Source organism: Lepidochelys olivacea (genome assembly GCF_965140295.1).
Source record: "Lepidochelys olivacea isolate rLepOli2 genome assembly, chromosome: 23".
Taxonomy (NCBI): Eukaryota; Metazoa; Chordata; order Testudines; family Cheloniidae; genus Lepidochelys; species Lepidochelys olivacea.
The window spans coordinates 1,829,073-1,961,767 of record NC_140433.1 but is presented as its reverse complement, the minus strand read 5'-3'; the positions used below and the strand labels follow the sequence as shown (position 1 = coordinate 1,961,767).

Here is a 132,695-nt window from a genome sequence, read left to right as displayed (position 1 = left end):
GCTTAAGAGGCTTTCATCCCAGTGAAACTGCCTCCACACGAGGGGTCGGACTGGTACAACTATATCGGTCAAATAGCGCCCCCGGCAGACTCGGTTGTACCGGAGCGTGCGCCCTGCCTTTGGCGTTGGGTTAAATAAACCGGTTTAGGCTCGGTTGGTTTCGCTTTCCCATGTAGACAGAGCCTAGCTGCCTGGAGCTCAGAGCCGGCTCAACAGCTGCCCAGCACGTCCTACCACATCGCCAACCCTGAGTGTTAACAAATCCCGAGAGTTGGCTTAGAAATCATGCCATTTTTAAAAGTTAGAAATCAGTAAAATTTGGACTCTTTTTAAATTTGCCATGCGAGATCTCCCGATAATTGGCCGCCCTCCTTCTGCGTCCTGCAGGAAACGGTCCGGGTTTCTCGGGAGATGTTCATGGGGCAAGTTCACCCCCCGAACTTGACAGCGAAGGGCTAAGAACAGGAGAGAGACATCACCAGGTTGGGGGGAGGACAAATTCGAGGCTGGGTGTAAGGCAGTGAGCTGTGCGCTCACACAGTGGGTGTGTGTGTGTCTCTTTTGGATGAGGAGCAGCTGAGTTCTACCCTGCTCCTGCCAGGAAATCCCCCGTGCTCGACACTCTGAGGTCCCGATATTATGGGATTATTCTAGAGGCTCCCCCTGCAGCCTCAGGTTCCCTATCTGCTCTGGGGATAATACTAACAACAGCTGGCTCTGTTCTGCCCTAGTTCTGGGGCTTTGAGATCCTCCGAGAGAAGGGGCAGGATAATCCCCCCCCCCCGAGTACAGTCATCTGGGGGGCTCAATGGCTAGAGACCAGCCCTAGGAGGGGAGGGCGAGACGGGCGCTTTGCGACCCCCCCAATCCAGTGGGAGGGGGCGGAGATGGACGCCAGCGGCTGTTGCAGCCGGGCCACGGCCAGGGGAAACGGACCCCCCTGGGCGCTGTGGCTCACCCCCGCCCCCCCCCTCCCGGCAGGTTTGGTTCAAGAACCGACGGGCCAAATGCCGCCAGCAACAGCAGCAGAGCAGTGGCCAGGCCAAGGCGCGCCCGGCCAAGAAGAAGAGCTCGCCGGCCCGGGAGACCAGCTCGGAAACCAGCACCAACGGCCAGTACAGCCCCCCACCCGCCGGCGCTTCGGGCACCCCCAGTTCCACGGCCAGCGCCACCGTCTCCATCTGGAGCCCGGCCTCCATCTCCCCCATCCCCGACCCCCTGGCCTCCTCGGCCACCCCATGCATGCAGCGCTCCGCTGCCTACCCCATGACCTACACCCAGGCCACCGGCTACCCCCAGAGCTACGCCGGCTCCTCCGCCTACTTCCCCGGCCTGGACTGCGGCTCCTACCTCTCGCCCATGCACCCGCAGCTCTCCGCCCCCGGCGCTGCCCTGAGCCCCATCGCCGCCCCGGCCATGGGCAGCCACCTCAGCCAGTCTCCGGCCTCCCTGTCCAGCCAGGGCTACGGCACGGCCGGGCTCAGCTTTGGCTCGGTGGATTGCTTAGACTACAAGGATCAGACGGCCTCTTGGAAACTCAATTTCAACGCCGCGGACTGCTTGGATTACAAAGATCAGAGCTCCTGGAAGTTCCAGGTCTTGTGAAGTGGCAGGAGGCAGCCAGGGAGACACCCCCTGTCCATGCTTCCCCCCCCACCCCGAAGGCCCATCTCTCCCCTCCCCGCTGCCACCTTCTCGAGCCGCCTGGCCTCCGACCCACGTCCGTCGCCAGACTGAGATTGCAACCAGCATCGGGGATCTGACTGAGGGGGGACTCCCCCTTGCCCGGCATCACGGGGGGTTTGCCCTTCCTTGGAAACTTGCCCTGCTTGGTTGTTCGGGGGCTGAGGACCCCACCCGGCGTGGCCACATGGGCCCCTCGCGCCGGGCGGTGCCTCGGGTTTTTTTTCCGCCTGAGCCCCGGACACGAAATCTGTCGAGGAATCTCAGCCGGGATCCCGCCCTGCTGATTTCCTCGGGGCGGGGGCTGGCTGGCGTGGCAGCCCCCACAGTCTGTGCCACCCCCACCACGTGGCACCCGGATCTGTAGGGGTGGAGCTGGGAAGTGGCACGGCTGGTTCTGGGTGGGAAGTAGCCCCCCGCCCCTGGCAGGTTTCTCCCTAGCCCTGGCCTGATCCTTCAAAGGGGGCGGGTGGGGGGGTCTGAGCAAAGGAAGTGAAGGGTGGAAAGAAATAGGGTGTGAGGTGGAGGAGTTAGGTCCAGGCATGTGCTGCCAGGACTCCTGGGTTCTTTTTCCGGTGTTGGGAGGGGAGCGAGGTTTAGAGAAGTGGGGACCGGGAGTCAGTTCTCCTCAGCTTTATTTCCAGCTCAGCCAATGATTAGGTGTCAGATGTTCCACCCCGTGCCTCGGTTTCCCCTTCTGTCGTGCCCTCCATTTGCATGGGGCCATGGGATCTGTGGATGGACAGCTCTGTGCTTGGCAAAGCTGAGGGCCAGGGCGAAGGGCGTGTGCCGAGGTCACGGCCCAGCGAGGACGGCTTAGGGAGCGTCGGGATTGAACCGGCTCCAGGTTCAGCTGCCCACAGTCCAGTCGTCCGGAACTGAGGTCCCGTTTCCTCTGGGTGGAGACCTCGCCGGCCACATCCTGCCAGAGAGAGGGTCTGCCCAGCTGGGGTGCCCGCAGCTGAGCTCTGGCCCAGAGGTGGCTGCGTTTCAGCAGCGGGTTCGGGATGGGAGCCTTTAACGCTGGAAGCTGAGACGTTGCTGGGTCAAAGGAACAATGCAGAGCACCAGTAAAAATATATGCGGGGGGGTGGGAATTGAGCATTTAGAGAGCATTTGTCTAGACCCACTCCCCCCCATGTAAATCCTGAGTCTTCAGGCTCCCTCTGCTATGTGGAGCCAGGATCGGAGTGGCGTGGCCGTACCGGGGGCTCTCGGTAGAGGCGTCTGGACACAAACTCTCCCTGGGGTCCCCCTCCAGCACCCCAACCCGTGCCGCAGAGCTGCTGGGCTGACCCACCCCGGAATGGGTCCGTGGCCAGGCCACACCCCTGTCTCAAGCAAGCAACCCGGGTCATGAAGCGGGGCAAGGGACCCGGTCGCACTTAGCGAGTTGGAGGGGAGAGATCTATGCTGAGAGGCCAGCGGCGCGAGCCAGGGTCAAGGCCTGCCTGGCTGTTTGCAGGGTGGTGTTTTATTCTAACCTCCATTTCCCCTCCCCCCTGGATATTTTGGGTGCAAAACCCATTATTTGGGGAGGGGGTTAACTTGAAAGTGACGACAAATGCTTATGCTTTGAGGGCTCCCCTGCCTCGCGCTCTCCCAGGAGACTGACCGGTGTATGGCCTGGGCCAAACGCTCAGCAAACTGCCCTGGCTGTTCCGGGCTCCGACCCGGGGGGCATTTTTTCTGTTTATTGTTCATCTGTTCGACCCCCCAAAATCCCCCAGAACGTGCTGATTTCGAATGCTGCGGCCTCGGTGCCGCCCGTCGCAAGCGACGAGGCCTTTGGGCTCTTTGCAGGGCTGGAAAAATCGCTCTTCCATGGGAGTTAGGTGCTGAAATACCTTGGGGGGTCTGAGGCAACATCCAGGCACAAAGCACAACTTCCCACGCAATGGGGGCCCCGATCCTGAAAGCCATTCACACAGGCCCCATGGGCTTGTCGGCTTGGGGCCAGAAAGGGGTGCAGTCAAACTGGGTTCGGCTCCTGCTGCTCTCGGACCCCGGTGGCAAAACTCCCCGGGATGGGGACAGGATCGGGTCCTCTGGCTTGTGCAGGGAGGAGAGCTGAGATGGTGACTAGCCAGGAGGTGGGGAAACTCGGCGCAGATCCCAGCTGTCGAATGTTCAGCCGCTTTCCCTGAATCATCCTGGTTTCCAGCCCAGTTGTGGGGCAGGGGTCAGAGCCCGGCAGCTCAGAATGGAATTGCAGCGTGGACCACCTGAGGTCCTGATGCCGTTGCATTCACATGGAGCTTCCCCCTGCCCCCCACCTTTGGCTGTGTTTAAAAGTGTGTTGGGGGAGAAGAGAGAATTGGTGATGCTTTGAGGCCCAGTTTCCCCATTGCCTTGCACACACATTTACACTAGTGCGGAAGAGGCATGAAACCGGATCGGAAGGATTCTCGTCCACACCTGTTCCACACTAGTGGGTGCACGACTATGGAGAACCCAGCTTTTTCTTTTCTAACCAGACCCCTTTGACTGCTCCCCTTTTCCAAAGCTGGCTGCATAGAAACTCCCCCAAAGATGTAGCGGATTCGGGTTCAGCTCCATCTCTGTCTGAGGCAGCCCCACTGAGATCCAGCTGGTGTCGGCTCCTAGAGATCTGAACTGGAGTGGCCGTTTGCTCTGGGGACGGTTCTAACATCAGAAGCCACCTCGCCTTGCACGTCTGCTGCCCCAGATTGATTCTCCTTGCCAGGGGTTTGCATTGAAACCAGCCACCTTACAGCTCACTGTGGGGCCCGAACTTCTCCATGCAATCATTTTCACCCATGCAAAACGCTCCGGCTCTGGTCGCACTTTGCAGCGGGGAATCGGACTAGACAAGAGCCGGGGCGCTGTGGAACTGCACGGCTGCATTTAGAATTTTGGCATGTAAATAAACCCCGACAGGTTGTGAGTTTCGTTTTGGGCGATTCTGTAGTTCTTTGTTTTCCCGCGAGCCGCCACGACGAGCCCCGTTTCCACCTTCACAGACAAAGGCTGTTTTAATTTATTTTTTGGCTGAATACCTCATTTCTGCCGCTCTTCCCTTTGCAAAGGAGCAACGAATGGCCTAGCTGCTAACGTTGCCACATCCCTCGGCATTAGGAGGTCACGTCTCCACCGCCTACGACTAGCTGGTTTTATTTTCACGCCTCTACCTGTGGAAATGTTTTATTTTTTGCTTTTTTCTAGCCATAGGTTTGCTCCAGTCGTTTTGTTTTTAAAGAAACGGGGGCAAAAAACATTAAAAAGAAAAGCAAAGCAAAGCAAGCAGAGACCATAAATATCTGCAAAGAGTTTGATTGTTTTTTGTGTGCACTAAAGTACTGGCTTAAAAACAAAAAAGCTATTTTGTAACTTGACGTAGAGGGGGGTTTTAGACTAGTTTTGTTAGGTGTCAAACTCCAGTGTCTGTAGGAGAAACAGAATTTCAATGCGAACTATTTTTGAGGACTTGATATTTATTCTTGATTTAGCGAGAGGCTGGTTCCTGTACCAGCCCCCAGTTTTTGGTGGTTTAAAGATTTAAAAAATAAAAAAAGTGCAAAGAACCCGGAGTTCTGGGCTGGCTTTTTTGGTTCTTGCCGTTGCTAATTTTAGCCCCGAGCCTGCAAAATGCTCACGCAGCTGGGTCACTTCACTCAGGTGAGGGCTCTAATAGAGGTAAGGGGGTAGGGCAGGATTGAGAGGCACCGGCAGAGCTGCTGGGGAGCCCAGGGCCGGGCTGGCAGGGGCCTGTGGTCGGGAGCGAGGGGCACCGACAGAGCTAGGGGCGGGGGGAGCCCAGGGCTGGGCTGGCAGGGGGCTGCGGGTCGGGAGTGAGGGGCACCGGCAGAGCTGAGGGGGCCCCAGGGCTGGGCTGGCAGGGGGCTGTGGGTCGGGAGTGAGGGGCACTGGCAGGGCTGGGGGGTCCCCCAGGGCTGGGCTGGCAGGGGGCTGCGGGTTGGGAGTGAGGGGCACCGGCAGAGCTGCTGGGGAGCCCAGGGCTGGGCTGGCAGGGGGCTGCGGGTTGGGAGTGAGGGGCACCGGCAGAGCTGAGGGGGCCCCCCAGGGCTGGGCTAGCAGGGGCTGCGGGTCGGGAGTGAGGGGCACCGACAGAGCTGGGGGCGGGGGGGAGCCCAGGGCTGGGCCGGCAGGGGGCTGTGGGTCGGGAGTGAGGGGCACCGGCAGGGCTGGGAAGTGGGGAGCCTGGGCTGGGCTGACAGTGGTGGCTCCTGGTCAGGGCTGAGGGTCTTCGGTCAATTAGCTCGGGGAACATCTCCTGGTTGCTCCAGGGGCCCGTGGGGACGCCCTGAGGCAGGGGAGCAGATGGGCCGCGGTGTGAACCCGGTGAGGGGGGCTGGCGGGGACGGGGGGTACCCGCCCTTGGTGAGCGCTCTGCACCAACACCCATCTCCTCAGCTCTGCCTGGAGCCCCCCGTTCCTGCTGATTTGGGGGGCAGGCACCAGAGGTCTCTGCAACAGGCAGCCGCGTCTGCTCATGAGGTAATCCCGCCCTTAGCCACAGGAACCGCTTGGCCCGGCCCCCAGGGCCCAGCTGCGAGTGAACCTGGAGTCACTCGTGTCACGAAATCACTGGCCTTTGCTCAGGGCGCCCTGCCCCCAATCTCAATGGGGCCACAACGTCACCCTCAGCGTCGCCCTCCCCATCGCCCCTCCAGGAGCTTGACCCCCTTGCCCCTCCCCAATTGCCTTCAATGCACTGTGGAAACTGAGGCAGGCCCAGTGGCTGTGGGCGTGTGGAGGGAGGAAGTGGGAGCTGATCCTGAGCCAATGGCCAAACTCTCATGAGAGCAGGGCCGAGCCCCGAGCTCAGGCTGGGGTTTCCAGGGGACCCACTGGAATTTGGGGGGCTGAAGTTCCTCAGAAAATCCCTGGCCTCTGTTGTGGGCTTTTCCCTCCTTCCCGTTGATCTCGCGGCCTCTCCCTTGTCAGGCCATAACTCTGAGCCCCGTGTCCCAGCCACGCCCCCCCCAGTGGGGTTCTGTGTTGGGGGGTTCCCCCATTGCAGGGCAGGGCCCAGGCTGCATCCACCCCAGATGGCCCAGGGCCTCCCACAGAACCCAGGAGTCCTGGCTCCCAGCCTCCCCTCCCCACTCCCCGCGCCTCTAACCACTAGACTCCATTCCCCTCCCAGAACTGGGGAGAGAACCCAAGAATCCCGGCTCCCAATCCCCGCTAGCTGGCTGGCCAGGCCATCGGGCTGGGTTCAGGCCTGTAACGGGGCTGACTGGGGTCGGGGGGGGGGTCGCTGAGGGTCCATCCTGTCCCTCCTGCTCACTGCCCGGGCTCAGGGGTGGCAGAAGAAGCCAGGCCCAGCAGGGTGGCAGGGTGGGGGGAGCAGGGGCTAGCTGGCCTGATGGGGGGCTGCAGCGGCTCTCCAGGGCCAGGGCGTGAGGCAGGGATGGAGGGGCCGTGCCAGGCAGCGTGGCCTAGCGGCTAAGGCTCCGGGCGGGAGTCAGCTTCTCGCCAGGCCTCTGTGAAACGGGGCCAATTGTCCTTCATCCATCTGGTAGCTCAGCAGGGCCGGGAGCGTCTCCCCCCGCTGCGCCTGCCATGGCGGGGGGCCTGAGTGTGGGGAGGGCAGGAGGAGAAACTGAGGCACAGAGAGGGGGAAGTGACTTGCCTAAGTCCCCCCAGCTCTGGGTGGGAGGGGCTGGGAGCCAGGCTACCTCGGTCCTATTCCTGGCTCTGAGAAGGGGCTGGGGCTCTAGTGGTTAGAGCAGGGTGGGCTGGGTGCCAGGACTCCTGGGTTCTCTCCCAGCTGTGGGAGGACAGCAGGGTCCTGACCCCCGGTCTAACACTGTACACTTGGGGGAATCCACGCAGCACTGTCTGAGCCTCCCGATCTCACACCCACTGAGGATGGGGCCTAACTTGCTCCTGGAGACTCCGGTCGGGCTGGCCCAGCCGCTCCCCGCTGGGATCGCGTCACCTTTCCCGCCTCGGCCCCCCTCTTCCGGCTCCCCACTGCAGGGCCCTGCGCCCCGCGGGCCTGCTGCACACACACACAATTTGTTATTTTTACTGATCTCATTTAGCAAATGTCCCAATCGGCTTAGGGCCGCTGCCCCCCCCCTGGCTGGGTAACTGAATTAGAGGGGATTAGGGAGCCCGGGAGAGATGACAAATTGGTTCCACGATGTTGGCTGACAGCTGCCACCGGTGGCCGGGCGCAGGGCACCCTGGGGAACCGGCTTTAATTAAAGAGAGACCGGCCCACGGGGGCCAAGGCGGGAAAGGTGACCCGATCCCGGCAGGCAGCGGCTGGGCCAGCCCGACTGGAGTCTGCAGGGAGTCAGTGGTGGAACCAGGAACAGAACCCAGGAGTCCGGGGGCTACCAGCCCCCCTGCTCTAAGCACCAGACCCCACTCCCCTCCCAGGCCAGGGACAGAACCCAGGAGTCCGGGCTACCAGCCCCCCTGCTCTAACCACCAGACCCCCATCCCTGGGATAGAACCCAGGAGTCCTGCTCCCAGAGGATTGTGGTTACGGCTGCCCTGGGTCTCAGGAGATCTGGGTTAAATACCCAGCTCTGTAACAGGCTCCTTGGGCAAGTCATTGCCCAGCTCTGGGCCTCAGTTTCCTCATCCATAATATGGGGAGAATGATCCTCTCTTCATCTATTAGAACTGTGAGCTATTTGGAGCAGGGTCAGTCTTCTTCAGTGTCCATGCAGCGCCCGGCGCGACGGGGCCCTGATCTCGGTTGGGGTCTGGGCAGCACCTGGCAGAAGAGGGCTCTGACCTTGGTTGGGGTCTGGGCAGCGCCCGGCGCGATGGGGCCCTGATCTCGGTTGGGGTCTGGGCAGCGCCCGGTGGGACGGGGCCCTGATCTTGGTCGGGGTCTGGGCAGTGCCCGGCGGGACGGGGCCCTGACCTTGGTTGGGGTCTGGGCAGCGCCCGGTGGGACGGGGCCCTGATCTCGGTCGGGGTCTGGGCAGTGCCCGGCGGGACGGAGCCCTGATCTCGGTTGGGGTCTGGGCAGCGCCCAGCGCGACGGGGCCCTGACCTTGGTTGGGGTCTGGGCAGCGCCCGGTGGGACGGGGCCCTGATCTCGGTCGGGGTCTGGGCAGCGCCCGGTGGGACGGAGCCCTGACCTTGGTTGGGGTCTGGGCAGCGCCCAGCGCGACGGGGCCCTGATCTCTGTCGGGGTCTGGGCAGCACCTGGCAGAAGTGGGCCCTGATCTCGGTTGGGGTCTGGGCAGCGCCCGGCGCGACGGGGCCCTGATCTCAGTCTGGGCCTCCAGGCTCTGCTGGCAAAAAAATTATTCCATGTTTGGCAGCGGCTCTGTAGGTCCCAACGGCGAAAGGCGCATTGCCGGCTAACGTTACAGGAGCCTGAGCTCCTTGCCTGAGGGCGGGATGGTGGTGGAGGGATTCAGTCCTTTGGCTTCTGGGGGGGTCAACATGGACAAGACCTTACAAATCCAGCTGTCTGCACTGATGTGAATTATCCCCTCGGGAGTGGGGCAAAACACCAACTCTCCCTCTCACAAATGCTGTGGGTCCTTAATCAGCTGCGGTGCCCCACCCCAGAGATGGCTGCATCTCAGGGCTGGGCGAGGGGTCCCTGTATGTACAGCCCCCGCGCCGCACCCCAGAGGGCCCGCGTCTCATTGCTGGGCGAGGGGCCCCTGGCTCCTGTGCTCTAACCCAGGACAGGAGAACAGAAGAGCGGCCAGCCCGGGTCAGAGCAAAGGTCCGTCCGGCCCAGTGTCCTGTCTGCCCACAGCGGCCAGGGCCAGGTGCCCCAGAGGGAATGAACAGAACAGGGCAGTTATCGAGTGATCCATCCCCTGCTGGCCATTCCCAGCATTCAGGAGTCCGGACCCCCAGCCCCTGCTCTACCCACTAGACCTCACTCCCCTCCCAGAGCTGCGGAGAGAACCCAGGAGTCCTGGCTCCCAGCCCCACTTCTGTGCTGGTGTAGCAGGAGCAGAAATTGCACACGGCCTCCCCCAAGCCAGGAGCCCCGGCCCCAGTAGCTGCCAGCCCGGGGCCCTGCATTGCAGTTGTCTGGGTGTGAAGGGGGCCGGGCGAGTGGGTGGGTGGCGTCGCCCCCTCACTTCCCCCCCCCCCGTCCCGAGCTCCCTGCTCCACTCCCAGAGCATCTTTAATTCAGCCCCTGTAATGAATGTTGTGTTTTGAAAAAATCCATTTCCCTTTAACCCCTAAATCCGCCCTCAACCGACATCGCAAATCCACTCGGCTCTAAGCCGGTGATGCCAGCGCCCACGTGACCCACGCCAGGCCTGGGGGCGCTGGGGCAATGTGGGTCACACCTGGCAAATCCCCCGCGGACGTACCACAGCTGCCCTGGCCTGCCTCCTCCGGAGCCGCTCAGCCCCCCTACCCCCGAGAGCTGCACGGAGGGGTGTGAGCCCCGGGACAGCTGCACCCCCAACCTCCAGGAGACCTGCACATGGGGGGTATCCCTCGGAAACCTGCATCCGGGGCATGTCACACTAGTCCCAAGCGGGGCTTGGAGGGAATTAACGGATGATGGGCTCCAGCAGGAAGCAGATTCAGATCCATTGTGCCGGGCGCTGCCCAGACCCCAGCCCAGATTGGGGCCCCATTGCGCCGGGTGCTGCCCAGACCCCAGCCGAGATCGGGGCCTCGTTGTGCCAGGTGCTGCCCAGACCCTGACCGAGACTTCGGCCCCGTCGCACCGGGCACTGCCCAGACCCCGGCCGAGATCGGGGCTGACGGGCAGGGGGTTTCTAGACTCGCAGCGGTTTGGAGCAGGGGCAGCGCTTGGGTTATTCGTACAGCACCTCGAACAAGCTGGGCCTGATCCCGGGTCGGGGCCCTGGATACGCCCCTGCTGCCCGCGAATAACAGCCGGTGGATTTCTGGGGTCTAGGTGGGATTGTGGGGGCCAAGCCAACGCATGTCACCGGAGCTCAGAGCGGGAGCCCGCTTGGCAGCTGTTCCCATGGATGGGGCTGGGTTACGCTGGGGTAGCTGGTCCATGAATCCGTGAATTGTGAGTTGTGTGAATTGCCCCTGGGCCGTACGGACACTCCAGGGGCAGGCTGGGCCCCACGCAGCCAGGCCTGGCAGACGTCAGGCGGGCACCCCCCTGTGACTGCTATTAACTCCCGTCTTTCATTCCCCTGCGTGAAGCGAGTTTGACAGGTCTCAGCCCAGTTCCATGGCCCAGAAATGCCCAGCACCGTCGGCACCGATAGCTCCCCTCAGCGAGGCTGGGGGCTGGACAAGCTGAGCTGCGTTGAAGTGGGGGAGCGGTTGCTGGGGGTGGGGAGCGAGGGTCAGGGACCCAGGGGCGGGTGTGTGTGTGTGGGTGTGAAGTTACGTCCCTTGATGTCACAGGGTTGAACCCAGAGGGCTCACGTGCAAACCCACTAAGGCCAAACTCAGTGGCCAAGGGGGCGAGCGCGCTGTCTGCCCTGACTGGGGAAACTGAGTCAGTGCTGAGGGAGTCTGTAGCCAAAAAGTAAATCCTGCTGGGAGCAGAGATGCCTGGTGGAGCTAGGGGACACTGGGAGCCAGAACTCTGCTGGGAGCAGGGAAACCGAGGCACAGCCTGAACTGTGCTAAGAAAGGGAAACTGAGGCACAGCCAAACGGTGATGTGTGTTGGAGCTGCCTTGGAATGAGGATACACACACACACCCCGGGGATGGACAGACAGACACATACACAGCCCCCCCCCCCCGGTCCCCTCCCTGCCAGGGCCCCGCACTCCCTGCAGTGGCATGGGTTCCTTAAAGCAACAGGGACCCCAGGGTGACCCAAAAGAAGTCACGTCCCCTCCCCCACCAGGTCCCACGCAGGTTCATCCCGCGACCCCAGGCGGGCGGAGGCCGGGGGTGGGGAGGGAAGGAGCACACGGGGGGGGGGAGTTTGGTAAATTTAATCTCTGAACCTGTCAGCAGGTTTTAAAGCAGTGAACTAGACGGACAGATTGGACTCTAATCTGCCCTGATCCCCGGGCACAGATGGGAGGAGACGACACCCGAGCTGGAGACCTTGCAAAGGTGAACCAAGGAACGGCGCTTGGTTAATGGGCGGGGGGGGGGGGGGGGATGAGGGAAAGAAGGTTAAGCTTGGTTTAAAATTTCTAATGAAGGGGATAAGGCGGGTGAGTGAGCCATGGGTTGCCAGGCCTGGAAACAAAGGGGTTCCCCCCTGCCGAGCCTGCGCTATGCGGGGTAGCAGGGGGCTGCGGGTCGGGAGTGAGGGGCATTGGCAGAACTGGGGGGGCGGGGACCAGGGCTGGGCAGGCAGGTGGCTGGGGGTCACTCTCAGCTGGGACCTCGAGGCCGAGCTGGGGACCCCTGGAGCTGGCCCCACTTGGGGCAGCTCTGATCCGGGGCCGGCGTCCGAGTTTGGATGAACGGGCCCCTGGGCATTTGGCGAGTCCACCTGGGTCGTCTGTGCGCTGCCCCTTTAAATCTCTTAAAGAGACAGGCCTCCCTTGTGCGTGCGGTTCGGGCCCCGGCTCTGTTTCGGAAGAGACGGAGGGACAGACAGGCACAATCCGGGCTCTCCCTCTGGAAGCGTCGCCTTGCGGCCCTTGGCCCATCTGAGGCTGAGCTGCTTCTGAGCAGCCGCCCAGCAGCCTGCCTGAAGCGAAGAGGCGGTAAAGCAAAAATCCCGACGCACGTCCTGTTACCCAGCATGCTTTGCGCAGGAGCAGCCCTCGGATCCTTGCTGAGCAGAGGCGAAGGTGTATGTCACCCACAATGCTTTGCTGCAAAGCGAAGCCCAAAAGTGTGCAACGAGAGTGTAAATGCACCGTGTTCGCCCCCCCCGGCAAAGGGATCCCGACCGGCCGAGCTCCAGTCCCAGTCCCCATAACCCAGTGCAGGCCTGAGACCAGCCGCTAGACCAAGCCGGCGCAGGGGGTTGTATGCAGGTTTGTTATTGTAGGGTCTCCTAGGAGTACCGGTGGGGGGGAATTTGGAGACACTTAAAAATTAAATCGACCTAATCCCTGGTGTGGACACAACCAGGGCAACAGAAGAATTCTTCCCTCCTCCCTGCTCTGAGAGAGACGGCTTAAGTGCATGGACGGAGAATTGCCACTGTTGCCTGGCCGTGGCCTGAGGCCAAGCAAACTCGTTTCACAGAGAGGCCGTCGGCTCGGAGCTGGGTTTTGGGTTTTTTTTGCCGATCTGGGCGGGATCAGCCCTTTGACCCAGCGAGGAAAAGCACCAGGTCCGGTTCTGGACACACACTCACTCCCTCTCGCCCCATAGTTGGGTGGCTGTCCCGAAGAGATCTGGTGACATCTACTGGCCGGCGCTCCCAGCTCCGCTTCCCCCTGGAGTGCCTTTAAAATCAAACCCAGCGCGTGTTTAAAGGACGCCAGGAAGTTTCTCAGGTTTCAGAGTAACAGGCGTGTTAGTCTGTATTTGCAAAAAGAAAAGGAGTACTTGTGGCACTTTAGAGACTAACCAATTTATTTGAGCATAAGCTTTCGTGAGCTACAGCTCACTGCATCGGATGCATTCAGTGGAAAGTTTCTCAGCCTCCGTGGACACGTCACCCACCAACGAAATGCAGCCCCCTCTGGGCTGGAAAACAGCTGCTGTTTCAAAGGGAAACTGTCAAGGTGACATTTGACCCCAAAACGTCGGGGGAGGGGGTGTTCCTAAAAAGCCACACTTATAAGCAATTCCAAAGGAGGCAATTTTAAGCAAAGGTTGGGTTTGCAGGGGGCCCTCCCCAGTCCAGTCCCCACCATAACAATGGCTCTTGCAGTGACACTGACTAGAAACCGACGTGAAATTGACGCAACCCAGCAAACAGCTGGATAAACCTGGCACCAGGGACACCCCGGGCGGGCGTGGAGAAGGTCTCCGGGGCTGGCTGCCCGTGCTGCTTCCCGAGGCCTGGCTCTGTCAATGAGGCCTGTGGACCTAAAAGCTGCCGAACCGCTCCTGTGAAATCTGGACATTCAGGCAGGTATTTGAGGTTACAGAGACCCTGCGCCCGTCCCAGCGGCTCCGGGTCTCCCTGGGTTTGTGTAAAACTTGGTGCTAGGGTTGACTGAGCAGTGAAAATATCAAGGAGGTGCCAGCCTCCAGTTTGGTTTTTGCATTTTAATATATTTAAGGGCAGAAGGGTCCCTGAGATCCTCTTGTTTGACCTCCTATCCAGACCAGAGAATTTCACCATCACCTCTGAGCCGAGTCCCAGACCTTGTGTCGGTCAGACGAAAGCGTCTGAAGACATGGCCAGATGGAAAATGCCATGGTAAATTGTTCCGATGGTAATCACCCCGCCCTGGTGAAACCCTGAGCCTTGGTCCTAAGTGAAATATTGTCCAGCTTTAATTTCCAGCCATTGGCACTTCCAGGAGGAATTTGCCCTCTGTGGTGTGTGTGGAAAGCTCAGTGAACCCCCGCCCCACCCCCCGGCGGAGCATCCAGCAGTTCCTCTTTGGCTGCCGGCTGGATTATTTGGAGAATTCACAAAGAAATCGGGTCAGCAGTTTGCAGGTTACGACAGAGTCATTTGAAATGGGGCCCCTTACAAAATGTAGCCTCCCTGCCCGTCTTGCCTTGGGCGGAAGGATCTATGGGGCGGACTAATACGCGTTGCTCGAGCTTCCTGTGTGGGTAAAACTCATTAAAATCTCATGCACAGGCTGTGTGTGCTGATCACGAAGGGGAGCTATTAATGACTCAGAGCAAGTGACTGAGTGGTGTGAATATTTCAAGATGCTTAATGATGTATCTAATTGTGTGGCTTACTCTGAAATCCCCAGTCACTGCTCCAGGGGCTAAGGGTTGATTTCTGCCTGGAGGTTACAACTTCCATTCAGCCTCTTTGGATGAGAAACGCAGCCCATCGGCCCCAAGAGCGTGCGCTTTCTGGGAATTCGTACCCAACCCATGACTAAGTGTATGAGCCAAGCTCCGTTAGAAGCGGGTGCGTGACGCAATTTAGCCTCTGGGTGCTTTGTCCTGAATGTCCTGTACGACGGGGAAAAAGCAGATTCCACAAACTTCCCATGTCAGTAAAATCCATTGAAATCCTGGGCCTGGGCTAAATCTGAAGAAACTCCTGGCTTTTATGCCCAGCTCAGGGCAGGGAGTAGGGTCTGGTGGTTACATCGGGGCTGGGGGAACGGGAGACAGGACTCCTGGGTTCTCTGCCCTGTTTCGTGAAGGGGAGGGGTCTCATGCCTCGGGCAGGGGGCTGGATTGGGGCAGCCCCTGCCCAGAGGTTGGACGGGTATCTTGGGGCTCTCAGATACAGAAGGGCCAGCCCTTACACCAGAGGGGGGCGGGTGCTGCTTTTCGATCATCTCAGACAGCAAAGTGAAAGTTCACACCCCCTTCCCCGGCCCCACCCCCTGAATGGCTGCAGCTGCAATTGGTCCAAAGAGGGCCAGGCCGGGGGCAAGGGCAGTGGATCATGTGAGGGGCCAGGGGAAGGAGGGAGTTAAGATGCTGTCGGGCTAGTTGGGGAAGGAATTAGCAAGCCAGTCTCTAGGCCAGCTCTGTGTGCGGGCCCCCGGCCTCCTGCAGGAAGTTTTCAGGCAACCAGGAAGCCGTCTGAGAGCTGGGCCGAAGATGGGGCGGCCGGTTCCCTGGGCCCTGGGTTTGCTCCTATCACTGCTGATCCAAGCCGAGGCAGGTAAGGCGGTTAATGATCTGGATGGACGTAGCCCCCTGTGAGCTGTCAGGCACCATGGTGCTAGGTGCTGTACAGACACTGCAGGGAGAGCTGGCCCCGGCCCCCAGTGGTAGTGTTTATGGTCTGCCGGGTGGGATGGGAAAGCCGGGTCAGGGGTGCTTCGGCACGCAGTGGGGATGTCACGTCAGTGGCCTGCTTAGGGTAATGTTCTGCCTCCCTAAATTCATCCTGTGGGGTTCCTGTTTAACAGCCCCCCTGTACCCCAGCCCAGAGGTGCACCTCCGCACCAGGCAAGGGGTCCCTGTATAAACAACCCCCTCGCCCCACCCCAGAGGTGGCTGCATCCCAGCGCTGGGGGATCCCTGTCTAAGCAGCTGCTGCATCCCGGCCCCCCAGGAGCAGCTGCATGTCTGTGCCGAGTGAGGGGTCCCTGTTTAAACGGGGGGCCATGTTCCATCTCCGAGGGGGCTGATCTCCCTGCTGAGCAAGCGTGATCCCCATGTTAACAGCCGCTGGGCCTCACCCCAGAGGTGGCTGCATTTTGGTGCTGAGCTAAGTGAAGTGAGTGCATGCATGATCTGTAAAGTGCCTTGGGATCCTTCGGGGAGAAATGCGTCTCTGTGAAGGGGGAGGGGGGCACAGTTTGGGGGGACTCACAATGAGGCCAAGCAGACCCTGATGAGATCAGCTGTTTAATGGTCCCATTAGTTTGGCTCTGGCGTTCACACCCAATTGAGGTGAAGTGGTGCGGGGAGGGGCAGGTCAGATCTTGATTGTTTAGCAGCCTGGAGGCAAGATTTTGGAAACCCTGGATTCCCGTTTGGGCCTGTCCCTCCCTGCTGGGATCACAACCTGCACACGTGTTCCTGCTAGGGAGCGGGGGGGGGGGCCTTGTGTTTAGAGCCCGGAGAGGCTGGGAGCCAGGACTCCTGGGTTCTATCCCCAGCTCTGGGAGAGGCGTGGGGCCTTGTGTTTAGAGCCGGGGGAGGCTGGGAGCCAGGACTCCTGGGTTCTATCCCCGGCTCTGGGAGGGGCATGGGGCCTTGTGTTTAGAGCCGGGGGAGGCTGGGAGCCAGGACTCCTGGGTTCTATCCCCGGCTCTGGGAGGGGCGTGGGGCCTTGTGTTTAGAGCCGGGGGAGGCTGGGAGCCAGGACTCCTGGGTCCGGTTTCCAGCTCTGAAGGAGAGGGGGGTCTGTAGCCAGCGCGCTGTGGGACGCTTTCGCCTCCCACATTCTGCTGAGCCTGGCTTCTTGGAAGCAGTGGTGGGGGCAGGCTTCTCCCCGGGCTGCATGTGACCCCCAGGAAGCAGCCCCGGGCGTGACCTGCCCTCCCCCACTTCTGCTGAGCGAAATGGTTTCACTTCTTCAAATGACAGGTTTCAGAGGAGCAGCCGGGTTCGTCTGTATCCGCAAAAGGAACAGGAGGACTTATGGCACCTTATGCTCGGATACATTTGTTAGTCTCGAAGGTGCCATAAGTCCTCCTGTTCTTTTTACTTCTTCAAATGCAATTTTAGCCTGACAGACAGACGGACGGAGACCCCTGGAGACTAGATCCCTTCGCCTGTGCCCAAGGAAAGGGGCTGGGCAAAGATCCCCCCTCCCCCAAAACACACATCTGGACCCCCCCCTGCAGTGCGCCTCCCCCCTGCCCTGCATAGACCCCGTTCTAGGGGGCAGCTCAGTGCCCCGGACCCATTCAGGGCTGGTCGAGTTTGCTCCTTTGACCCCCGGGGCCTGAGGCCCAGCGAACTCGTCTCGCCCCGACTCCCTGCCAGCCGGGGAGCGGTGCTGGGTCCACTCGGGGTGCGGGGGCCGGGTCAGAACTGGCCCCCCCACCCCTGCCTCCCTTTGCCTCCCCAGGGCGCAACTTCCGGCTGCTGAGGCAGCGGGTGCTGTGGGCGCGCGAGGTGCAGGCCATGCAGGACACCTTCTCCCGGAGGCGGCTGCTGGCCCCGGCGCCCTGGCGTGCCCCCAGCGAGGGCGCCCTGCGCCAGCCCCTCGACCACTTCGATCGACAGGAGGGGCGGGTCTTTAACCAGGTGAGACAGGCCGGCCGCTGTCACCAGCCTGGCGCGGTGACCCGCACGGATCCCCCCAGCCTTGCCGGGGCGGGGCCGCCGGCCGGAGGGGCACAGGGGCACGTACGCCCACGTGAAACCCAGGCACCTGCCCTGGGCGGCTGCCGGGCCCCCTGCCCGCTGGGGCTCCCAGAGCCCCCGAGCTGCCCCGGGCCCCCGCCGCATCGCACCCACCGGCCCCTCTTCTCCCCCCACAGAGGTTCTGGATCAATGAGGAGTTCTGGCACCGCCCAGCCGGGCCCGTCTTCCTCTACATTGGGGGCGAGAGCTCCCTGTCGCAGTTCGCGGTGCTGTCGGGTAAGCGGGGCCAGGGCGGGGACTGGCTGGCTCAGGGGGGCAGGGAATGGGGCAGGGGCCTGTCCCGTCTAGGGGGCTCTGGCTCCCATCCAGCCCCAGGGCGGGGACTGGCTGGGTCGGGGAATGGGGCAGGGGCCTGTCCTGTCTAGGGGGCTCTGGCTCCCATCCGGCCCCAGGGCGGGGACTGGCTGGCTCAGGGGGCAGGGAATGGGGCAGGGGCCTGTCCCCTCTAGTGGGCTCTGGCTCCCATCCGGCCCCAGGGCGGGGACTGGCTGGCTCAGGGGGTCGGGGAATGGGGCAGGGGCCTGTCCCGTCTAGGGGGCTCTGGCTCCCATCCGGCCCCAGAGCAGGGACTGGCTGGCTCAGGGGGGCAGGGAATGGGGCAGGGGCCTGTCCCCTCTAGTGGGCTCTGGCTCCCATCCGGCCCCAAGGCAGGGACTGGCTGCCCCAGGAGGGTGGGGAACGACCTAGGAGAGGTGCCCACAATGGGGTGACCGGGGGGGGGGGCGGCGCGGTTCATCATCTGCCAGGCTCCCAACCCCTAACCCCGGTGTTGGGGCCAGGGCACCACATGGAGATGGCTCGGAAATACGGGGCGCTGGCCGTGGCCCTGGAGCACCGCTTCTACGGCGCCAGCATCAACCCCGACGGCCTGTGGGAAGCCAGCCTCCGGTTCCTGTCCAGCCAGCAGGCGTGAGTCCCCGGGCGGGGCGGGGCCAGGACACGCTGCGCTCAGTGTCGGAGGGTGCCCAAGCGTGGGGGGTGGGGGGAAGCCAGGATGCCTGGGTTCTATCCCCAGCTCTGGGAGGGGAGTGGGGCCTAGTGGGTTAGAGTGAGGGGGTCGGGGGCTGGGAGCCAGGACGCCTGGGTTCTATCCTGGCTCTGCCAATGGCTTGCTCTGTGACCTCAGGCAAGTCACGTCCCCACTCAGTGCCTCAGTTTCCCCTCTGTGAAATGGGGATGATTACACTGACTCCCTCCCTGGGGTCTGACAGCGAGTCACAGGGGGTGGGGGTACCCCGGCGTTCCAGCTCTGCGCTCAGCTCACCAGTGTGGGTTTTCTCTCGGTACCTCCCCCTTGGTCCCGTCGCAGCCTGGCTGACCTGGCCGCCTTCCACCTCTTCGTCACTCAGAAGTATAACCTGACACGGAACAACACCTGGATCTGCTTCGGAGGCTCCTACCCTGGCAACCTCGCCGCCTGGTTCAGGGTCAAGGTACCGGCCTGGGGGACGCCGGGGGGGCTGTCGGTGTGTGGGGCTCTGCTGGGAGCCCCCCACCCTCACCAGCATCGAACCCATGACCTCGCGATCTGACCGGTGCCACTTCGCGGGCGTATAGCTGGGGGCTGGCCCACGAGAGTCGACACACGATCCAGCCACTCAAGGGGGACACAGAGCCAGACGGGGCTAGCCTGCGGTCTAGCGGCCAGAGCAGGGGGCTGGGAGCCAGGACTCCTGGGTTCTATTCCCAGCTCGGGGAGGGGACGGGAGGGGATCTAGTGGGGTAGACCTGCGGGGAGGAAAAGAGGTGGGGGCTGGGAATCCGGACTCCTGGGTTCTATTCCCAGCTGTGGCAGGGATGTGGGGTCTAGTTGGTTTGAGCGGGGAGGACTCAGTGGGGGCGACTGAGCCAGTCCTGGGGTCCACCCCAGAACCCCCTCACCCCGGGGAGCCCAGCCCCCACCCATGCCCCCCTGCTCCTGTGGGGTCGTGGGAGGGGGCGGGGATGGATTTCCCGCCAGGCAGATGGTGAGATGGTGGGGCCGGTTTCTCTCTCTCTCCTCCCCTAGTTCCCCCACCTGGTCTTTGCCGCTGTTGCGTCCTCCGCCCCGGTGCGGGCCCAGCTGGACTTCACCGGCTACAACCAGGTGAGCGGCCTGCGCCCATGGGGGGGGCTCCCAGACCCCCCTTTTCACCTGGGGGAGGGGGATGTCCTCGGAGCAGCTCTCCCTTTGGCCCCTCCCGCCCCAGACAGCTGTACCCGGCTGTGGGGTCCCGACTTTGGATCTGGGCAGGGAAGGGCATGGGGGAGCAGAAGCAGGGAGCGGTGTCTCTGGGGGTCCCCAGCTTGTGCTGCCCCCTGAATCCTGCCCTGAGCTGCGCCGTCATGGAAGGGACTGGGGGCTGCAGGACTAGCCCCTGGCCGCAGGGGGCACCCCCGGGCTCCCGTCGCTCTAGGGAAGCCTCTTCCAGAGGGAGCTGGGGGGCTGCAGAAGGGCCCCGGCACGGGGGGCAAGGGGAGGGACCTGGTAACTCCTAGTTAACCCTTTCGGGGCCTTCCCAGCATGCAGCAGGCAGCTGCATTAACCCTACGCGGCGCTTCTGTCTTTCCTCCAGGTGGTGGCGGCGAGTCTGTCGGACCCGGTGGTGGGGGGCTCTGCTCAGGTGGGTGAATGGCTTGGGGTGGGTTCCGGGGTCCCGCGGGGGGCAATCCCAGAGATTTGTGTGTCCCGTCCCCTCCCCACCACGGCATTGCATGGGATACTCCGAGCCGGGCTTCAGAGAGATCTGGGCATGCGGGGGCCACCTCTGATGTCTAGGGCTCTCCGCCCCCCAGCTCTGACAGCTGGCTCCCCTTGGCCCCGTTCTGTGCCCACTCACACCAGTGTCCTTCCGTTGGCATGCGAGGAGCTGCTCCTGACTGGCACCAGTGTCAATGAGAGGAGAATTAGGCCCTGTACCCTCCCACAGCCAGGGAGAGAACCCAGGAGTCCTGACTCCCAGCCCCCCCCCCCCCACTCCCAACCCCCACTCCCCTTCCAGAGCCAGGGAGAGAACCCAGGAGTCCGGGCTCCCAGCCCCCTGCTCTAACCACTAGACCCCACTCCCCTCCCAGACCTGGGGATAGAACCCAGGCGTCCTGGCTCCCAGCCCCCACACCTAACCCACCAGGCAAAATCCCCACAGCCGAGAACGCCTGGGTCTGCGAGTGCCTCTCCTTTCCCCCTGCAGTGTCGCGAGGCCGTGGCCCAGGCCTTCTCCGCCGTGGACCAGAGGCTGCAGGCCGGGCAGCTGGCCGAGCTGGCGAAGGATTTCCGCTCCTGCGGGCCCCTGACGGAGCCTGACGACTGCGGGGAGCTCGCCAGCAACCTGGCTGACATCTTCATGGGCGCCGTGCAGTACAACAACGAGGGATTCCAGGGTGGCAGCGTGGCCAAGCTCTGCGGCATCATGAACGCCATGGGCCTGGGGTCCCCCTACCAGAGACTCATCGCTGTCAATAACGTAAGGTCGCAGCGGGGTCTGGCTCCAGCCCAGCTGAGACCCAGCGCGCTCGCTGCACACAGGAGCCAGGGAACGGGCCGTAGTTCAGGTGGCCTCCAGCTCCTGTTCTCCTCTGTGGGCTGGGCTTCCTGCTTGGACTACATCTCCCATGATGCACTGCGGCCTTGGGGCGGAGAGGTGGTGGCTGCAGTGCATCATGGGTGATGAAGTCCAGCTGGGAAGCCTCACCCATAGGGAATGAAGGATTGGAACTACATCTCCCATGATGCACCATGGTGGAGGGAATGGGACAGCCATGCCGAGGGGCTAAAGGAAGGGGGCAGCTCAGTTTCTCCCCTGTCAGCTACAAGCAGAGGGGTCCTGCCCCCTCGCCAGTGTGCTGCGGGCGCCCCTTCTGTCGATCTGTGGTAACAACAAAGGGGGGGCCCCGTCCCACGTGCCCCAGCCGCTGGAGCCGGAGCCAGACGGGCCCCTCCCGGGGCCGAGGGTGGCCCTGGCTGACCCTCCCGTGTGTCTCCTCCCGTGGCAGGGGTTCCTGGAGCGCATGGCGCTGCCCTGCGTGGACAACTCGCGCCAACGTGCCCTGGCCGAGCTGCGCAGCGCCAACCTGACGCTCAGCGGCGTGGGCGAACGGCAGTGGTATTTCCAGACCTGCACCGAGTTCGGATACTGTGAGCTGGCTGCGTGGCGGGGGGGCGAGGGAGGGGTCGGCCCCTGCCGCTGCCCCCCATGCAAACCCCCACCTCCAGACCCCTGCACTGTCCATGCATCCTCTACCCCCACCCTAGGGGGCCAGGGCAGAATATGGGGAGAACAAATGGGGCTTAAAGCCCCCCTCAGTCCCTGCCCCAAGACGGGGTGACTGGAAATGGGGGTGTCATGCTGTGGAGGTCAAGACACAGAGGTCTGGCAGAGAATCCCCTTCCCATTTACCCCATCTCCCCCCCCCCCAGCCCTGGGGCACCCTCTCCCCCTGATCGCCCCGTTTCTTCGTCCGTCTCGGTGGGGGGGCACCCCAAAGAACCGCGGTGCTGACGTCTCCCCCGTCCCGCCCTGCTCCAGACCAGACCTGCGAAGACGCCACCTGCCCCTTCTCCCGTCTCCTGACGCTGTCGGCCCAGCTCGACCTCTGCTCCCAGGTGTTCGGCATCGGGCCCGAGCGCGTGGGGGAGGCAGTGACCTTCACCAACGAGTACTACGGGGCCGACCACCCCAAGGCCAGCAGGATCCTCTTTGTGAATGGTATGGATGTGGGGCAGGCAGCTGGGGAGGGGGTGGTCGGTGAGATTGGACCTGCGGGCTGGGCCTGGCATTGCCTCCCCGTGCCACGCCGGAGCTAAGCGCTCTGTCCCCAGGCAACATCGACCCCTGGCATGCCCTGAGCGTCCTGAAGAACCAGTCGCGCTCGGAGCGGGCCATCCTCATCAATGGGACCTCCCACTGTGCCAACATGAACCCCTCCAAGCCCTCGGACCCCCTGCCCCTCGTCTTGGCCCGCGAGGTAAGAGCCCGGTGGGAAGCCTGGCCCAGTGGGAACAGAATCAGAACCGACCCAGACTCGAACCCGGGAACCTCTTGTTAAGTTCCTAGTGACTCCACCCCGGCCCCAGGGCTGCTCAAACTCACGCTCCACCCTGTGAAGGACCCGGGGGGCAGGGAATAGCCATAGCCAGTGGGCTCCGGCCATGCCCCCGATCTGCCTCCTATGGGCCCTGGAGGCAGGGAACAACCATAGCCAGTGTGCTCCGGCCATGCCCCCGATCTGTCCCCTATGCCAGGTGCTGGGAGCAGGGTGGGTACAGGGCCGTTATGCCAGCTGGGGCAGTCCTTGCGTTGGGGGTGGTGGGTTTCTCAGGGGGCTGGTCCCACACCTGAGCATGACTGAGGATCAGGCCCTTTGGGTGAAATGCCCCCCGCTGTGCAGGGCAAGGGCTTACGTGCTGGCCAGGCTTTGGGCTGAATGTCACCTGAAGCCCCTGGGCAGCATGGGGGGCCCAGTGGGGTGGGAGCTCCATATCCTGGCGGGGTCCCTCCAGCTCTCTCCCTGTGTCCCCCTCCCCACTTCTGCAGCGGATCGACTACCAGGTTGGCGACTGGTTGAGATCAGCAAGGAAGGAGCCTTCGGCCCCCTGAGTCTCCGGGCCTGAAGCCATTCGCCCGCCGACGCTGCGTGGACTTCACCCGCAGAGGGATGCGGCAAAATCTTCCTTCTGGGAGGGATTTACTTTGATTGCCAGCTCGTCAGGGCAGGAGCCAGCTTTCTGCTTGGCATTCGTACAGCTCCTAGCATAACGGCTTCATGATGGGGGCTCCCAGCTGCTGCCACGACACACAACAAATCATGATCCAGGGGATGAAGTGCGGGTGCTGAGAAATCTGCTGCACTTGGCCCAGCCAAACCCCTGGGAATTTTCTGGGGACAGCTTTGTCCCCCTGCTGCGTTGGTTTGGATCCTTTAATTGTTTTATCCAATGAAAGATGGGTTTTTTAGATGTTTCTGCGAAGCCGTCGACTCCTTTGCGCCAGAGACCAAGGCGAACGAAGCAGGATCAGCCTGTTGCTGGGTCTGATTGTGTAAATCGTGTTGTCTGACGAGGCTCCAACCACCAGGATCAGGACCAGGTTGTGCAGAGCCCTTAGGGATACCCCGCAGGGCAGGTGCTCCCAATATTCTGGACCCTGCGTCAGTTACAGCAGCCTTGGGGCTGCTCTAACTTGAACTCTGCCCCCTGTGGGCCAGAGAAGAGCTACAGCCCAGTGCGCCCCGGCCACACCGCAGGTCCACCCTCTCTGCCAGGTCTGGGAGCAGGGTGGGTTCAGGATCGTCACCCCAACTCCACCCCAGCTGGGGGAGCCCCAGGCCTGTGGGGATTCTCGGGGTGTTTCTGCCCCACTACGCTGCAAGAGGGGTGCAGAGGGGCCCAGGCGTGACCGAGAACCACACCCAGTTTCTCCTGGAGACATCCTCTCCCAGTGCCACCCCCCAACGCCCCTCTCTGCACCTACCTCTCTGTGGTGCAACGGCGGAGCTGGGGGCCGGGGGTTCTCCTTCTGAAACAGGTGGCCAGAGCTCACTCCAGAATCAGGTTTCCCCCCAGGAGGAAAGGGCTGTGTCCTCCCACGTAGGGAGAGAGCGCATGCCCCTCCCCACTAGAAAAAAATCTCTCTCTCCTCTGCCCCCTTTACACGGCAGGGCAACGCCTCGTGACCCACGCTGATTTCTCTTCGCTGCGCCTGGCTCGTGAGGAAGACGATGGCAGAAACGCCCTGCGAGTCTCTCTCGTCCTCTCAGTTGCCGTGGGGCAGAACGCGGGCGCCAAACTCTCCGAACAGATCGGCGGGGCCCAGTTCAGAGAAGCTGGGGCAAGAAGAAAAGCAGAGGACCAACTCCTTTTATTTTAACATGGCGGGGAGGGAACAAAACCCCCAGCCAGAGAACACGACAGGCTCCTTTGCCGTCTCCTCACAGCCGTCCATTTCCCCATCCAAAGTGGCCCAGATAGCTCATAACAGGCCCAGGATCTTCCACCCTACAGGTCCTCTCCATCCCGGCAATGCCCACTCCCTCGGCGGGCCCAGCCGGGATTATATAAAGGGCTTCCCTACCCAGAACCCTTTGCGGAGAAGGGAAGTCCCTCCCCTGCGTCTAGGCGATCGATGGTTCATCTAGCCAATCAGCTCTTTCACGTGCATGGTTTATAAGGCCTTCCCCTCCACCCCACCGCTCAGTGTCAAGGGGCAGAGATGTCAGTGGGAGGAGGGGGCTGGTCCCAGCAGCTCCCCTTCGGCAAAGAGCTCTTCCAGCTGCAGCTCCCGCAGGTCCTGGATCTCCTGGGCGATGGGGTCCAGTTGCCGGAGAAGCGCCAGGTCGGTCAGCTGCAGGCTGAGCTGGGACAGGGATGGGAGGAGAGGGAGTGAGTTACGACTGGTGGCTTTCAAGGGGCGGTGAGAGTTACCCATGAACCCTGGCCCAGGCCAGCCTGGAACTGACTGCTCTCCGACGGGACTCTCCGTCACTTCCTGTCCTAAACGGGCTGCTGGCGTTGAAGGGAAAGGAAGGGTCTGTAATCAGGAGAGGTTGCTCCCCTCCGCGACCAGGAATCGCAGCTGCTCCTGTCGAGCCAGTCGCTAGCAGTGAAAGGCCGTTATCTTCTCCTACTGCAGCCAGTTACCCCTGCGGAGCCCCGACACCAGGGCCCGCCCGCCAGCACCGAACCCCTTCTGAAAAACCAGGCCGAACTCACCAGCTCCTTCCGCACCCAAGAGATCCTGGCCTGGAGGCTGGAGCCCGGAGCGCTGTCCCTTTGGCTGCTTGTCCCCTGCACTCCTAGGGCCTCCTGGTGCTCCCCTGCTGCCGGAGGGCCATGCGTGGGGGGGGCGCGGAGCACTTTGGGCAGCTGGGGCAGCCCCTTGAAAAGGGACCCCTCTTCCTCCATCCAGTGGCATTCGGCCATCGGGGTGCCTGGGGCTGGCCTGGGGTGTCCGGGAACCCTCTGGTGGTGTCTCCCTGAAACAGGGTCATACGCCAAAGGGTCCTATTGCAGATGTGGATGATGGCTGGCACCCCTGACCTTTCGCGCAGAGGGTTGCTCCCCCCTCCCAGACGTTCCCCCCCCTCCGCCCCCCAGTTTTTCTCCTTTAATCCTGCCTGACCACCCCCTCCTTCTGGCCGAGGAGAATTGAGGTTGGTGGACACACGTCTTTCCTCGCAGCACGTCTCTCACATGAGCCCTGGGAATGCTGCCGGGAGCTGGAGATAAGAGAGGGAGGGAGATCCTGAGAATGCGGGGAGCGTGGCCAGGGCGAGAGGGAGAAACCAGGCGCCTGTTGCGTTTGGTAGGGGATTGCAAAGGAGAAGGCTCTTGCGACACCGATGGTGGGAAGGGCCGGAGAACTCCCCCCGGGAGAGGGAGGAGGGGACGGAAGGACAAGCCGGCGACCGAGCACCGTTCCCCAGCACCGACGGGGCAGTTGAAGGGACCCCCCCCTTACCGAGCGAGCGGGAGGGCGCTACCGAGCGGTGCTCCCGCTCCCCCGAGCCAGCCGGAAAGCTGAAGCGCCGATTCCCTTCCCCTCCTGTCCCACGGAGCTGCTGAACCCAGCCTGGGCCTGCAGTGCAGGGAGCGGCTCTGGGCGCTGACTGGCAACGGCTCATAAACGCGCCAGGCTCCCAAGCGGGCAGCGGAGCTGGGGGGCTCAAAGTTCGCAGCCGAAGCAGCCCGTCCCCACGCCCTTTGGCACGCGGCCGCCCGGCTTGCCCCTTCCAGCGACTCCCTCAATCACCCGAGCGGAAATTCCCAGGGGAAAGGCCGCACGCCCTGGGCAGGAAACCCCATTGCCCGCTCCTGGGACCCCCGGCCTGTACGAAGGGGGCACTCAACCTGCACCGTGCGCGTCTCAGAGAGCGCAGGGGGGGGCTGCTGAGCCCGGCTTTGCTGGGGTTCAGGCAGGGGACGGCTGGGCCGCCCCCCCCCGGCTCAGAGGAGCGCCACGCAGGCCCCTGCCCGCGCACGGCACCGGCTGGGGAGCTGGAGTCCGGCCGCGGGGGCCCAAACTGGGCCCCGGGGGGGAAACAGAGGCAGGGTTGCCCGGCGCGGTGCTGAGCGTCGCCCACAGCGCCCTATGCACCCTCCCCGCCCCCCTGTGAGGGGGAGGGCTCAGCTGCGGGGGGGCTCTCCCTGTTTGAGAGCAGGGCAGCGGGTCTGTTCCCCACCGGCCGGCCCGTGACTCGGCTGGGTGCCGCGGGGCAAGAGCCCGGAGCGCGTCCCCCAGGCAGGGGTGGGGGGAAACTGAGGCACGGAGTGGGGAAGCGAGGGGCTCAGGGGCGCACAAGGAGTCAGCGCTGCAAATAGCGCTCAGGATCCCCCCCTCCCCCCGGCCAGGGCTGGAACCCAGGAGTCCTGGCCCCCGGACCCCCAGGTCACTGAGGGGGCGGGGCTAAACGGGAGGGCGGGGCTGTTCCGGCGGGGCGGGGCGGGGCGGAGCGGGAAGGGTCCGGGCGCTCCGCGGGCGGGGCCGGGAGTCACGTGGCCGATCCAAGATGGCGGCGCCCAGGGCGGTAGGTCGGGCGGGGGGGGCACATGTCCGCGCGCCTCGGCCCCGCCCGCGCCAGAGCGTCCCGGGGGGGGGGCAGGTTCCCGCCCGCTCCCCTAACGCCCCCCCCCGGTCCTCTGCCCCCCGGGGCCCCTGTAACGCCCCCTCCCAGCGCCCGGGTCCCGCCCCCCCCGCCCCCATAACCCCCCCCCCGGGGTCCCTAGCGCCCTGGTCCCGGCCCCCTCCGCCCCCATAACCCCCCCCCGGGGTCCCTAGCGCCCTGGTCCCGGCCCCCACCATAACCCCCCCCCGCCGCCGGGGTCCCCAGCGCCCGGGTCCCGGCCCCCTCCGCCCCCATAACCCCCCCCCCGCTGGAGTCCCCAGCGCCCGGGTCCCGGCCCCCACCATAACCCCCCCCCGCCGCCGGGGTCCCCAGCGCCCGGGTCCCGGCCCCCACCATAACCCCCCCCCGCCGCCGGGGTCCCCAGCGCCCGGGTCCCGGCCCCCACCATAACCCCCCCCCGCCGCCGGGGTCCCCAGCGCCCGGGTCCTGGCCCCCTCCGCCCCCATAACCCCCCCCCGCTGGAGTCCCCAGCGCCCGGGTCCCGGCCCCCACCATAACCCCCCCCCGCCGCCGGGGTCCCTAGCACCCTGCTCCCGGCCTCCCCCGCCCCCATAACCCCCCCCCCCGCCGCCGGGGTCCCCAGCGCCCTGGTCCCGGCCCCCCCCCATAACCCCCCCCCCGCTCTGGGGTCCCTAGCACCCTGCTCCCGGCCCCCTCCGCCCCCATAACCCCCCCCCCGGGGTCCCTAGCACCCTGGTCCCGGCCTCCTCCGCCCCATAACCCCCCCTGGGGTCCCCAGCGCCCTGGTCCCGGTCCCCTCCGCCCCCATAACCCCCCCCCCGCCGGGGTCCCCAGCGCCTGGGTCCCGGCCCCCGCCGGGGTCCCCAGCGCCCGGGTCCCGGCCCCCCCCCATAACCCCCTGCCTCCGGGGTCCCCAGCGCCCTGGTCCCGGCCCCCCCCCCCATAACCCCCTGCCTCCGGGGTCCCTAGCGCTCTGGTCCCGGCCTCCCCCCATGGTGGGCCCCCCTGGGGTCCCCAGCCCTTGGGCCGGCTCCTCGGAGCGAACCGCTCCGTCTGAGCGGGTCCCCGGTCCGAGTGCGCTGCAAACCCTGTGCCAGCCGGGCCGGCTCGTCGTCCGGGACCCTCTGGCTCTGCTGGGCCCTGGAAACGTCCTGGGGCTGTTTCCGCGTTGCCCGGGGGCGCGTGCTGCCGGGGGCCCAACCCTGCCTCGCTCATCGGTGGGCGACTGGCTGCGGTAGGGGGCCGCTCGGGCGCGAGGCTGCTCAAAACCATCCCCAGAGCCAGAGGGTGACCCCAGCGCTGGGGTCCGGTGAGCAGCACGAGGTCGTGAAAAGGACCCATGGTAGCATAGCGTAGAGAAGGCCCCAGAAGCTGGATCTGGGACGGGCCCGTGGTCCCTGCGACCTCAAATACCAGACCCGATGTCCAGGTGGCAGCTTCCGGGTCCACAGGCCTCACTGTCGGAGCCGGGCCTTGGGAAGCAGATCCCAGCGTTGGCAGCCAGCGACCTTCTCCACGCCCGCCTGGCATCAGTGTCATGTCGGTTGCTAGTCCGTGTCCCTGCAAGAGCCATTGTTGTTGGCTGGTCATGTTGCCCTGTTGTGTGGACTGTACCTGGAGGGCCCCCGGCAAGCCCAACCTTTGTTTAAAATTGCCTCCTTTGGAATCGCTTATAAAAATGGCTTTTCAGGAGCTCTTCCCCCCGCCCCCCCCCAAATTTTTTTGGGGCCAAATATCACCATGACAGTTTCCCTTTGAAACAGCGGCTGTTTTCCAGTCCAGAGGGGGCTGCATTTTGTTGGTGAGTGACGTGCGTCCACGGAGGCTGAGAAACGTTCTGGCGTCCTTTGCTGAGAAGGGTAGGCTCAGGGAGAAGGGTTTTAACGAATTGGATTTGAAATGTGAAATCCCTCCGGGGGAAGAGGGAGCTGAGAGCGCCAGCCAGTAGATGTCACTAGATCTCTTTGGGACAAGCTCAGGAGTGTCCCGGATCGGGACCTGGTGTTTTTCATCGCTGGGTCAAAGAGTTGAATTCAGCCCTGGTCGGTAGTGACCTAAAGCACTGATTTGATGGTCTCGGTGTTAAATTAGTTGTATGTGAAGACTTAATGCATGGGTGAGCTGTGTCTCCTTGCACTGATGGTAGCAAACAAGCCTTGATTGTGCTGTGAAGGACGCGTCAGCCTTGACAAACCTCCTCATGACTTCAGGACCAAGCCCCTGTTCTTGTGACATTAACTTCCTCAGGTGAAGAAGTGGATTCTTGGCCAAAGTCTTTGCAGCCTGCTTAATTTTTGCAGTTACTTATAAAACCTTAACCCGCCAGGTGAAAAAGGCAAAGAATAAAGGAAAGGAGTTCTGTATTTGAGAACCACGTGGGATTCTCAGCAGTGCTAACCTCAAGCATTTAAAAAAAATCACAAGGCAAGCCCCCCAAAGGTTGGGAGATTGGCTTAAGAAACATGGGGTGTGGGGGTGGGTGTGCAAGGCTGGTGGCGGGGCAAAGGTGGAGCGTGTGGGGCCAGCCGCTCCCGCTTCTGGTCTGTCACCGCAGCCCCCGCTGCGTGCCGGCTCTTGGCCTGCAGGGCCCCCTGGCCCGTTTCCGGCCGGCACGCTACGCGCTATGAACTGCAGTGGCTGGTGTGTCATCTCTGCTGCCCACCCATCGACCCTCCCCCTCTTGCTGTCCTCTCCCTCCTTCGCCCCCCGCCCAGCCCCGCTGCTCGTCCATCTCACTCACCCAGCGCTGTGGGGAGAACTAGCCCCTGGTCCGAGCGCTCAGCTCACCAACAGCCTGGCTGTCAGGCTCCTTCCTTCCCCACTGCCTCTGGCTGGGCCGGTGCCCCGGGAAAGCCAAGACCCTCCGGCCTGGGGCGCTGGCCAGGAGGAGCCGAGCCCGGCATGTACCAGAGCCATGCACAGTGCTGGCACAGGGAAGCCTCCCTGCCCCTCAGCTGAGCTCTGGAGTTGGAGGGGGGAAGCAATTTCCAGCCTGTTCATGCCCCCCCATGCAGGCTCCACAGCTTCTCCCAAGGCAGGGGCTTAGCCCCTTCTTCACCCGCCCCCTCCCGCTGTGGGCCCTGTCCCAGGGAGCGCAGGGCTGCTCTGTTCCCTCGGCCCCCTCCCCTGCTGAGCCACCTCTCTGGCCCCCCTGCAGTCGGGTTCCCTGGCCCCAGGTGCACAATGCAGCCTTAGGGCTTAACCCCTTCCTGCCCACGCTGTCGCCAGGGGGCAGGAGGCGGCTGGGTTATGTCAGTGGCCGGCAGTTGTCTGGAGGTGTCAGCTGCCTTTCTGACACTGCGGGCAGGAAGGGACAAGCTGCTTCCAGTGGGGGGAGGGGGAGAAGAGATGGGTTCTGCAAAGACAGGGGCCAGGTGATGTGTGTGTGACACCCCTCCCCATGTGAACCCTAAAGCCTTAAGGTATATAAAGACTCCAGCTACGCAGTATTTCCTTTTAACAGGGGTTCAGTCAACTTGGTGGTAGTTTGAACGTTTGTCCTGCGTAGTTCTGATTGCCACTGACCTCGCTTGAATACGAGTGATTTTACCACGTGTCCCGTGTTCAGCACAGGGAAATATGGTCACCCCGCCCGTCAGACCCAATTTCCCAGCTGCCTGGGTGTATTTAAGCTCTTGGCTTTCCTTTTTTCCCCTCCTCGCTAATCACGTTGCAAAACCAACCCCATGAGACCTTCCATTTGTGGTTCCAGCACAGGAGAGTCGCTCTGCTGGAGTGTGGTTAGGTGTTTCTCGGCAAGGGCCGGAACAAAGATCTCTTCGTGGTCACTTGCTTCCTCAACTCAGGCCAGCTGCTCAGATCTGTGGCCGCCCGAAGAATCTCCAGCGGGAGAGTTTAAGGTGCTTTTGCTATAGCTAGCACTGCTGTAATTGCTTCTCTCCTGTAGACAGATGCTTCAAGCTTAAGAAAACCTGTAAATGTAGCTTCTGGTTCTGCAGCTAATGAGTGAAGCTGTGAGGTGGATACAGCTTTCTTGTAGAGACAGCCTGGGGAAGGGATTTGCTCCAGATTTGGCAGCAGTTGGCAATCCGCCTGGGGATAGGACTGAGCTTTCTTGACCCTCAGACTCTTTATACACAAGGGAAACTGAGGCACAGAGAGGGCAAAGTGGGAGAACTGGGAAAGCAACCCAGGAGTCCTCAATCCTAGTCCCCCCTGGCTCTAACCTCTAGACAAACTCCTCTCCCAGAGCAGGGGTTAGAACCCAGGAGTCCTGGCTCCCACTCCCCAGGTAAAAAGCATTGTAAATGAGAAGCAGGTATAAAGCGGCTCCCCTGGACTGGGGAATCCAGCTGCTTCTGCCGGTGTGATACTGTGAGCAGCAATCCGAGGTGTGAAATCCAGTGTCCTGCCAGTGATCATACCGGATGTAGCCAGCAGACGGAGTCTCTTGTGTGGCTAGAGCGAAATCACCCTGGGAGAGGCTCCTGTGTGGCCTCCACCTGTCAGCGCGCGTGAGGCTCTGACCCCTTGGCTCCCCTTGGGAGCAGAGAGGCTACATTTAACCTCTAACCAGCAGAGCCCTCTCGGAGGCGGGGGTTGGGGAGGAATTGGGTTGCTTCCATTAGCAGAGGGTTCTCTCCGTCTTACGGCATTTGCATTGACAGCCCCCAACCCCCGGGCCTTAGAAATCTGATGGACTCTCTGGGAGTTCACCTGGTTAACCGTGTGTCTTGCAGCTCCAGGAATGCAGGGCTTTCCCCCACCTTCTGGGTGCCCGTCGTCCGTACAGCAGTGCCACCTGCCCAGACCCTCCAAAGGGTGGCATCCTTCGGTACCTCTGTAACCGGTTCTATGACATCGAATACCTCGTCGGCTGGAGCGCGAAGCTTCGCTACAGAAACCTGCGGAGGAAGAACGTGTACGTACAGCCCGCGTCTCCGGTGTTCCCCAGCTGAGAAAGAGGGGGCGGGGGGGCTGGAGAGGGATGGCTGGAACTTGACTTCCTGGAAAAGAGAAACCTCTGAGACTTTCCCTTCTGAGCAGCTGATGACTGTAAATGTGGTGGTTATGGAACTGCCGGGTACCTGCAGGGAGACCTGCACAACCAACCGCTCATGGGAAATCTAAAGCGGAGCTAGGCGGGAATTTTTAAATTTTTTGGGGGGTGAAAAATGCTGATTTTTCAAAACCGAAGCTGTGGACGGGAAAGGATCAGTTTTGATGAATTTCCCAGCAGGACAAAAACGCTGGAAAACCCTTTTGAAATGGCAAGTTTCATTTTTTTTCTTTTGTAAGCAACGTTTTGGTCTAGAAACGTAACTTAATTGCTACTAAAAGAAAAGTTAAAAGGGTCAAAATTGAAGCAAATGTCTCCGAAGTAAGAGAACGTTTCCACCGAGTCAAAGTGCATTTTCCTGTTCAGTTTGCCTGCTCGCGAAAGTACAGGCGATTTTGCCCTTTTGTCGCGATTCTGTATGAGAAAATTTTTCCAGATCTTGAACTTCTCACCGGACCTGAAAACCGTTCCTGCCCGGCTCTACTGTAAAGAAGAGCACTTAGCCCTTCTGTGGCACCTCTCCTCAGGAGAGCTCCAACCTCAAAGGCACAGCTGTCACGACCGGGTTGTGGGCAATCAGACCTAGTAGTCGGAGCCAGCATCTGCAGTCACGAGTCAGGAACCAGGGTCAGAGGCAGGAGACAAACTGGAGGTTGGGAACTACAAGTCAGGCGCCAGGCGCTGAGCTGGGTCGGGACGCCAGGCAGGGGGAGGGTTGGAGTCTGGCTGCTTCCGTGAACCTTGTGGGCCTGGGTTCAAGACCCATGACGCAGGGGACTTGCATCGGAGCTGCAGAGCCTTTAAAATCTGGCTTCGCCTGCGCCCAAGGACTAGAAGCTGTTACCAGCTGATGGCGTGGTCAGTGGGTTTTCTGGGTCTCCGTCCGGTTCCTAGCAGCTCACAAGAGTCATTAAGTCTCAAGGTTGCTCTGGTCCTGGCATAGCGTGTGGGAGAGAAGCTGCCCTGGGTGTGGGACTTTGTTCTCCAGTGGTTTTTAATTTCAGGATGGTTATTTGAGTCCAAACCGTATTGTTTGTTGTTACGGTAACACTGGGAGCCCAGTCGCGGATCAGGGCCCCACTGTGCCAGGCGCTGCACAAAAACAGAGCAAAAAAGTGTCCATGCTCCTCTTATCCAATTTACACGCTCTAGCCCCGCACGGATGGAAACAAACAGACTCCGGGTGTATATTTCTGGGCAAAATTTCTAGTAGATCGTAACCTCTTTGGAGCAGGGTCTGTGTGTGTACAGCTCTGAGCACACCAGGGGCCTGCTCCAGGTCTGAGGTTAAATAATAATAATTAATAGTCCTTGACATGCACCGTTTTCATGTTGAAAAATGTTATGATCCTCCCCCCTCCTTTTGCCAGGTACTATGGTTACACCAAGGAGATCTACGGAGACAATGTCGCGGCAGCCTACTTTGTCCTGTCCAACAGGGGAAGAGTGAGGTATTGACGCTCTTGGCCAAGCCCTGGGGACGTGGGTCTGGCCGGGGAATCCCCTCGGCAACGTCCCAGTTCCCCGTGTGGGGTCTCCGTGGGTGACTCGCCCTGACTCACCCCGGCTCAGTTCTCCTAACGCTGGCGTTTCTCCTTCCAGGTTTCAAGGCGAGGAGACCTGGTTCTCTGTGGACTGGCGAGGGAAGTGCAGCTCCGATTTCCTACAGCTCCGAGACGTGCCTGTGGTGGCCATCGACCTCTCTGGCTCCGTGTTGAACTACAACGGGCTGGATAACCTAGGTGAGAAATGGATGGATTTCTGCGGAGGACATTTGTCTGCGGGATCTTTGGCGCAGCTGGGGGCACTATGAAGCACAGAAACATTTGGGCTAACGAGTGGCTTTTCTTATGGAGGAGGCAGTGCAGCCTAGTGGATAGAGCCCCGGACTGGGACTCAGGAGAGTTCCCAGCTCTGCTGCTGTGCAGGCCCCACCTCTGTGCCTCCATTTCCCCATCTGTAAAATGGGAATCGTGATCCCAACCTCCTCTGTAAGGAGCTTTGAGATCGAAGGATGAAGCTAGGGGTGATAAATTTTGCTGATTTCCCTCATTCCTGAGCTCTTGAACATCCCCAGGAGTCCTCCAAGGAGTGAACGCTTCTCAGGCCACATACGCTTAACCTGTGGAACTCACTGCTGCAGGATATCATTGGAAGAACTAGATTAGTACATTTGAGAAAAGATAAGACATTTACTGTAACAGCAGTGGCCATGCTTTTCTCCTACGAGAAACCCAGGGCGCTATCATTATTAATTTGACAGTAGTGCCTGGGCACCCTTGCCGTGGCCCAGGGCCCCATGGTGCTAGGCGCTGTACAAATACAAAGATGGTCTCTGCCCCATAGAGCATACGGTCTAATTTGTAGAGTGCTTCGGGAGACGTGAATTGATAGGTGGAGGCAGAGATTGTCCCTTCTTGTCTTTACGGCTGGTGCTGTAAGGGGCACACAGCGCTGCTCAGACGGCTGCCGTGTGTCAGGGAAGCGATGGTACAAATACAAAGCAAGACAGGCCCGTTTCATACTAACTAATCCCAGGGGGCTGTGCTGACGCTGGGTGATTCGGGGATGTACCAATCTACTTATCTGCTGACGTGATGCCCAGCGTGACGCCGAGGCCACAAGGGCTAACGCAATCCTGGGCTGCATAAACTGGGGAATCTCCCGTCGGAGCAGAGAGGGTATTTCCCCTCTGTGTCTGGCCCTGGCGCGACCGCGGCTGGGACCTGGCGTCCAGTTCTGGTGCCCACCAGTCAGGAAGGAGGTAGATCGATGGGAGAGGGGTCAGCGAAGAGGCCAGGGATGGATTTTTCACAGGGAGGGTAATTTAATAAAGCAGTTTCCCAAGGAGGGGAGGGTGTGGATTCTGTAGCCCTGGTCATTTTGAAATCAAGGGGGTGTGTTTGTCTAACAGCTCTGCCATTCTCTGGCTTGTGGCACACAGACAGTCAGACCAGCTGATCACGCGCTCTCGTACAATCTATTCGTCCATTTCAGCACGGCAATTTTTGAGCTGTTGAAATACACTTTGGCCTTTACCTTCCTGCTTCCTGTGCCTTTTAATATGTGATATCCTGCCCTGGCTGGGAGCCAGTCAGAGGCAGTAATGTAGCAGGCTCCTCTCCAGGCTCACAATGGAGAGATCGTGTTCTTAATGGACAAGATGAAGCCTAGGAAGGTGGAGGCCGAGGATCTGGGTAAAATCTCCTGCTGAGGGTTTATTAGGCTGAGAAATCGTCTCCCACGGGAAGTGGCTGTGACCTTCCAGCCGGAGTCGCTGGCTAAAATCCTGGAGAGCAAAGATGGGGGAGATGGGGAGAAAAACCCTTTTCTTGTCTCTAATTTATGTAAAGCCACTCCTGCGTCTGGCTTGGAAATCTCCTGCTCTTACTGTTATACCAATAAAATAAAAACCAGCAGGATCTTATTAAAGAGGGAAAGGCAAAATACCACATTTATTGTGAATACAGAAAGAATCCTAGTAAGCAGTTAGTTATAGCTATAACATTCCATTCAATCTCATATTTATTCACACATTCATTCATACAAACACACACAGAGGTTCTGCAAGGTTGTTATCATAGTTACTAGCCTTAGAGTTGCTCATGCCAAGCTGTTGGCCAGGTGGCCTGGACATGAGGAGGGAGCAGGGCCTTGTCAGATGCTCATCTGATGCTCCTGGAAGTTGGTTTGCAGAATCAGACCCCAAAGTTCTCACTTTCTAGAGTCCATTTTTATAGGAATTTCTTCCTATGCCAGTCTATGGGAATTGCTTCATCATGCTGTTGCTGAATCAATCAGCAGATGGCACATTCCTGACGGCTCCGTGCTGCCAGATGGTATCTTGTTCTTTGGTTCTTCCATTCTTGAGGCTGTTGGGTGGATTCCAGTCTGCCCTCCGGGGGTCCTCTGCTTATTTCCACTTGACGCCTTCTTCAGCCAATGGACACTGGATTCTTAGGCTGGCACCTCCCTGATCATTCAGTTATTATCCACACCAAGAATCCATCCACATACATCCTCTATCTCTATTTTAATCACAGTTGTTAATACAACAAAATGAATACAACAAAAGGGCGGGGAGTTTCTGGGTGCTGTTTCTGTTGTTACAGAGTATTGCTTTGAGAACAGACTCTGTCTTGGAATGTACTAACGCAATTAACAGCTTGCAAGTTTCACACCTAGAGGGAGAGAAACAGCACCAAAAACCAAGAGACCGCTTAATTAGTAATACCCTGGACTTTAAACTCTGGGGAATCAAACTCATTTGTGATTTTAATACAGAACTTCTTTAATATGATCCAACGTAATCCCCCTTTTGACACTAAGATTTATAATAGTCAGTGTCACTTTCTATGTAGCCTATTCAAGAGAATGTACTGTGAGGCAATTTGAGTTCATCCAATGAAGTGAGCTGTAGCTCACGAAAGCTCATGCTCAAATAAATTGGTTAGTCTCTAAGGTGCCACAAGTCCTCCTTTTCTCTTTATTTAGACAATTTGCTGACCAGGTCCTTTATCTGCAGCTCCTTTGTGCTGCTCCTTCTTTCCTTCCTTTATCATTTAGGTCATTTGCATTTTCACAGCCGCTTCCTGCTTTTGGATTTAAAGCCCTCAGCAGCTCAGAGACTGGTTTCAGAGTAACAGCCGTGTTAGTCTGTCTTTGCAAAAAAGAAAAGGAGGACTTGTGGCACCTTAGAGACTAACCAATTTATTTGAGCATGAGCTTTCGTGAGCTACAGCTCACTTCATCGGATGCATACCGTGGAAACTGCAGAAGACATTATATACACACACAGAGACCATGAAACAATACCCCCTCCCACCCCACTGTCCTGCTGGTAATAGCTTATCTAAAGTGATCATCAAGTTGGGCCATTTCCAGCACAAATCCAGGTTTTCTCACCCTCCGCCCCCCCGCCCCCACACACACAAACTCACTCTCCTGCTGGTAATAGCCCATCCAAAGTGACCAGATTTCAGAGTGATCTCAGAGACTGGATCTTAAAAGGGACACAATCAACTTTCACCAGAGTTTTGATCCCTTTTAACTTCTCCTTCCAAAACACACAGCAATCTGAAAAAGAAATCCCAACCTATGGTGGCTCCCTTTGGAGCCCTAATAGCATTTTAATTAAGTAGTGTGGTATGTTTGCATTTCTTTTGCCCCTTCTACAATATTCCCTGTGCATGTTCTGGGGCAAATGCACATTCCTTCTGTAGTTTAACTTCTAGAACATGATCCAGATCCATTTTTACATAAGGTGTCACTATTTCTTTTTCTTTTTTTTTGCTTACAGAGTTTTCATGTACCTTTATCAAAGTGAAAAGGAGTACTTGTGGCACCTTAGAGACTAACCAATTTATTAGAGCATAAGCTTTCGTGAGCTACAGCTCACTTCATCGGATGCATACCGTGGAAACTGCAGCAGGCTTTATATATACACAGAGAATATGAAACAATACCTCCTCCCACCCCACTGTCCTGCTGGTAATAGCTTATCTAAAGTGATCATCAGGTGGGCCATTTCCAGCACAAATCCAGGTTTTCTCACCCTCCACCCCCCCACACAAATTCACTCTCCTGCTGGTGATAGCCCATCCAAAGTGACAACTCTTTACACAATGTGCATGACAATCAAGTTGGGCTATTTCCTGCACAAATCCAGGTTTTCTCACATCCCCCCCACCCCCATACACACACAAACTCACTCTCCTGCTGGTAATAGCTCATCCAAACTGACCACTCTTCAAGTTAAAATCCAAGTTAAACCAGAACATCTGGGGGGGGGGGGGGGGTAGGAAAAAACAAGAGGAAACAGGCTACCTTGCATAATGACTTAGCCACTCCAAGTCTCTATTTAAGCCTAAATTAATAGTATCCAATTTGCAAATGAATTCCAATTCAGCAGTTTCTCGCTGGAGTCTGGATTTGAAGTTTTTTTGTTGTAAGATAGCGACCTTCATGTCTGTGATTGCGTGACCAGAGAGATTGAAGTGTTCTCCGACTGGTTTATGAATGTTATAATTCTTGACATCTGATTTGTGTCCATTTATTCTTTTACGTAGAGACTGTCCAGTTTGACCAATGTACATGGCAGAGGGGCATTGCTGGCACATGATGGCATAGATCACATTGGTGGATGTGCAGGTGAACGAGCCTCTGATAGTGTGGTTGATGTTATTAGGCCCTGTGATGGTGTCCCCTGAATAGATATGTGGGCACAATTGGCAACGGGCTTTGTTGCAAGGGTAAGTTCCTGGGTTAGTGGTTCTGTTGTGTGGTATGTGGTTGTTGGTGAGTATTTGCTTCAGGTTGCGGGGCTGTCTGTAGGCAAGGACTGGCCTGTCTCCCAAGATTTGTGAGAGTGTTGGGTCATCCTTTAGGATAGGTTGTAGATCCTTAATAATGCGTTGGAGGGGTTTTAGTTGGGGGCTGAAGGTGACGGCTAGTGGCATTCTGTTATTTTCTTTGTTAGGCCTGTCCTGTAGTAGGTAACTTCTGGGAACTCTTCTGGCTCTATCAATCTGTTTCTTTACTTCTGCAGGTGGGTATTGTAGTTGTAAGAAAGCTTGACAGAGATCTTGTAGGTGTTTGTCTCTGTCTGAGGGGTTGGAGCAAATGCGGTTGTATCGCAGAGCTTGGTTGTAGACGATGGATCGTGTGGTGTGGTCAGGGTGAAAGCTGGAGGCATGCAGGTAGGAATAGCGGTCAGTAGGTTTCCGGTATAGGGTGGTGTTTATGTGACCATTGTTTATTAGCACTGTAGTGTCCAGGAAGTGGATCTCTTGTGTGGACTGGACCAGGCTGAGGTTGGTGGTGGGATGGAAATTGTTGAAATCATGGTGGAATTCCTCAAGGGCTTCTTTTCCATGGGTCCAGATGATGAAGATGTCATCAATATAGCGCAAGTAGAGTAGGGGCTTTAGGGGACGAGAGCTGAGGAAGCGTTGTTCTAAATCAGCCATAAAAATAAAAATATTGGCATACTGTGGGGCCATGCGGGTACCCATAGCAGTGCCGCTGATCTGAAGGTATACATTGTCCCCAAATGTAAAATAGTTATGGGTAAGGACAAAGTCACAAAGTTCAGCCACCAGGTTAGCCGTGACATTATCGGGGATAGTGTTCTTGACGGCTTGTAGTCCATCTTTGTGTGGAATGTTGGTGTAGAGGGCTTCTACATCCATAGTGGCCAGGATGGTGTTATCAGGAAGATCACCGATGGATTGAAGTTTCCTCAGGAAGTCAGTGGTGTCTCGAAGGTAGCTGGGAGTGCTGGTAGCGTAGGGCCTGAGGAGTTTGTGTGTGTATGGGGGTGGGGGGGATGTGAGAGAACCTGGATTTGTGCAGGAAATAGCCCAACTTGATTGTCATGCACATTGTGTAAAGAGTTGTCACTTTGGATGGGCTATCGCCAGCAGGAGAGTGAATTTGTGTGGGGGGGTGGAGGGTGAGAAAACCTGGATTTGTGCTGGAAATGGCCCACCTGATGATCACTTTAGATAAGCTATTACCAGCAGGACAGTGGGGTGGGAGGAGGTATTGTTTCATATTCTCTGTGTATATATAAAGCCTGCTGCAGTTTCCACGGTATGCATCCGATGAAGTGAGCTGTAGCTCACGAAAGCTTATGCTCTAATAAATTGGTTAGTCTCTAAGGTGCCACAAGTCCTCCTTTTCTTTTTGCGAATACAGACTAACACGGCTGTTACTCTGAAACCTGACTTTATCAAAGTGACAGTCTGATTACTCCGAGCCATTTTAAGGCTCAGTGTTTCTAATATTGCTTCTTTTTGTTTTGTGCACCTTACCCCTGCTGTTGCTTCAGAGGGGCACTGTCTTTTTTTATTTCTTATTATTTATTTATTTATTTACTACAGCTCTCATCTGCTATTTTGTTACAAAACCAAATGAAAACCAACCAACCAACCAAACAAACAAAAAGAAAACAGAATTTTTTTTTTCTGATTTTGACTGCCCTGCTGCAGCCACAACTTAATAACATTTTAAATTTTGTAAAGCAGTGAGTTACCTTTTAAGGGTTAAATGCCAAATCCCAAAGCCAAACAACACTAATTACCTGTGTCTAGCAAAAAGGTCTGTCAGTTTTGCAACTTTGAATTAAAGAGTCAAATGAATTTTTAGTGGCATTATTTAAAACAAAAACAAAACCAATTGGTCCTTAGAACTTTACATATTTACACACACACAGATAGATATGTACACATTTTCTTTTCCTTAACATCCCTTCCACGCTGCTCTTTTTTTTTTTTTTTTTTACGTCTTACATTCCCTTTATACATTTGAGGCAGTTAAGTTCCAATACAACCCCCTTATGTTCTTTTAGCAAATTTGACTAAATTGTCCAGTCAAATGATTTTTAATCAGGTAGTTTATTTTTGCCTGGCTAATTTACATACATTCCTTTGGAAAAGGGCCCATTTTCCCTTCAGAATGGCTGCAAAGAAAACAAGAATGCTCTTTCTCTAACACTTTTCCTTTTTAACATTTTCACAAAGTTTAGCTGCTTAATTCCCTCCAGCCTCTGCAAAGTTAACTTTTTTACTCTCTTTTCTCTTTGTCATTATGCCTGGGGGTGCCGTACATAGGACCTTCTCCCCCTTCACCTGCCTCCCTCCAGCCTCTGCAGAGTGAACTTTTTCACTCTTTTTTTGCATTCCTGGAGTGCCTCTTTCACTATTTTCCGCTGGCTTTGAGTATTTGTAGCCAGCACCTTCCAATTGTCTGCTCCCTTTTCCGTTTGTGCCTTTTCCTCTTTACATGAGGACAAGCGGAGAGAAGAAACCTTACAGGCCTCCCACAACAGCCAAATTGCTGCTGCATCTCTGTTGGCAGCACGAGAAGGTTTGTATATGAGGATACACGGAGCCAATCTATCCTCTAGGTCCGAAATAGTGCAGACATCAGCTAGGGCTTGTTTAGTCCAAGGACTGTGCCCAAATTTTTGAAGGATTTGTTTAAAAGGTGTAATTTCTTTAACAAAAGGTGAGGTTGGAGTTCCTTCTGACTCCATTCCTCCCTCTGGTACTGGCTTACCCTGTTTTCTTTTAAACATCTTAACATGGATATTTCAATCTCTTTGTCACTGCTGGTATTACTTAGCAAGTGACACAGCCTAGATTCTGAAATCATAGTTTAATCTATGCGTTTTTCCCCGGCTACCTTCCCGGAGGCCAGCAGGTCCCCGGCTACCTTCCCGGAGGCCAGCAGGTCTGGTTAACTTAATAGACATGCCTAGCTCAATAGAGCTGGCGGTGTGCACACCAGTATTTACGATAACTGAGGTTTTTTACCAATATTCCCCCTTTCGCAATTCTCCAACAAAATGTTATACCAATAAAATAAAAACCAGCAGGATCTTATTAAAGAGGAAAAGGCAAAATACCACATTTATTGTGAATACAGAAAGAATCCTAGTAAGCAGTTAGTTATAGCTATAACATTCCATTCAATCTCATATTTATTCACACATTCATTCAGACAAACACACACACACAGGTTCTGCAAGGTTGTTATCATAGTTACCAGCCTTAGAGTTGCTCATGCCAAGCCACTGGCCAGGTGGCCTGGACATGAGGAGGGAGCAGGGCCTTGTCAGATGCTCATCTGATGCTCCTGGAAGTTGGTTTGCAGAATCAGACCCCAAAGTTCTCACTTTCTAGAGTCCATTTTTATAGGAATTTCTTCCTATGCCAGTCTATGGGAATTGCTTCATCATGCTGTTGCTGAATCAATCAGCAGATAGCACATTCCTGACGGCTCCAAGATGTTATCTTGTTCTTTGGTTCTCCCATTCTTGAGGCTGTTGGGTGGATTCCAGTCTGCCCTCCGGGGGGGGGGGTCCTCTGGTTATTTCCACTTGACGCCTTCTTCAGCCAATGGACACTGGATTCTTAGGCTGGCACCTCCCTGATCATTCAGTTATTATCCACACTAAGCATCCATCCACATACATCCTCTATCTCTATTTTAATCACAATTGTTAATACAACAAAATGAATACAACAAAAGGGCGGGGAGTTTCTGGGTGCTGTTTCTGTTGTTACAGAGTATTGCTTTGAGTCTCTCTCTCTGTGAATTGCTTTGAGAACAGACTCTGTCTTAGAATGTAATAACGCAATTAGCAGCTTGCAAGTTTCACACCTAGAGGGAGAGAAACAGCACCAAAAACCAAGAGACCGCTTAATTAGTAATACCCTGGAATTTAAACTATGGGGAATCAAACTCATTTGTGATTTTAATACAGAATTTCTTTAATATGATCCAATATTACAGCTTGTGTGCTGTTCATTGTAATAGCTCCCCAAAGACCTGTTTTGTGGGCCAGCAATCTCTGTCCTGACTCATTTGTCTTATAATCTGGGTCCCCTGGTGTTTGCCTCGTACCAGTCTTTTCCGTGAGTTGCTGGTGCCCTGAGCCCGTGGCTGGGTGCGCGTTGGTCCCGGCGTCTGCCTTGGTGGATCCAAACGCAGGGCTGGAGCCTTGGCATGCGGCTGGGTGGTCCGTTGCCCCATGCTTGGGCTAGCTTTAGTATCGATTGCAGGTGCTTTGGCCTCGCGGGCAGTTCCCGGTGGCTCTGCTGGAGGGTTGTGTACCTTGCTGTGAGATCCTTCGTAATGCCATCCTGGCTGCTTCTAATGCACGGCTGGAGGGATGGCGTGTCCATTTCCTGGCCGTCGGAAGCAGCTGCTATCTCAGGCAATGATTTGATGAACCTAATCCATATGTCTGCCTCAGTCTGAAATAATCAGATGTGTCCAAAGACCCACAGCTGCCATCTGTTGAGACCAGATCTCGGGTTACACAGAGATCTGTTGTCCAGTGTTTAGCTGTCACTTTGGGTCTAATCTTGTTGAGGACTCATTATTGCCAGCTCAGGATTTTAGTGCGAGTCTGGCCAGATTTGGTGGTGTCCTTAAAGCCCCAGCACCTGGAGTCCTGTGATTACATGAGCCCCTCAGGGTATGTCCACACTGCAAGGAGAACCCGTGGTGCTGAATCTCAGAGCCTGGGCCGACTGACTCGGGCTCTCGCTGCGGGGCTAAAAACAGCACAGCAAACCTAGAAAACATGCCGTAGATCTGGGCTCCCGGCAACATGTCGGGTATTAAGCCAGACTGCCCTCTTTTTGAGAGGTTTGCCACCTTGCCCACCCGGTATTGGGACAAAACCCAATGTGGTTTTGGCCAGCATTGGCCGGGGGACTTGGTGTTAAAAGCATCCAGAGGGCAGGGCGAGTGGCTGTTCTGGACGCAGGGCAGAATGGCTGCGGGCCATAACTAGGGCCTCTCCTGGTTGCAATGGTGCTAAGCTGCCTGGTAACCAGCAGTTTGTTGTGTAGAGTAAAGGTCAGTGGCTCTTTGTTTCCCCGTCTGGAGTTAGACGAGCTGGTTCCCCTTGTAACGGAAAGCACAGCATGCTGGGCCGAAGTCAGCCCTGCGGTGACTTGCCAAGGCTTGAACCGGGGAGCAGTGTGACCCTTTGTCTGCAGTTATTTTCCTCGTTTTCTCCACCGTTAGGCAAAGGGGAGGCAGGATGGGGAGAGTGCCCCTTCTCCTTAGGCCGACGCAGCCCCTAATTTCTGGGGGTCGGTTCCTGACCTGGCTGCGAGTCTTTGATTATCAGAGCCAGGTTTGGGTGGTCTCTGGTTGCGGGAGGTTTGGGTCTTTTCTGGGGTTGGATTTTCTCCGCCCCTTGGCTCGCTTCTCATTCTCGCACGCGGCCGCCCGGCCTGATTCCCAGTCGCCCCGCGCCATGTGTAGCCGCAGCAGAATGGCGCAGAGGGGCGGCCTGTCACCCCGCTTTGTCCTGATGGCAGGTGATGGGGAACTTAGGTACATCACTGGCACCGTCTCTGAGCGTCCCTCAGCTGAGCTCAGGAATAGGCCAGTCCTTGCAGCCGTTGGCTCGTCTCATAGTCTTTGCATCACCGTTGCTGCGCGGTTCCACGCATCTCACGTGACCAGACTCTGCGGAACTTGTGTTTTATTTTGTCATTTTGATGGAGAAGGTTGATCGTTATTTTTAAGCATTTTTAATTTTTTTAAATGGATGTAAATATTCACTGTTGTGGGAAACTCTGGGGAGGTCAGACGATGGTTACTGAATGGCAGGAGATGCTGAGATTCAAGTTAAAGCTTTATAACCATGAAGTCACAAATTGGCAGCATCACGTGTCAAAACAGACCAAGTAACTAGCCTTAAATCAAACGCTCGAGCAGCATTTTTCGTACTTAGTCTGGCTCTACATGTTGATCACCATTGCTGGAAATCAGCATTCACCGCCATGTACTAATCAAATCCGAGTTCCTCCGACACTAGATAGAACCCAGTCCCCTGGCTCACACCTCTCTGTGCCACTCCTAAAAACGAGGGTTTGGTATTTATTGCCCTGGAGCTTGTATTTCATCCGCCAGGTGAGGAGACCCTGCCTCTGACCGGAGTTGGGGGAGGAGAGAGAACGAGTCGGGGCTCTCGTCGTGGATGTTGAATCTCTGGCCGCGTTGTAGCTGGCAGAGATTATTTTTCAGGTTGCCAGTAGCAGGCAGACGGATCTTTGAGCCTGTATTGCTCGCGTGTGTCACGTCAAGTTACGATTCCCCACCTCCTCTGCCACCCTTGGCCAGCGTTTCTTCGCCTGGGTGCGTAGTAGGCGCATAGATACCAAGGCCAGAAGGGAGCATCCAGTCCAACCTTCTGCACATTGCAGGCCACAGACCTTCACCCACTCCTGCAACAGACCTGTAATCTCTGGCTGAGGAAGGGAAACCTGCCAGGGTCTCTGCCAAGCCAACCTGGTGGTGGTGGTGATTCCTTCCTGACCCCAAATCTGGTGATCAGTTAGACCTGGAGCATGTGGGTGAGACCCACCAGCCAGACACCTGGGGAAGAATTCCCTGTAGTAGCTCAGAGCCCTCCCTGTCTAGTGCCCCATCTCTGGCCGACGGAGATATTTGCAGCTAGGCACCATAGCACACGTTCAGGCGACAGATAAAAGGGCCGGGTTTCCAGAGGGGCTGAGCACCTGCCGTTGCCGGAGATGTCATGTGGGTGTGGAAACAGCCTGGCACCCTCCTGAAGATGGGTGCCGGGCAAGAGGTAGCTTGGTAAGTGCCACCTCCTATGGGAGGAGGCAAAATTCAAGTTCCAGGGGGTCACGTCGGAAGCTCTCCCTCTGGGCAGGTAACGAGATTGGGGCCAACGGAGCGGGGAGGGCTGGCTGGCTGCCACCAGGTTTGGGGCCCACAGCTCCACCCTCCTTTCCCTTTCCGCACCTGCAGTGAAGCTGACAGCACTGAGGTCCCTGGACCTGAGCCGCTGCCCCCATGTTGACGACTGGACCCTAAGCCGGCTGCATGTCTTCAAGGACAGCCTGGAGGAGCTCTCGCTGGCTGGGTGCCCCCAGGTCACGGAGCGGGGGCTGGCTTGCCTCCACCAACTCGAGTGAGTGGAAACGCTGGGAAGCGCGGCGCAGTGGTCAGAGCGCGGGGTGGGGAATCGGGACACCTGGGTTCGGAAGCTGGCTTTAGGACGGAGTGGAGGTTTAGGGTTTAGAGCAGAGGGCATTAGGAATCGGGTGGGGTCTATTTCCGTCTCCTGAAGGAGAGTGATGCCTAGTGGTTAGATTTTCTGACCTCTAGGAGGGGAGTGGGGTCTAGTGGGTAGTGCAGCAGGCTGAGACTCAGGACACCTGGGTTCTCTCCCCAGCTTTGGAAGGGAAGTGGGGCCTAGTGATTAAAGCGCGGGGAGGGAGGGTAGGGTGGCTGGGAGTCAGGACTCCTGGGTTCTCTCCCCAACTCTGGAAAGGGAGTGGAGGCTACTGGTTAGAGCGGGGGGGAGGGGCTTGGTCTCCCTCAGCTCTAGGAAGGGAGTAGGATCTAGTGGTTAGAGGAGCCAGGACTCCTGGGTTCTGTTCTGGGCTCCAGGTCTAATGGTTAGAGCAGGGGAGAGTCAGAACTCCTGGGCGCTATCGCTCTGTGCCTCAGTTTCTCCCTCTGTGAGTGAGGGCATGTTAACATCTGCCTCCGGGGGCAGCTGTGTGGCCTAGCTAATCAGCCATACAGGGCTTTGAGCTGCTCGGGTGAGCGTGCTCGGGAAGAGCCCAGGAGCGTGAGGGTTCGTCCTGCTCCACCCCTCAGGCAGCGCTGCTGCGCCAGCCAGGGGATCCGCCCTGAGACGCACTCCCGGAAAAGCCCCCGGCGGCTCTCGGCCACGAGCATCACCAGGAACGCTGCCACGCAGGCCCATGCGGGAGAGACGCGGCCTCCGCTGGGGCGGATGAGTCACCGCAGGGCGTGGTGCGGGCAGATCCTTTCCTTCCTCCTTGGCAGGGCGGCAGGGGCCTCCTCTCGGGCGGGTGCTGCGAAGGTGGGTGGCTGCTCCCCGGGTGCCCCTGGCTGGGGAGAACGGTGTGTTCTGCCCACGTGGGCGCTAACGCGAGGTGCTGTTCCAGCGAGGGCCAGGCCGCGTTAATGGGGCTCGGGGAAACCTGCTCGGTCTTCACCAATGGGTGTGAAAACACCGCGTGCCCCGGCTCCCCGCGGATTGTACCCAAGACACCCTGTGCACGGGGTTCGCTTCCACAGCACCTCTCCTGCTGGGAGCGGTGCTTGTGCGGACACCGACCTTCGCCCCAAGAGATCAAAGCACTTTCCAAACCCCCGTCGGTCTCCCCGTCCCCCCAGCGGAGAAATTGAGGCACGGGCAGGGAGTAGCAAGTTGCTTGAGTCTGTGCTACCTGGGAGTAGAACCCAAGTGTCTGGGCCACATTTCTCCCTGCTCTAACCACTAGACCCAGCTCCTTTCCCTGCGGCCAAAGGACCAGGGCCAGGCTTTTAAAGGTGCACTGGTGCCTGTCTCCCAGGGGAGCAGATTCCTGTTGCATTTCCAGTGGGAGTGAGGAGCCGAAAGACTTTAAAAATCCAGCCCTGGACTCTCTCTCTTCTATTGTGCTGAGCGTCCTTTGAGGGGAGGCCGTGGGTTTATGGGCCGGTTGGAAGAGGGCCAGCGGGGCTTGCTGAAGGGATAGGGGGCGTCAGGGGCTGGGTGGGGGAAGGATCTGCCTCTGGTCCCAGCTCCGGGGGGGGAACCTTTCTATATGAGTCACTTTCCAGTGGTCTGGGGGCCGTCGGTCCGTGGCAGCGTTACCCTAGCCACAAGGCAGCTAATTGCTCTGTGTTTTGTTATCCCTTTTCCCCATCACCTCCCCAGGCACCTGCGACGCCTCGACCTCTCGCACCTGCCCTCGGTGCCCACCCCGGGGCTGATCCGGATCTTGGTGGAGGAGATGCTGCCGCAGTGCGAGGTGGTGGGGCTTGCCCCGTATTCTGGCGCCCAGACGAGCAGGGACGGAAGGGAGGAGCCCGGTGTCCCCAGCGGAGCCAGGAAAGCTGGTGAAATCCCTGCCTGACACCTGGCTGCTCTGCCCCCAGCTTTTCCTGACACTGATGGAAGAGGGCGGGAAGCCGCGCTCCCTTCAGCACCCTCCGATCATGGACAGCGAAGGACCCCAGCGTCGCGGTACCTTTGCGGGTGTGCCTGGGCCATCCTGGGCTATCCATGCCCCCCAGCTTTGGTCTCACGGAGGACAGGGCTCGCAACCGGCTGAACCGTGCTGTGAGCATTAAAGGCCTCTCCCTGAGCCACTCTCGCATCCTTGTTTGCGGGAGAGGCCCGAGCGAAGGGAGAACTTGGGGATTCCCAAGAGACGGAGATGCAAGCGGCCGGGAGGCAAGGGGCCTTTCCAGCGCAGCAGGCTGGTTTGGTTTGGGTGGTGCCGGGCCCGACCGGGAGCCTGGAACGGCTCAAAGGGACCTGGGAGAAGGGAAGATTTTTTTGCTTTGGGCCGAGAAAGTTCTCGGAGCACAACTGTGCGGCATGTTCCCAACGCCGCACTAGGCGGGAAACGGCAGGAAAGAAAGGGTCCCTGTCTCCAACCCCGCCCTTTTCAGGCCATCTTCATCCTGGGAAGAAGCGACAGCCGCCACAACCCCCTTTTCCCCCTCCCGTTTCAGGTCGGTTTGCGGGCTTGCGGGCAAGGTGGGAGGGCGGAGAGCTGGACGTGCCTCAGTATTTCTAGTCGGAGCCGGTCACGCCTGCGTCGTCTCCTCTCCCACCCACAGGCCTGGCTCAACGCTCCCTCCCGGCCTGCCTCCCGTTCCTCCTCCAGCCGCTCTGCCGCCAGCGGGACTTGCGGTGGCCGGGGGGGTCCCAGGATGTGGGACAAGTCAGAGCTTTTATCGGACCCACTTCCGCCGGGGGGAGAGACGCGCTTCGGAGCCTCCTGGCGCCCTGGAAGGGACCCAAAGAAGAGCTCCGTGTTTGCTCCAAAGCATGTCCAACCCAGGATCTCCCCTCCCCTCCATGTCCCTCCAGCTCAGATCCCCGGTGCCCGTCGCACGGGCGTTTCATGCCGCCGGCAGGACGGCACCTGGGTAGAAGCCATCCTGCCTGCCCCTGCCAGGTGGCCGGGCTGCATGCCCGCTGCAGCGGGTGACGAATGATCTGGCCACGTGACTCTGCCTCTCAGGGAGGCCATTAGCCGCGGGGAAGCTTCCCTTCCCTGCTAGCCTTTGTCTCGGGCGTCAGCTGCCCAGCGGAGCCGCTGCCCGAGAAGTCTGCTGTGCGTGGGGTTATGTCAGGGGCCTGGCGCCCGCGGGCTGAGCCTGGCACAGGAGCCGAGCCCGTTGCAGGCTGGGTTTGTGTGTTGAAAGCCCTTGGGCGTTTGTGCATCTGGTGGTTTGGGGTCTGAGTGGAGGAGCCTGGCCAGCAGCTCGCCCCCGGGAGAAAGGGGCTGGCATGTCCTGCCTCTCGCGTGAGGCCATGAGACCGTGCGTCTCGTTGTGTGGTGGTGCCTGGGGGCGCCCGAAACCAGTGCTTCTGAGCCTCACCACTCCAACTGACCCACAACCCCCTCGTGAGCCCGGCGAGGGGCAGCCCTGGGCCCAGCAAGGAGTGATTTGTTCAGAGTAGAGTTCAGAACCCAGGAGTCCTGGCTCCCAGCCCCCCCTGCTCTAACCACTAACCCCACTCCCCTCCCAGAGCTGGGGATGGAACCCAGGAGTCCTAGCCCCTCGCCCCTTCCCCCCTGCTCTAACCACTAGACCCCATTTCCCCCTCCCCCAAGCCAGGAATAGAACCCAGGAGTTCTGCTACCCCAGCCCCCCTGCCCTAACCAGCAAAGCCAGAAATGGACCTCGCTGGCTCCGGCAGAGTGGAAATGCTGACGGGCTGTTTATTTTTAGCAGCAGGTTCATGGTTCAAACCCCGTTATCAGCTCCGCGTGCCTGCCTGGCCGTGACCCAGGCCGGGAGCGAACGCTGCCCCCCAGGTGCCCCAGCCAGAGGCCTCATAGCTCCCTGCCGGCTCCCGATTCCCAGGGCATTGGGGGATTTTGGTTGCTCCATTTCGGGTGTCGGTGGAGGAGGTGAAAGCCCAGCCTGCCCCCGGCCAGCGAGCTCTCGTTTTCTTGGCAGGAGGTCGGGGCGAGGCAGGTGATTTTGGGACTGATCCTGCCTCAGTTTGGCTGCTGGGGGCAGGACGGGGAAGCTTGGGCTTCTCTGCATTAGCAAGAAGGGGCGTTTTTCCTGCGGGGTGTCGGCTGTGTCGCAGTGACCAGGCCGGGAGGCCCCGGGGTAGCCGGTCTCGCCTCACTGCCACGGGGGGAAATGGGCCGCCAGGTTGTCCCCCCCCGGACCGTAGAACCAGTTGGACCCGCTGTGTCATGCGGGTCGCTGCATTCCCCCAGGGGCCCCTCCAGCAGGACGTGTGTGTGGCTGAGGCGTGTCTCTCTTCTCCGCCGTGTTGGTCCCAAGGCTCTGGATTTGAAGCCCTCAAGGGATGGAGAAAGGCTGGCTCAGACCCATGGTCCTGCTGGCTCGGGGTCCTGTCTCTGACCGTGGCCGGCGCTGGCTGCTTCAGAGGGAATGAACAGAACAGGACAATTATTGCGTGAGCCATCCCCTGCCGTCCAGTCCCAGCTTGGGGCAGTCAGAGGTTTAGGGACACCCAGAGCATGGGGTTGCGTCCCTGACCATCTTGGCTAATAGCCATTCATGGACCTGTCCTCCAGGGGCTGAACTCATTCCGTTTTGAACCCAGTTCTCCTTCACAACATCCCCTGGCAAGGAGTTCCGCAGGTTGTCTGTGCGTCGGGTGAAGTCCTTCCGTTTGCTTTCATCCTGCCACCTGTTCGTTTCCCCGGGTGACCCCTGGTGGGGGTGTTAGGCGAAGGGGTAAGTAACATGTCCCTACTCGCTTTCTCTGCGCCCTCTGTGATTTCTCAGCCCTTTCCCCCACCCCTCCTCAAGGCTACTTAACACACTTCGGTGGCACGGCTGCCGTGTCGCCGCTCGCTGCGGCAGGAGCCGGGCTCTCCCAGCCCTGGCGTTAAGCCGTCTGCCTGGCTGCACAAGGTCTCTCGGGGTGCGAGCGACGGGCCTGGCTCGGCTGGGCTGCTGTTTGCCCGTCCCCATGATTCTCCCCGCGGTGGGAACCTCGCGCCGGCTGACACGGGGGGGGAATTGAGACACCAGCTTTTGCACCCCAAGCTGCGCAAGCCGGAAACCGTCTTGAGTGTTGTAAACGCCTGGATCCCCCCGGTGGCTGGGGGGTCCCTGTGGGCAGCTGGGCCGGCTCGAGAAGTCCCTGTACGTGACGTAACCGTCCCCCTCTTCCCCTTTCTCACAGCTGCTGCGTCTGCCTGTTTCCCTCCACCGCCGCCCCGTGAGAAACGAAGGTCGCTATGCGGCTGTCGCCAGGCCTCCGCCACGATCTGGCTTCCCAGGATCCCCCGGACCTGCTCCTTGGGGGTGGGTCGGTCCCACCGGCTGCCTTGGGGGGTGCCGCTTGCACGTGGCCGTGGGGTGCTGGGCAGCGCTGGCGGGGGGCAGGAGCCGCTTTGTAGCGTGGGCCGCGGCTGCCCAGACAGCGAATGTGACAAATCAGGACGGGGGTGGGGGGTAATAGGAGCCTATATAAGAAAAAGACCCAAAAACTGTCCCTATAAAATCAGGGCAGCTGGTCACCCTACGGGGAGGGCTCAGCGGCATCCGACTGGATCAACTCCGCTGTTGCTCCGAGCCCCGGATGTGCACAGCCCGGGGGCTGGTTTCCCCCATTCTGCGCCCCCCCCCCAGCCTTTCATCCCAGCAAGGACGTGCCCAGGCTCTGTCATCCTCTGCTCGAGTCCTGGGCAAGTCCTCCCCTCGCTCCCTGCCTCAGTTTCCCCACAGGGCAATGATCCTCCTCCTGTGCTAGAAGCTCCCAGCTGGGCCAAACGCCAGGGCCGGCTCTGTCCTGCTGCTCCCCTTTGGTAGGACGGGCGGCAGGGCCCCAGCCTGGGTTTTGACCCCGAGAAGGGAGCGGGGCTGGAGGCAGGAAACCATCAGGAACTTGGCCGTTGCTTCGACACGGGAGGGCCCTGCCACCAGGCGGATGGAGGCTGGGGAAGAACCCGCAGGCGCCAGGGGAAGGATCCGGGAGCTGCCCCGCCCCGTCCTGGGGGAGAGTCTCCCAGCTCCCTGGGTGGCCAAACCTGAATCTCTCCCCACCCCCACGCGGTGCGAACGCTGGGGAAACATGTCCAGACAAAGGGGTGGCAGGTGATGGCCACGGACCTGCCCGGGCGGGGCGGGCTGAGAGCCGTAGAACCAAACGGCAAACCCTGGATGTGATGGAAACCAGGCCGGGGGGTGGGAGTCAGCCCCCCGTACTCCCAGCTAGGGTGACCAGACAGCAAGTGTGAAAAATCAGGACGGGGGTGGAGGGTAATAGGAGTCTATATAAGACAAAGCCCCAAAGATCGGGCCTGTCCCTATAAAATCGGGACATCTGGTCACCAGAGTCCCAGCCCCCCCTGGGCTGGGTTTTCGGACGCTCTGCGGAGCCGGCTGGGGACGGGGCGTTTCCTGCAGAGCCCGGAGCCGATTCAGCTTTATGAATATTTGATGGCAGATGAAAGCGTGCCAGGAGCTTGGCTGAAAGGCCCCACCCTTCCCACTGCCTTGTGCGTGGGCAGGGCCGCCCGGGTATTTCAGGACTGGTGCTTTGCTTTGCCTTTTCCTTCCCACCGGCGGAGGGGGGCCAGGGGGTGGTTTGTACGCTCCGGGTTTAGGACGTGACTCAGAGGCGGGTGAGCGTCGCGCAGAACCAGCAAGAGGAGCCGAATCGCCTGGAGGTGAGAGCGGGGTGGGGAGCGGGGGTGAAGCAATCTGCCAAGGGGCGGGGGGTGGCCCAGGATGCTGGCTTGGAGCTCCTCGGGGCGGAGCCCCCCGGCCCCAGTGGGCGATTGCAGGGTGGGACGAGGTCAGACCGGCCGGGAGTTCAGACACATCTTCCTGGGAAGCCAGGATGGATTTTTCGGGCCGGATCCTGGGCCGGGGCTGCCTGGCTGGGAAGGAGAGAGACGCCATCAATAAATCCAGAGGGAAACTGAGGCCAGGCCTTGGCCCCTGTCCCTGGGCTCCCGGCGGCCTTTGGGGTGGCAGAAATAAACCCCTCCCCCCCCCCCCAGGTCTGGCACTGGCATGGTGCCGGGGATCTGTCCTGTCCTGTCCTGGGCTCGGGAGAGTGGGCTGGTGGCTGGTTGTGCTTTGAGAGACGGGGGGGGAGCTACCCCCCCCCACCGGCTGCACCCCAAAGCTTTCCTTTGAATTCCCCCCACCCCGGAGCTGAGCAGGCCGGCTTGGGTTAGCCCTGCTCCCGGGGGGTGCTGAGACCTGGACCCCTGACACCCCCAGGGCTGCTCTCCCAGTGCCCCTCACTCCGGCCCCGCAGCCCAGGGGTGCTATTTGGGGGGGCGGGCGGGTTCCTCCCCCCAGTTTCAGACAGCAGCTCAGCTGCTGCATGTCCTAGCCCCAGCCCCCCCGCAGAGCTCTCACCTGCCCTGGGTGTGGCCTGGGGCTTCCCAGGGGAGAGGGGCTGGTCCCAGGCCTGCCCCGGGGCAGGGAGCCAGGAGCTTGTTTCCGGAGCCAGGAGGATTGAGAGAAGGAAGGCTGGGGACTAAATTCAGGTTCTGGAAGCCTGTAAAACAGGAGTCCCTGGCGGCGGGGGTCGTGGACGGGAGAGGAGAAGTCCAGCCAAGTCCCCGGAGCCAAGGTTACGTTTGGAAAAGGGGGGATTGGGGGGCGCCGGTGAAAAGAAGGGGCCGAACCCCAGGGCAGGGCGAGCCGGGTGTCGGGCGGTTCCCACCCTACCTGTGGTCCTGACGTGGCCTGAGCTCCTCACAAGGGCTGACCCGTTTCCCCGCCCGGCCCCTCGGGAGGTCGGACGGGCCGTCGGGCCCATGGTACAGATGGGGCACTGGGGTGCACACAGCACAGGTCAGATTTTTCTAAGGTGAGAGTTTCAAAAGCTCCAGGGTTAGCTGCTTCGTAACCCCCGCGAGCCGGCCAGCTCCTCTTTGGGCGCTTGCAAACCTTGCAGCCTCTGTCCCTGTCGGCGGGCCGGAGGTCAGAGGGGAAGGCCAGGGCGGGGGGAGAACCCGGCTCCCTCTGGGCCAGCGGGCCAGCTGTGCGCTCTGCCGCAGGCTGCAAAAACCAGAGGCCTCTGACGGGAGCAGCAAACCCCGGGCGGCCAGTTCTCGGAGCCTCCAGCGAACAGTCCCAGGCCCGTGCAGAGGAGGGTTGGTCAACGGCCTGAAAAGCAGCCCGGAGGTTAGGGAGGCGGGAGACTCGGCGGAGAGGAGACCACTTAACCCCCCTGCAGGGTGGCAGGGTCTGCCCCGGGCTGGGCTGCTGCACAAGTTCAGATTTTACCGGAAACCCGTTTGGTTTGGTCCTTTTCTGCTCCGAGTGTGAGACAAAGGAGGAGGGAGAAAGTGGCGTGTTGAGCATCCGAGGGGTTGGTGGGTTCTTAGGGGGTCAGCTGTAACCAGGCCAACTCCGGGACAAAGCCCAGAACCTGCCTCCGCAGCGCCCGCGACCCTGTGGGGTTGTGTCCTCTGTCTGCCAGGCGCTGGGAGTGGGTGAGCGGGGATGGGTCACTTGGTGATTCCCTGTCCTGTTCGTCCCCTCGGGGGCACCTGGCCCTGCCCGCTGTCAGCAGACAGGACGCTGGGCGGGACGCACTGTTGCTCTGACCCAGGCTGGGTCTCTCATTCCCTGGCACCATCTGTGTGCTCAGCACCAGTCAGCATATGCCAGAAAAGAGAGCCCAGAGCCAATGCCTATAAAACGTGTAGCCCCCTGCACTCCCGACCCGATTCTCTCTGCCCTGGCAGGTCCCACCAGCTTGGCTTGACCGTGCTCCGCCGGGGAACAAGCTGATCCCAAAGCCACCCGGATTTGTGACGTGGGCAATGATGTGGCCCTGGCTCGCTGGGGATGAGGCCAAGGGACCCCTAGCCCCCCAGGGGCTGTGACGCTGACCGGGAGCTCCCAGACAGGCCGCTGCGGCCGGCTGCCGATCTCGGATCGTCTCTTCGCAGAGACCAGACTCGGGCCGTCGCTAGCCCAGCGAGGGGAATGGCTGCTCCAGGCGTGGGGGAAACCCTGTGTTGAGTCGTGCAAGGTACCGTGGAGCCAACGAATTGTCCCGGTTCAGGGCCATTGCACCTGCATCTCCTCTCCGCGATGGCTCCCACCCGCAGGCTGCCGGTCCTGGCTGGGATGGAGACCCGTCTCTGTCCCGGGCTGCCCGGCCCCTTCCCGTGCCATTATTCCCGGCTCCCCCAGAGCCACTGGTGACCACCCGGTTCCTCCTAAGCAAGCGTATTTTATCCGTAAGGTAAAAACACAAGAGAGAAAACCAGAGACCCCCCGCCCCCACCTCCACAAAGGCTCTGGTCAGTGTCCTTCCCTAAGGTCTGCCCCCGTCCAGTCGTTTGCTGGATCAGAACAAAGCCCAGAGCCTGGTTCACACCCACGCATCCCCGGTCCCTGGAGACTCCAGTGGGAATCAGAGCTGCCAGTCGCTCCGGGGGGGGGGGTCCGTAGGGCTGATAGCAGGAGGAATCCCTCTGCCCTCCCCCCCATCTCAGCCTAGCCCAGCCACCGTCACATTGCAATGCGCCAGCCCTCCAGGGGTTACGCATCATCCAGGAAGCTCTGGGGTGGTTCTGTCGGTCCCAGGAGTAGCCGGAAGAAACGCTTGCACGAGGCAAATCGCTCACCAGAGCCGGGGAAACGAGCCAGGGTAGAGGGCGCAGGAGGAGAGGGGCCGGGGCTGCCTTGACGAAGCTGCTAATTGCCCCGAGGTGCCCGCCGTGGGGAAAGCAAAGGGGTGGCCAATGTGGCGCAAACCTTCCCTCCCGACAGAGACGCAGGTGCTGGGCCAGGGGCCTGCAGGCTGGCAGCCGGCCGGCGCTCTGGTCACACAGGGACGGCACGGCCGGGGAGCTGACTCAGGGGCTCGCCAGGGCCGTGCAGCTGGAGTCCAGGCTCTGGGACCCGCCCCCAGCCGGAGTCAGTGGCACCGGTTGTGTAGACAGACCCCCCCGCAGGCCCGCACGCGCTCCCCCCGAGAAGCCCTGCTGTCGGCTCCCAGGCAGGCTGGGGGCTGGCTGCCCGGCCCGCTGAGAAGGCAGGAAAAGCCCAGGGAGGAGAAGGTGAGCAGGGCTCCGGCCGGGGAAGCTCGTGGCTCCATGGGAAGGGTGGGGGGCTGATGGCCACTCACTCGAACTGCTGCCCGGGGACTTGCTCCTGTCCTCTAAGCAGGATCTGGAGGATGCTGGAAGCCGCCCGTGGGCGCTGCCCGTGGGTTGCTGAGTGCGCCGGGTGTGGCCAGGTGGCAGCATCTGCCCGTGGGGCCAGCACATTAGGTCTGTGGTAATAACAACCTGTGGCTAACTAATCACTGGTAACGAGTTTGCTGATAACCAATTAATCTGAAGTCAATGGGTGACAATGTTCCCGGTGATGCTCTGGCACTAAACCGTGGTCGAGTCAGCGGCAAGTGGCCCGGCTCAGCCCCGGGTGCCACCAGGTGCCCGTCCCCACAGGGCTGGGCCACCCTGCAGCTGCTCTGACCTTCCCGGGGGTCTGGGCCGGTTACACTCTTAGGCCCCTGATCGTGTGTCATTCGGGCCTGGGGCTTGTTCCTCTGTGGTGCCCACGTCGGCTATTCCTGGGGTCCCGCTTCCCCGGCAGCTTTGCATGGGCTCAGCCCCGGGTTCGTCAGTTCGCTCTCGGCCTGGGTGTATTTGTCATTCTTGCGGGTCTCTGTGGCTAAGAGCGCTTGGCCTCTCCGCCACCAGCCGTGCAGGTGAGCTGGGGTGACGCTCGGTGAAAGCCCCCCTCAGGAACCTTAGTGGGGTGGGAGTCTTGCCCTCAGCCCAGCCTGGAACCCTTCCCTGGGCTCTCGCCGGGGTGAGCAATCCCGGCTCGTCTCCAGCACTGCTCAGCAGCATTGGTCCCATTGTACAGATGGGAAAACTGAGGCCCTTAATATACCATAAGAACTTAAGACTGGCCCTGCTGGATCAGACCAAAGGTCCGTCTAGCCCAGTGTCCTGTCCTCCGACAGTGGCCAGGGCCAGGTGCCCCAGAGGGAATGAACAGAACAGGGAATCATCCAGTCATCCATCCCGTGTTGTCCATTCCCAGCTTCTGGCAAACAGAGGCTACGGACACCATCCCTGCCCATAGTCTTGGCCTTCACAACTTTCTCTGGCAAGGAGTTCCACAGGTCGACTGTGCATTGTGTGAAGAAATACTTCCTTTGGTTTGTTTTAAACCTGCTGCCTATTAATTTCACTGAGTGTCCCCTAGTTCTTGTGTTATGAGGATGAGTAAACAAAACATCCTTATCTACTTTCTCCCCACCCATCATGATTTTATAGACCTTGAGCATATCCCCCCCCGGAGTCGTCTCTTTTCCAGGCTGACAAGTCCCCGTCTTCTTAATTGCTCCTTAGTCTGCAGCTGTTCCAGACCCCCAGTCATTCTTGTTGCCCTTTTCTGAACCTTTTCCAATTCCAATTGATCTTTTTTGAGATGGGGTGACCACATCCGCACGCAGGATTCAAGCTGTGGGTGTCCCATGGATGGATACAGAGGCAATGTGATATTTTCTGTCCCATTATCTGTCCCTTTCTTCGACTATTCCCAGCATCCTGTTGGCTTTTTTGGCTGCCGCTGCCTGTTGAGTGGATGTTTTCAGAGAACTCTCCGCAGTGACTCCAAGATCTCTCTGGAGTGGTAACAGCTAATTCAGACCCCATCCTTGTATATGTACAGTTGGGATTATGCTTTCCAATGTGCATTACTTTGCACTTATCAACGCTGAATTTCATCTGCCATGTTGTTGCCCAGTCCCCCAGTTTTGAGAGCTCCTTTTGGAGCTCTTCACAGCCTGCCTGGGACTTAACTAGCTTAAGTAATTTAGTATCGTCTGCAAATTTTGCCACCTCACTGTTACCCCTTTTTCGTTTATGAATAAATTGCGTAGGGCTGGTCCCAGTATGGACCCCTGGGGGACACCGCTATTTACCTCTCTCCGTTCTGAAAACTGACCCTTTCTTTCTTTTAACCAGTTACCGATCCATGAGAGCACCTTCCCTCTTATCCCATGGCAGCTCACTTTGCCTAAGAGCCTTTGGTGAGGGACCTTGTCAAAGGCTTTCTGGAAATCTAAGTACATTATCTCCACTGGATCCCCTTGGTCCACATGCTTGTTGATCCCCCAAAGAATTCTAGTAGATGGGTGAGGCATGATTTCCCGTTACTAAAACCATGTTGACTCTTCCTCAACCAATTATGTTCACCTCTGTGTCTGACAATATGGTCCGTTATTATAAAGAACAATCCATTAACCACCCCCCTCTGTGTCGCAGGCTCCGTGATGGCAGAGGACCATGAAGGGGACCAAGCTGCTGACGGTGACCTTGGCCCTGCTGACGCTGCTGGCCCTCAAGGCCTATATGGACTGGAGCTTGGAGCAGCCCGAGCACCTGCCCGCCCCTGAGCCCGCCTGGCACCCCAGCCCCCTCCCGCTCACCCAGCCGCTGGGGGACGACCCGGCGGGGCTGCTGCTCCGTCTCAACGCCTCTCTCCAGCGGCTCCGCCGCAGCGTCCCCGAGGCGGACGCCTACTGGAACCGCCAGCTGCGCGGGCTCTTCCGGGCGCTGGAGGGGGGGCCGGCCAACGGCACGTGGGGCTGCGGGGACGGGCCGGCCGCGGCGGCCGCCATCAGGGACTTCGCCTCGTACCCGGACCAGCACCGGCGTTTCGTGCTGCATGCCGGGTGCCGCAGCTTCCCGCTGCTGGTGAACCAGCCCCACAAGTGCGCCGGCAACGGGACCTTCCTGCTGCTGGCCATCAAGTCGGTGCCGGGCAACTTCGCCGCCCGCCAGGCCGTGCGGGAGACCTGGGGCCGGGAGGGGGCGCACGGGGGGCAGCCGGTGCGCACCATCTTCCTGATGGGCGCGGCCCACGGCCCGCACCAGCCCGACCTGCGGCGCCTCATCGCCGCCGAGAGCCAGGCCTACGGCGACGTCCTGGTGTGGGACTTCGAGGACACGTTCTTCAACCTGACCCTCAAGGACTTCCTCTTCCTGGGCTGGGCGTTGGCGCACTGCCCCGACGCCCGCTTCGTGCTCAAGGGCGACGACGATGTTTTCATCAACACGCCGCGGGTGCTGGCCTACCTGGGGGCGCTGGACACACACCGGGCCCGGACGCTGTACACCGGGCAGGTCATGGCCAACGCCTCCCCCTTCCGCCAGGCCTCCAGCAAGTACTTCATCCCCGAGTCCTTTTACGCGGGGCCGTACCCGGCCTACGCCGGCGGGGGCGGCTACATCTTCTCGGGCCGCCTGGCCCCGGCCCTCTTCCTGCTGGCTCAGCACGTGGCCTTCTACCCCATCGACGACGTCTACACCGGGCTCTGCTTCCAGGCGCTGGGGGTGCGGGCCGAGGCCCACCCCGAATTCCAGACCTTCGACATCGCCGAGAAAGACCGGGCCGACCCCTGCGCGCACCGGCAGCTGCTCCTGGTGCATCGGCGCAGCCCGCCACAGACCATGCAGCTGTGGCTGCAGCTTCGCGACCCCCAGCTCAAATGCTGATGGGGGGCTGAGCGCTGGCTGCAGGGGCCCCAGCCTCAGGCGGAGCGGGCCCTGGGGCGGCAGGGGCTCCGGCAGGGCTGGAGGGGGGCTGCCCGTGCTGGGGGCCAGGACAAGAGAACGGGCCAAGCGGAAACGTGGTCCCGGCTCTCTGCCGCCAGACCGGCAAATTCCCTCCCGCTGCCTTTAACTGGCCCCCCAGCTGCGAGCTGGGCCATGGACCTGGGCGCGCCTGGGGGCAGGGGGCACTGCTCTGGGCAGCTGGCTGTCGTTCCCGGATGGGCCATTAAACAGTGTCTGGCAGGACCGTGGCTCGGCATGGGTGCGAATCGAGTGGCGCTTCCCCGACCCAGCCCCGCTCTGTGCAATTCCGTCTTCTGAGTGCAGCGGACCTGGGTGTGGAGGGAACCCAGGGCTGCGGGTCGGGAGCGGGGGGCACCGGCAGAGCCGGGGGTGGGGCAGGGCTGGGCTGGCGGGGGCTGCAGGTCGGGAGCGGGGGGCACCGGCAGAGCCGGGGGGGGGCAGGGCTGGGCTGGCGGGGGCTGCAGGTCGGGAGCGGGGGGCACCGGCAGAGCCGGGGGGGGGGGCAGGGCTGGGCTGGCGGGGGCTGCGGGTCGGGAGCAGGGGGCATCGGCAGAGCCGGGGGGGGCCCAGAGCTGGGCTGGCGGGGGCTGCGGGTCCGGAGGAGGCGGGGAGGGTGGAACCTGTGGCTGCAGGGGCAGGTCTGGCTGCTGGCCCCTGGTGTGAACTAGTCTCACGGGGCCCCAGCCCGGCGCTTGGGCACAGGGCAAACCTTCCCCTCGCGCCCTGGCTGCGTCAGCCTCACCCCAATGCTAGCGCCCCCTGGAGGCTGCCACTGGTGGTTACACTCTGTCCCCTGCAAGGTGAGAGCTGAAGGGTTGGAGAACAAAGGAATCCGGTGACCTCCTGGCCCGGGGAAGGAACAAAGCCCAGAGGAGGAGGGGCTGGAGAGACTTTCAGTTTGGGGCTGGCTGGGGACATGGAATGAAGGGCAGATGAGGTTGTCTGGCTCCCTGCCCCCCAAAATGGACCAGGCTGAGGGGTCCTGTTCTCTGCACCTGCAAGTTCTGCGTTAGACCATGTTCCTGTCGTCTAACAGAAGTTTATTAGATGACAGGGAAGGCGGGAGGGGCGGATGGACGGAGGGGTCTGGGGGGGGAAGGGGGGGACAGATGGACGGAGGTGGGGGGGGAAGGCGGGTGATGCTCTGGAACAGCTCCCTATGAAGCCCCAAACTGACTCTCTCCAGTCCCACCTCCTCTGGGCTTTGTCCCTGTCCCGGGCCAGGAGGTCACCGGATTCCTTCGTTCTCCAACCCTTTAGCTCTCACCTTGCAGGGGGGAAGGGCCCAGGCCATCAGTGGCCAGGAAACAGGGTGTCGGCCATTGTCTGTGTCCAGACCCCTGCACACACCTGCCCTCTAGGGCTCTGCAATGATCATATACCCTTACCCCACCCCCTAGATACTTAAGAACTGCCTAGGGGAAACTGAGGCACCCCCATGCTATTCAGAGGAAACATTAAGAACAGTCCCGCTTCGTCACAGCAGTGCAGCCTCTATCCAGCCGGCAGGGGGGGCCCTGTGCTGGCCCTTTAACCCCTGCTGCTGCCCGGGGGGCTGGTACCCTCAGCCTGGGGCACCCCTGTGGGCAGGCAGCCGGGCTCAGATACGCTCCCTCCTCCCTGGTGCCGGCAGCAGAGACTCCCCCTCTGGGAGGCACAGCCCCGGGCTCCTGCTACCTGTAACCCCAGCCACCTGCCCCCACGTGTCCCACCACAAACCGCCTGCTAACCCCAGCCAGGAGACTCGACTTCCCTGGGCCGGCTGGTGGGTCGGGAACTCCCCCCACACCAGCCCAGAGGCTGAGGCCAGCGAGGGACCCGGTTGCCCAGGTACGAGGGGACGCGGAGATGTTAGTGCACGGAGAGTTTATTGACCCCCCCCACCGGTACAGCCAGGCCCCAGGGGCCTGTGGCTCCACGGCAGAGCCAGATTTCCCGGCCCGCCAGTGTAACAGCAACTGCCTAGCCTACATTTAACAGAGCCAGGCACCTGGGCGCTGACCGGAGAGGGACCGGCTCCGCCTGGCTGACTCCCGGGGAACCATGGTTCAACCCCGCACCGTTCTCCCAAGCCTAGAAAGCAGAGCCAGAGGCTGATTTATGAGATTGCACTAAAATACCCTGCCCCCCCACCCCACAGCAAAGCCCCCCGGAGCCCAGGGACCCCAGGGGGGGCACAGTGAGTCCCTGCGGCTGGCGGGCAGGCAGACGCTGGCCCCTGGGGCGGGGTAGATGGTGCCGCTCTCCTGGCATCAGCCGGCCGCAGCCGAGATCCGTGCCCACCCCCTGCAGCGAAGCGGCTCCCTGCCCCAGCCTGATGCTAGGGGCCCGGGGGCAGCTGCCCGCTGGCCCCAGGGACAAGCTCTCCCTAAGCAGCCAGGGCGAGGCCAGGCGCTAATCTAAGCCGGGGGGCGGCGCTGTCTGAGCTAGGACTTCCCCTGGCGCCAGGCCCGCTGCCCCAGTGGCCGTGCGCCCGCCCCTGGCACAGCGCAGCCAGGGGAAACCGAGGCAGGAGGGGCGGGGTCAGCGACGGCCTCACTTCTCGAAGTGCTCCAGGGGGTAGTGGTCGCCATACAGCTGGAGGTGCCGCACCAGCGCCTCCTGCTGCTTCTGCAGGTGCGGGGGCATCTCGTGGTACACGTCCGAGAAGAGGTGCTGGGGGCCGGGCTTCAGCTTCCGCTCTGCCTGCTCAAAGGCCTCCATGACCTGGCCGGGGGGCGGGGCAGTGTTAGCTCCGCCCACTGGGCCCCGCCCCTCCCCAAGCCGGGCAGGACCCGGTGTCCTGGCTCCCAGCCCTCTGCTCCGCCCACTGGGCCCCGCCCCCTCCCCGAGCCGGGCAGGACCCGGTGTCCTGGCTCCCAGCCCCCTGCTCCGCCCACTGGGCCCCGCCCCCTCCCCAAGCCAGGCAGGACCCGGTGTCCTGGCTCCCAGCCCCCTGCTCCGCCCACTAGGCCCTGCCCCCTCCCCGAGCCGGGCAGGACCCGGTCTCCTGGCTCCCAGCCCCCTGCTCCGCCCACTGGGCCCCGCCCCCTCCCCGAGCCGGGCAGGACCCGGTGTCCTGGCTCCCAGCCCACTGGGCTCCACCCCCTCCCCAAGCCGGGCAGGACCCGGTGTCCTGGCTCCCAGCCCTCTGCTCCGCCCACTGGGCCCCGCCCCCTCCCCAAGCCGGGCAGGACCCAGTGTCCTGGCTCCCAGCCCTCTGCTCCGCCCACTAGGCCCCGCCCCCTCCCCGAGCCGGGCAGGACCCGGTGTCCTGGCTCCCAGCCCCCTGCTCTGCTCACTAGGCCCCTCCTGCTCCCTCCCCGAGCAGGGCAGGACCCGGTGTCCTGGCTCCCAGCCCCCTGCTCCACCCACTAGGCCCCTCCTGCTCCCTCCCCGAGCCGGGCAGGACCTGGTGTCCTGGCTCCCAGCCCTCTGCTCCGCCCACTAGGCCCCACCCCCTCCCCAAGCCAGGCAGGACCCGGTGTCCTGGCTCCCAGCCCCCTGCTCCGCCCACTGGGCCCCACCCCCTCCCCGAGCCAGGCAGGACCCAGTGTCCTGGCTCCCAGCCCCAGCTCCGCCCACTGGGCCCCGCCCCCTCCCCGAGCCGGGCAGGACCCAGGTGTCCTGGCTCCCAGCCCCCTGCTCCGCCCACTGGGCCCCTCCTGCTCCCTCCCCGAGCCAGGCAGGACCCAGGAGTCCCGCCTCCTCCCCCCCCACTCTACTCACTAGACCCCACTCCCCTCCCAGAGCCAGGGAGAGAACCCAGGAGTCCTGGCTCCCAACCTACCCCTCCTTCCCCTGCCCTTAACCTCCAGGGTGCTGGCTCGGGCCCAGCAAGGAGTGGAGTCGCTCTCCCCTGCCATCTCTTCCCAGCCCTGGTGGGGCAGTCCCCCCACATCGGGTGCTGGCCAAGCCCCATGGGCAGCCGGGGCTAAGGGGTCCTGGGCGGGGGGGGGGACGACCCCTCACTCACCCTCTTGCGGGATTTCTTCCTCCAGCTCTTCTCCTGCTCCTCGTCCCACCAGCCCCGGCCCCGCAGGTAGTGATGCAGGCGGGAGATGGGGTGGTCCTGCTTGTCCCAGTAGTTCACCTCGTCCACCGAGCGATAGGCCGAGCTGTCGTCACTCGTGCTGTGGTGCCCAATCCTGGGGGAGGAGGAGGATCAAGGCGTGAGCCCTGCCGCCCCGCCCCCCCGCCCCCCGCACTCTGCCCCCTGCCCCACCTGTAGGTCATGGCCTCGATGAGGAAGGGCTGGTTCTCGGCGATGGCCCGGCGCCGGGCCTCCCGTGTGGCGTTGTACACGGCGAAGACGTCGTTCCCGTCCACGCGGATGGACATGATCCCGTAGCCGGGGCCACGGGCCGCTGGGGGCGGAGAGACGCCGCCGGTCACGCTCTGAGCCCCGGGGCCAGCCCCCTGCCCGATCTCACGCCCTGCCCCTAACAGCCCCCTGCCCATCATCAACCCCCAGCCCCTCCCTCGGATTCTCCACCCGTCCGCCCCCAGTGCTCCCTCCAGCCAACCCCGAGCCCCACGCCCTGCCACCAAACCCCCCCTGCCCATCATCAACCCCCAGCCCCTCCCTCGGATTCCCCACCCGTCCGCTCCCAGTGCTCCCTCCTGCCAACCCCGAGCCCCACGCCCTGCCACCAAACCCCCCCTGCCCATTATCAACCCCCAGCCCCTCCCTCGGATTCCCCACCCGTCCGCTCCCAGTGCTCCCTCCAGCCAACCCCGAGCCCCACGCCCTGCCACCAAACCCCCCCTGCCCATCATCAACCCCCAGCCCCTCCCTCGGATTCCCCACCCGTCCGCCCCCAGTGCTCCCTCCTGCCAACCCCGAGCCCCGCGGCAGCCATGCGGAACGGGGGGGCTCTGCGCACTGCAGGGGGAGATCCCGGGCCCTCTGGCTGCAAACCCCACCCAGGAGCCGGGCCGACAGGCTGGCGGCAAAGCAATCGCCCAGGCGGGTCGCTGACTCAAAGTGCCCAGCTGTTCCCATAGCATCGCCTGACACACGGGGCCGCCCTCCCCCGCAGGAGAACGGAGCGCGGGGGTCGCCCTGGTAAGGAGCTGAGCCATCTGGCGCAGGAGACCAGGAAGTCAGAAGGGGGGTGCTGCCGCTGGGGAGGCCAGGACCCCCCCGAAGGGTGAGTGAGCGAGGGGCATCGCAGGGGCGTGTTACAGGGCAACAGGTGCCCCAACGGCCACGTGTCTCCGGAGGGGGGCAGCCAGAGGAGTCGGAAGGGGTCGCGCCCCGGGGCTGGGCAGCTGGACAGCGGGTTCCGGCTCTCACGGGAGGGTGGGCGACTGGTCTGCTCCCCAAGTGTGTGCCTGGGGACCCCCGGAGACTGGGCTGAGACTGAGCAATCTGGCGGGTGGTTGGATCTCTGACCCCCCTCTTGCCCCAGTGCCGCCCCCCAGCCAGCTCCCCCCAGGCCTGGGCCCGCACCGATGCCGTCGCCGCGGTACTGCTCCGAGGTGGGCGTGGAGATGGCGTAGCCGTTGTTGCGGCAGAAGAAGAGGATGGGGCACTCCAGGGTGGCGGCGAAGTTGAAGCCGGCATGGGCGTCGCCCTCGCTGGCCGCGCCCTCCCCGAAGTAGCAGATCACGGCCCGGCTGGCATTGTCCCGCTTGAAGGTGTAGGCGACCCCCACGGCTGTGGGCACAGAGCGCGGGGGAGGGGTTAGGGCAGGGTCCCCAGCAGGGCGCCGGGGAGACGAGTTGGCAGCCTTGGCCCAGAGCCTCCCTCGCCCCCGGCCAGCCAGCAGGGCAGGGCTCTGCCCCCGGGCCCTGTCGAGGCTCAGGCCTCGAGTAGGAGGGGCTGTGGATTGGGATCAACAGGCACCAAGGAGGTGGGGGCCGGGGGGGGAGCCCGGGGAGTGGGCTGCGGGGTCAGGCTGAGGAGTGTCCGTCATGCAGAACTGGTTGGCAGACAGCTGGCTCTGTGTCTGCCAGGGCTGGGCTAGCAGGGCTGCGGGTCGGGAGTGAGGGGCACCGGCAAAGCGGGGGCGGGAGCCCAGGACTGGGGTAGCAGGGGGCTGCGGGTTGGGAGTGAGGGGCACCGGCAGAGCTGGGGGGGGGGCAGGGAGCTGCGGGTTGGGAGTGAGGGGCACCGGCAGAGCTGGGGGGGCACAGGGGGCCGCGGGTTGGGAGTGAGGAGCACCGGCAGAGCTGGGGGGGGGGCAGGGGGCTGCAGGTTGGGAGTGAGGGGCACCGGCAGAGCTGGGGGGGGTAGGGGGCTGCGGGTTGGGAGTCAGGGGCACCGGCAGAGCTGGGGGGGAGTCCAGGGCTGGGCTGGCAGGGGGCTGTGGGTCAGGATTTTCCCACAGCCCTTTGGGAGGTGGCTGCTGTCCCACAGCCTCTGGGGCACCCGAGGGTTTCAAGGCCCCAGCACCCCGAGGGCCTCACCTTGGGGGATCTGCGTGGCCAGCGGGGACGAGATGGTGACGAAGTGCCGGTCTCTGCAGCCGTAGTGCACCGGCATCTGGCGCCCTTTGCCGGGGTCGCTGGCGTTGCCGTAGCACTGGGCCATGAACAGGTCCAGGGGGTAACCCCGGTACATCAGCACACCTGGGGCCGACAGAACCGCCGCCGGGTTACAGCAGGGAGGCGGGGTCGGGGGCAGCCCCGGTCCCCCACCCCAGCACTGCCCTGCCCTGGATCTCCACCCACAGCACCGCTGCCCCTGGGATCAGGCCCACTGCACAACATGGGAGGGGCTGGAAATCAGCCACAGACCTGCCCTGCTGGGCTTTAGCCTGGCGTCCCCGGGAGCCCAGGTGGGACATGTCCGGGTGCTCCCCTGCGGGCAGGTTGCCTGTCCCAGCATGGCCGTGAGGCTGCTTTACGCTGCCCCCTAGTGACCACTCCATGGAACAGCCCCGCCCCGCAGGCCGGGCGCAGGGGCAGGGAGGAGTGACGGGGCGGAGGGGGGCGCATTAAACCCAGACTGATTCGCCCTCACCTGCTTCCCGGTACTGCCCGAACACCACGTCTGTGTCATCCAGTGCCGCGGCGCTGCCCACGTGCGTCCCCTCCTCCCCGTAGTTGGTCATGTAGAAGGAGATCCTGCCCTGGAAAAGGAACATGGCATTAGTAACCGTGGGGATGCAGTGTGAGGGGTGTGCACAGGCCACTGTCCTCATCATTGTGGAGAAACAGAGGCACGGAGCAGGGAACTGCCTTGAGGGGGGACACATCAGCAGAGACAGGAATAGAACCCAGGAGTCCTGGCTCCCAGCCCCCCTTCTCTAACCACTAGACCCTGCTCCCCTCCCGGAGCTGAGGATAGAACCCAGGAGTCCTGGCTCCCAGCTCTGTGCTGTGGTAAATTAAAGTTGCCGCGAGCTAATCACCCTAAAAGACATTAAAAATCCTACGACGGACGGAGAACCTCGATGAAGACAAGTGCAGAGTACCTCAGGTCAGAAGGCGAAATCAAAGGCAAAACTCCAGACTGGGGCCTGGCTGGGTGGGGCCTGCCGACAAGGAGTGGGGGCCTACAGGGGTCACACCCTGGAGGAGTCGGCAACGTGACGCAGCTGTGAGCAAGGTGACTCTGGGGTGTGTTACCAGGAGCGTCGGACGGGAGACTGGGTCAGAGCTGCCGGGGTCCTCCCCCCCGCCATCCCAGCGCCCCCCGGCACGCGCCGCGCAGCCCCCGGCCAACACACCTGCCTCTGTGACTCATACAGGATCCGGTCCATCGTGTTGAGCAGCGTCATGGTCTTGTAGAACTTCAGCACCTGCTCCTGCGAGAGCTGCGGCGGAAGAGGGCGAGGAGCCGGGTCAGCGCGGGGGCTGCCGCACCGGGCAAGGGGGACGGCTCGGGGCTGCGGCTCCCAGCGCTGGGATCGTTACTGGCGATCCCGACTCAGCGATGGAGCCGGAGGGCTAGGCAAGCCCATGCCTGGGAGAAGCTGCAATGGTTCGGGCCTGTGCGTCAGGTGCTCGGTTACTGTGGCCGCACCAGCCAGGTCGATTGGGGGTGGGATGGGGTGTTCGCCCCAGGCTGGCAGGGAAGGGGTTAAAACAGCCTAGGGAGGCCACGTAGGGCGCAGCCAATCAGAGACAGGCTTCACGGAGCAGCCAGTCAGGGCCCAGCGGGCTGACATAAAAGGAAGGGGCGGGGCAGCAGGGGCAGTCGCTGCTGAAAGCCGGCGGCTGCAGGGAGGTAGCTCCTTGGACAGAGCAGCTGCTGGCAGGGACCAGGGGAACGAGAGGGAGCTCCTGGCTGCTGGGACGTGGGGGCTGGAGGCCCGGGGAGGAGGGCGAGGAAGGTGCTGGGGCCGCGGAGAACTGAAACAGCTCTGGTGGAGAAGTTAAGGAGAGGCAGCAGGAGGCTGCTAGCTACAGGATCCCTGGGCCAGGATCCCTGGGCCAGGACCCGGAGTAGTGGGTGGAGCCTGGTGGCACGGCTAGAGGATGAGAGAGAGCTAATCCCTGAAATGGCCAGCAGGAGGCGCTGCTCTGGTGCGTGGATCCGTCACACGACAACAGCCAGCAGACTTTCCAGGGTCCAGCCCCACATAGGGAGGTAGCGAGGGGTGGGAAGCAACGGGGTGAAATGCAGGGGAACAGGGACAGGAGAGCAGTGTTTTGACACGACACCGGGCAGAGCCCCGGGGGACAGACTAGGTGCATCCTGCCCCTGCCATGTGTCCAGCTGTGGGGGACAGCCCAGAGGACGATCCTGCACGGGCGGGTGGAGGAGATGGGACCTGGGCTCCACCCCCCGCAGATCCTGCCAGCGTCTCGCGCTCACATGAGGATCTTCGTCCGGGTTAATGATCTGTCCCTGCCGGTCCATGACCCGGTAGATGGGGATCCCGGAGATCGCGTTGGGCTGGATAAAATCCAGCTTGTCCACAAAGTCGGCCGAGGCTCCGGGAAACTGCGGCTTCTCCTCCAGGGAGGTGAACTCCTGCTGCTGCCGGAGTACATGCTGGGGGGAGGACAGGGTGCAGGTGAGGCGGGAGAGCAGCACTCTGACATGTCTCCCCCACGTGTCCATGGAGCACCATGGGAGTGACACGTAGCCAGCGGGGCCCCGCGCTTGTAGGGACGTGTTGCCGGGTTGGGTGCGCTCAGGGCTTTGCCAGCGAAGTTGATTAAATGATTATGATTTATTCTTTGCATTGCAGCAGCACCGGGTAGCCCCAGCCGTGGGCCAGCCCCACAGGCGCCAGGCGCTGCACAAACGCAGAACAAAGAGACAGTCCCTGCCCCTGGGTTTATAAGCTTAGCAAATCTTGAACTGCTGCATACACAGCTGGGTGGACTCACAGCAGGGGTGTAATCAAGCAGATATTAACGACATGGATGCCCCTTTCCCAGCTAGCTACAGCCGAAGGAAGCCAAGCAGAGGCTGGCGGCTGGCCCATCTACGAATCCTGCAGCTTTTTAAAGTTTCCTCCATGAATCAATTTGGGGGGCCCTTCACTTTGGCCACACACGACTCTCCAAGGCAGGTGCGTGGCGGGTGGGGAGCCCGGCAAGGTTATTTTAGGAGGCCTGGGGATTCTCGTTCTCTTCGCCAGGCCCCCTGAGCCCTGTTTTAACAGCTGATTAAATTTGTTTGCGCTTCGATCCAGGGCTGGGGGCAGGTTAGACTGAACAAACACCATGCCCTTGTTTATGTTAGTTCAAGGCCACGGGAAGCAGGGACTGACAGTGAAAGCCGGCCCACTCGGGCCAGCTGTCAACACCCGTCTATGCGAGAGCATGACCAGAGCGCGCCCGGTGAGAAAACCGGCCCAAAGGAAAGAGCGGTTATCGGACCAGCTGCGGGGGATGAGAGCGCCCAGTGGGGAGCCACACTGAGCCCCTCTGCAGGGCTGGGCCCCGGGGAGCCCGGAAAACGCCCCTCTCAGCACCAGACGCTGGGCCCGTAAGAGGTATCACCGCACCCCCCTTGTCTCCCTGATCTCAACATGCCCTTGCCAACGTAAAGATGGCGTTTGACACGGGCTCCGGGCCCACTTCCCTTACACCCCCCAGAATGGACCATTCACGGCCGAGCGAACCGTCAGGAAACTATAACCTGGCCCGTCAACATCCCCACCCCGGGCCCAGCCGCGAAGACCCCCCCAGACCCAGCCGCGAGTCTCTTCCAGGGATTACAACGGGGGGTGAACTCCCCATGTCCCCCTCCCCGTATGAGCTGCCCCACGGATTGGGGGGGGCACCCGGTGCTTTAATAGATTAACCCTAATGGGCTCGTCCTGCCCCTCCAGGCCAGCATGAGCCTCCCTGTTTGAAATGGGGAAACTGAGGCACTGGGCACGGTGGCACGTGGGGAACAAGGGACGGGGCTGGGAGCGGGCCCCGGGAACCCAGTTTAGACCCCTCTGCTCCAGGCACCGGCCCAGGCGCCCCGGCCAGGCCAGCCCAGGGAAACCAGGCGTCCTGAGCCCCCCCCCCCGCCGCCAGGGACTCCACGGACACTAACCCCCCGGCCCAGGGGTAGGGGCCGATCCCGCCCTCGGAGCTGTGTGCAGGGCCCGGGGTCCCCCCTCCCCCAAGGGCAGGATCAGGGCCCAGCCCCCCCGCTCCCCACCTCTGCCCCCCAATTCCCTCCGCTCCCCACCTCTGCCCCCCCGCTCCCTTCTGCCCCCCAATTCCCTCTGCCCCCCAATTCCCACCTCTGCCTCCCCGCTCCCTTCTGCCCCCCGTGTCCCTCTGCCCCCCGCTCCCCACCTCTGTCCCCCTGCTCCCTTCTGCCCCCTCCGCTCCCCACCTCTGCCCCCGCTCCCCACCTCTGCCCCCCCAATTCCCTCTGCCCCCCACCTCTGCCCCCCAATTCCCACCTCTCCCTCCCCGCTCCCTTCTGCCCCCCGTGTCCCTCTGCCCCCCGCTCCCCACCTCTGCCCCCGCTCCCCACCTCTGCCCCCCCAATTCCCTCTGCCCCCCACCTCTGCCCCCCCGCACTCACGGCGGTGCCGAGGCCCCGGGCCCCCTGCGGGCCCCGCAGCAGCACCAGCCCCAGGCCCCGCCGCAGCCCCCAGCCCGCCGCCATCTTGCTGCGGGAGGCGGGGCCGCCCCGGAGCCCGGCCCCCTTGCCCCGAGGTGCCCGCCCCCTCCCGGTCCCCATGGCAACAGCGACCCCGCCCCCTCCCGGTCCCCATGGCAACAGCGACCGCTCTCCATCACCATGGTAACGGGGTGACCCCTCCCCCGCACGTGGCCCGAGGCGGCGCTGATGGGCGGGGCTCCGGCCGGTTCCCCGCGCCCCGGAAGCGGAAGTGGGGTCGCGCCGCGGGGTCAGGGGGCGGGGCCGGTCTCCGCGCGGGGTCCCGGGGCGCGATGGGCTCCGAGCCGGGGGGCTGCGGCCTGCGCCGCTTCTCCTGCGAGCTGGGCCCGCTCGGCCGCCCCGACGGCTCCGCCGCCCTCCTGCAGGGTGAGCCCGGGGCCCCCCCGGTCACCCCGGGACCCCTAGACCCCCCCGGGGCCCCCCGTCACCCCTAGACCCCCCCGGGGCCCCCCGTCACCCCTAGACCCCCCCGGGGCCCCCCGGCACCCCTAGACCCCCCCGGGGCCCCCCGTCACCCCTGGGCCCCCCCGGGACTCCCCGTCACCCCTAGACCCCCCGGGAACCCCCCGGGACCCCTAGACCCCCCGGGACCCCTAGACCCCCCCGTCACCCCTAGACCCCCCGGGACCCCTAGACCCCCCCGGGGCCCCCCGTCACCCCTAGACCCCCCGGGAACCCCCCGGGACCCCTAGACCCCCCGGGACCCCTAGACCCCCCCGGGGCCCCCCGTCACCCCTAGACCCCCCCGGGGCCCCCTAGACCCCCCGGGACCCCTAGACCCCCCCGGGGCCCCCCGTCACCCCTAGACCCCCCCCGGGACACCCTCGGGACCCCCCCGGGACCCCTAGACCCCCCCGGGGCCCCCGTCACCCCTGGGCCCCCCCGGGACACTCTCGGGACCCCCCCGTCACCCCTGGGCCCCCCCCGGGGCCCCCCGTCACCCCTGGGCCCCCCCCGGGGCCCCCCGTTACCCCTAGACCCCCCCGGGGCCCCCCGTCACCCCTGGGCCCCCCCCGGGACTCCCCGTCACCCCTGGGCCCTCCCCGGGACCCCTGGGCCCTCCCCGGGAACCCTCGGGACCCCCCCGGGGCCCCCTCGGTACCCCCCGGGACCCCTAGACCCCCCGGGGCCCCCTCGGTACCCCCCCGGGACCCCTAGACCCCCCCGGGGCCCCCTCGGTACCCCCCCGTCACCCCTGGGCCCCCCCCGGGGCCCCCCGTCACCCCTGGGCCCCCCCCGGGGCCCCCCGTCACCCCTGGGCCCCCCCCGGGGCCCCCCGTCACCCCTGGGCCCCCCCGGGGCCCCCCGTCACCCCTGGGCCCCCCCCGGGACTCCCCATCACCCCTAGATCCTCTCGGGACCCCCCCGGCACCCCTAGACCCCCCAGGACTCCCCGGGACCCCTAGACCCCCCCGGGGCCCCCCGTCACCCCTGGGCCCCCCCGGGACCCCTCCCCGGGACTCCCCGTCACCCCTAGACCCTCCCGCGACACCCCCGGGACCCCCCCGGCACCCCTAGACCCCCCCGGGACCCCCCGGCACCCCTAGACCCCCCCGGGGCCCCCCCGGGAACCCCCCGGCACCCCTAGACCCCCCCGGGACCCCCCCGGCACCCCTAGACCCCCCGGGACCCCCCCGTCACCCCTAGACCCCCCCGGGACACCCTCGGGACCCCCCCGGGAACCCCCTAGACCCTCCTGTCACCCCTAGACCCTCCCGGGACCCCCCGGTCACCCCGGGACCCCTAGACCCCCCCGGGGCACCCTCGGGACCCCCCCGGCACCCCTGGACCCCCCCCGGGACCCCTCCCGGGACCCCCCGGCACCCCTAGACCCTCCCGGGGCCCCCTCGGGACCCCCCTGTCACCCCTAGACCCCCCCGGGACCCCCTCGGGACCCCCCCGGGACCCCTAGACCCCCCCGGGGCCCCCCGTCACCCCTGGGCCCTCCCCGGGACCCCTCCCCGGGACTCCCCGTCACCCCTAGACCCCCCAGGACCCCCGGGACCCCTAGACCCCCCGGGACCCCCCCGTCACCCCTAGACCCCCCGGGACACCCTCGGGACCCCCCCGGGAACCCCTAGACCCTCCCGTCACCCCTAGACCCTCCCGGGACCCCCCGGTCACCCCGGGACCCCTAGACCCCCCCGGGGCACCCTCGGGACCCCCCCGGCACCCCTGGGCCCCTCCCGGGACCTCCCGGGACCCCCCGTCACCCCTAGACCCCCCGGGACACCCTCGGGACCCCCCCGTCACCCCTAGACCCCCCGGGAACCCCCGGGACCCCCCGTCACCCCTAGACCCCCCCGGGGCCCCCCGGGACCCCTAGACCCCCCGGGACACCCTCGGGACCCCCCCGTCACCCCTAGACCCTCCCGGGACCCCCCCGTCACCCCTAGACCCTCCCGGGACCCCCCCGTCACCCCTAGACCCCCCGGGACCCCCCCGTCACCCCTAGACCCCCCCAGGGCCCCCCGTCACCCCTGGGCCCCCCCCGGGACCCCTCCCCGGGACCCCCCGGCACCCCTAGACCCCCCCGGGACCCCCCGGCACCCCTAGACCCCCCCGGGACCCCCCGGCACCCCTAGACCCCCCCGGGACACCCTCGGGACCCCTAGACCCCCCCGGGACCCCCTCGGGACCCCCCCCGGGACCCCCCCGTCACCCCTAGACCCCCCGGGACACCCTCGGGACCCCCCCGTCACCCCTAGACCCTCCCGGGACCCCCCCGTCACCCCTAGACCCCCCCAGGGCCCCCCGTCACCCCTGGGCCCCCCCTGGGACCCCTCCCCGGGACCCCCCGGCACCCCTAGACCCCCCCGGGACACCCTCGGGACCCCCCCGGCACCCCTAGACCCCCCCGGGACCCCCTCGGGACCCCCCCGTCACCCCTAGACCCCCCCGTCACCCCTAGACCCTCCCGGGACCCCCCCATCACCCCTAGACCCCCCGGGACACCCTCGGGACCCCCCTGTCACCCCTAGACCCCCCGGGACACCCTCGGGACCCCCCTGTCACCCCTAGACCCCCCGGGACACCCCCGGGACCCCTAGACCCCCGGGACACCCCCGGGACCCCTAGACCCCCCGGTCACCCCGGGACCCCTAGACCCCCCCGGGGCCCCCCGTCACCCCTGGGCCCCCCCCGGGACCCCTCCCCGGGACTCCCCGTCACCCCTAGACCCTCCTGGGACCCCCCGTCACCCCTAGACCCCCCCGTCACCCCTAGACCCCCCCGTCACCCCCAGGACCCCCCGGGACCCCCCCGGGACCCCCCCATCACCCCTAGAACCCCCGGGAACCCCCGGGACCCCCCCGTCACCCCTAGACCCCCCCGGGACACCCTCGGGACCCCCCCGTCACCCCTAGACCCCCCCGTCACCCCTAGACCCCCTCGGGACCCCCCATCACCCTCCCGGGACCCCCCGTCACCCCTAGACCCTCCCGGGACCCCCCGTCACCCCTAGACCCCCCGGGACCCCCCCGTCACCCCTAGACCCCCCGGGCCCCCCCTGGACCCCCCCGTCACCCCTGGCCCCCCCCGGGACCCCCCGTCACCCCTAGGGCCCTCCCGGGACCACTAGACCCTCCCGGGAGCCCCCTGGGACCCCTGGGCCCCCCCGTCACCCCTGGGCCCCCCCGTCACCCCTGGGCCCCCCCGGGACCCCCCGTCACCCCTAGAGCCCCCTCGGGACCCCCCCCGGGACCCCCCGTCACCCCTAGAGCCCCCTCGGGACCCCCCATCACCCCTAGACCCCCTCGGGACCCCTGTCACACCTAGAGACCCCCCGGGACCCCCTCGGGACCCCCTGTCACCCCTGGGCCCCCCCCGGCACCGCCCCGGGACACCCCATCACCCCTAGACCCCCCCCCGGGACCCCTAGACCTCCCATGGGACCCCCCCGGCCCGGAACCCAACCCTCCCCAGACTCCCGGGACCAGACCCCCCCGGGACCCCCTCGGCACCCCTAGACCCCCCCGGGACCCCCTCGGCACCCCTAGACCCCCTCGGCACCCCTAGACCCCCCCGGGACCCCCCGGCACCCCTAGACCCCCCGGGACCTCTAGACCTCCCATGGGACCCCCCCCGGCCCGGGGCCCCCCACGTCACCCCTAGAACCCCCCCCGGGACCCCTAGACCCCCCAGGACCACCCCCGGGACCTCCCCATCAACCCAGACCCTCCAAGGACCCCCCTTGGCCCGGGACCCCCCCGTTCATCCCTATTCCCCCCCGAGACTCCCCCGTCAACCCTAGACCCCCCCCGGGACCTTCATCACCCCTATTCCCCCCTGGAACCCCCCCAGCACCCCCGGGACCCGAACCCCCCGTTCACCCCATTCCCCCCTCCCGGGATCCCCCCTCACCCCTGGACCTCCCCCGGGACCCCCCTCACCTCTATTCCCCCCCGCGGGATCCTCCCCTCCCCCGAAACTTCCTCCTGGGCCCCCCCATGACCCCTATTCTCCCATGTCACCCCTACACCCCTGGCCCCCTACACGGGCTGCCCCTTATTCCCGTCTCTCTCCCCCCACACCCCACTGGTCCTCTCATCCGACCATTCCCTGGGGCTCCCCAGGGACCCCAACCTCCCTGCCCTCCTCCACCCCAAGGGCTCTTTCTCCACCCACTTGTTCTCACCTCGGCCCAGGGACCCGCTTATCCCCCTGCCCTGTGGGTAGTGGGTTTGTCTCCCCCAAAGGGAGCGGCTAGTCTCCCCTTCCCACCCTGTCTGCAGGTAGAGGGAGGGCTCCCCAATTCCCCCGTCTGGGGGGTGTCTCCTCTGGAAGTCCCTCCGTGGTCCCAATTTGGCCCTCTCTCATTGCCTGGCCAGCAGGGGCTGTTGGAGACACCTCCCCCATCCCAGACAGAGCTCAGGGGGGCGTTTGCCATCAGCTGAGTTTGGGGACCCTCTTCTTGGGAGCCTGGGGCAGGCGCTCTGGGGCCTGCCCCCTGCCGTGGGCTTGCGATTCCTGTCCTGGCTCCGCTCCCGGGGCAGAAGCTGGGGGAAGCCCAGGGGCCGTGTCTGACCTGGCTCTCGCCTCTCCTCTCAGGGGACACCTCGGTCCTCGCTGGCTTGTACGGCCCGGCGGAGGTGAAAGTCAGCAAGGAGCTGTACGACAAGGCCACAGTGGAAGTGCTGCTCAAACCCAAAGTGGGGCTCCCGGGTAAGTGACGGCGGGACAGGGAGCGCCCCCCGTGGGCCTTGTCAGCGGTAAAGGGGGGCATTGGCTGGGGTTGGGGGGCCTCACAGGCGGTGGCCGGGATTACGCCTCGAACCAAAGCTTGGAGGCTATTTAAAATCCAAACAAATCGCTATATCCTTCAAACCCCCCGCTGTTTACGCAATGTTTAAAATGAACCCTACGATAACAAGAGAATTTTATTAGCGTACTGAGTAGGGGGCTCGCCAGCAGCCCCACCATAACAATCTGTGCCCCCCTGCCATCACAAAGCAGCGTGCAGCTCTTAGGTCTCGTGGAGCAATTCTGCCACGATCCGATACCCCCCCCCCGCACGTCCAGCTCCAGCTTCCGTGAGCTCCGATGATACGGGGCGTCTGAGCGGCCCCGAGCGGTCCCCGTTGAGACCCCGTGAGGGGAAGTGGCTGCGCGTGGCCTCATCCCTGAGCCCAGCGGGGATTTACGAGGTGGGGGTGGGGTTGTGCCGTCTTTTTGGAGCCCGTCGCCCTCTAGCGAAATGGGACGCGTGTCCCGTTGGGATACAGATCACGGTGCTGCATCTTGGGTCGCGCCGTCTCCCCGGCGGGCGGAGGGTTGGACGGACCTTGGGTCGAGTCTCTGCTCTGCCACGGGTTTGGTCAAGTCACTGCAGGTCGGTGCCTCGTGTGTGCAATGGGGTAACAGCATTGCCCTGCCAGGGATATGTGTGTGTGTAAATCCACTGAGGATTGTGAGGTGCTGACCTGCTACGGGAATGGTGGCCAGATAAGACCCATGGGTGGATGGGGGAGCCCTGTGCAGTGGGGGGAGTGAACGGAGGGATCCGTGCAGGGGGTTGTGGCGGGACAGACGAAGAGGGGGTGTGGAGGGACAGACAGACAATAGCTTGACATAAGGCCATGTAGCCTCCTAAACGCTCCCCTCTGTCTGGATTGTGCCACAATGGCGGTGTTAACCCCCGGTGGGCTCTCCCCTGCTCCTGGGGCTCATCGGGTCGGTTCCCTGCAGCTGGGCCCCCTGGAGCCCTGCCCCACAAACTGTTAGCATCTCTCCCACTTTCTGGATCTCGGCAGGCTGCTTTTTTTAAACTGTCAGATTCCCAGGGGCGCTTCCGCAGCAAATAATTAAATTAAGAAACAACGGGAGGATTTTCCTCTGCAGAACTGTTGACATTTCTCAGCTTTGTCGCACTGACTCTTGCTGGAGAAACAGCCTTGTGTAGCCAGAGCCGCCCGGCAAGCGTGGGGTCGGGCGTAACGTCGCCGGGGCAGGACTCTCTCTCCGTAGACGAGATAAAGGGGGGAGAATTCTCCCCCACTTTTCAGATGGGGAAACTGAAGCAAGCTGTTTGCATGCGTGGAAGGGACTGGCCTTGTGGGTAAGGCTCTAGACTGGAAGTCAGGACCCTGCCCTGCTCCAGGGTCCCTGTCTGACTCATCCAAGTCCCTTCTCCTTCCATTTGTCCTGTGTATTTAGGGCTTAAGCTGTCTGCAGCACCCGGAAGGACGGGGGCCTCCCCAATCTTGGGCGGGGGATGGGGCAGTTGTGGGGCAGCACCCGGCATGGTGAGGGACCCAGATCTCAGCTGGGGGGCTTTGGGGCACTGCCTGGCACGTCGGGGGTGCAGTCTGCGTTGGGACGTCTGTGCGCTGGCGTCATACAGGCTAATCAGGCAGATGGCTCATGGGGGAGAGCACGGAGCTGGCGGGGGGAGAGCACGGAGCTGAAGAGGAGCTGGTTTTGTAGGGACGGAGGGTTGCTGGGGGGTTTTGTCCAGCTCCCGGTGTGCCCTCCCCTGGCTCAGCCTGGCCCCCCTCTCTCCTTCCCCCAGGTGTCTTTGAGAAGAACCGGGAGCAGCTGATCAGGAAGACATGTGAGGCGGCTCTCCTGGGCGCCCTGCACCCCCGGACCTCCATCACCATTGTGCTGCAGGTGATCAGCGACGCGGGCTCCGTATCCTTCACAGGCAGCCCAGCCAGGGGCGCTCTCCAGCGGGTGCCCTCCTGCTCTTCCTGCCCGAGCCCTACGGGAACTACTGGCTGTCGCCCCTAGGTGGCAGCAGCGCTGTGGCAGTGGCCATCCTGGGGGTATGCCCCAGTGCGCCAGGGAAGGTTGGTCTCCCATCGGGCCCGGGGCTGCAGCCTTCCCGTTACACTGAAACCAGCCTGGAGATTCGAAGGGGGAATGGCAGCCTGGGGTCCCCACACACGGCTCTGCTGGTGCCCCTCAGTCCCGACCCGCAGCCCCCTGCTCGCCCAACCCTGGGCTCACCCCAACTCTGCCGGTGCCCCTCACTCCCGATCGACAGCCCCTGCTCGCCCAGTCCTCTGTCAGTGAGAGCAGAGGAACCAGGTGTCAACCTGGGCTCCTGGGACAGGCTTGGCTGCAGAGCGGGCGGGGCAGCAGAGCTTTCCCAGGGCGCTGGAGGAATTTAATTATGGCGTGAGATGCAGGTGGGAAGTGACAAGGTCTCCGGCTCTGGGGTGTGAGCCAGGCGTGGGGATTAGCGGCAGCCAGGGGTGTCGGATTCCATCTGAACAGAGGCAGGAGTGATGACTTAATTCGGCCTTGCCGGGAAGGACTCTCGCTTTTCACTGAGCCAAATCCCCGGGGGAGGATTAGTGCTGGCAGGAAGGGCGTGGGACCCAGCCGGAGCCTTTCCACCTGCAGCAACCGCCCGGCGGGGTCCTGCTCCGGGCGGGGGGCCCCTACGTGCTACCCCAAGACCCCTAGTACACATACAGCCCCTGGGGGGTTCTGGTCCATTCAGGACTGCTAGGCACAGCCGTAATGCACCTAAGACGTGAGGACCAGTGCCCAGCACAAAGGAGTTATGGGCCGGGCCTGCCAGTTATGGAGCAGGACTCTATTGTGCTAGGTGCTGTGTTGTGTTAGGTGTATTATGGTAAGACCTAGGCACCCCAGTTATGAACCATAGCTAGGCACTGTACATTTCTTCGGTGTGGTAACGTGGTAGGAGCCCGAAATGGACCAGTCCAGAACTCCATTGTTTTGGGTGCTGTACATCTATTAGGTGTATTATGGTAGTACCTTAGGGTCCTGGCCCTACTGTAATGCACCTAATAAATGTGCAGACCTTTGCACAGTGGGGGGCTGGTCCATAACTGGAGTTCCAGCTGGGTACTGCTCTCTTATTAGGTGTATTATGGTAGTGCCTAGCAAAGTCAGGTCTGGGTCAGGACCCCAGGATACTACCGTAATACACCTAGTAAGTGAACAGTAGCTAGCGCCATGGGGGGCTGGCCCATGGCGCGCCCCCAGATGCTCCTGCAGCTGCCACACAGGCTGGGCCCCTGGAGGGGGAGCCAGACCCCAGGGAGGCTGGGGGTGGGTTACTTATGGGCAGGAGCTGGTTGGTTACGGGCTTGGTGGGCTCCACATGTCCAGTGAAATGTTAGAGCCCTCAGGCCCCATTCAGAGAGTCAGGACTACTGGGTTCTCTTCCCAGCTCCGGCGAGGGGTGGGGTCTTGAGGTTGGGGCAGGCAGAGACTGGGGGGCAGGACTCCTGGGTTCTGTTGTGCTCCGGGAGGGAGGCCGATTGTGGAGTGTTTGAAGCCGTGCGGTGCCCCAGGGAAGCCAAGCGTTACTAGGCTGCCCTCTTTAAAGGGGAATTGAATTGCTGTTGAAAACGCCTGCAGCATGCCCGGTTCAGCTGGAGGCGGTGCTTAGCTCTGGTGACAGGCGCTAGCCTGACGGCCCTGGAGCCGGGCTCCTCCAAGTGACCACCCGCCATAGGCAGCACCCCCTGCACAGCCACTCAGGTGTGGAAACTGAGGCACAGAGAGAGCAAGTAGCTTGCTCAGGGTCACACAAATCTGTGGCAGAGCCAGGGATAGAACCCAGGAGTCCAGACTCCCAGCCCCCACTGCTCTAACCACTAGACTCCCCTCCCCGAGCCGGGGATAGAACCCAAGAGTCCTGGCCCCCAGCCCCCTGCGGCCCCCACATCCTCCAGACCCTGCAGATCCAGGTGCACTTTCCAGCTGAGGCGACCTCTGCGTGTGCTGAAATAGGGACTTATGGCCCCTCTGAAGAAACAAGTGGTGGTTTCCCTCCGTGTAGCACGCAGCGGCCAAGAGCTGGGGTCAGCGCTGCTGGGGCTGTTAGCGAGGACGGCCTGCGGCACCCCTCCCTGTTAATTAGCTGCCAGCTTTTCCTTGACCCGGTACCCAGCTGCTGGCCTGCTGCCTGAACGCGGCCTGCATGGGGCTGATGGACGCTGGCCTGCCCATGAAGTCTCTCTTCTGTGGGGTGACGTGCACCCTGGACGCCACTGGGGCCATCGGCCTCGACCCCACGGCCAAGCAGGAGAAGGTGGGTGTGGGACCGCCCAGGGCCAGGCGGCTGTGCCCCAGGGGTGTCTGGGTTTAGCGCCATGGTGTCCCCACAGGACTAGAAGCAGCACCCAGCACAAGGGGGGCCCCTGATTGGGGGGGGGCAGGGTCTGTGCCGTGCCTTGCACAATCTGGGGCGGGGGGTGTTCCTTCCTGACCCTGTGCTGACGGGTGCCCTGGAGCATGGAGCTGAGCTACCTCCGCTCCTCCGAGCCTGAATGCTCTTAATGGTTCATAAACGTTGCCAGCCCCTGACCCTCCTGCCTGGCGGCGGGAATCAGTGCTCCCCCACTCTCCCCACAGGCCTCATCTGCTCCGTGTGTACTGAGAGCGGGGTCTAGCAGTGAGAATGGGAGCCAGGATTCTTCTCTGGCTTTGGGAGTGGAGAGGGGGTCTAGTGGTTAGAGCAGCCAGGCGACTGGGAGTCAGAAATAGGTGAAACTGAGGCAAAATGCGAGGTGGTGACCTCTGGGAGAAGAAATAGTGAAGTCGAAATAATCCCACTTCATGGGGGCAGTCGGCGTGACCTGTGGAATTCTCTGCCACTGGATGCTGGCACGAGCAGGCTGCCTGGCTAACGGGTCTGATGCGAGGGGAGTTGTGTGTTCTGCATCGGGCTGGGGTCCGTTAGCGAAGGGACCACAGAGGCGGGAGCCTGGCCTGCGAGGGTCCTAGGATGAACGGGGAAGGCTCCGACGTGGGCGGGCAGCTCACGCTCTCCCCCTTCCCTTGCAGGAGGCTCGGGCTGTGGTGACCTTCGCCATCAGCAGCGTGGAGCGGCAGGTGCTCATGTCCACCACCAAGGGGACCTGCTCGGTGGAGGAGGTGAGCAGGGCGTGGCCGGGCGGCTGGGCCGCCAGGCGCGGGGGCAAACCCGGCTTTAAGACCCACGGGAGCAGGGGGCGGAGGGGTTGGATCAGGCTCGGAGATCTCATGTGGGGGGTGCCGGGAGCTGTGTGTGACCCCTGCCGGGTGGAGATGGATCTGCTGGCAGCAGGGCTGGGTTTGGGGTGCGGTGCCGTGGCCGGGAACTGGGGCTCCGGGGTGTCGCTGAACTCAGCAGGGTGCGGAGCAGCTGGGATTATGGGGGGGCCAAGCCCCGTACAGGCCCGGCGTGAGACAAGAAAGGGGGGGTGCCGCTGAGGCAGGGGAGGGGAATCCCCGGGGGGTGGGAGGAAGGACCCCGGTCCGCCAGGGCAGGCTGTTAGTATTCCCGACCCGGCGCCTCGCTGGGGAGCGGGCGGGACCATGGATGTGTTCTTGGCTGTCCCAGACAAACGGCTCTGCCAGGCCGAGCAGCCGGCCTGGGCTGAATCCCAGTTAGGTTTGGCTGCTTGAAAACCCTTTTCCTCCTCCTGGGTCTATTGAATGGGGCAGGGCACGGATCCCCCCTCGGGGCGAGGGGCCGCCGAGCAGTCCTGCTGGTTTGGTCGGGGTGGGGGTCCCGAGCGCCTCAGCTCCCCTCTGTGCCCGCGAGGGGTCTTCAGCACCCCGGCACGTCTGACCGCAGCAGCTGCTCAGTGTCAGCTGGTGGGTCTCCGGCGGGGCCCTGCCTTGGCCCCACGGCGCAGCAGCATGCAGGATCTGAGGGGGGGGGAAGCCCCCCCCCTGGAGAATCCCCCGTGCATGGAGCCTGTGCTGGCATAGGGGGTGTGGCCAGAGCGCACTGCTGGGGCTGGTCTCTGCCCCCCGGGGGGGGGGTGCTCCAGTGCGTGCATGGGGGGGGTGCACATCGCTTTCCAGTGCGCGGCCGTGTCTGTGTGCGTCGCTCTGGGGGTGGGGGGGTGGGTGTGCGTCGCTCTGGGGGGGGTGGGGGGGTGGCGGGTGTGCGTCGCTCGGGGGGCGTGTGTGCGTTGCTCTGGTGGTGGGGGGGGCGGGTGTGCGTTGCTCGGCGGGGTGGGGGGGGCGCGCACATTGCTTTCCGGTGTGTGGTTGTGATTCTCTGCGCTCGTTGCCGTGTTGTGTGGCCGTTGCTTTGCAGCGCACGGCTCTGGCTGTGTGCGTCGCTCTGGGGGGTGGCGGGGGTGCGTCGCTCTGGGGGGTGGCGGGGGTGCGTCGCTCTGGGGGGTGGCGGGGGTGCGTCGCTCTGGGGGGTGGCGGGGGCGCGCACATTGCTTTCCGGCGTGTGGTTGTGATTCTCTGCGCTCGTTGCCGTGTTGTGTGGCCGTTGCTTTGCAGCGCATGGCTCTGGCTGTGTGCGTCGCCGTGGTGTGGGTGGTTGTGGTTCTCTGCGCAGGCATTGCCGTCCTGTGCCCCACAGCTGCCAGCGTGTGGCTGTGGCTGTGTGCGTCGCCGTGGTGTGGGCTTGCGTCGGCCCCGTGGACGCACATCACAGCCTGCGGCTGCGGCTCCGTGCGCCTGTTGCCCCCGGGCTGCGTGTGCGTCCCCCCCCCGGTCTCTGGCTGTCCCAGCCGGCTGCCGCTCGATCCGTTCCCTGCCCAGCCTGGGGGCTGCGGCGAGCTAATTGCCGTGACGTTCAGAGCCTCGCTGCTGGGGGGCCTGGATCTCAGCCCTGCCTGCGTGGGGGACTGATCACCGGGGGGCGGGGGGCCATTCGCTGGCTGGCTCTTAACCCTTCAGTGCCCTGGCAGGGGATCGGACGGGCGAGAGCGCTGATGCTGGGCCATGCTGCGTTTGCAGCTCAGCTCTGCGCTTCTGTTTCCCTCCAGACCCTGTGAAATCTTCTTCCTGGGGTCAGGAGTGAGGGGCACCGGCAGAGTTGGGGGGAGCCCAGGGCTGGGCTAGCAGGGGCTGTGGGTCAGGAGTGAGGGGCACCGGCAGAGTTGGGGGGAGCCCAGGGCTGGGCTAGCAGGGGCTGTGGGTCGGGAGTGAGGGGCATCGGCAGAGCGGGGCGGGGAGTCACTGTGGCACTTTGCTTGGGGCTGGCATGTGCCCAGCTGTTGCCCAGGGGCAGAATTTCAGGCCCTTTCAGCCGCGTCTGGTTTCCCAATCGCTCCCGGGCGGCTGGCGCTGGGGGCAGAGCCGCTGAGGGCGGGGTGGGTGGGTAGGTGGCCTGTCGAATCCTCTCAACTCCCATGTGGGGCCGAGGGGGTGGCTCTGAGCCCCAGTCGAGGGCTTGCCTTCCATTGCCCTCTGAGGGGCCAGTGGGGAGCGACCCCTGGGATCCCCTGGGCTGTTTTCTCCCCTCCTGTGCGCTGTGGGGCGAGGGTGGGCTGCCTGCAGGAAGAGGGTGCCAGGGGGCTGGGAGCGAAGGGTTCCCCTCCTGGGTGTGGGGCAACTTTGAATGATTGATGGGGAATCACAGCCCCAACCTGGTTGCTACGGCGACGGGAGGTAGGGTGCTGGGATGGCAGCTCTCCTCCCATTCCCCCACACACACTTCTGGGCTGGCCGTGGGGCTGGGTGGGGAGTGTGGGGGTCCTGGCCCGGAGGGAGGACATGGGGGGGGTTCCCCTCATGAATTACAGGGAGGGTGAAGGGGATCAGGCCTCCCCTTCCTGGGGACAGGGAATCAGGCCCCCCCCCCCCCCCGCCCCAGGCCTCTCGGGGCAGGTTGGTCGGCGGAACTGTCCCATGATGCCCCGGCAAAGTGAAGAGCCTTCTCCTCTGCAGCCCGAGCCTGGGTGGGGGGCAGGTGTTGGGAGCCCCTGGGGACAGAGCCAGCCCAGCACCTGCCGTGAGGGCCTGTCTCTGGGGGTCCCCCCGCTCTAACCACCCGTCTCCCCGCTCCTCCCCAGCTGCAGCAGTGCATCGCAGCCGCCCAGCGAGCCAGCGGTGCCATCTTCCAGTTCTACCGGGACTCCGTCCGCAGGAAATACTCCAAGACGTGAGGCTTGGCCCCCAGCCGGGTCCCGGATCCCTGCTGAGCGGGGACCCCTGTCGGTGCGTCCAGCCTGTGAAACTGCTCTCCCGGCTCCTGCCCGTCACGCACAGGCTACACCCAGATCACCCCAAACCCGGCGTTTGCCGCGATGAACTCTGTGCATCGGGGCCCATTAAAAAGGGGGCATCCCCCCGTCTGTCTGTGTGTCCAGCCAGCCGTCTGCGCCGTGCGTGGGATGGGAGCGTGTCCTTTGGCCGTGCGATTGCCCCCCAGGCCCACTGCTGTTCTGCAGGGCTCTCCCTGCCTCCTGGCTTTTCCTTTTCCCTCCAGCAGGGCCGGAGCTGGCAGCCAGATTCTGAGCACTTCGTCCTGGCGCACCTCGAGCTGCCCGGTCCACGGAGCCCCGGCTGCCACATTGTGGATGCGACAGGAGGGAAACTGAGGCCTGGCAGGGGTGCTGGTCTCCCCTCCCAGCGCCAATCTCCACCTGGCCCTGCTGCAGGGAAGCTCTCACCTGGCAGGGCCCGGTGGGCAGACATCTGGACCCCTCCACACCCAGGTGTTTCAGCCCATCTGTCACCAAGCTGGGTCAGGGCCAGCCCCGGTCCACAGTACTCCCCCCATGGTTAACCCCTTGTGTACTGGGACAAGGATTTGGGGAGGGCAGGGGGTTGTTGGCCAAAGCCCCTGCCCAATGTGTGCTGCGGGGTGGTGACGAGAGTTAAACTGTCAGGGGATTCGGGTCAGGGGCAGATTTGCAGGGGAAATCCAGTGTAAACCCAGGCAGGAAATGTCAGTGACCCATGAGCTGATTTCTCTCACTCTCCTTTCATTGGCTCGTTCCCCCGTTTTATTTACCCTTCTCTGCCCCGGCCCCCGCCCCTTCTTGCACCCTGGATCGGGGCCGAACCCACCTGCCTGAGCCCAGCTCCACAGCTGCAGCCGGGCACTGCTGTGCCCCGGGGTGAAAGTAGGTGACACGTTCATTCCTTCCCTGTGTCCTCCTTTCTCCCCTCCTTCGTTTTCCCCCTTCCCACTCCGTGGCTTTTCCCCTCTGCCCTACCCGCAGCCTGCTCCGAATCCCCTTGGCCGGAGTCCCTCTTCTGTGCTCTGATCTCTCCCCCACTGGGAGCGGGGCCCAGGCCAGCCGGGGTGGGGTGATCCTGTCCGCCCTGGGGCGGCCCCCAAGGAACTCTTGTTCGAAGGAGAAAAACCAGCCCCTGCTGGCGAGTGGTTCCCTGGTTCCTTCCCCTCCCCATTAAACGTTTCTACCTATTTCCAGCTCCCGGCCGGCGCCTGGCCGTGGACTGCAGCCCCCTTACTTTCCCGGCTCGTTCCCCCCGTGGGATCAGGTCGCCTGCTCGGCCGGTCTGCGGCTCGCGCTCAGGCAGGTTTTCCGATCCCAGAGTCATTCCACTGGCTCTTCTCTGACCCCTCTCCGGTTTGTCAGCGTCCTCCCCGCTAGAGCCCACTCCCCTCCTCGAAGTGGGGCCAGGAGTCTGGATTCCCCCGTTCTAACCCCAGACCCCACTGCGAGTCCTAGCCCAGCGTGCTCTCTGCCGTTTCCACCAAGGAGGCTATTAATGAGCACGTTCTGCCCACTCTTGGAGCGGGAACAAAACCCCTGGGTAGCGTGGCCGGGTTTGCTGCAACCCGGAGGATCTGGCCGCTCAGCTTGGTTTTGGGGTCCCAGCATGAGCTGCGACCCCCCCCCCCCGACTCAGCCTCCCTCCTCCCCGGGGTCCTTTGGGGACCTGGCACCCCCCCCGGCCTGGTCTGCTGATGGCCATGAAGCGCCCCCCTGGGGTCCTCTCCTTCTTCTGTCGGCTGCAGTCCCCGTGTTGCACCCTCGCTGTGCTCCACCCCAGAGCAGCCACGGCCTGTGTTCGCAGGTCCCCTGCAGTTACAGCCTGCGAGGAGGTAGCCGGCAAGACCCCCGGCCGTGCCCCCTCTGGATTCTGGGGGGTGGGATTCTCCTCCTCCCTGAAATCATGGGGCTCCCCCCCCTTCACTGTCAGCAGCCTCCTTGGCAGAGCCAGGCCGCTGCTTTTGTTAAGGAGCCTAATCGCTTTGATGAAATGATTGTATTTGCCTGTCGGCTCCGTGTGCGTCTCCTGCCCTAACCCGTCTGTTTGCCCCCTTTCCAACCTCCTCCCATTTTCACACCACGCCCCCTGACCCTCCCAGCCTGGGCGCGGCCCCTTGGTGCAGGCTGGGGGGACCCTGCTGAACACCCCCGTTCCTCAGGCCCTGTAGCCAAAAATGAAGTTGCACCCCAATGGCTCACTCCTCACGCTCCCCAAGCCCAGCCAGTGACGTGACTCTGGCTGCGGGGAACGGGATTTATTCTTTTATGCTCGCACCTTGTGGCAAACCCACCCACCCCGAAAACCCCCAGCAGGCAGTGGAGAGAGATCTGCATGACTTAATAACTCGTGGGGGTGTTGGGCTCAGGCTAGACCCCAGCCGCTGTCCCGCCAGGCTGAGAGCGGCACCCCCAGCTCGACTCCCCGCAGCCCTGCCCCATCTTTCCCAGCCACGGTGGGGGTGTCGGACCCATGAGCCGCAAGTGGTCCAGGCCCAGCCCAGCAGGACTCAGCCTGGGCTGGCCGAAAAGTAAAGCCGGCACCCGGCCCCCACCCTGGGGCTCTGCACTGAAACAACCCAGCCAGCTGGGCCGTGACATTTCACATCTGCCCAGTGGATTTAGCCGCGTGACTCCAGTTAATTTCTGCGGTGGGGGGGAGGCTCAATCTGCTGCCTGGGTTTGAAAAATCTGTCTGGAGCAGTTCTCCGCTCGCAATCCCCCCTGCCGTTTTCAGGGGTGCTGCGAAGGTTAATGCTCTTCCAGTTGCTACAGCATTGTAGATACAGGGACCTGTCTCCGGGAGCTGAGATGCAGCCACCTCTGGGGTGGGGCACGGGGACTTTGTGCAGGGACCCCTCACCCAATGCTTAGATGCAGCTGCCTCTGGGGTGGAGTGGGGCACGGGCTGTTCATACATGGATCCCTCACCCTGCACTGAGATGCAGCCATCTCGAGTGGGGCACGTGTATTTCAAGTTCTGCTTGTTTCATGTGTGTTTAGCTGGGTTCTTTGTCTAATCTTGGCTGTTTACGCACTCGTGTGTGACCTAAACTGCTGTAAGCGTGACCACCAAGCGCTAAGGAATCGGCTGTGAGTAGATTGTGTTGAAGCCGGCCCAGGGGCCTCCCGAAATGTGCTGGGGTCCGTGCGCGGCCCAGGGGCCTCCTGAAATGCGCTGGGGGGCCGTGTGCGCCCTGCAGGCCGGGCACCCCGCTCTGGCCCAGGGCTGGGTGTCGCAGTGGGAAGGGAAGGCTTGGCTCAAACTCAGCAGACAGGTTTTTAACCCCAAGCTTTCTGTGGGGTGCGGGGTTTAGAAAACCTGGCCTGAGAGGGGCGGGGTGGGGGGCTGCTATCCTGGGAGTGGCACCAGCCTGAACCAATTTAGGGCCAAATTCTCCTGCTGACACTAGTGTGAACCTAGACTAGCTTCTGAGCGCAGTTCAGCTGCTCTAATTTACTTTCTGTTGCTGACTCACAACCGCTGGGGGCCTGGCCCCATTGACTCCAACGGGAGCGACGCTGATTCCCAGCCGCTGGGGGCCTGGCCCCGTTTGCTCAAGCTCGGCGCTGCTGTACCATGCGAGCAGACCCGTTAAACCCACCCAGCCGTGCCTCTTGAAAGCACCAGCCGGCACCAAGCCACTATTTCCCCTGGCTGAGCAGGGGCTTCGCTGTCTCTCCCCCGATCTCCGGTGAGCGGGGAGGGAGGAGTGGGATGGGGGAGCACCGGGGTGGGGTGGATCTTCACGGTTTCCCCGCCGTCAGAGCAGAGCTGGTGAGCCAGCCAGCCACGCCGTCTCCTGGGGAAGTTTTCCGCCTGAGCGGGGATCAAGGGAACATTTAAGGCTTTCACTGAAAAAGCCAGAGCAGGGCTGGTGAGGGCCCATCAAGCTGGGGTGGAGCTGCAGGGCCGCTCAGACGCTCCGGGCCCGAGGGGAGAGCCTGCAGCCAGTGGGGCAGGACCACGGCCGCATCCCCCCACAGCGGAGAGCGCGGGGGACTTACTTGGCTGCCGCAGGATGGAAGCGGCTGCATCCTGCTTCGTTTGAGGATGAATTGTCTCAACCGTGAGGATGTCATGGGGTTGGAGGGAGAAACTGAGGCACCAAGAGGGGGAGGGATTTGCTGAGGTCAGACAGGGAGTCGGGTAGAGAACACAGGAGTCCTGGCTCCTCAACCCCCCCTGCTCTAACCACAGGACCCCATGCCCCTTCCACAGCCAGGGATAGAACCCAGGTGTCCTGGCTTCCAGCTCTTCCCCCTCCTGTAACCCACTAGCCCTAACCCCCCAGCTGTGGATTGAACCCAGGTGTCCTGGCTTCCAGCCTCCACCCTGTAACCCACTAGACCTCTCTCCCCTGAAGCTAGGGATTGAACCCAGGAGTCCTGCTCCCAGCCCCCTGGCTCCAGGAGATAACCCACGGCCTCTCTATGGGCCTCCACCCCCTGGGGGCAGTGGGAAAGCAGCACCCCCGCCTGGGGCATTAACCCTTCCCCTCCCCTCTGGGGCTGACCCCTTGCTGCCCAGCAGATGCGGGCAAAGTGGATGGGGCCTTTACTGGGTAGGGCGCCCCCGTTGGACTGATCGCAACCCTGAGTGGAAGGCTGGGGGGCGGGGGACATACAAAATGGGGATACAGTTTGGGGGTGCAGTGAAGGAGGAAGGAAGTGGGTCTGGTCGGTCACCACGAACCAGGCTCCCAAACCCTGCTCCTGGTGAACCCGGGCATCCGGGCCCATGTCTCTGGTGGCGGGGGAGGGAACTGCTAGTCCAATTCTCTCTGCTGGCCTCCGTCCCGTGGCAGCTGGGCCGGCCCCCGGCTGTCCGGCCCCCGGGGGCGCTAGTGGGGGCCCTTGTCGGACAGGTAAGCGATGAGCACCACCACGGCCCCAATGTAGGTGCAGACTCCGAGCAGGATGGAGAGCACGGCCAGCGCGAAGGTCCGACGCGAGGCTGCCCGCGCCCCCGGGAAATCGCCCTCCGCCGAGGCCTTGTTGGTCTGGGGGAGGGGAGAGCCGGTTAGAGGGGGGAGGAGGAATCCCCTGAGACCTCCCCCACTCGAGACACCCCCCCCATGGATAGCCCCACCCCTGGCTGGATACCCCATGACGCCCCCCACACACCTCCCGTATGCTTTAGATCCCCCCGCCATCTGCCCCCTGCCCCGCCGGGTACCCTGATCCAGCCCCAGCCTGGGCCCCCGTCCACAGCTGGGTACCCGGAGACACCCCCCGCCCCATTCCCAGGCCAGATCCTCTCACCCCATAGGCCCTATGGGCCACGCAGTGCCCCTTCTGCCCTGACCCCCCCCAAGCTCTGGGGATGGGGGGGCCGGGGGTGGGCACTGTGACAGTGCCCTGTGTGGGGTTGGGGGCCCCCTGAGGGACTGGACCAGTTTTGGGGGGGCAGAGGAAGTTATGCAAATATCTCCCATAATGTATGCAGATTGTCCAGATTTTACTGCGGGGTGGGGAGGGGAGGGGCTAGGTGGAGGCCCAGCAAACTCGTCTCCCGGGTGGGCCGCACCTGTCCCTGCCCCGCTCACCTTCTGGGACAGGTGGAAGGCGGCGATGCCCAGGGGCCAGAAGCAGCAGAGCATGGAGAACACGGCCAGGCCCAGGTGATCCTGCGGCAGCATCAGGCCGAAGTCGCTGTCGCTCTCACTCTCGCTCGCCGAGTCGTTCTGGGTGGGGGATGTGGGGGGGGCGGGAATCCAGATCAGGGGGTGGGGGGAGTGCGCTCCCCTGGCCGCCAGGGTTGACCCTAGGAGTCCTGGCTCCCAGCCCCCTGCTCTGACTACTAGCCCCCACTCCACTCCCAGAGCTGGGGAGAGAACCCAGGAGTCCTGGCTCCCAGCCCCCTGCTCTGACCACCAGCCCCCACTCCCCTCCCTGAGCCAGGAATAGAACCCAGGAGTCCTGGCTCCCAGCCCCCTGCTCTGACTACTAGCCCCCACTCCCCTCCCTGAGCCAGGAATAGAACCCAGGAGTCCTGGCTCCCAGCCCCCTGCTCTGACTACTAGCCCCCACTCCACTCCCAGAGCTGGGGAGAGAACCCAGGAGTCCTGGCTCCCAGCTACACCTCTGCATCAGAGGAGCAGAGCTCTGAACCCTGAGTCTAGGGCCCCTCGGCTGCAGGGCAGGGTCCCCGGGCTACGGAGCTCAGCCCTGTGGTGAGGGCCTGGTTGGACGCTCCTGGGCAGGGCCAGATTAATCATTTGTGGGCCCCCATGTGGGCAATGGTGCATGGCGCGGTGGGGGGCGGGGTTGGTCCCCAGAGCGAGGGGCCAGCCAGGGGCAATGGGGCATGGAAGGGGTCGTCCCGCTCCGCCCAGCCCAGCGCCGGGGCACTATTTACAAACTGGCAGTTGCCAGACGCACAGTGGCCTGCCCGGCCCCGTGCTGCCAGCCTGCCCCTTCCCCTCGGGGGCGGGCCCAGGCCGCGTCACGCAGCCCCGGCCCCCCCACCCAACACCCACCAACTCCGGAGTGGCGCGATCAGCCAGGCCAGGGCCTGCCCCGGCCCGGGTCCCTCAAGACCCACTTGCCTGGAGGGGCCCAGCCAAGCCCCCCACACTGTCCCCCCCACAACTGACTGAGACTGGCCAGGCTTCTGCACCAGTCCCAGGGGCCCCACTCGTGCCATTGTAAACCCGGTACTGCTCCCCAGACCCAGCGAGCAGGGAACCCCAAAGACCCTCCGGGATAGCGTGGACTGTGACCAGCCCCACTGCAGGCCATTGATTTACTGACCGGGCTCGTGAGCCAGTCCCTGGAGCTCACGGAGCGATGGCAGGTGGCTAGTGATTCATCCCCCAGGCCAGTGCCCTCCAGCTGCTGGCAGGGCTCAGCCGGACGCCTGGGTTCCCAGCCCCCCCTCACCTCGAACTCAGGCAGCAGCTCTCCATCCCCCACTTCGCAGCAGACCGTGTGAATGTCCTTCTCCAGGCAGAGCTTCTTGGGGCGCTCGGCCGGCTCCCCAAAAGCCGTCTCGCAGTACCCCTGCTTCCTCCAGCTGGGGGGCTCCCCGGTCTTCCATGTGGAGCCCGGTGGGGGGGCCGGCTCGGGGCTGCCCAGCGGCTCCACTGTCCTCTGCAGGGTCCCTGCGTCCAGCAGCTGCTGGGCCAGCTCGGGGGGTGGCGGGGGCAGGCGCCTCCAGCCGGGCCGAGAGAAGAAGCCGGGGTGTTCCCGCCGCGCCTCCCCAGCCAGGGCGCCCCCGGAGGGTTTGGCCAGCAGCGGGCGCTGTAGTTCGTGGCTGTTCTCCATGAGGCGGGGGGAGATCCCTGCTCCGGCAGGGCGTCCGGCGCGGTCTTGGGCTCCCAGGTCACCTGGTGGGGGGGAGTAAGGGATAAACAGGATGAATCTGTAGGGGCACAAAAAAAGGAGACTCCCAGGCTGGAGCAGGAGGAGCGGCTCCCTCCGCTGGCAGCGGTGCCAGGCTGTTCTCCCCTGCACGCGAGGAAGGGAGGAGCATTGTCCCTATGACACACAAGGGGAAGGCCTCGCAGAGCTGGCCAAGGGACCCAGGAGTCCTGGCTGCCAGCCTCCTGCACTAACCACTAGACCCCACTTCCCTCCCAGAGACCCCGGGGGCCTGGACAAAGTCCAGCTGCTCCCCGCCTGGCCGAAGCAAAGAGCCCTGGGTCTTGATGCTGGGAGCCCAGGTGCCGATTAGACCATTCGTTGCAACCGTGGGTCCCTGCCTCGCCCAGCGCCTTTCGCTGGCGGCTGCCTGGAGGGGGCTGGAGCTGCTTTCGCGCAGAGTTAGACCGGCTGCCTGCAGGGCCCCCCCAGGGAAGGGAAGCTGTTCTCCAAGCGGCGCAGAGTCGCCCATGATCTCCGGCAGCCGGCCCCTGCCCCGGAGCGCACATTTCACGGGGGCCCTTCGCGCCCCCTGCAAACCAAACCTTCGGTCCAACCCTGCCCCTCCGCCCCCCCCTCCGCCCCCCCCGGCTGCCTGCCGAGAGCCTGGATCCGCCACGTGGGCCGGGCTCTGGGTGGACGCAGAAACCTCCCCCTCCCCTAGCCGGGATACCAGGGTGGATGGGTCCCTGGGCGAGCAAGTCCTAGCCGCCCTGCCAGCCCCCCCGTCCCATGCCCCCTTCAGCCGAGGTCCTGCCCCTCTCCCGCCGCTGTTCCCGGCTGGGGCTTCTCCTCCCCGCCCGGCTGCCGGTTTTGTGCCAATCTTCTCGCTCCTGCAGCCGGCTGCCGATTTGCTCCGCCGCTTCTGGGGGGCAGGAGGGCGGGCGGGGCCCTAAGGAGCAGCCGGGCGGTGGGGTCGGGGCGGCAGGAGGCGGAGGGCTCGGGGGAGGTGCGGGGAAGGACGCGCTGAGTCCTGGGGGGGGGGGGCGGTATCTGGCGCCCGGGGGGAGCGGCACAGGGCGCTGGGATGAATTTGGCCTCCAGTCCCCGCCCGCCCAGAAGCAAGCTGGTGCTGGGGAAACTGAGTCACGGAGAGGGGAAAGGGAGGGGCCGGAGCCCCTGGTGTCAGTCAGTGGTAAACCTGCGAATGGAACCCAGGAGTCCTGCTCTAGCCCCTAGACCCCACTCCTCTCCCCGTCCACATCTACCCAGCCCAGCTGCCCGGGTCCATGAGCTCCCATCGCTCCCCGGGGCTTTGGTGAGGGACTCGGAGCTGGGCCGGGCGGCGCTGGGGAGCCCCCGGAATCTGCGCCACCCCCTGGGGCGTGGGAAGCCGGCCGGGGGGGTGCGGGGGGGCAGGTTTCTCTCCCGCTCCCTGGGCCAGCTCCGCTGCAGACTGGCCACCGGCTCCCAGCCCCGCTTCTGTGCCCGGCGCTGCCCCCAAGCAGAGGTCGCACCCCCCTGCCTGGCGCCCGTGGGCCGGGGCTGGTCAATCCGCGTCCCAGCCCGGCGGGGCCCCGCCAGACCCAGCTCCTTCCCGCGGGCAGGGCCCCCGGCTCCGGCCACCGGGGCAGGGGGGCCGCAGCGTCGGCCCTGGGTCTGCAAGGTGCCGAGCTCCAGCGTGTGGCGACCCCGACGGACCCCAGCTGGGGGGCTGCCCCACGGACCCCAACGGAGCGACGGCCGACGGACCCCAGCTGGGGGGCTGCCCCACGGACCCCAACGGAGCGACGGCCGACGGACCCCAGCTGGGGGGCTGCCCCACGGACCCCAACGGAGCGACGGCCGACGGACCCCAGCTGGGGGGCTGCCCCACGGACCCCAACGGAGCGACGGCCGACGGACCCCAGCTGGGGGGCTGCCCCACGGACCCCAACGGAGCGACGGCCGACGGACCCCAGCTGGGGGGCTGCCCCACGGACCCCAACGGAGCGACGGCCGACGGACCCCAGCTGGGGGGCTGCCCCACGGACCGCACTCACAAAACAAAGGAACCCACCCGAAGCTCTGGGATCGCGGCCCCATGCCCAGCCTTGGCCCTGGGGGAGCCCAGACTTTACCTGGGGGGGCAGCCCCATTCCCCCCCCCGAGTTAGTCGCTCCTATGGCAATAGGTGAGGTCGTGAATGGGGGGGCAGAGCCCCCTGTGGAGGGGCAGGAAGGAGATTTGGCTTCTCACCCCCCCGCCCCCCACGCAATCAGCTGGGAAAGACACTGACTCGTGTCCCCCCCCCCGCACCGGAACCTGTGTCCCCCCCGCTAGGGACAGGGGGTGCGGCTCTGCCCGGACCCCTTCGGATTCGGGGAGAGGTTGCGGGGGGGGCGCTGTGCTGAGCTTAGCAGCCCCCTCCCGCCTCAGTTCTGGGCCAGATCCGCAGCTGAGGTAACGAGCGTCTCCAGCGACTGACCCCAGCCATGGGTCCGGCCCCATTGACACCCGCCGGGGCCCTGCCCCCCTGCCCGGCTCCAGGGACCCCCCCTGGCCGGCTCTGCCCCCGGCACTTACCGGCACCTCAGCGCCCGCCTCCGCCCGCCGGGCCCCCGCCAGCCGCTCTGCAGCCCCCCCAAGCCCCCATCCCGGGGGGCTGCTCCGGGCCCCCGGCCCCCCCGCGGCAGGAGAGGCGAAAATCCCCCGGCCCCGCACGTCCCGCGCCCCCCGCACGGAGCCCGCAGCAGCTCCGCGATGCAGCCGCAGCCCGGCTCCGCCCCCCGCCCCCCGCAAGGGGCAGGCTCGGGGGGGCTGGGAGGGGCTGGGGGGCAGGCTCGCAGAGGGGGTGGGGGGCTGGGGGTCCCCAGAAGCGCTGCCTGCTCCGGGCTCGCTCCCACGCGCCTGGGCCGGGGGCGGCGGGGGGGGGGGCTGGAAAGCGGGGGGAGGCGCTGGGGGGGGCTGGAAAGCGGGGGGAGGCGCTGGGGGGGGTTGCATCACTGCTTTGTTACCAGCATTAGGGGACCTGGCGTGGCAGTGAGACCTGCCCCCCCCCCGACAATGTAGAGATGTGAGGGGTATGGGAACCAGGACTCCTGGGTTCTCTCCCCGGCTGGGGGGGGCAGATGCAGGGAGCGAATTAACCGGGCTGAAGAATCGCCCTGACCGCTGACGGGGTCTCCCCGCTGAGCACCTGGGGACGGGGGGGGGCAGAGCCCGGGCGGTGTCATCCCATGGACCCAGCCAATGCCAGGGGGCAGGGAATCCTGCCAGCCCGGCCCTGGGCTTCCCCCTGCCCCCCTGCCCCCCAGCTCTGCGGGTGCCCCTCATTCCCGACCCGCAGCCCCCTGCTAGCCCGGCCCTGGCCCCCCAGCTCTGCCGGTGCCCCTCACTCCCGACCCGCAGCCCCCTGCTAGCCCGGCCCTGGCCCCCCAGCTCTGCCGGTGCCCCTCACTCCCGACCCGCAGCCCCCTGCTAGCCCGGCCCTGGCCCCCCAGCTCTGCCGGTGCCCCTCACTCCCGACCCGCAGCCCCCTGCTAGCCCGGCCCTGGCCCCCCAGCTCTGCCGGTGCCCCTCACTCCTGACCCGCAGCCCCTGCCAGCCCGGCCCTGGGCTCCCCCCTGCCCCTCTGCCCCCCAGCTCTGCGGGTGCCCCTCACTCCCGACCCGCAGCCCCCTGCTAGCCCGGCCCTGGCCCCCCAGCTCTGCCGGTGCCCCTCACTCCCGACCCGCAGCCCCTGCCAGCCCAGCCCTGGGCTCCCCCTTCCACAGGTCGGGGGGCCCATTGCTTCCCAGTGGCCAGGGCCTTCCCTCTGGGAGGCCGCCGGCCCCAGCTGACCCAGCCAGCTCCTTGCACAAGGGCTGGCCCTGGCTTCGCGTCCCCGGCCGGCCTGTGAGCCGAGGGGCCCATGGAAGATTGAGGGGGCTGGAGAAGCAGAGCCCAGCCGGGGGCTGTAGCAGCCGGGCTCCTTCAAGAGTAACGCTTCGGGGCCTGATGAATCATTCATAGTGGGCTCCGTGCGTGGGGGGGAGGTGGGGGAGGGAAGGGAACTGGCACATGGGTGGGCTGCGGGTCGGGAGTGAGGGGCACCGGCAAAGCTGGGGGGCAGGGGGGCAGGGGAGAGCCCAGGGCCGGGCTGGCAGGGGCTGCGGGTCGGGAGTGAGGGGCACCGGCAGAGCTGGGGGGCAGGGGGGAGCCCAGGGGTGGGCTGGCAGGGGCTGCGGGTCGGGAGTGAGGGGCACCGGCAGAGCTGGGGGGCAGGGGGGAGCCCAGGGGTGGGCTGGCAGGGGCTGCGGGTCGGGAGTGAGGGGCACCGCTGGCTTGCGAGGGCGGCTTTGATGGGTCTATGTTTGGTGGCCCCTGAGGTCGCCAGGCTCTGTGGGGCAGGGCCCGTCTCCCACAGGGCCTGAAGGCGCCACCAGGCCAAGAGCTGGAGCCCCCCCCCCGGTGCCAGGCGCTGCACAGACCCTGCAGAGACCCTGCAGGGGCTGGGCCCTGCCCTGGGGAGTCCCTCCCCCACCTCGGGGGCGTTATTGCCCTTTGCTGGGGATGCTGGGCCCAGGCCTGGCGGCGGGGGGCAGGCTGGGGGTCACGTGGGGAGTCGCAGCCTCTGTCCAGCCCTGTGGACTCAGCACCCACCCCCCGCGTTCTCCGTTTACCTCCCCCCAGCTCCCCTCCCCCCCTTTGCCATCTGCTGGAACTGTCACCCTCCCCCCGCCCCCCCACAGCGCTGGGCAGCCACCAGCCAGCTGCTCACAGACAGGCGGGGGAGGGGGAGGGGGAGGGGGTGGCACAAGCAATTCCCCCCCCACGTTCCCCCCCCAAGCTGCAGGTTCTGCCCCCAGGGCCCCCAGCCGAGATGCTGGGGGTGGGGGGGTCTGGGGTAGGCTGCCCACTGCACAGCCTGCCCCCCCCCAGCTGGGCCCCGCCCCCACCCCCCATTGCAGGGGGTGCATGGAGAGGGGAGGCAGATGGATGGTGTCTGGGGGGCTCAGCGTGACGGACGGCTGGTCTGATCCATTCTGGGGGCCCGGAACCCCCTGCCAGGCCCTCCCGGGGGGACTTCAGCCGGCCAGGGTGGCGGGAGGGGGAAGATTGGCAGCGTGGCCTAGTGGACAGGGCCCTAGACTGGGCCCCAGGGCTCCAGTCCTTGCTCTGTGTCGCGGTCTCCACAGCTGGAAAGGGGGGCTGGTGACCCCCCCCACACTCCGTGAAGTGCCCGGGGAGCAGGGGAGGGAACGTGCTGGGTGGGGGGGAGAATCCATGAGCTGAAAGTAAGGGGGCCAAGCAGCGCCGGGGGGGCCAAGGAACCGTCTCCCTCCCGCCAATGGGGTGCTGAGTTACCGAAAGGCCCCGATCTGGGTGCGAACAGCCCCCCCCCTCCCCCAACGCCGCCTCCTCCCTACGCACGCGGAGGCGGGAGCAGCCACCAGGGACCCAGGAGTCCTGCTGCCAAACCAGCATCGCGGCAGCTATTAATAGACGTCGCTACCCAGCCCTGCCGGTGCCCCTCACTCCTGACCCGCAGCCCCTGCCAGCCCGGCCCTGGGCCCCCCCAGCCCTGCCGGTGCCCCTCACTCCCGACCCGCAGCCCCTGCCAGCCCGGCCCTGGGCCCCCCCAGCCCTGCCGGTGCCCCTCACTCCCGACCCGCAGCCCCTGCCAGCCCGGCCCTGGGCCCCCCCAGCCCTGCCGGTGCCCCTCACTCCCGACCCGCAGCCCCTGCCAGCCCGGCCCTGGGCCCCCCCAGCCCTGCCGGTGCCCCTCACTCCCGACCCGCAGCCCCTGCCAGCTCTGCCCTAGGGCCCCCCAGCCCTGCCGGTGCCCCTCACTCCTGACCCGCAGCCCCTGCCAGCCCGGCCCTGGGCCCCCCCAGCCCTGCTGGTGCCCCTCACTCCCGACCCGCAGCCCCCTCCCAGCCCGGCCCTGGGCCCCCCCAGCCTGCCGGTGCCCCTCGCTCCCGACCCGCAGCCCCTGCCAGCCCGGCCCTGGGCCCCCCAGCCCTGCCGGTGCCCCTCGCTCCCGACCCGCAGCCCCTGCCAGCCCGGCCCTGGGCCCCCCCAGCCCTGCCGGTGCCCCTCACTCCCAACCCACAGCCCCTGCTACCCCGGCCCTGGGCCCCCCAGCCCTGCCGATGCCCCTCACTCCCAACCCACAGCCCCTGCTACCCCAGCCCTGGGCCCCCCAGCCCTGCCGGTGCCCCTTGCTCCCGACCCGCAGCCCCTGCCAGCCCGGCCCTGGGCTCCCCCCGAGCCCTGCTGGTCCCTGAGCCTTTCTCCGGAGAAAAGCCCAGCCAGCGCTCCCTGCTCCGAGGGCTTCGCGCTGGAGCCGGCTGGCCCCGGTGTCTCTGAGCCCCAGCAATCCCACGCCCTCTGACAAGCCACCCCCTGACGCCAGGATGCAGGCCCTGGGCTGGGTTGGAACTGGCCTTCGCTGTAGGCCGTCCTGCCTTGGGCATCACCCCAGGGTGGGGCTGGCCAGGACTCCAGACCAGGAAGGGAACGGGGCTAACTGGGATTCATGCAGAGCGGGAATGGGCCAGGGCTCAGCCGGCTGCCCCCTCCCCCTCGCTAGCCCCCCGCCCCCTCCCAAGGCAGCTCGCAGGCTCTCTGTGCAGGGAAGCAGATGGAGGTGGGGGTAGGCGGGTGGGGGCATTAGGTGCCTCTGTTGTCTTCGCTGCACTCTGGCGTTTCAGTTTAATTGCAAGAGGCAGGAAATAATCCCAGCTCGGAGTTGGGGGCGGGCTGGCCACGGGCAGCTGGAAATAGCCCGGCAGCCGCGCGATGCTGGCAAGAAGGGTCAACCCGCGGGGCCAGGAGAGCGAAGCGCCCCAGGGAAGCCTGGCTGAGTGGCAAGGAGGAGCAGTGGTTAGAGCAGGGGGGCTGGGAGCCAGGACTCCTGGGTTCTCTCCCTGGCTATGGGAGGGGAGCGGGGTCTTGTGGTTAGAGCAGGGGGGCAGGGAACCTGGACTCCTGGGTTCTCTCCCTGGTTCTGCCACTTATTTCCACTGTGACCTCGGGCAGGTGCCATCTCTCTCTGTGCCTCAGTTTCCCTCTCGCTCAAGGCGGTTCACCCCCTAGCACTTTCAGGTGCTAGGCAGGACCTGGAAACGCAAACCAGGCTGCTGGAAGAGGTGTTTCCAGCCCCTGTCGTAGGCCTCATGCAGGGAGCCGGGGCTGGCCAGAGCCCCATGGTTCCCGGAGGGTCCCTGAGCTGGGAAGGGTTATTCCTGGTCACCAGCAAACGAAATGGCCCTGGGCCTATGGACGTGGCTGAGGGGAGGGTGCCCAGGCCTGGGCAATGCACCTCATTGGTTGGAGGAGGAATGTGAGGTCTGAGCAAAAGCCAATCAATTTTCACTGATCAGCGGTGGGTATGAGCCCTGCCCACTCTGAGGCACAAGCCAATCGCCACCCACCTGAGGTCAAGAGGGACCGCCCCCGAGGGGGTGTCTTATCCTGTAATTGGCTCTCTCCGGCACGGTGGGCCTGCGGAACTCACTGCCGCAAGATGTCACCGCGGCCTAGAGCTCTGCAGGCTCCAACTCACCTGTGTCTTGGCTTCTTGTGCTGATTTAACAAAGCCAGACGGGGCCCCCCCACGTGAGTGACCCCCCCCGGTCTCTCCTCCAGCTGCGTGAGTCCGAGGCCCTGCAGGGCAGGGAGGCAGGTGGGGGGCAGGGGGTCGGATATCGCCTCTGGCTGCGGCCGAGGGGGGGGTTTGTTGGTCCCACGTTGGGGGGGGCACATCGGGGGGCCTGGGATTGATCGAGGGTTCGGCTTCCTGGGGCGAAGCGCTTTGCCTGTGGGGCCAGGGCGATGGGGAGGGGGAGCAGCCGGGGGGCGGGTTCCCCTCCCCCCCACTCTAGCTCGCCCATCAGCTATGGGCTGGCTGGGGCAGGGTCTCCCTGTCACTCCCACGATGCCCAGCCCCGCCCCCCAGCTGTCAATCTCTCTGCCCTTCCCAAGATGGCTGCCGCAGGGCTTCGCCCCGCCCAGTGGAGGCGCCGCCTTCCTCCCATGACCCACCCAACATGGCGCCGCCCTCACGATGGCTGTCATTTGCCGCGCTCAAGATGGCCGCCACCCTCGCCCGCTTTCCGCCTTCCTGGGCGGGGCTTCCGCCCAAACGCCGTCACGTGCCTCATCCGCCCGCCAATCCGGCTTCGGCGCTGGGCTGGGGCCCCCGCCCTCCCCGGTTGCCGTGGCAGCGGCGGGCGGGGCGCGGGAGCGGCGGCTGGAGACGAGGCCGGGGCCGGGGGGTCGCTCGCGGGTCCGTAGCGCCCGGGCAGCGAGGGGCGGGGCACGGCGGGCGTCGCGCGGTGCGCATGCGCGGGGTGGCCCCTCTCCCCCCCCCACCCCGGTGCGCGCTGAGGCGGGGGGACGCGCCGCCTCCCCGTGCGCGCCCCCGGCACGCCCCGAGCACGCGCCGCCCCAGCCCCGGGCGGGGTGTGTCCGGCGATGCAGCCACCTCTGGGGCGGGCCGGGCGGCAGCGCACAGGAACACGGAGCCGCGCGCTGGGCGGGGCCGGGAGCAGGACTCCTGGGTTCTCCCCGGCTCTGGGAGGGGGCTGGGAGCCCGGACTCCTGGGTTCTCCCCGGCTCTGGGAGGGGGCTGGGAGCCCGGACTCCTGGGTTCTCCCCGCCTCTGGGAGGGGGCTGGGAGCCCGGACTCCTGGGTTCTCCCCGCCTCTGGGAGGGGGCTGGGAGCCCGGACTCCTGGGTTCTCCCCGCCTCTGGGAGGGGGCTGGGAGCCCGGACTCCTGGGTTCTCTCCCCGGCTCTGGGAGGGGGCTGGGAGCCCGGACTCCTGGGTTCTCCCCGGCTCTGGGAGGGGGTGATGGTTCGAGCAGGGGGGGCTGGGAGCCCGGACTCCTGGGTTCTCTCCCTGGCTCTGGGAGGGGGCTGGTGGTTAGAGCAGGGGGGGCTGGGAGCCCGGACTCCTGGGATCTATTTCTAACCCTGCCCCTTGTCCTCCCCCTGCTGCAGGATCATGGCCGAAGTGCACCTCATCGGGCAGATCGTGGGAGCCAGCGGCTTCCCCCGCAGCAGCCTCTTCTGCAAGTGGGGAATCCACACAGGTGAGCCGGGGCCCCCCGGGGGAAAGAGGGGCTCCGCTCGTGGGCTGGGGCAACAGGGCTGCAGAGGCCCAGAGCCTGAGCTAGTGGGCTAGAGCAGGGGGGCTGGGAGCCAGGACTCCTGGGTTCTCTCCCTGGCTCGGGGAGGGGAGTGGGGTCTGGTGGTTAGAGCTGGGGGGTGGGGGAGGGCTGGGAGCCAGGACTCCTGGGTTCTCTCCTCAGCTCTCATGTGCTCCCTTCCCGAAGCCTCTGCCCCCCTCACTGACTGCGCTTCCCCCCTCAGGTGGCGCCTGGAAGCTGCTGTCCGGCCTGCGGGAGGGGCAGACGCAGGTGGATCACCCCCAGCTGGACGATGTGGCCTACTGGTCCCACCCCATCGACGTGCACTTTGCCACCAAGGGGCTGCAGGGTAAGTTCCTCCCTCCGCGGGTTCCAGCCCGGTGTTCCCTGGACTGATGGCCCAGGAGATCCGGGGAAGGCTGCGGGTTCCAGACGGGAGCTTTGGGGGTGGGGGGCAGGAAGCCCTGGCTCAGAGTGGGGCAGGGACGGGGAAGGCAGCCCTGGCTCGGGCGGGCGGGGGGTGCGTGGCAGCCCTGGCCAGGCGTGAGTTAGTTTCTCTCAGTGAAGGGAATTTGGCTCCAGTTGTGTGAGACACCAGAGGCCGTTTGTTTTCCAGTCCGTCTCCCCCGGGGCTTTTCTTCCCCTCCCTTCGGCCCCGCCGGAGCTGGGGATGGCTCTGGGGTGGGGGGCAGAGCCCGGGTGGGGCAGGTGCAGCCGTACATCCCCCTGCTTCCGGAAGCGCCTTGTGTCCTCGGCTGCAGAAGTGTCCCCAGGATGGATGAACGCTCCCATCCGGCCCCAGGGCAGGACTGGCTGGCTTGGGGGGCAGGGGGCACCTGGCTTGCAGAGGGGGCTGGGCACTGACGGGTCCCCTCTCTCTTGCCGTCAGGCTGGCCCAAGCTGCACGTGCAGGTCTGGCACCAGGACCCCTTTGGGCGCCGGGAGCTGTACGGCTACGGCGTCTGCCACGTGCCCTGCAGCCCGGGCTGGCACGCGCTGGCCTGCGTCACCTGGCAGCCCCTGGGCTCGTGGCAGGAGCGGCTCTCCCAGCTCTTCGTGGGCGGGGGGCCCCAGCTGCTGAACAGCGACCTGATCTACACGGGGGCTGACCGGTACCGCCTGCAGACCACTGCCGCGGGCACCGTGCACCTGGAGCTGGGCGTGGTGCTGCGCCACTTCGCCCGCTACGGGGTGGAGTGCTAGGGAGCGGGCAGGCCCCCCGCTGCGGGGCGGGGCTCTAGGGAGCGGGCAGGCCTCCCTCCATGGGCTGGGTGCTGTACGGACCCCCTGCCATGGGGCGGGGCTCTAGGGATCAGGCAGGCCCCCCTCCGTGGGCTGGGTGCTGTACGGACCCCCTGCCATGGGGCGGGGCTCTAGGGAGCGGGCAGGCCCCCCTCCGTGGGCTGGGCGCTGTACGGACCCCCTGCCATGGGGCGGGGCTCTAGGGAGCGGGCAGGCCCCCCTCCATGGGCTGGGTGCTGTACGGACCCCTTGCCGTGGGGCGGGGCTCTAGGGAGTGGGCAGGCTCCCCATTGCGGGCTGGGTGCTGTATGGACCCCCTGCCGCGGGGTGGGGTGTGAGGGGTCTGCACGGATCCTGCCCCTGCTGCAGGGTCCGGGGGGGGGGCTCTGGGGAACCCTTGGATCCAGGGGGGTCACCGCAAAGCCTTCCCCCCTTTAACAGTGTGGACATTTCAGCTGCTTGATGGGGCTCTTTTGTAAGAACGGGGCTGGGGGGGGAGTTGGGCTGGCCCAGGGGGTGGGGAAGGGGCCACGAGCTCTTTCCCCTCTGGTGGGCTGGTTTCAGTCTGTGTTTCATGGGGGGGGCAGGACTTCTGGGTTCTTTCCCCCGCTCTGCCATTGACCCTGGTGACCTGGGGCTGGCCCCTGTGCCCTCTGCCCTCTGTAACATGGGGCAGCACTGTCCGGGCAGGGCGCAGAGCCGCCGGGGGCCGGTGGGAATTGGACCCATCGCTGGCTCCATGGGGAGCGCTGGGGGCTGGCGGGGGGGAGGGAGGCCCCTCTGCCTCCTGCTCCCCAAAGCGCTCCCCCGCCCGTCATCCCCCGTCTCTCTCCCCTGCCCCCCATTGAACAACCGCCCCTTATATAAAGATCCTTTTGCACTAACGGCTTTTCCGAGAGTTTCTCTTCTCCCCCCTCGCCCACCGATCACCATGGTGACCCCTACAGCAAAAGATTATGGGGGTGTAGCTGCAGAATGGTGGGGGGGGGCCCGTTGATTGGGGGGGGTAGAAACATAATCAGCGATTGCCCCCAGACGCCTGCACCGCGTTCGTTCCCGCCCCAGCCCGCCGCCCCCCAGAAGTGCCATAGCCCGTGGAACTCATTGCCACAAGGGCCGAGCGGGGTGGGCGCGTTCCGTGGGCCGAGAACAGCCAGTGGGAGGGCGACGATATCCCCGGGAGCTCGGGGAGGGGAGGAGTGTCTCCTGCTCCCCCCTAGCTCGGGGGGGCAGGTGGCTCTCGGCCCGTTGGGGGGGCCCTAGCTCGCGCTTTGCCCCCTGTCCGTGTCCCCAAGGGGTCAGTGGCTGGTGCTGTTCCAGTGTCGCCCCAGCAGAGGGCGCCCCTGGCCCATGCCAGCCACGTGTGTCCCTGGATTGAGCCTGGCTGGGATGGGGCCCACGTCTGCTCCATTTAATACCCCCCCAGCCGCCCTCCGGCTCCCTCCAGTGTGACGGACGGGCCCGGGCCCCCCCATCCGGCTGCTTGGCGTCCTCCCTTCGGAGCCTGAGTTCATCGGGGCTGAGAGAGCACGAGGCCAGGCCGGGCTGGACCAGCAGGGGCTGCGGGTCGGGAGTGAGGGGCACCGGCAGAGCAGGGGTCGGGGGGAGCCCAGGGCTAGTCTAGTGGGGGGGCTGGGGGTCAGGAGTGAGGGTGGGGAGGAGCCCAGGGCTGGGCTAGCCGGGGGCTGCGGGCTGGGAGTGAGGGGCACCAGCTCAGGTAGGGAACCCAGGAGTCCTGACTCCCGCCCCGCTGTTCCTAGCCCAGGCCGCGGGCTCCCTGGCTGACTGGTGCAGGTTGTGGCCTGTTGGAGCCAGGGTCTGATGCCAACTTGGCCCCAGGCCGGTGCCCACCTGCAGCCAGCTGCTGCTCCGCTGCCCGCTGACCTTCACGGCCCCCCCGGCTCTTACCTCCGCCTGGCCTAATTGGGGGTGAAATTCCGGGAAGGGCTGGCGGGAGCCGTCCCGGAAGTCTCGTTGCCAGCACCAGCTCTTCCTGGCAGGTGGGTCCAGCTTTCACCCCGGCCCTGGGCACTGGGCCCATGCGGGGGCTGGGCTGCCAAGGCCCCCCACTGAGCCAGGGCTCATTAACCCTCCGGCTCTGCGGCGAATCCCGTTAACGGGGCAGCGTCCCTCGGAAGAGCTGTGCTCACCCTCCAGATGGGACGCAGCTCATCCACTGCCCAGCGGACAGGAGGCCGGACTCCTGGGTTCTCTGGGAAGGGGGGGGGGGGCTAGCGGTAAGATCAGGGGAGCTGGCAGTCAGGACTCCTGGGTTCTCTCTCCATCTCTGGGGGGGAACGTGACTGTTTAAAACAAGGGGTGAATAATGCCCCCTGGTGGAGGGGCTGAGCTGAGGCCTGTCGCATTCATTCCGCATCCTGCCTGTGTCTCTCCCTGGAGTCCCAAGGCCCTTTGAGAGCCGCATCCCATCGGTTGCCCTCTCCTCCCGCTTTTGGGAGACGGGTGGAGGGGAAACCGAGTCACCAAGCAGGGCAGGAACTCGCCGGAGGCCGTGCTGCAAATCGGAGCTGGGATTAAAACCGGGGGCCCCAGGGCCCCCCGTCCGGCTGACCCAGGTTGGCAGGCCCAGGGCTCGGGCTCCCCCGAGCTCAGAGAAGCCACAATTCAGGCGCTTGCCAGCAGAGGGCGCCCGAGCAGCAGTTTTGGGGTGTCCCCGTTTGCCTGCTGGGAGTTGCTGGCTAGACACTGAGGGAGCATTGGGGTGACCTGGAGCCCCCCGGCCCAGGAATGTGGAGGTGCGGGGGGGGGAAGCCCTCCGGGGCTGGAAAATGCTGCTGGAGAGGGCTGTACCCCAGGGGGCCAGGCCCATTGCTCCATGACTTTGGTAGGTCAATGTACACAGAGAGGGGCCAGGACTCCTGGGTTCTCTCTCCAGCTCTGGGAAGGGAGTGGAGTCTAGTGGTTGGGGTGGGGCGGGGCTGGGAGCCAGGACTCCTGGGTTCTATCCCAAGCTCTGGGAGGGGTGCGAGGTCTAGTGGTTAGAGCTGGGGAGGATTGGAGCTGAAAGTCCAGACTCCTGGGTTCCTTTCCCAGTTCTGCCATGGGTTCACTCTGTGACCTTAGGGAAGTCCCTGCCCTGCTGAAAGCCTCAGTTTCCCAATTTGGCTCTTGCTTTGTGATGGCCTAGTGGAGGCTTGTGAGGATGAGTTTGATAATGTCTGGGGGCTTGGGATTGAAAGGCAGAGGGATGCTTGCTCCCTGAGCTAACAGAAAATCCTCATCACTGCCTGCAGTACAGGGCATCTGACACGCAGCCACGCAATACCCATTCCATCCTGCTGAGGGCAGCAGAGCTGGGGCTATACGGCACAAACACGTCTGGCTCTGGGTTTGAATGGAAAGTAACTTCCCCACCCCAGCGGAGAACCGCTAGGCTGCTCCCCCTGCCCCGAGGGAAACTGATGCGGTCTTTGCTCCTGGCTGTATGGCATGTGCTCTACAGTGGCTACAGCTATTGGGGATTCTCCTTGTGTGGGGAGGGGGCTGGAAGTTTGGAGCAGGTGGATTTAAATTCCTCCCCTTTTCCCCATCTGGCTTTAGGCCTTCCGCAGCTCAGATCTGGCCAGCACACGATACCAGCGCCGAGCCTGGGTGCTGGGGTCCGCCCCCCTGTCCTGTCGCAGAGCCCCTAGCCAGAGCCGGTCCCCAGGAATCGGGGCCGATGGGCCCGGCTTGGGGTCCACATTCCAACTGTCACCCCCTGAGGCCCTGTCTGCTCCCCGCAAAGACCCCAGTTCCTGATGCCCTCACACCTTTCTGCAGTGGGGCGGTGGTAAAAAAAAGAAGTGGGTGAACTCAGTTTTCTGGTGTTCCTGGCTGGGCGGCGCCGTGGGGGGCAGGACCTGGGTGTAGGCTGAGCAGCTCCGAAGAGACAGCGGCTGGTTTGAGCGGGGGCAAAAAGGCAGCACCGGAGTGGGGGGGGGCGGCTTGGGGCAGGGAGGTGAGTGAATGCCATAGGCCCCAGACGAGACAGGGGTAAATTCTGTTTGCCCCAATCCCCCCTCGGCCATGCTGCCCGCATCCAGCATCTCCAGCCCCAAACATTCAAACATCGCGAGTCAGGCTCGCCAAAATCACGAGATTCTGTAACACTCCCTGGGGGGGGGTCTTTTTGTTTGTCGTCTGCATTTCGAGGGTGCCCTGGGGCCACATTTTGCAGCTTTCTCCACAGCCGTGAGGGCTAGAAACATACTTTTCCTTTAAGAACAAAGGCTGAAATCCTCACATCGCCCCTTGACTCCGGGAGCTGGGGCTTTAAGGAAAAGGATAACGATCCTGAGACCCGTGACAAAGTCGGGGGAGTCGGCGACACGGGGCAGGGGCGCTCGCAGTGCCCTCGGGCAGTCACTGCCCAAGCAGAGGGGCTGGGGACTGATCTGACCCTGAGGGGGGCCGGCTCAGCTCCCCTCGGGAGACGACAGGCCCCCAGAGCAGGGGGCAGAGGTTGAAGAGACAGCAAGGGGGGAGGAGAGTGACGAAGGGATGGAGAAGGAGACAGCTGGGGAAGAAGAGAAGGGGAAGTGCTGGAATGTAGAAGCCAGCCAAGAAGGGGAAGTTGACGGGCCGAAAGAAGGAAGGAAGGAGAGACGGAGGGAAGAGAGGAGGGAGAGAAGTCGGGGGGAGGGAGCCGGAGGAGGCGGAAGGGGGGAGTGTGGAAGCGGGGGGCGGAGGGCAAGGAGCAGAAAGGGGGCGGGAGGGGGAGGGGAAGGCGAGGGGAGCTCCCTGGAACTGGCCATGCCCCGCCAGGCGTGGGAGTGAAACACGGAGCCGGGCTCCGGGTCCCCCCGCCCGTGCTCGTTTCCTGGGTGGAGCTGGGGCTGGGCAGAGGCAAAAGCCTTTAAAAGCCTCCAGCCCCAGCTTGCGGGAGCCAGCAGGTCCCAGCAAGCGCCGAGGAGCCGAGCGGGGAGCGGGGGGAATCCGTCCGGCTGGCCTGGCCCCCGGCCAGCCCTACGTTTCCATGCGCCCTCCGGGCCGGATGCCAGGCTGAGCCCCGGAGCGGCTCCGTCTCGCCCGAGGAGCGTGGCCCATGGACCTGGCCGGCGGCCGGCGGCGTCGCTGGGGTTCCCTCCAGCTGCTGCGGGCCGGGATCCCCGGGGGCAGGCGCTAGGCCGACTTCCCAGCCTCGGGCCGGAAGCTGCTTGTCGCCGCAGGGGCCCCCCCGCCATGGGGCAGGCCATGGGGCCGCTCTTCCTCTTCCTGCTGGCCCTGGTGCGGCTCTGGGCGAGCCAGGCCCTGTCCACCTGCAAGACCATCAACATGGAGCTGGTGAAGAGGAAGCGGATCGAGGCCATCCGCGGGCAGATCCTCAGCAAGCTGCGGCTGGACAGCCCGCCCCAGGTGGAGGGGGGGGACGCCGCCCTGCTGCGCCTGCCCGAGGAGGTGATGTCGCTCTACAACAGCACCCGCGACATGGTGCGGGACATGGCCCGCCAGCAGGAGGCGGCGAAGCTGCGCGAGAGCCCCCAGGACGAGTACTACGCGAAGGAGGTGCACAAGTTCTCCATGCTGTCGGTGAAAGACGGTGAGAGTCCGGGGCGGGGGGGAGCCAGGACCGGTGGGTTCTGTCCCCAGCTCTGGGAGGGGAGTGGGGTGGGGTCTAGTGTGTGTGTGGTTATGGGGGGGGGGCGGCTGTGTGGCCTGGGGTAGCGGGGGGGGTCTAGTGGTTAGGCCTGGGAGCCAGGACTCCTGGGTTCTGTCCCCAGCTGTGTGCCCTAGGGGGCGGGGGGAGCTGGAAGCCAGGACTCCTGGGTCCTATTTCTGGTTCTGCCACTGATCGCCTGCGTGACTCGAGGCGAGTCCCTTGACTTCACGGGGCCAAGGTGACACCTGGTGTCAGTCCATCGGTGCCGAAGGGGCTCCCGGGGGTGCGTGGACTGAGGTGTCTGGGTTTCGGGTTCTCTCTCTGCATGGTGGGAGAAGCATCCGCTGAGGGCCCTGAGATCTGCGCCCGGCACACGCTGGATGTGGCCACTGAGTCCTTACCAGGCAGAGTTAGCAGCACAGGGAAGTGCCAGTCTGGGTCAGAGCAGGGGCCCATCTACCCCGGTATCCTGCCTCTACTAGATACCGATGGGTAACCTTTCCCCAGGGAACCTCCCTTCCTGACCCTGCTGGTTAGAGGTCAGCGGATGCCCTGAAGCATGAGTGTCCATAACTGTGCTGGGTTCAGCTTGACCCGCAGCACTCCCCATCTGCATCTGCTCGTTCTCCACATAAATGTACCACCCTGTCTGGATCCTGCTGAGCCCTCGGCCTCACTGGGATCCAGTGACAGTGAGTTCCACAGGCTAAAGCCGTGGGGTGGATAAACAATGTCCTTTTAATCTGTTGTGAATGTTTCCATCCTTTCAGCTTCATAGAATTACTCTTTATGATGTGTGTGATGGGAGCGCTTAGAGCCCCTGACTGAGATCAGGGCCCCGTCATGCCGGGCTCTGCCCAGACCCCAACCGAGATCAGGGCCCCGTCGTGCCGGGTGCTGCCCAGACCCCAACTGAGATCTGGGGCCTGGTTCTCAATCACGCTCAGGTTCCTCTGGGGTGGGATCAGCCCCCGAGAGTCCCCGCCACACAGGGGCCTCCCGAGGTGGTGTGGAGCGGGCGTACGGGCTCTGCTCCCAGCCGCAGCATAGGGGGTGGATCGGGGTATGGCCGGAGCCCACTGCGAAGTGGGTATTCCCTGCCCCCCCCAGGGCCCATGGGCAGAGCGTGAATTATAGCGGCCCTGAGGTTGCTGTAACTGGGGCTGGGCGGGTTCCCACAATGCAGAGTGTAAAGGGTTAAAGCGATCTCAACCCCTCCCCCTGCAGAGTGGGGGAGCTGAGACCCCATGGGCCTCTCTGGTGCCAAGTTCCCTCCCCCAAAGCAGGATTAGCTGGTGGAACTCACTGCCACTAGGTCTCTTTGGGGCCGGGAGTTGTGCCCAGCTGGGCTTTGCGGCAGAGAATGAGACCATCCCGAGAGGGAACAGCAAGGGTTAAAACGGAGCGGAGAATCTGGGCTGGGCAAGAGGCCCCCACGCGCCAGGGCCTGAACCAGCCAGTCACCCCCAGTCCCTTTTGGGCAGGTTATCCCGTCTGCGTCCAGCCGGGGAAGTCCCTTGCGCCTTCCCCTGAAGCGGCTGCAGCAGACGGGATACCGGGGTAGACGGGCCCCTGCTCTGACTATTGCTACGTCCCGAATTCTTTTCTTGCCCTAGTCCCGCGGCCCAGCCACTTGGCTGCCTCCGAATCAGCAGTTCCCAGCTGCCGCCCTGCCCCAAATCCCATTTCTGGCCCCGGGAGCGGCTTGCTCAGGGGAAGGCGTCTGGTTCCTCTGCTGGAGCTTGTCATGGCCCGGAGCGTCTTGTCTCCCCGCGCCGCGGTGGTGAAATGGCCCAGCCTAGCCCTGGGGCCGTGGCTCAGAGGGGAACTTCCCGCCCGTCATTACAGCCTGGGCCTGCCCCAGTCGGCTGCTGGCTCCACGGGCCCTGGGGGGGGAGGAGGGGGCTCAGCCATGGGAGGGGCGGCTTTCCACAGACGCAAAGGGGATCCCCCCCCCCTCCCCTGGCTCCACCATCCAGCCCTGGCAGACGGGTGCTTTTTGGCTTTCAATAACAGGGATGTGTCTGCCAAGTCAGAGCCGGATGCCAGCGTCTGTGCTCCCAAGGAAGGGCCTAGGGATATTGTTGATATGGGAGGTGAGCACCCAGAAGCCTCAACCCCAGCCAGGGCACCACTGCGCCGGGCGCTGCCCAGACCCCAACCGAGATCCGGGCCCCGCCGCACCGGGCGCTGCCCAGACCCCGACCGAGATCCGGGCCCTGCCGCGCCGGGCGCTGCCCAGACCCCAACCGAGATCTGGGCCCCGCCGCACCGGCCGCTGCCCAGACCCCGACCAAGATCTGGGCCCCGCTGCACCGGGAACTGCCCAGACCCCGACCGAGATCTGGGCCCCCTCGCACCGGGGGGGGGGTCAGAGGAGGGGTCAGCCTGGCCCGTGCACACTCCACAGTAACCCGGAGGCCCACTGGGGGTGAGCTGGGGCAGGGGGCAGAGGAGGGGTCCGCCTGGCTTGTGTGCGCTGCAGATTGGCCAGAAGGGCCACGGGGGGGTGAGGGGCAGAGAAGGGGTCGGTGTGTCCAGAGCTGAAACCGCCAATAACCGCAACAGCAGTATCTCCGGGCGAGGCAGCGGGTCCGGGGGCCCGGACTCCTGGGTTCTGCCTCTGGCCGGGCTGGGACTCTGCACTGAGTCCTGGGAAGGCAGAGGATTCCTTAGGATGAGGATCCCTGAGAGGGGAGTGGGGTCTAGGGGTTAGAGCAGGGGACCTGGAAGCCAGGACCCCTGGGACCGATCCCTGGCTCTGCCACTGATTTGCTGGGGGATCTTGGGCAGGTCACTTCACCTGGTCTGTGCCTCAGTTTCCCACCAGTGCCTGTGAAATTGGGGCTCACTTACCCTGAAGTAGGTGGGGATTTCATGGGCACAGGCAAGCTGTTCTCAGTGGGCCCTGGGGCTCGTGGCAAAGGCAGGGGTCTGACCTCAAATCCGCCCCGCACAGGACAGGTGGGATTAGACACCTTCCAGCCAGGCCCTGTCGGGTCTGTCTGGCGCTGAGCGTGGCCTGACCCTCTGCCCCTCCAGCACATGCTGGGAAAGTGACGGTCAGAGCGGGGAAGGCCGCTCACCCAGCCAGCCACCCAGGCATCCTGGCTCCCAGCCTCCCAGCTGTAACTCCTGGGTTCTCTCCCTGGCTCTGGGAGGGGAGGGGGGTCCAGTGGTTAGAGCAGGGGGGGCTGGGAGCCAGGACTCCTGGGTTCTTTCCCTGGCTCTGGGAGAGGAGGGGGGGTCCCGTGCTTAGAGCGGTGCCAGGTGCTGGCGAGCTCAGGGACAGGCAGGGGTTTGAGCCCCAGCTGGGAGCTGGGCCCAGGGACTCACCCATGGACACTTGGGGCAGAGCTGGGGATTAAATGCAGCTCTCCTGGGTTCCAGCCCAGTGCCCCCACCCCTCAGCCGTGGCCCCCGTCCGCCTTGCCAGCTCCTCTGTGCCAGCCCCACCCCTAGCTGGAGGGGGGAACATGTCAAATGGCTCCAGGACTAAGACCCCCCAGCCCCCCTGCAGCTTTGTCATTCCCTGGCTTCTCGCTCTTTCCTGCCCTGCATCCTTCCCTCCCTCCCCCCTTCCTTCCTTCCTTCCTTCCTCCCTCCCTCCCCCCTTCCTTCCTTCCTTCTTCCCTTCCGGCTTTGCATTCGTTCTGGCCGTCGGTTCCCCCGTCGGGTCCCCCTTTTTCATTCCTCTTCATTTGCTCCGACTTTTCATTCTTTCTTTCCTTTCCTTTTCTCCATCACTTTCTTTTCGCTTCGCTTTCCTCTTTCCCGCTCCATCAACCCCCCAATCCCATTAATCTCTTATAGCCCCCCCAGTGCGCGGGACCCCCACCCCCACCCCGAGTGCTGTTTGTTTGGGCCTCGGAGGTTGCCGGGATCGGCCTGGCCAGACCTGGGGGGGGGGAGTGGACGGAGTCAAAAGCCCCTTGGAGCCAAAGGGAAAATGGCTTAAAATAACCTCTTCCCGCTGTAAAAACACCAGCTGGGCCACTGGCGGGAGGGGGGGGGGAAGACGTTGGGGGGGCAGGAAACAGCACAAATCCCGGGGGTGTCTGGGGGGGGCAGAGCGTGGCAGGGTGTGGCGGGGGGGCATGGGGAGAGGGAGAGGCAAAGGGCCGGGGAGGGGAGGACGTGCTGGGGGCATAGGGGGGTCAGGCAGAGTGAGGCCTGGAGTGGACATGGCGGGGGGCTGTGTATGGGGGGGGCACGAGGCCAAGAGGTGAGGGGAACGTGGCGGGTGCATATGCGGGGGCACGGAGCAGAGCACATGGCTGGGGGGGATCATGGCCAGGTGCTTAAAATAGCCCCCCCACGTTACATTCCCTCTGCGATCCCTGCAAGGCCCTGACCCGGGGGGGGGAGGGTTTGTTCACCCCGATGTCCCGTGGCCCCGTTTCTTGCTGTCGGGGGGGGGGGTTCCCCTCCCAGCTGTATTTTGATTTCATCGATTGGCTGAAAACTCGCCGTCCGGGCCAAAAAGGGGAAAACAAGAAACCACCTGAGAGTTGCTAGCCGGCCGTTCCGGGGTGCCCAGCGTGTCCGATCAGCTGCGGGCCACTGTTGAGCACGGGGGGTTCGTGCCACGTAGCGCTGGGGTGATTAGTGCTCCGTGGTAACGAGGCGTCAGGTGCTGAGTCCCATGTGGGCGGTTCTCCCCACCACTCCGCTCCAGAGTTAACACTTCCCATGAGCAGGTGGCTGGGGCAGAGTGGGGGGCATGGGCAGTTAACCCCGCCTCCTCCCATGAGACTAAAATCCGATTGGTCGGGTGGCTCCAGCCCCTCCCAGCTTCCTCCTCGCAAAGGGGACAGGAGCCGGGCGGGGGGGCAGCTGGGAGCTGTGGCATGAGTCCTGGGGGGGCTGCAAAGAGCCGAGGTCACGGGCCTCTGAATAATGCAGCCAGAGCCACAGGGCTGAGACCGGCGCTGGAATGATCTGGGAACCGGGGGCCCCTGAGACCTGCCCCCCACAGGCACCGTGCCTCGACACACAGGGCCCCCCATCCCAGTGCGGGGACGCAGCCACCTCTGGGGTGGGGCGCGGGAGCAGTTTATCCGGGGACCCCTCGCCCGGTGCAGAGATGCGGCCACCTCTGGGGTGGGGCGCGGGAGCAGTTTATCCGGGGACCCCTCGCCCGGTGCAGAGATGCGGCCACCTCTGGGGTGGGGCGCGGGAGCAGTTTATCCGGGGACCCCTCGCCCGGTGCAGAGATGCGGCCACCTCTGGGGTGGGCCTGGCTCCACTGGTCGGGGGGTCGGGATCGGGCCCAAGCTTGCAGCCAGCTGGGGATAGGTCCGTTTCAGGCTGTGACCACCCCAGACCTTTCTTGGCGTTTCCTCCCCTGGGCTCTCCTCTGACTGACGCTGAGCGGCTCGAAGCTGCCGCCGGGGTTCGGCCCCTTCGCTTGGCTCCTCCGCCCCCTTTGGGCAGCCTCGTGGCAACCCGCGGCAGGGCCTGGCCGGGGTATTTCGGGTGAAAGGAGGCGCCCAAGGGGGCACCGCGCTGCGCGCTCACGCCCTGTCCCCCCCCGCAGACAGCTACAAGGGCTGGGGCAAGACCGACCAGCGCACCTTCTTCCTCTTCAACGCCTCGCAGGTGCGGGCGCAGATCAGCAGCGAGGCCCTGCTGCACCGGGCCGAGCTGCGCATGCTGCAGAAGCCGGGCACGGAGCAGCGAGTGGAGCTGTACCAGGTGCACGGGGCCCCCGGGGCCGGGGAGGCAGCGTGGGTTGTGGGCGGGGCTAGACCAGAGAGGGCGGGGCTAGACCAGAGAGGGCGGGGCTACAGGAGACGGGCGGGGCTACAGGAGACGGGCGGGGCCAGGCCACAGAGGGCGGGGTTAGAAGAATGGGGTGGGGCAGCGTGGATTGTTGGTGGGGTGAAACCAGGGAGGGCGGGGCTAGAGGAGGTGAAGTGGGTTGTGGATGGAGGGTGGAGAACAGGTGGGTGGGGCCTGTGGGGCAGGCTGGGGGTAGGCGGGGCTCCATGGGGCAGACTGTGGCCGGGGAGGGCATCTCTCCCCTGGTGCGCTGGCTCACACCCGTCTCCCCCCAGCACTACGGGAACAGGTCCTGGCGCTACCTGGACAGTCGCGCCGTGGGGCGGGCGCCCGAGGAGGAGTGGCTGGCCTTCGATGTCACCGAGGTGGTCCGCCAGTGGCTGAATGGCCAAGGTGAGGGGGGGGGCCCCGATCCGGGGCACACCATGTCCCCCGCTGCTTCCTGGGCACCCAGCTCCCCCCGGGGCCCCTGCAGCCTGCACCCGGCACAGTGTCCTGTCCTTCCCCATCCCCTCGAGGTCCCCCATCCCTGCACTGGGGGGTTACCCTGCCCCCGTTGTTTCCCAGTGTCACTTAGAGCTGCCTCCGGGCTGCTCCAACTTGTGCTGTGCCTCCTGGGGGCTCTGGGGGCAGAGAACAGCCACAGCGCAGCGGGTCTGGTGGGTTAGAGCTGAGGCGTCAGGGAGCCAGGACTCCTGGGTTCTATCCCAGCTCTGGGAGGGGAGTGGGGTCTAGTGGTTAGAGCAGGGGGGGTCTGGGAGCCAGGACTCCTGGGTTCTCTCCCCCGCCTTGGGAGGGGGGTGGGGATTTCCTGGTTTGTGCACGGAGGCGGAACATTGAGGACTGGTTGTGCTGCCGGGAATCTCACCCCGTTGGTCTGTTTCAGAGCCGCTGGAGATCTTTAAACTCAGCGTTCACTGCTCCTGCGAGGACACCTGTGAGGAACTGAAAGTGACCATAGACGGTAGGACGCCTGGGTTCTATCCCGGCTCTGGAAGGGGAGTGGGGTCTAGTGGATAAAGCAGGGGGTGGTAGCCAGGCAATTCCCTGTGTGCCTCAGTTTCCTCCTGCACAGGGAGACGCCCCCTCCCCTGCCCCTGCTGCCCTTGGTCCCTGGGTATCGGCCTGAGGCCCTGGGCTGGCGTGTTCCAGTCTCAGGCCAGGACTCGCCTGCCAGCTGCCAGGCTCCCTGGCTGGGCCGACGGGTCCGTCCTCCAGTTCCCCCCAGGTGTGGGCCCCAGCCCTCCTCCCCCAGCCAGTGTGCCCTCGCCCTGGGGCAGAGCTTGGGGAACCCCCCATATGCACGCCGCTAACGGGGTGTCTGCTCCCTGAAGGCTTTGACCAGAGGCGGGGGGACCTGGGCACCGTCTCCTCCACGGCCCAGAAGGTGCCCTACGTGCTGGTGATGTCCACACCCCTGGAGCACGCCAGCCACCTACACAGCTCGCGCCACCGCCGGGCGCTGGACACCGACTACTGCTTCGGGTGAGCTGCGGCCTGGACGGGGGCACCCAGGCTCCCGGGGAGGGGATGCTGCCGGGGGGTGTTGTGGGGGGGGGCGCGGCTCTGGGAGGGCAGTGGGGTCTAGGGGTGAGAGCGGTGGGGCTGGGAGCCAGGACTCCTGGGTTCTCTCCCGGCTCTGGGAGGGCAGTGGGGTCTAGGGGTGAGAGCGGTGGGGCTGGGAGCCAGGACTCCTGGGTTCTCTCCGGGCTCTGGGAGGGCAGTGGGGTCTAGGGGTGAGAGCAGTGGGGCTGGGAGCCAGGACTCCTGGGTTCTCTCCTGGCTCTGGGAGGGCAGTGGGGTCTAGGGGTGAGAGCGGTGGGGCTGGGAGCCAGGACTCCTGGGTTCTCTCCGGGCTCTGGGAGGGCAGTGGGGTCTAGGGGTGAGAGCAGGGGGGCTGGGAGCCAGGACTCCTGGGTTCTCTCCGGGCTCTGGGAGGGCAGTGGGGTCTAGGGGTGAGAGTGGTGGGGCTGGGAGCCAGGACTCCTGGGTTCTCTCCGGGCTCTGGCTGCCTCCCCTGGGTTGGCTGTGTTGTAGCGGTGCCCTGACGGCTCTGCCCCCGGCAGGACGGAGGAGAAGAATTGCTGCGTGCGGCCCCTCTACATCGACTTCCGCAAGGACCTGCAGTGGAAGTGGATCCACGAGCCCAAGGGCTACATGGCCAACTTCTGCATGGGCCCCTGCCCCTACATCTGGAGCTCCGACACCCAATACAGCAAGGTGGGGGTGCCGGGGGAGGGGCTGGGAGCCCGGACGCCTGGGTTCTGTCCCCAGTTCTGGGAGAGGGGGCTAGTGGTTAGAGCAGTGGGGATGGGAGCCAGGACGCCTGGGTTCTCTCCCTGGCTCTGGGAGGGGAGGGGAGGGGGGGTAGTGATTAGAGCAGGGGGGCTGGGAGCCAGGACGCCTGGGTTCTATCCCTGGCTCTGGGAGGGGAGTGGGGTCTAGTGGTTAGAGCCGGGCGGGGGCTGGGAGCCAGGGTGCCTGGGTAGGCAGACAGGGAAGCCCAGTCAGGAGCTGATTAGCCCAGTGTGGACCTTGGTGGGGGTTCTGGGGCCCGACGGCCCCTCCCAGCTCACCTCAAGCTGCCGGCTGCCCCCAACCTACTGCTGCCCCGTCCCCCCAGCCCGGCGTGGGGTCGGCCTCCCCAGGATCCAGGCGCCCCGGCACCCTCCAGCCCCTCCAGGCTGGCATGAGCCCAGCACCAAGCACCCGGCCCCCTCCCTCGGGGGGACAGGCCCCCTCTCCCGCTCCCACCCCCGGGGGCCAGCTTGTCCCCGGACAGATACGGAACCGGGGGCTGTTTCTCCGCAGGTCCTGGCATTGTACAACCAGCACAACCCGGGCGCCTCGGCCGCGCCCTGCTGCGTCCCCCAGGCCCTGGCGCCCCTGCCCATCGTCTACTACGTGGGTCGCAAGCCCAAGGTGGAGCAGCTCTCCAACATGATCGTCAGCTCCTGCAAGTGCAGCTGATCGCCCGGGCGCCGGCGGGGCGAGGCCGAGACCCACGGACTCACTGCCCCCCCGCACCGCAGAGAACGGGGCAGGGGGGTCATGGGGGGGGGAACTAGGGGGGTTTGGACTTGGAGTTTCTCTTATTATTATTATTATTATTAATAATTTTTTTTGTAAATTCCCTCAGTGTTTTTGGGTGAAAATCTTGAATTTTTTGTAATTTAAAAAAGAAAAAGAGAATTATTTAACGAGGTTTCGTTTTGCTGTTGGTTCGATCGAAAATCCTCGGGGGGGGGGTTTGGGGGGCGGGCATCGAGTTAAAAATGATCAGATGCCCCCTGCTGGATTAACGGGTCGCGCCGTCGCTTTAATTCAAACCGAGGGGCGGGGCCAGGGGGCGCCATGGCAACCTGAGTCGAAGGCCAGTGGAGGACACGTCGAAGGGCGGAGACTGTGTGAACTGAGCACCGTGGGAATGGGCGTGGCTAGAAGTGTGGCCCCGCCCCCTCGTGCAACATGGCTCCGCCTCCTCACTAGCAGGTCCTGCTTTCTCTTCCACCATTGATTGGGTATTGGCTTGGCAGCCCCAGGGGGCGGAGCCTGTGTGTACTGTGACCCCGCCCATTTGACCTGACTCCTCCCACCCACCACATGGCTCCGCCTCCTGACCCCTAACCCCACCTCCTCAAGAGGGGAGCCCACGTTGGGCTCTACCACCTTGGCTGGGCGGGGGCGCGTGCCAGGTGGCTCTGCTCATTGCCGACTGCATAGCTCCGCCCACTGGGTGTGACTCCGCCTCCAGACATCTCCTCCCCCACTGCCCCTCAGAGCTGGATTCTGCCCCCCGCCCCCGTTGCTGGGCTCTGCTCAGGGCTGCTGAGCCCCACCCCAGAGGTGGCTGCATCTGGACGCCTGGGCGAGGGAGTCCTGCGTGCACAGCCCCTGGGGGGCGTCCTGAGCAGCCGCGTACCTCACGTCCCCAGCGTCAGCCCAGGCTGAGCCGAGCCCCCCAGCCGGGAGCCTGACGCCACGGGGAATGTTTACGACTTGCCCAGGAAACGGTCCCGGTCCCGGCCAGGCCCGCGGCTGCTGGTGACGCAGGGGGGGCCCCTCGGAGCGTCCTGTTTGTTAATCCTGGTGCACTCGCCCGCCGCTGAGATGCAGCCACCTCTGGGGGCGGGGGGGGTCTGGTTATCCAGGGACCCCCTTGCAGCTTTCCGGGCACAAAGGGGTTGGCTCAGGGCTGCCCCCCCGCCCCGACCGCCCGCCAGTCAAGGGCTAAGGTGGGCACTGGGGAGGCCTTGGGACATCAGCCGAGCTCAGGGGTAGGGGTGGGGGGGGCTCAGGGCTGGGCTAGCAGGGGCTGGGGGGCAGGCGTGAGGGGCACTGGCAAAGCCGGGGGGGCAGCATACCCAGCACAGCACCCCGCAGGCTGTGTCCACCCCCCACGCTGGGGGACCCCCGGCCCCATACAGGGCGTGCAGCGGGATGGGGGGGCTAGGTGGGTACTGGAGGGGTATGGGATCGATGACTGGCCAGGGGCTGGGGGGCCTGGCTGTCGCCAGGGGGTGTCTGGGCCTCGCTCGGGTCACGTCTCTCTGGGCCCAACACTGGGGTCCGAGGACTGGAAACGCCTGCGGCCCTGGCCCTGGCAGCGGCTGGCGGGACGTGCCAGAGACACACAAGGGCTTGATTCTACTGCGGCTGCGGGTGGCTGCCAGGCTCGGCCCAGCCCCCCAGCCCCCCCCACGCCTGCCACAGGAGCCTGGGAACGGGAGGGAGGGTCCTGGCCTGGGCGCCGGGCCCGAGGAGGGGGCATGGGAGTGTGCCCCTCCCCCACTCTGCCGGTGCCCCTCACTCCCGACCCACAGCCCCTGCCAGCCCGGCCTTGGGCCCCCCAGCCCTGCCGGTGCCCCTCACTCCCGACCCGCAGCCCCTGCCAGCCCAGCCCTGGGCCCCCCAGCCCTGCCGGTGCCCCTCACTCCCGACCCGCAGCCCCCGCCAGCCCAGCCCTGGGCCCCCCAGCCCTGCCGGTGCCCCTCACTCCCGACCCGCAGCCCCCGCCAGCCCAGCCCTGGGCCCCCCAGCCCTGCCGGTGCCCCTCACTCCCGACCCGCAGCCCCTGCCAGCCCAGCCCTGCCGGTGCCCCTCACTCCCGACCCGCAGCCCCTGCCAGCCCAGCCCTGGGCCCCCCAGCCCTGCCGGTGCCCCTCACTCCCGACCCGCGGCCCCGGCTGGCAGCAGGGCCATGTTGAAAAGGTCACAAGCAGTTTCCCCTTTTCCATGTCAAGTGTGGGGGAGGGAAGTGAAACTGACAAGCTCAGCAGCTCCCCTGATCGGAGGGGGGATGGGGGGGTAAATTGCTTCAGTCAGGACTGCCCCCACCCCACAGCCACCATCCCATGTGGGGGGACTGGGCCTCCTTGTCCTGCACCCCAGAGTCCCCCAGATATCAGGCCTTGGGCTCTCTGCTCAGGTGACCTGTGGGTCTCACTCCCCTTAGAGCTGGGCTGAGACCTGCCAAACTCACCTCGCACATGGCACCAGCTAGGCGCTGGGGCAGGCAGGGGATGGGGCCGGGCTTCTTGCCCCACCCCCGCCCCAGGTGCCCCCCCCACTGGCATCCCGGGCTGCAGGGGGGGCTGAGCAGGGTCTGGCAAAAGGGGGGGGGAAACCAGAGCAGCACCCCCACCCCAAACAAGGGATGTGATGCGGCTCACGCCCTCCCCTGAGGTCACCACTGCAGTCTATCCCCAGAACCCAGGAGTCCTGACTCCTAGCCCCTCCCCTGCCCAGAGCCAGGCTTAGAACCCAGGAGTCCTGACTCCTAGCCCCTCCCCTGCCCAGAGCCAGGCTTAGAACCCAGGAGTCCTGCCTCCCGCCCCACTCCCCTCCTGGAGTCAGGTGTAGAACATGGAGACTGGGGAAGGCGATAGCTTGCCCCAGGGGTTGGGGGGTGTATGGGAGGGGCAGACACATGAATGTGGGGGGAGGGGAACTCCCGGATGACACCCCCCTCCCTTTCCCTAGAGCCCCCATGTGCCTTCTGTGCCGGGATGCCCCTGCCCCGGGGTCAGGCGGGTGGCTGGTGGTGTGTTGGGGGGTGGCTGATCCAGTGGGGGAAAAGCCGGGGATCTCCCTCCCCCCATGGGAAAGGCCTCTAGGGCCCATAAACACAAAAACGGGGGGGGTGGTTTGGAGCCTGGCTCCTGTGTAAACAGCAGCTTGTCCAGGGGCCTCCGGACGGGGGGGGGGAGGGGGGGGGCGCTGGGGTGAAGAGCAGCCAGGCTCCTTCACATGGCCGGGGGGGTCAAGCCGGCGTCACCCCACTGGGCGCAGAGTCTGGCGGCCTGCGCTGCTCAGACCCGGCCTGAGCCCCCACAAACTCGGCCCGCCGACAGCTGGGACAGACGCCTGCTCTCGTTGGACTCGGCCCGGCGTTGAACCGCCGACCGGGAGGCGAACAAGCCTTTGGTTAACGAGCTCTAAACCCCCCCTCCCCCAACCCCCCCCCCCCCCCGCCGAAAGGCATTGAAATTAAAACTAACAAGGGTGCTTTTCCGCTGTCTGTCACGGCCTCTCCCGGGCCCAGCCTGCGCCGGGAGCCAGCCGGCTCCACTCCCCGGGACAGCGGGGGGCCAGGCTGCGCTCCGGACCGTCACCAAGTGTGTGAGCAGCAACCGCTGGTGGGCGGCGTGTGGTGCCCTGCACGGCGGGGAAGCTAAAATCGCCCTAGGAAAATAAACAGCCACCACAATAACTCCACAGCTCAAAATAGGCCTTCCTCCTGCTTCCGCTGCGGCCAGGCAGCTACCGGCCCTCAGCCCCTCCTCAGCCTCGCCGGCCAGACGCAGCCGGGCCCGCCCTCGGCAGCCCCACAGCCCCTGCCCCAAGCGGGCTGGCCCCAGGCTCGGGGGCTGTCTCCCGCCCCACCGGCCTCGCGGCTCGGGCTCTGGGTAGTTTAAATCATGTGGCATGAAGCGCTTGGAGATCGGCCGGCGAAAAGGCCCCCCCAAGAGTGAGGCGCTGACCTCAGTAAAAACTAAGGAAATGCCAAGGCAAAAAACTTCGTGCCGGTGCCGTGATGCCCGCAGGGGTTTGCGAGGAGGTTCCCGTTCAGGGCTGGCGCTCAGAGCTGAGACTGGGCCCGCAAGCGCCCGACGCAGCAGGGCCAGCTGAGCAAAGCTTTCCCGTGCCCAGCCCGAGCCAGCTCTCCGGAAAGCCCTGAGCCTTCGCTCCCTGCGGATCCGGCCGCTTGGGAAAGTCTTGGCCTGGGGGAATTTTGGTGGCGTCCGGGCTCAGCTCCCCCCTGTCCTGCTGCTGGCTTGGAGCAAAACGGGAGTGAAAAAAGCTACCAGGGCAGGCCCGAGGGGGCTGCTGTGGTGGGGAACTGGAGCACTGGGCCCGAGTTTGCCCCCAGTCCGCCAGCCACCCAGCCCCAGGAGCAGAGCCATCGGCCCGGTGGCGAGGGGGGGTTTGCCGGCGCAGCTCTGACGTGACCGGGGGAGGTCAAACCGCAGCTGCAGAGTCGGGAGCTGGGGCGGAAGGGGGAGGGGGGCAACCTGGTGCCAGATAAAAATATATTTCCGGCAAGAGTCAAAAAGCAGAAGTCGCTGCATCACGGGGAGAGGAAATGAGGCTTCCTCTGCCCCCCACCGCAGCCCCCCCCACCGGCCTGTTGACCCCCACCAGGGCAGGAAGTGACACTGACAAGGGGCTGGCATGTGGATTGGGGAATTCTTGCCTGCTGGTGTCACAGGCCAGTCACCCGCGCGAGCAACCCCCCGCGCCCCACACACCCGCACGTGAGCACAGCGCTGCAAACCCCCCCCGCACGTGCGCACTCCCAGACACACCCACGCCCCGATGGACACCCTCCCCCCACTTTGTTTCTTTCCTGGTTTCTCTCAGCTGCAATGAAACAAATGAACTTGTCAGTTTCACCTTTGTTTCTAGTCAATTTCATTTTGGGGAAGCTGGGCCATGAACTTGGCAGTTTGCTGGACTCCTTAGTCACCTGATTAGATAGACAGATAGAGGGGGGTGTATGGGGTTCCTTAGATGGATAGATAGAGGGGGTGTATGGGGATAGACAGACAGATAGATAGACAGATAGAGGGGGGTGTATGGGGATAGACAGACAGATAGATAGACAGATAGAGGGGGGTGTATGGGGTTCGTTAGATGGATAGATAGAGGGGGTGTATGGGGATAGATAGATAGATAGATAGATAGATAGATAGATAGATAGATAGACGGGGTGTATGGGGTTCGTTAGATGGATAGATAGAGGGGGTGTATGGGGATAGATAGATAGATAGATAGATAGATAGATAGATAGATAGATGGGGGGTGTATGGAGATAGATAGATAGATAGATAGACAGATAGAGGGGGTGTATGGGGTTCGTTAGATGGATAGATAGAGGGGGTGTATGGGGATAGATAGATAGATAGATAGATAGATAGATAGATAGATAGATAGACGGGGTGTATGGGGTTCGTTAGATGGATAGATAGAGGGGGTGTATGGGGATAGATAGATAGATAGATAGATAGATAGATAGATAGATGGGGGGTGTATGGAGATAGATAGATAGATAGATAGATAGACAGATAGAGGGGGTGTATGGGGTTCGTTAGATGGATAGATAGAGGGGGTGTATGGGGATAGATAGATAGATAGATAGATAGATGGGGTGTATGGGGTTGGTTAGATAGATGGATAGATAGAGGGGGTGGATGGGGATAGATAGACAGAGGGGGTGTATGGGGTTGGTTAGATAGATGGATAGATAGAGGGGGTGGATGGGGATAGATAGATAGATAAGGTGGATGGGGATAGAGAGACAGACAGACAGACAGTGGCGTATGGGGACGGAAGCATAGCGAGCTAGCTGGAGTCTCTATCTGGAGAGACAGGCCCCGGCATGTGGGGCACTGGCTGATCAGCTCCAGGCTGAGTGGGGGTTGGAAAGCGGGATCCCCTCTCACCTTGGGGGGTGGGGGCTGAGTCACACCCATGGGGGCCGTCTCTATTCAGGGAGACCCACACTCCTGCCAGCCCCCCCCTCCCGAGGGATTCCCAGTAGGGTCCCTTCGCCCTGCCCGGGCATGTCAGGGTCCGACAGGCTGGCGCACGTCCCTTGAGTCACGGACAGGGACCATCCGGCGCCCACCCCCACGCCTGCGTCACGCCGGGGAATTTGGCCTCGGGGGGGGCAACCAGGGCTGAGCCAACACAGCCCAGGATCAGGCCCTGGATACGGGGGTATCTGGGGGCAGATGGCCGGACAGAAGGTGACTGGGGACGGACGGAGGGATTGAGGGATAAACGGTGACTGGGGACAGATGACCAGACACTCGGATGGCAGAGGGTGGGAGGGGCAGGACAGACAGACAGCTGAGGCCTGCCTGCGGTGCCCGGACGCCTGGGTCCCAGGCTCTGACTCAGCCTGGGCTCTGCGTCAGTGGCGTGGTTCCCCCCACTGTCAATCAGCCGGGCTGAGTGGCGGGTGCCGCCTGCCTGTTATTCTTTCCCTGACTCATCGGCCCGGGGGCCGTCTCTGGGGCGACTCCCTCACTCCCCCCCCGCCCCGGCAGGGACAGTGACGGGTCTGTTCGGGGAGAGCAGCTGCTGGGTGGCCTGGCAGGGCCCGTGCCAGGCGGGCGGGCAGGGTCCCTGCTGCTGGGGCTGATGCCAGCGGGGCGGAGATGGGCTCTGGGAACCTCCCCCGCCCCCAGGGGCTCCCGGCACCCTTCGCCCACATGGCAAGTGAGCAAAGGACCCAGCCGGCCCGAGCCAAGCCGTGCAGGCGGCTTCTGGGGCCAGGATTTGAACCCAGGACATGGGACTGACACACTCGCCCTTCAGCGCCGTGTGAGGGGTCCCTGCCCCGCCCCAGAGACGGCCGCATCTCAGTGCTGGGTATGGGATCCCTGTATAAACACCCCCTAAGTCCTCATCTGGAGCTGGAGCCTCGGGGGTGGGGCACATGGGCGGTTTATCCGGGGACCCTTTGCCTGGCACTGAGCTGCAGCCACCTCTGGGGAAGGGTGCAGGGGCTGGTTTTACAGGGAGTGGTTTTTAAAGGCCCCCCAAAGCAGAAGAGGGATGAAGGCCTGTCTGGACCCTGCTCGGGTCAGGCCCTGCAGACCCACAGACCCTGGGGGGCTGGGACGGCGGGGGAGGAATCGGTTTCTGCTCAGTTCCCTGGCCGCCCAGTATTGTCACCGGCTAACGACTCCTCAGTAATTAAGAAGCCAAATGCACCAGGGTCTTCCAAGCCCTAACGAGCTTTGCCCTCTTTCCGAGGGGCTGACCCAGCCCCAGGCTGAGCAGGAGCCCGACCCATTGCACTGCCAATGGCTTGGCAATAACCCGGCGAGTGCAGGGCCCACGCCGGGCAGACGGATCAGTACAGAAATACCCGGGGCTCGATCCGAGCCGGCGCCCCTAGAGGGGAAAGGCCCCGGGCCCCATTCCCCGCCCCCCTGAGCCAGCCAGTCCCTGCCCTGTTGCTGGCTCCCCCTAGAGGGAAAAGGCCCCATGCCCCACTCCCCGCCCAGGACGGTTCACGTCTACCCCGCAAGGCTGGGGCGAGGCCGACCCAAATGAAAGGCAGCTGCTTGTCTCGCCGGACGGAGGGCGGGGGGGGGAAGTCGAGGGTGGGAAGCCGCCTGCCCCGCTGGTCTGATTGGCCTGGTGCCTTGTCTGAGTCCAGGGTCGGGGGCGGGGGGGGAGGGGGGGGCGCACCGGTGACCAGACAGACCCTGGGCGGGCGGGCGGGGGGCAGGGGCGGGGGGGCTGGCCAGCCCGTCGGGGTCGCTGCCACCCTGGGGGCTACAGGCTGGAGCCCTGAGGCTACGGCTCTGGAATCTGCCCCCCACAGGGTGGAAAAGGCACCGGGGTGGGGCTGAGCCGAGCCACGGGGCCGGTCGGCAGCCCCCCCTCTCAGCTCTGCTCCAGCCCGGCCTGTGCCCCAGGGATACCTGCCCCCAGGGGCCCAGCTAAGCAGAAGTGGGGCTGCGGGAGAGCCCCAGAGCATCCCCGGCTGCAGAGAGGAAGAGGGGGCAGGGTGGGGTGTGAAGTATGAGATCAATGGTTAGAGCAGTGGGGGCTGGGAGCCAGGATTGCTGGGTCCTATTCCCACCCCTCCCTGAATCACAACATAGCAGCTGGCCGTGTGGGGTTGCAGGATCCGGCACCGGGCTCATGGCCCGGGGCCAGCGTGTTCCTAATGAGCCGCGGAGCTGCCAGCCCCAAGAGGGGGTGGGGGCCATCGATGCGAGCCAGGCCCTGGCCGGGGGGCGGGAGCTGGGCCCCGTGATGACAGATTCCAAGGGCTGCAGGGTCAGAGCTGCTTCTCCAGCCCTGGGGGGGCTGCTGCGGCCCTGGCTGGGAGCGGGAGAGCCAGGAGCTGGCTTTCCTTGCCCAGGGCTAGGGGGTGGGGAGAGCACACGAGGCAGGCTGGTACGGCTTGCACCAAGCCCCCGGTACACGCCAGGGGACCGGCAGCCACTAGCCACCTCAGTGGCGCTTTTCACCACAAAGCACCTGGAGCTGATGCAGCCAGCTCTGGGGGGTAACACGGCTGCCGCTAACACCACGAGGTCGAAGCAGGAGCCCCGAATCCTGCGCGTGACTGAGGGCTGCAGGACGGACTCACCTGGCTGGGCAGGACGCCAGGGTTCACCCCCAGCTCCTGGGGAACTGGCCAGGAGCTTTCAATGACCAGAGCGTGTACGATGGAAAACGGGGCAGCGCAGCCCACCAGGGGAGGGTGTCCTCCACCCCACAGCACCGTGCCCAGGGGCTTTGTAGGTCACCGTCTGTGGGGCAGGCTGAGCCGGGAGCAGGTTCCTGCGGCCGGGGTGGGAAGTTTGGAGCCCGGCCCATGGCCCCCTGCTCCAGGGACAGTCTGTGCCCAGGCCAGGGTGCAAATGGCTGCACCAGGCAGCCCCACCAGTCCTGGGAACCGTGGGGATGGCTGGCACCAGAGGGCTCAGCTGCTGGCCCTGGAGGGCAGCAGGGCCATGCAGGATGCGGGGGCCGGGGGTGGGGGGGAAACGACCCTGACGCCCCCCCCTGCTCTAACCACTAGCCCCCACCCCCTCCCACTGTCCTGGCCCCCAGCCCCCCCTTGCTGTAACCACTAGCCCCCACCCCCCTCCCAGAGCTGTGGAGAGAACCCAGGAGTCCTGGCTCACAGAGCCCCCCCCTGCTCTAACCACTAGACCTCACTCCCCTCCCTCCCCAGCTTCGGTCCTGAGCCCCCCACTCCTCTGGCACCACCCTGAACGAGCCGCCCCCCCCCCAGCCCCCTGGTGTGCTACAGGCCGAGGCCGTTCAACTTTATTGGGGGTGCGATCAGGGCTTGCAATGGGCCACAGAGACTGAGGCCCCCCCGCCTGCCCGCCTCTGAGGGGGCACCCTGGGGTGGGCCCTTTGGGATGCCCTGTGACCCTGGGTGTCCCCTTCCCTCCCCCGCTCCCCACTCTGTGTCCCAGCCCTGGGACCCGCTGCCACGTTGGCACACAATCGCCCCATGCCTGGCTGCAGGGCTCCGACAGGCTGACTCCCTGCCAAGCTGGCTCCATCCCTCCCTCCCGGCCTGTAATTATCCCGCACCGCCCTCTCCAGCCTGCCCAACGAGCCGCCCCCGGGGCGAGGCACTATGAGGGTGGGGGGGCCTCATGGGGCTGGCAGCTCTAATCACGGGTCCTTCTCCCCCATCTCCTGTCCTGGCGGTGACCAGCGGCTTCAGAGGAAGGGGCTTCCCGCGTGACCCCAGTCAAGTCACTGCCTGGCCCCGTGACTCAGTTTCCCCATTTGTAAACGGGGACACTCACCCTGCCACACTTGTCTGTTTAGACTGGGAGGGTTTAGGGGCAGGGCGTGTCTCACACTCGGTCTGGGCAGCGCCTGGGTTGGGGCCTGTAGCTGCTATTGTCACACACCTAACAGGTGAATACAGATGAGCCCGTGATCGTTCCCTCTCAGCCATGGACCCTTTTAATCCCTTTTCACTGCTCTTGACCCAGGCCAGATCCTAATCAGCCCTGTGTCCATCACCGGGGTATCTGAGCTCCTCGGGCCGGTGGGGAGGAAGTGCTACCCTCTGCCAGATGGGGAAACTGAGGCACAGAGAGACTAAGTGACTTGCTCGTGGTCACACAAGGTCTGTGGTGGAGCGAGGGATAGAACCCAGGAGTCCTGGCTCCCAGCTCCCCCGCTCTACTCACTAGGCCCCAGTCAGAGCCAGAGCACTAGGGCTGAGGCTGGCTACGGGGGGCCAAAGCTGTCAGGGTCCCTGGACTGGGGAGCCCCCTGCGGAGCCCAGGTCTCTCCTACTGCCCCGGCCTGCGCTCCCAGGCTGCTGACCCATGCTGCAGGCATTTCCTGCCGGCTCTCGCCATGGGAGGCCGGGGGGAAGGCGGGGGGCGAAGGCAGGAGAAGTTCAAAGCCGGCCCCAACCGCAAGGCAGCTTTCCCAGGGCCGAGGGAGGCCAGGGAGCCTGCCCAGCTGTGGACGAGCCAGGCCCAGTCCTAGCAGCAGGGTCCCGCACCATGGGGGGAGGGGCGGCAGAGAGGGGCCCCCAGGGCAGGACCCTGCTGCCCCCCAGGCTCTGGGGCTAAATGCAAAGCCAAATTCAGGGGGCCTGGGAGTCTTTCAAAGGCTGCAAATAGAACCCAGGAATCCTGGCTTCCAGCCCCTCCTCTTCCCCGCTCTAACCACTAGACCCCACTCCCCTCCCAGAGCTGGGATAGAACCCAGGAGTCCTGGCTCCCAGCCCCCCCTGCTCTAACCATTAGACCCCTCTCCCCTCCCAGAGCTGGGATAGAACCCAGGAGTCCTGGCTCCCAGCCCCCCCTGCTCTAACCATTAGACCCCACTCCCCTCCCAGAGCTGGGAGAGAACCCAGGAGTCCTGGCTCCCAGCCCCCTTGCTCTAACCACTAGCTCTGACTGCCTCTCACCCCACGAATGCTTGGGGGATGAGACTCCCCAAGGTGAAGTCCCACAGCCTGGCAGGGTGTTGGCGGCTGAGCCGTACCTGCCCCCAGGGCTGCGTGCGGGTCCCGCGGACGCCTGTGGTCAGCCCTGGCGCGTAGCTATGGTCTCCCGACCTCCTCCCTGGAGCCCGGCCAGGAGCCCTGTCCCGAGCTGCACGCTTCTTGGGTGGCTGCTGGCCGGGGAGCCAGGCCCAAGGTGGGCCCCGCGCTCCTTTGAACCATGCCGGGGTGGCTCCGGGCAGGGCAGGAGGGGGGGCTGGGATCCAGGACTCCTGGGTTCTCTCCCTGGCTCTGGGAGGGGAGTGGTGTCTAGGAGTTAGAGCAGGGGGGCTGGGAGCCAGGACTCCTGGGTTCTCTCCCCAGCTCTGGGAGGGGAGTGGGGTCTCAGAGTTAGAGCGGGGGGGGCTGGGAGCCAGGGCTCCTGGGTTCTCTCCCTGGCTCTGGGAGCAGAGTGTGGGGGTCTCACTTCAACCTCCCCGCAGTGGCCCAGGCCCAGTCCTGCTTACTAGGCAGGCTGAGCGACGGGCCATGGGGAGGAACCTCACCAGAGCCTGACTCGTCCCCCCAGGATGCGAGTAACCCCGGCGGGAAGTGACTGGGCTGGACGCTGCTCATCTCCCAGGGGTGGCAGGACCCCGCCGGGACGTGTGTGGCCAGCCCCAGGGCCCCCGCCCTGGGCTGTGAGATGCACCCAGAGCACTGGGGGCGGGCGACAGGGCTGGGTGCCCAAGCAGGATGGCCAGGAGTCTGCCCTGGGGGTGCAGACGGGGGGACACACAGGCTGGGGGCTGTGGGAATCGCAGTGACGCCAGACCAGCTGCTCCAGATGTTTTGGTATTTGTGGAGTCCACAGTCCCCCCCTCCCCTGGGTGGGCCCCTGTGCCAGGCGGGCGGGTGTTCCCCCTGGGCACTGCAGCGAACGGGCCAGACAGACCCGCCTGGGGTGGGCGGGAGCCGCAGAGGAGGGGCCTGGGAACGGTTCCTCGGGGGTGGGCTGGGGGGTTGTCCCGGGACCTGCCACAGTCCCAAGATTTCACTGCTCAGGAGCTGTCCCCTCAACACGGCCCAGCTGTGAGGTTGGAACTGCCCTCCCAGAGCTGGGAGAGAACCCAGGAGTCCGGGCTCCCAGCCGCCCCTGCTCCAACCCCTAGACCCCACTCCCCTTCCAGAGCCAGGGAGAGAACCCAGGAGTCTTGGCTCCTAGCTCCCATGCTATAACCACTAGACCCCACTCCCCTTCCAGAGCCAGGGAGAGAACCCAGGAGTCCGGGCTCCCAGCCGCCCCTGCTCCAACCCCTAGACCCCACTCCCCTTCCAGAGCCAGGGAGAGAACCCAGGAGTCCGGGCTCCCAGCCCCCTCCCCTGTCACTGGCAATTCCTGCACCTCTCCCCGTTTCACCCACTTTTGCAGGACTCGAACGGGGGCATGGGCGGTACCTTGGGGGAGCTCCTGGGACCCACCCAGGGAGGCCCGTGGCTGGAAGGCAAAGAGGGGAGTGTTGGGCTCACATGGGCCAGGCCAATTGGGCTTGAACCCAGGCCCTGCAGCCTCGCAGCCCAGCTGAGCTAGGGGAGCCTCTCCACCGGCTGGTAGCAGTAGCAGATCGTTACCCTCCCTGTGCACCAACCACTAGGGGGCAGGAGAGGGCTCAACTTTTACAGACTGATCAGGGCCGGCCCCCCCCCACGAGGGGAACGGCCCCATGCCCCATTCGCTGCCCCCCCCCCAAGCCAGCCAGTCCCTGCCATGGGGCCGGATCAGGCCCAGCGCCCCCCAGAGGGGAAAGGCCCCTTTCCCCCAGCCAGCCAGTCACCCCCCAGTGCATGGGGGGCAGAGTGGGGCATTATGTTCCCCTCCCCCTGAGCAGCCTGCGATGAGAAAGGCCCTGCCCCCACCCGCAGCGAGGGGCCCCGGGGGAGACCCCCCCGGCAGCGCCAGGCCGCGTGTGCGGGGGCCGGGGCCTGGGAACGGCCTGGTTTCCATCAGCCTGCGGCCGGGGAAAGTGGAGGCAGCAGGAGCCTCAGACACTGACCAAGTGGGAAGGAATGTGCCAGGCGGGGGGGGCTGCGCTCCTCAGCCCCTCCTCTCCCCTTGCCCTCCTCCGCCCCCCGGCCCGTGCCGCCCCCCCGGCTGAATTCCCCTCCTCCATCACACCCCCCGGCCCCCCTCAGCTGACCCAAGGTCACAGCAAGTCAGGGGAAAGCCAGGGAGAGAACCCAGGAGTCCTGGCTCCCAGCCCCCCCGCTCTAATCACGAGACCCCACTCCCCATCCAGAGCTGGGGAGAGAACCCAGGAGTCCTGGCTTCCAGACCCCCTGCTCTAACCAGGAGACCCCCACTCTCCACCCAGAGCCAGGGAGAGAACCCAGGAATCCTGGCTTCCAGCCCCCCCCCCCCCGCTCTAACCATGAGACCCCCACTCTCCACCCAGAGCCGGGGAGAGAACCCAGGAGTCCTGGCTTCCAGCCCCCCCCCCCCGCTCTAACCATGAGACCCCCACTCTCCACCCAGAGCCGGGGAGAGAACCCAGGAGTCCTGGGTCATTGTTAGACTTTGAAATTGTCAGGGGAGGGACCAGGTCTGTCTGTGCAGCACCGGGAGCATTGGGGCCCCACACCTGGCTGGGAGCCCCCGGGGCGAGTGAGCGGAGGGCACGAGACGCAGGTGTGCAAGGAGCAGGGGGGTGTGTTTCTATGTGCGTGTTTGTGCACACTCGCACGCCTGTGTCTGTGACATCTATGTGTATCTATAGCTAGCCTTGCACACCACTCACGGCCCTCTAGAGCATGGGTACGGCACTGTATGTCGTGTGTCATATCCCCGACACTGCTCGCCCAGGGGGGTGATTCTCCTCTCACGCAGAGGGCTAGGCTGTTGGAGCAGGGGTCCCTGGGTCGTACCCCTGAGGCTGCTGCCCAGTTGTACGCCCCTGTGCCAGGAGAGTGAACCGACGCGCCGAGATGTCCCTGGATGCTAATTTCTCCCCCCCGCCACATGCCTAGTGCCAGCCTCGAAGGGCGAGAACCAGCCAGAGCCACGGGCGTTAGCGGGGGTCATGCCGGGCATTGCTCGGAGGGAGAACGTGCCGCGCCAGCTCTATTCATGCCAAAGAGTTCCCTGGGGAGGCCGGGGCCGGCCCTTCAGCTCAGCGGGAGATGGATTTGCCTCCTGTACCCTGGGTCTCGGCTCTGGCAGCCCGGGGTTCTGGCCGAGGCTGGGGCGAAAAAGCTCAAAAATGTGACACCAGGCGCCTGCAGGGAGCCTCAGCCTGTCGCTGGGATCAGGGTCAGCTGCCCCAAGTGTGTCGGATGCAGCGAGGCTGCCTGAGTGTGCAGAGAGCCTGAGCCCTTTGCCCAAGCACCTCACAGGGGGGTTAACCCCCAGCCCCATGGCTCTGGGGGCTCAGTGTGGGGCCAGAGCCACCTCTCTTGCTGGGCCACCACTGCCCTTCCGCCTCTTGACCCACAGAGGCATCAGGCAGGGGCTGGGCCCTAGATCACGCTGCAAACAGGGCCCCAGAACCCAGCCCCTCTGGGGGAGGGATCAACCAGGCTGGCGTGAGCCCCACGAGCTGCCTGGGTCATCGGAGGGGCTGGGCTGGGGGGTGCAGCGAGAAAATGGGAAAAAGCCCTTGGATGCGGGACCCCCCCAGTGGATCAGGAAAACCCACCTCCTCCCGGCCCCATTGATTGGTCTTTGAAATGCTCTGGGGGGGCAGCATCCCAGCGGGGCCAACCCAGGACTGGGCGATGGTGGGTCCAGCTCCGCCGGCATCCGAATCCCCCCAGGCTGGTCAGCACCAAGGGGCTCTGCGCACCCCCCCCACACCGACACACACAGAGCCAAACCCCCTCCCACGGGTTCCTGCAAAGCAGCTGCCGGCGACACCAGAGCAAACACGGACCCACCCCCCCCACCCCGCATGCTGCCTTGGCCGGCCGCCCCTACGATGTCACCGTGTGGCCCGGGCCCGCCCAGCCCACCTGGCCTGGGGCAGATTGCCGGCACCCCCCACCCAGGACAGGCGAGGGCCTGCACGTGAGCTCTCTGTGTGTGTGTGTGTTGGGGGGGGGCTACCACCCCCTGCTGGCTGGAATCAGAACTGCTCCCATGTGTCTTAGGCCCTGCGCTGCACGTCACTAATGGGGAGTCCCCATTAGCTCAGGGAGCCGGGGGGTGTGGGTGATCCAAGTTCAATCCGCGCTGTTGGGTCCAAGGGGCTGTGGGTCGGTGACGCGACGGTAGAATCTCCCCCCTCAACACTAGGCCAAGCGCACGGCAGGCCTGGAAGTGCAGTGGTCCGGGGGGCTTTGGGGGGGGGCGGGTTGTGCGCTGGGGGCCGTAGCCCTGGATTGAGGGAGAATCTGGGGGGGTGAGAGAGGGCATGGCTCCAGGTGTGGGGGGGTGGATCTGAGGGTGACGGGAGCCGTGGGCCCAGTTGGGGGTGGATCTGCGGGTGATGGGGGCCGTAGCCCTGGATTGAGGGAGAATCTGGGGGGGTGAGAGAGGGCATGGCTCCAGGTGTGGGGGGGTGGATCTGAGGGTGACGGGAGCCATGGGCCCAGTTGGGGGTGGATCTGCGGGTGATGGGGGCCGTAGCCCTGGATTGAGGGAGAATCTGGGGGGGTGAGAGAGGGCATGGCTCCAGGTGTGGGGGGGTGGATCTGAGGGTGACGGGAGCCGTGGGCCCAGTTGGGGGTGGATCTGCGGGTGATGGGGGTTGTGGCCCTGGATTGACGGGGGATCTGGGGGTGGGGGCGAGAGAGGACGTGGCTCCAGGTGGGGGTGGGGGTGAATCTGGGGATGATGAGAGCCATGGGCCCATGTTGGTGGTGGATCTGGGGGTGACGGGGGCTGTGGGCTCGGGTTGGAGATGGATCTGGGGGTGGCGGAGGCCGTGGGCCCCGGTTGGGGGTGGATCTGGGGGTGACGGTGGCCGTGGGCCCGGGTCAGGGGTGGATCTGGGTTTCAGCCTAGCTGCTGGCAAGACAAGGGGCATTTGCTGGCTGTGGGGGCAGGGGGCCATGGAGAACCCCCTGGCAGGGGGGCAAGGGACAAGCCCCCCGGGACTGGCACAGGGGCACAGCGAGGAATGAAGCAGCCCTGCAGAACTCACGTCACATCCCAGCCGCTCAGCTCCCCCTGTCAGCGGCAGAGACGAGAATGGGGAGCCGGGCAGTTCCCAGTTTCCTTCTCCGCCCCCCGAAACAAAGCGTGTGAAATTGGCTGCCACCGCCTCCGAGATGCAGCCACCTCTGGGGTGGGGCGTGGGGGCTCTTTATCCAGGGATCCCTCGCCCGGCGCCGAGATGCAGCCACCTCTGGGGCGGGACAGCCCCGTGTCAGCAGAGCAGCTGCGGGAGGTCAAGAGGGCATGGAGAAAGCAGCTGTGCTCGTGGCCACAGGCCCGGGGGCTTCCCCAGAGTCGGCGCCGCACGACTGGGCCAAGCACCAGCCACGTCCCCCTCGGGGGACCAATAACAGCAGCTGCTGCTGGAGCGAACGGCCAGAGCAAGGGGACTTGGGGTCCCGTGGGGCGCTGGGCTGCAGGGAGCGGGATGGGGGGCTCAGCAGGGGGCGCTCTCCCCTGGCAGGCGGGGCTGGCCCCAGGGTGGCGGTAGGGGCAGCTGGGCTGCAGGGTGTGGGGTGAGTGGAGCCCCCCGGCAGTGGACAGCAGGGGTTCTCAGACCTTTGCCCTGGTGCCCCCCTTCCCACAGCCAGGCTCTGCGTGCGACCCCCCCATACGTTCAAAGACTTTTTCTCTATTTAACACCATTATCAATGCCGGAGGCGAAGCGGGGTGTGGGGGGAGGCTGACAGCTCACGACCCCCCATATAATAACCTCGCAACCTCCTGAGGGGTCCTGACCCCCATTTGAGAACCCCTGGGCTACAGGGTCTGTCTGGGGGCACCAGCCGCAAGGGGGACCCCCCTGCCCAGCCCAGCCCCCCTCGGCTCCCCAGGCCGGGGGCCCTGCAGCAGGAGCTGGGGGTGAATCAAAGGCAGGGGCGGGCCCGGGATGTTTAGAAAAGTTTCCAAAAATAGCCCCCAGCGAGAGGAGCCGGAATTTCCATGGAAAGCCCCCCCCGGGGGGAATGTCGGGGGCTG

General features: G+C 64.0%; 10 protein-coding genes across 16 annotated transcripts in view; 7 read left to right on the top strand and 3 right to left on the bottom strand.

The window, feature by feature from the left end:
• CRX (cone-rod homeobox) overlaps positions 1-1,605 on the top strand; it is a gene marked incomplete at both ends in the record, with an annotated part of 6,450 nt that extends 4,845 nt beyond the window's left edge. For both annotated transcript variants that reach the window (XM_084613050.1, XM_084613049.1), the window contains one exon: positions 982-1,605. In XM_084613050.1, the coding sequence (XP_084469176.1) occupies positions 982-1,605 (624 nt within the window). The remainder of the gene's footprint in view (positions 1-981) is intronic.
• Positions 1,606-14,993: 13,388 nt separating this feature from the next.
• On the top strand, positions 14,994-23,393 carry PRSS16 (serine protease 16). Its single transcript, XM_084612322.1, has 12 exons — positions 14,994-15,296; positions 17,160-17,338; positions 17,575-17,674; positions 18,238-18,367; positions 18,768-18,891; positions 19,467-19,544; positions 20,014-20,061; positions 20,629-20,901; positions 21,431-21,572; positions 21,964-22,143; positions 22,257-22,402; positions 22,972-23,393. Exons 1-12 carry the CDS (start codon positions 15,233-15,235, stop codon positions 23,032-23,034), a joined length of 1,527 nt encoding a protein of 508 aa, XP_084468448.1. The 5' UTR covers positions 14,994-15,232; the 3' UTR covers positions 23,035-23,393.
• Positions 23,394-24,273: 880 nt separating this feature from the next.
• On the bottom strand, positions 24,274-26,475 carry LOC311511502 (uncharacterized protein). The gene is made up of 3 exons (XM_084612161.1): positions 25,894-26,475; positions 25,146-25,408; positions 24,274-24,789 (listed from the first exon to the last, which is right to left on the bottom strand). The coding sequence occupies exons 1-3, from the start codon at positions 26,054-26,056 to the stop codon at positions 24,649-24,651; spliced, it is 567 nt and encodes a 188-aa protein (XP_084468287.1). The 5' UTR covers positions 26,057-26,475; the 3' UTR covers positions 24,274-24,648.
• Positions 26,476-26,891: 416 nt separating this feature from the next.
• On the top strand, positions 26,892-47,704 carry DMAC2 (distal membrane arm assembly component 2). 2 transcript variants are annotated; one of them, XM_084612159.1, is made up of 6 exons: positions 26,892-26,959; positions 31,720-31,901; positions 33,410-33,490; positions 33,642-33,781; positions 45,345-45,507; positions 47,275-47,704. In XM_084612159.1, the coding sequence occupies exons 1-6, from the start codon at positions 26,942-26,944 to the stop codon at positions 47,471-47,473; spliced, it is 783 nt and encodes a 260-aa protein (XP_084468285.1). In that variant the 5' UTR covers positions 26,892-26,941; the 3' UTR covers positions 47,474-47,704. The 2 variants fall into 2 exon arrangements, with proteins under 2 accessions (XP_084468285.1, XP_084468284.1); XM_084612158.1 differs by lacking the exon at positions 26,892-26,959 and adding an exon at positions 30,691-30,879.
• A 150-nt stretch (positions 47,705-47,854) lies between these two features.
• B3GNT8 (UDP-GlcNAc:betaGal beta-1,3-N-acetylglucosaminyltransferase 8) lies at positions 47,855-59,371 on the top strand. Of its 4 annotated transcripts, none has more exons than XM_084612155.1 (5): positions 47,855-48,077; positions 50,135-50,297; positions 50,752-52,240; positions 54,284-54,573; positions 57,836-59,371. In XM_084612155.1, exon 5 carries the CDS (start codon positions 57,857-57,859, stop codon positions 59,066-59,068), a length of 1,212 nt encoding a protein of 403 aa, XP_084468281.1. In that variant the 5' UTR covers positions 47,855-48,077; positions 50,135-50,297; positions 50,752-52,240; positions 54,284-54,573; positions 57,836-57,856; the 3' UTR covers positions 59,069-59,371. The 4 variants fall into 4 exon arrangements, with proteins under 4 accessions (XP_084468281.1, XP_084468280.1, XP_084468282.1 ...); XM_084612154.1 differs by having other exon boundaries at positions 47,855-49,556; XM_084612156.1 differs by lacking the exon at positions 47,855-48,077 and having other exon boundaries at positions 49,565-50,297; positions 50,752-50,873.
• Positions 59,372-61,000: 1,629 nt separating this feature from the next.
• Positions 61,001-70,180, bottom strand: BCKDHA (branched chain keto acid dehydrogenase E1 subunit alpha). Its single transcript, XM_084612653.1, has 9 exons — positions 70,068-70,180; positions 67,899-68,078; positions 66,808-66,894; positions 66,099-66,207; positions 65,543-65,704; positions 64,584-64,790; positions 63,354-63,495; positions 63,105-63,276; positions 61,001-61,855 (listed from the first exon to the last, which is right to left on the bottom strand). The coding sequence occupies exons 1-9, from the start codon at positions 70,149-70,151 to the stop codon at positions 61,685-61,687; spliced, it is 1,314 nt and encodes a 437-aa protein (XP_084468779.1). The 5' UTR covers positions 70,152-70,180; the 3' UTR covers positions 61,001-61,684.
• Positions 70,181-70,398: 218 nt separating this feature from the next.
• EXOSC5 (exosome component 5) lies at positions 70,399-83,694 on the top strand. Its single transcript, XM_084612457.1, has 6 exons — positions 70,399-70,532; positions 75,216-75,329; positions 77,176-77,297; positions 79,540-79,680; positions 80,436-80,525; positions 83,399-83,694. Exons 1-6 carry the CDS (start codon positions 70,439-70,441, stop codon positions 83,489-83,491), a joined length of 654 nt encoding a protein of 217 aa, XP_084468583.1. The 5' UTR covers positions 70,399-70,438; the 3' UTR covers positions 83,492-83,694.
• A 1,912-nt stretch (positions 83,695-85,606) lies between these two features.
• On the bottom strand, positions 85,607-93,514 carry TMEM91 (transmembrane protein 91). Its single transcript, XM_084612456.1, has 4 exons — positions 93,440-93,514; positions 90,455-90,900; positions 89,119-89,256; positions 85,607-88,572 (listed from the first exon to the last, which is right to left on the bottom strand). The coding sequence occupies exons 2-4, from the start codon at positions 90,836-90,838 to the stop codon at positions 88,414-88,416; spliced, it is 681 nt and encodes a 226-aa protein (XP_084468582.1). The 5' UTR covers positions 90,839-90,900; positions 93,440-93,514; the 3' UTR covers positions 85,607-88,413.
• Positions 93,515-99,021: 5,507 nt separating this feature from the next.
• On the top strand, positions 99,022-102,118 carry B9D2 (B9 domain containing 2). 2 transcript variants are annotated; one of them, XM_084612152.1, is made up of 4 exons: positions 99,022-99,128; positions 99,844-99,935; positions 100,216-100,341; positions 100,882-102,118. In XM_084612152.1, the coding sequence occupies exons 2-4, from the start codon at positions 99,848-99,850 to the stop codon at positions 101,193-101,195; spliced, it is 528 nt and encodes a 175-aa protein (XP_084468278.1). In that variant the 5' UTR covers positions 99,022-99,128; positions 99,844-99,847; the 3' UTR covers positions 101,196-102,118. The 2 variants fall into 2 exon arrangements, with proteins under 2 accessions (XP_084468278.1, XP_084468279.1); XM_084612153.1 differs by lacking the exon at positions 99,022-99,128 and adding an exon at positions 99,205-99,304.
• A 3,880-nt stretch (positions 102,119-105,998) lies between these two features.
• On the top strand, positions 105,999-115,694 carry TGFB1 (transforming growth factor beta 1). Its single transcript, XM_084612870.1, has 7 exons — positions 105,999-106,776; positions 112,376-112,533; positions 112,896-113,013; positions 113,507-113,584; positions 113,955-114,105; positions 114,687-114,840; positions 115,432-115,694. The coding sequence occupies exons 1-7, from the start codon at positions 106,419-106,421 to the stop codon at positions 115,588-115,590; spliced, it is 1,176 nt and encodes a 391-aa protein (XP_084468996.1). The 5' UTR covers positions 105,999-106,418; the 3' UTR covers positions 115,591-115,694.
• The last annotated feature ends 17,001 nt before the right edge of the window (positions 115,695-132,695 follow it).

Bases quoted from the DNA above. Each gene is read 5' to 3' on its own strand.
- PRSS16 (XM_084612322.1), top strand. From the start codon at position 15,233: ATGGGGCGGCCGGTTCCCTGGGCCCTGGGTTTGCTCCTATCACTGCTG. The intron at 22,144-22,256 runs GTATGGATGTGG...CTCTGTCCCCAG, and splicing joins CAGGATCCTCTTTGTGAATG to GCAACATCGACCCCTGGCAT. The intron at 22,403-22,971 runs GTAAGAGCCCGG...CCACTTCTGCAG, and splicing joins CCCTCGTCTTGGCCCGCGAG to CGGATCGACTACCAGGTTGG.
- LOC311511502 (XM_084612161.1), bottom strand. From the start codon at position 26,056: ATGAGCCGTTGCCAGTCAGCGCCCAGAGCCGCTCCCTGCACTGCAGGC. The intron at 25,409-25,893 runs GTAAGGGGGGGG...ACCCTGTTTCAG, and splicing joins AGCGCCCTCCCGCTCGCTCG to GGAGACACCACCAGAGGGTT. The intron at 24,790-25,145 runs GTGAGTTCGGCC...TCCCTGTCCCAG, and splicing joins CTTGGGTGCGGAAGGAGCTG to CTCAGCCTGCAGCTGACCGA.
- DMAC2 (XM_084612158.1), top strand. From the start codon at position 30,706: ATGAGACCTTCCATTTGTGGTTCCAGCACAGGAGAGTCGCTCTGCTGG. The intron at 33,782-45,344 runs GTGAGAAATGGA...CCGCACCTGCAG, and splicing joins CAACGGGCTGGATAACCTAG to TGAAGCTGACAGCACTGAGG. The intron at 45,508-47,274 runs GTGAGTGGAAAC...TCACCTCCCCAG, and splicing joins GCTTGCCTCCACCAACTCGA to GCACCTGCGACGCCTCGACC.
- B3GNT8 (XM_084612155.1), top strand. From the start codon at position 57,857: ATGAAGGGGACCAAGCTGCTGACGGTGACCTTGGCCCTGCTGACGCTG.
- BCKDHA (XM_084612653.1), bottom strand. From the start codon at position 70,151: ATGGCGGCGGGCTGGGGGCTGCGGCGGGGCCTGGGGCTGGTGCTGCTG. The intron at 66,895-67,898 runs GTGAGCGCGAGA...CTTCCGCCGCAG, and splicing joins ACCCGGACGAAGATCCTCAT to CTCTCGCAGGAGCAGGTGCT. The intron at 63,496-64,583 runs GTGCGGGCCCAG...CTCCGCCCCCAG, and splicing joins GTACCGCGGCGACGGCATCG to CGGCCCGTGGCCCCGGCTAC.
- EXOSC5 (XM_084612457.1), top strand. From the start codon at position 70,439: ATGGGCTCCGAGCCGGGGGGCTGCGGCCTGCGCCGCTTCTCCTGCGAG. The intron at 70,533-75,215 runs GTGAGCCCGGGG...CTCTCCTCTCAG, and splicing joins CTCCGCCGCCCTCCTGCAGG to GGGACACCTCGGTCCTCGCT. The intron at 79,681-80,435 runs GTGGGTGTGGGA...CTTCCCTTGCAG, and splicing joins CCACGGCCAAGCAGGAGAAG to GAGGCTCGGGCTGTGGTGAC.
- TMEM91 (XM_084612456.1), bottom strand. From the start codon at position 90,838: ATGGAGAACAGCCACGAACTACAGCGCCCGCTGCTGGCCAAACCCTCC. The intron at 89,257-90,454 runs GTGAGGGGGGGC...TCCCCCACCCAG, and splicing joins AGCTGCTGCCTGAGTTCGAG to AACGACTCGGCGAGCGAGAG. The intron at 88,573-89,118 runs GTGAGCGGGGCA...CCCCTCCCCCAG, and splicing joins CCTTCCACCTGTCCCAGAAG to ACCAACAAGGCCTCGGCGGA.
- B9D2 (XM_084612152.1), top strand. From the start codon at position 99,848: ATGGCCGAAGTGCACCTCATCGGGCAGATCGTGGGAGCCAGCGGCTTC. The intron at 99,936-100,215 runs GTGAGCCGGGGC...TTCCCCCCTCAG, and splicing joins CAAGTGGGGAATCCACACAG to GTGGCGCCTGGAAGCTGCTG. The intron at 100,342-100,881 runs GTAAGTTCCTCC...TCTTGCCGTCAG, and splicing joins TGCCACCAAGGGGCTGCAGG to GCTGGCCCAAGCTGCACGTG.
- TGFB1 (XM_084612870.1), top strand. From the start codon at position 106,419: ATGGGGCAGGCCATGGGGCCGCTCTTCCTCTTCCTGCTGGCCCTGGTG. The intron at 112,534-112,895 runs GTGCACGGGGCC...GTCTCCCCCCAG, and splicing joins AGCGAGTGGAGCTGTACCAG to CACTACGGGAACAGGTCCTG. The intron at 113,585-113,954 runs GTAGGACGCCTG...TGCTCCCTGAAG, and splicing joins ACTGAAAGTGACCATAGACG to GCTTTGACCAGAGGCGGGGG.